Source organism: Pseudochaenichthys georgianus, chromosome 9, assembly GCF_902827115.2.
Source record: "Pseudochaenichthys georgianus chromosome 9, fPseGeo1.2, whole genome shotgun sequence".
NCBI lineage: Eukaryota > Metazoa > Chordata > Actinopteri > Perciformes > Channichthyidae > Pseudochaenichthys > Pseudochaenichthys georgianus.
Genome location: NC_047511.1, coordinates 28,089,789 through 28,233,967, shown reverse-complemented (window position 1 = coordinate 28,233,967; position 144,179 = coordinate 28,089,789). Strand labels below are relative to the sequence as shown.

Sequence of the window (144,179 nt, the reverse complement as noted above, 5' to 3'; positions counted from 1 at the left end):
CGGAGAGTCTATGGAGGCTGTTTCAGAGCCAGGATTTTCTGCAGATGTTGGAGAACCACAGCTTGTTCACACAGCTTCTCAAAGACTCTGAACATGGAGAGGAATATACCTTTGTTGCTGCTCAAAAAGAAATAGAAAGTAAAGAAATTGATCATAAAGAGACTTTATCCACTGAAGAGACAGTCAGCACAGTTATGGTTCACGGTGTTGGGTCAAATAGCACATCAGAGACTGAGAAAGAAGAAGAAGGTACTCAGGTGAAAACCGAGGAAGAGTTTGAGTTGAGCTCAGAGGAAAATCCTGCAGGACCTGATATGAGCAAGGATACAAATATGCCCAATACTGTTGAGAAGATAACAAACTTAAACATGGAAACAGACATGGACACTACAAAGGACAAAGGCACTCAGCAGGGGTCACCTGGCAGTAAATCCAGGGTTCCTAAAGCAGAGGACCTCGATGATGGACATTGGTACAGTAGATCAGGGGGAACAGGAAGCTCAGATGAAAGAGGAGCAAGAGAATCATTTAATGGAGGAGGATTGCAGCCATTCACCTGCCATTTTTAATACAGGTAAAGTTAAGCAGAGTACACTCTTTCATCAAGTTTAATGAAATTTGGCATTTTTTTGTCTCCATAATCCTGCTGACAGATATACAGATATACACACCTTACTTCTTTGTAAGTACAAACGAGAGCTAGAGGAGAGTGGTAAATCAGTTTTGTCACCAGTGCCAGGTTCAGCCACAAAACGTTAAAAAATTCTATGATGCATGACTTCCATTTTTCAGCACCTCCGATGAAGTGGTTGGACCTTTTGTAGCGAAAGTTCCCAGGAGTGGATTTAAGTGAAAAGGGTGATCACATTGTTTTCAGTGCTGCTTGTTAAATACTTTATACATTCTTATTTATCGTCCAAACATTTTGAAACATAGCAGCATCTTTCTGAGAAGGTAAACAAAGCACTTTATATCAAAACTAACCTGCACTAAATATTAATATCAATAAAATGTGCACTATATGCAGACAGGACTTTCACCACAGTGTTACCTGCATATATGCATGTAATGTGTATATATGTAACCTTTATACATATCTGTATATACTGTATGTCCATTCACCTTTTTTCTATGTATATTCTTACTATTAATACATATATTTTATTTGTTCTTATGTTATTCTTATTATTCCATGTGTACTATCTGTGTTTCTGTCTTATTCTGTTGCTTCTATAACACCAGAATTTCCCCTACGGAGATCAATAAAAGCCCTTTTTATCTTATCTTATATCATCCAACTAATTTCGTTTTTTTTTTTTTTAAATGTTCCCTCACATCCTCAGTGTTAGACAGTAATGCTGTTGAGGAGGAAGTTGATGTGAAACCCCCCGTACTGCCCCCACCAGAGGAGGAGCAGGTGGAGGACGTGAAAGTGCTCGTCTCCACCTCCTGAAACCACGACAAGTACATGTAAATGTCCTCAAGAACTTTCTCATTTCACTAATTTCGACTCCTCGGTCCTCCGGTAGTGACCCGGAAATGGATTTCAGCTCGCCATGTTCTAGGAGATCTAATTTCTCTAAATGCACATTGAGGACTGAGGATCGAGCGTCGAGGAGCTATAATCGAAGATACACTGATGGGTCCTCTTTGGATCATCCGCGGATGTATTTCCGGCAACAGTGATGTTTAAAAGAGTCGTGTGGTGCACGGCCGGACTTATCTCAGCCAAGGACAGCTCTGCATGCATCCCCTGGATATTATTTTATTAACTGCTTTAATCGCGACGCGATGTTTCCAGTGAGAACAGCTGTGAGGTCCGTGGCGAAAGCAGAGCAGTGTGTAGAATATAGGGATGCTCCGATCGCCAATTTTGGGGGCGATCGCCGGAATCAGTATCGGCCGATCCGATCGAGTGGGCGGGGCCTATGGGGATCTTCCATTTAAAGTGATGTTTAAAACTCAGTTAATGGGGCTCATTCACTGGCGCTTCCACAAACAACAACCAACATAATTATTACATTCAAATGAAGTACATTATTCAAGTTTACATTAACTTTGGAGAATAACACGGGAGAAATGATCGGAAGCGCTCTCTTTTCCTCAACTGCTTGGGCCCCCGGACCAGAAGGGGGCCCCCAAAGAAGGTAGATTAAGAAGGTCCACAGCAACATGAAACGTCCTTTAATTTACTGCAACGACATGTCGGGTAACCCCCTCAAAGGGGCCCCATGCATAGCGCGCCATCAAAAGCTCATGTTCAGATGCTCCGCTCCGGGGGGGGCTGTCGGCTGTGCGTGGTGATGAAAAGCTGGTTCGAGGGGCCCCCAGTGAATGTTTGCCTAGGGCCCCCACAGACTCTAGAATCGCCACTGTTAGTGTGTAGGTGCGTGTGGTGCAGGGTGTAGGTGTGTGTGCGTAGATGCGGCAGACAGACAGGTCTCAGTTGGTTTGGTGTCCTCTGCTTACTTTTAATACTTGTAAATAAAACTTTTGGCCCGTAATTTCATTTCCTCATTGTAGCGACTAGAGGGGTAGGGGGGGGATATATCCAGTCTCTGATAGTGTTACGTTATTATGAGAGTGCTCTCATACTTATTTGAATCAGAAATTGTATATATTTATATAAATATATATGTGTGTATATGTCCGCATCTGTAGCCTGTTATTGTCTCATTATACCGCACTGTGAATGAATTAAAAGTAAATATATAAGTCATCATGAACACATCTGTCCATCAGACAGAGGTCTGCTGTGCCTCCTGTCATCATTAATGGACGTCTCTTTAAAATGACCGCTCAGAGGAGAGGAGTTCTCATTTCTCTAACCGCCTGCTGCTTCCCCTCCTCTCTCCTCGGTTCCCCTCCTCAGTCCTCCGCTCGCATCTCCTGTGGGCGGGACTAAGTCTCGAGGATAGGAGTCGAGGAGGGGAGTTAGAGAAATGAGAAAGGGCCTCAGAGCATGTGGTTTGGGGTAAAATGAAGTGCATTCATGATTAACGTATACAATTCTCATCACACTTGCAGGCTTTTACCAACCAGTGACGTTTTCAATGTCCCTTGAAACTTTTAAAATGGTTGATGTCCATCAGCTTTTGGCGACTGCACTGCTCATCTTTTAATGCTGAGATGAACACTGTTGTAGTCAAAATAACATTGTTTTAAAAAAATTACAGATTAACTAAAGCTTTCATAATAATGTAGTGGAATAAAAAAAGTACAATATTTTTCTCTGCAATGTATTGGGGTAGATGAAGTAGCAATAAAGCCAATAACCTCAAGTAATTACCTCCAGTCAATTACCTCAAAATGTTACTTAATTACAGGTCATAAGCATTCCACAAATAAAATAGAACTAGCATCTTGATGCTTCCTTACATCCTCCTGTCCAGTTGTGTTTTCATTTTGATTTTGGTTCAATCACATACTTCATGATTTTGTCTTTCATTTGTGTGTCACTGTTGCAATGAATGGATTATTGTATTTTCTATATGACTTAATTTGCAAACGTATTCACATAGTTAACAAATCAACATGTTGCTTATGTTCCTGTAGGAAGGGACATATCCTCACCAGCGACTGAAGTGAAAGGGATAAAAGTCGTTAACCTGCTGATACCAAGATTAGACACTGTAAGAGTAAGTAAGACAATCCACTTAAATGTGTATTTGAAAACCAGTGCATAGAAACACATTGGATGTCATCTTACCATGGATGTTTAAAACAACAACAACAACAACAATCGTTTTCTTTTTTGTTCCCCTATTGCAGGAAAATGCTGCTGACCAGCCAATCAGGTCGTCTCCCTCACCACCTCTGGTCAAGGTGAAGGATGAGCCCATCGATGAAGATTATGATCAAGCTCTGATATCTTCCACTGCAAACGTGAAAGATGAGCCCAATATTTCAAAGGTAGGTCACAAGCCCTCTGATGGCAGTGTAATGTCTTAGTTTCATGGTCATAACAACAATTTTACTATGTCTGATCAAGTTTTATTTACTATGAATGTTAATCTTGTAACATAACGGCCATATTAGGTGAAAAAAAAAGCACAGCAATAATCTGACACTCTTGCCCTAAGATTTTAATCACCTGTGTGGATATTTGTATCCCTGTGCCAACTCTAAAAATGCTAAAGTTGAGTTTGATTAACAGGTACATTTTAAACGTCTCAAAATAAAACAAATAACCTTTCTACATTTCTTTTATACCCCCATTAGACAAAGAAAAGTGAGCGCATTTCTAGTCCTCGTACATAAAGTTCTTTGTTTTATCATAACTCTTTAACATGTATTTTTCAAATTTTCAGTCAAATTTTCAGCACTATTTTTTTTTTGTACAATCTTATGAGAAATATTTAAAAACTGTATAGCATGACATTCCATTTAGGTAATTGTACATGTATTAGTCATGTTTAACTAGTTTAACCTATTTTCTAGATGGCAAAAACAAGCAAAGAGAAGACTGCTTGCTACAGGCAGCGGGTCAATGCAGACCCTACAGTAAGAGCCGACTATCTTGCCAGGAAAAGAGAAAGGTAAAAAACTATATGTAACATGTAGTATATCTATGTTTCTTTGTTTTTTTGCCTATTGTCAGTGACTTTGGGTCATTGAAAAGCGCTATACAAAATAAATGAATTATTATTATTATCTTTCTCTGGTGTATTTCAAACTGTCATGTTAGTAGGATTAGGAATAACCTTTTCTGTAATATATTGAACTTAAATTTGTATGTGATTTAGCCCACCATAATCAGTATAACATTATACACTATTGTTTCAGCTACCATAGAAGAAAACAACAGGGCAAGATTCCATATTTGAAGTCGGATGAGATTTCAGAGAGGGAGAAAAAAAAACAGAGTGACAAGTGGAACGCTGCATCCAGAGGTTACAGGGGAAGGAAAAAGATGGAAAAGGCGATGTTGGACCTGACACCTCCATCCATGGAGAACACTCCACCAGTTCTAGCTGGTGTAGAAGTAATCCAAGAGCAGCAAGAGAATCCAGGGCAAGATGTGGTGGATCCCCTACCTCATGAGGATTTTAATCCACCGGTGTCCTCCACACCAGAGAGAGGACAGAGAGAGAATACATCAGCAGAGAAACATTGTAAAAGACTGCAGGCTGAGAACCATAAAGTAAGAAAGCAGAACATAAATCTGAAGAAAAAACTAGCAAAGATTAAATAAGAAAAGGAAAGAGCCACAAAAAGTGAGACGAGGGCAAAAGAAAGGGCTGTTAACCTGAGTGAAAAGTTCAAACCAAAAGGGGGTAAGAAACTGGCAACAGAGAGAAAGCTAGCTGTTGTTAGTTTTCTGACTAGAGATGAGAACAGTCGACTTTTAGCAGGAAAGAAAGACACCATCACAAAAAACAAAGTGAAAAAACAACGAAGAGTTCTAACAAAGCCACTCACAGAGCTCCATGCGCTGTACAACAGTGAGATGAAAAAGAGTCTTAGCCTATCTTACAGGCATTTTGCCAGAAGACGCCCCTTTTATGTCACTGAGCCAAAGACCAAGGATCGAGACACATGTGCATGCATGGACCATGAAAATGTGCACCTGCTGGCCAACAAGCTCTACAGCAGAGATGATCTGAAAACAAAGAGCATCTCTGAGCTGCTGGGCATGATAGTGTGTGACCCAAAAAATAAAGGATGTATGGATCGCATTTGTGCCAAGTGCTGCTTTGAGGTAGTACAGTTCCATGAAACAGAGAATAGCAGAGAAGTCACCTGGGAGCAGTGGAAGAGGGTCAAATCTACAAATGGAGAGAAAACATTTGCTAACGTGGTCAAACAGACCCAGACCGGAACCATCAAGGAATTGATAGACCTTTTCTCCCAGAAGCTAGAAGCCTTGGCAATACACCAATTTAACTGGCTGCACCAGGCAGAACAGTTCCGCCTCCTCAAACTAAACATTACAGAGTGTGAAGCTGTTTTGCACATCGATTTTTCAGAGAACTATGCCTGCAAGCTGAGCACAGAGATCCAGGCATTTCATTTTGGAGGCAGTAGACAGCAGGCTACTATCCACACTTCGGTCCTGTACACTGTCCATGGAATAAAATCATACGCAACATTGTCTGACAGCCTCCGCCACGACGAACGGGCAGTGTGGGCCCACCTAGAACCCATTTTGAGAGAGCTTCGGGAAACCTTCCCACAGATCACAAGTCTCCACATTCTGAGTGATGGGCCGGTTACACAGTACCGTAATAAAAACAACTTTTACCTCCTCAGTACTGTGCCTTTCCTCTCTGGATTCACAAATGTGACCTGGAATTACTCTGAAAAATCCCATGGAAAAGGGGCCCCAGATGAGATTGGTGGGGCAATAAAGAGAGAAGCAGATCTCTACGTTCACAGAGGTGGTGAGCTTCAGACGCCACAGGATCTGTATGAGATGCTGAACAAAAGATTAGGCTCAAGTATCACTTACTATTGGGTAAGCAGAGAGAGCATCGAAAGCTGCGACAAGCTGATTCCTGGCAGCTTGCAGGCTGTGAAGGGCACCTTTAAGATACACCAGGTTGTGTCTTCACAGCCTGCACAGATCACTCACAGGGAGGTGTCATGCTTCTGCAAGCGCTTAGAGATGAGTCCATGCCCTTGTTACAAGCCAGTAACAGTAGACCTGAGAAACACCGTGCACCACACTGACCCCGGTCTCTTCCTGAGCCACCTAGGGAACAAGAAAGTGTTCTAGATCTGTGTGGCAAGTTTGTGATTGTACCCTACGATGAGCTTCCATATGTAGGCCAGGTCCTCAAGGTTGTGGGAGAGGAACTGCAGGTCAGCTGCATGCGGCAGTCTGGTGACAAGAACCTGTTCATGTGGCCACAAACTCCAGATGTAATTTTCTACTTTAGGAAAGATATTCACGCTGCCATCTCAGAGCCTGAGCCAGCAACCTCACGCTTCTCAAAGCTGACTTGCCAAGACTGGGTAAATTTCAGAAATAAAAAATGGTTAGTTTAAATACTTACTTTGATTCAACTCTGTTTACTTTTTATTTTTGAAATTGTTCATTCTTGACTACCAGGGTCCACACATTTGTGAAATGTTTGATTCTGCAAAGTTCCTGATGCATGTAATGTGCATTGCACTTTAACTTTTTAAATGTTTAATGTTTTATGTTATGTTAATGTTTAATATTTGAATGTTCTTTTTTATTGTAACACTTTGTTCCGTTTTCTTTCGTCTGAACTGTATTGTGTACATTTTAAATAGACACAAAATAGAATATCAGTTTTGGCTCAAATATGAATCAACCTCATGTAATTTTGTAGGGGATGTGTGTGGTGATAAGGGAAGACAGAAAACAATGCTTAGGGATGTGTGTGTGTGTGTGTGTGTGTGTGTGTGTGTGTGTGTGTGTGTGTGTGTGTGTGTGTGTGTGTGTGTGTGTGTGTGTGTGTGTGTGTGTGTGTGTGTGTGTGTGTGTGTGTGTGTGTGTGTGTGTGTGTGTGTGTGTGTGTGTGTGTGTGTGTGTGTGTGTGTGTGTGTGTGTGTGTGTGTGTGTGTGTGTGTGTGTGTGTGTGTGTGTGTGTGTGTGTGTGTGTGTGTGTGTGGTTGTCTTGGATAGCTTCTTGCCTCAGGCAGTCGGCTACTCTCCACGATCACACAATCTTTTGTAAAACAAATTTTGATCCCCAACAAATTACACACAATTTATCTGTGTGTCTCTCTCTGATCTCTCTCTTTTTCTCCTGCAGTCTTCCTCTATACTGTTTAGAAAAAATGAGAGAGAGAAAGAAATTTGTGAAATGTTTGTTTCTGCAAAGTTCATGCAACGTTCCTGATGCATGTAAAGTGCATTGCACTTTAACTTTTTAAATGTTTAATGTTTTGAATTAAAATGTTATGTTAATGTTTAATATTTGAATGTTCTTTTTTATTGTAATAAAAACATTGTTCAGTTTTCTTTCGTCTGAACTGTAGACTTTTAACTACCTGCGGTTTTCTCATCATTTGGGGCGACCATCTGTCATGAGGGGTAACCAATGATTGTCAATAACGGTACTAAATTAAAAATAGGGGGTCTCTACTCAGGGCCATCCAATCTCTGTACTCCCAAAGCGAGAGCTGTGTCTGGGTCCTCGGCAGTAAGTCGGACCCATTTCCGGTGAGGGTTGGCCTCCGCCAGGGCTGCGCTTTGTCACCAATCCTGTTTGTAATATACATGGATCGGATTTCGAGGCGTAGTCGTGGGGGAGGGGGTCTGCAGTTCGGTGGACGAAGAATTGCACCACTGCTTTTTGCAGATGATGTGGTTCTGATGGCTTCATCGGTCTGCGACCTTCAGCACTCACTGGATCGGTTCGCAACCGAGTGTGAAGCGGCTGGGATGAGGATCAGCACCTCCAAATCTGAGACCATGGTTCTCAGCAGGAAACCGATGGATTGTCCACTCCAAGTAGGGAATGAGTCCTTACCCCAAGTGAAGGAGTTCAAGTATCTCGGGGTCTTTTTCTCGAGTGAGGGAACAATGGAGCGTGAGATGGGCCGGAGAATCGGAGCAGCGGGAGCGGTACTGCAGTCGCTTTACCGCACCGTTGTGACGAAAAGGGAGCTGAGCCAGAAGGCAAAGCTCTCTGTCTACCGGGCCATTTTCGTTCCTACCCTCACCTATGGTCATGAAGGATGGGTCATGACCGAAAGAACGAGATCGCGGATACAAGCGGCCGAGATGGGTTTTCTCCGCAGGGTGGCTGGTGTCTCCCTTAGGGACAAGGTGAGAAGTTCGGTCATCAGGGAGGGACTCGGAGTTGAGCCACTCCTCCTTCGCGTCGAAAGGAGCCAGTTGAGGTGGTTCGGGCACCTAGTTAAGATGCCATCTGGGCGCCTCCCTAGGGAGGTGTTCCAGGCACGTCCAGCTGGGAAGAGACCAAGGGGTAGACCTAGGACCAGGTGGAGGGATTATATCTCTTCGCTGGCCTGGGAGCGCCTTGGGATCCCCCAGTCAGAGCTGGTTGATGTCGCCAGGGAAAAGAAAGTTTGGGGCTCTCTGCTGGAACTGCTACCCCCGCGACCCGACCACGGATAAGCGGGAGAAGATGGATGGATGGATGGTGGTGTATCCATTCAAATCTTATTTTATCTTCTCTAGTTTATTTCATGGTTGCAAAAATGTAATGGAAAGGTATACTCCTTTATACTCGCCTACAATTAACTTCTCATCATATAACAAATGGTGATCTATACACTTTTTTAGTACTGTAAATGATTCTTTTATTTTCAGGGGATCTTAACAGAGATACAGTTTTAAGGCTTGATTAGCAGTCAGCTTTGGGATGAGCACACTCAGCCGTGATGGTTCCTGCTTGCTCGTCCCACTCCAGCTCTACCCAGGTCAGTTCCCATGCACACATGTAGATTATCTGGCTTCAGTAAGTGACACATATGCTGACATCACAGATGCTACACCGACATTTTCCTACAGTCTATGGTACACAGCTATTTTACACACATGGTTCAACAGTCAATATGTGCTACGTTGTGTACAGCTGATGGTCAACCCCTCTGATTACCCAGTGGTAAATCACGTAACGTATGTTTATTCACGTTACACAGGTGTGGATGTGCTTCATTTAGATCCCTTCAGACTTCAAAACGAAAATGTCACCATAACTAGACATTTTATTTTATTTTCTCAAAACAAATCCAAGATGCAAACTCCTGTTATAACTATACCATTGGTTTTGTTGTTTGTTAAGCGAGAGTAATTCAAATAGGCAGGCTTAAGCATGAGAAAGCACTAAATTGATCATATTGCACTTAAAGTGCTTAACTAAGAGAAATAATCAATTTCTTCTCTGTTGTGAAAGAAGCTCAATTTGCAGGCTGAAGTCCATAGGGATTTGGTTTGTGTCAGATGATAGTCAAATATGGTCACGCACAATACCACCAGCATTTTGGCTGCTTCACCGTGTCAACATGACTTTCATGTGACCAGTATCTGATTGTTCCAAATAAAGGAGCATGTAAACTAAAAGAGGAGTTTATAAAGGTTAAATATTATGTGCAGCTTACATCTACGTCCCTTAAAACTACCAACCTTTAATCAGACTTTCAAAAAAACATTTGTCTACAGACTGATAATATGTTACCAACAAGAACTCGCCTCACAATTCCACAAAAACAAACAAGAAGTGCTCTAGGGTCAAAACCTAAATCCTCTACAAACAAGTTTATCTCTGCTAGCTGCTGTGGGTCAGGTTCATGAAAAAGTTGTGATGACTCTCAATCCTTCGAATCACTCAGTTCTTCGAGCAATCAAATCAGGATTAACATTAGAAAAAATAAATATATGATGTGGATCATCCCATGAAAAAAAATTCCTTCAAAGACCTCCATTAGACCCATAACTTTAAGCTTGTATCTCCTTTCACAGAGAACTTGTGCTTTTTAATATCCTCTGGTCGTTTGCTGTTGCCATATGTCCAAACGGTTTTTCAGAGCAATTCATCAACAAGTTGTTACATGAAAATAAAACATAAAACTTGGCAGGTTAGAGTTGGTTTGGAAACGTTGCCACTTAAATCATCTTGTGACTTGAAGTAACAATGTTGTTAGTCTTTTCCCACTTCCAGTCTATACAATGTCAGCCTAGAATTGGCAGAGCAAAATGTACTTTATTCTTTCAGTTTTCAACTGGTCGAGTTGTTCATTCCAGTTGAAAAACATAGCTGAAAACAGACCTTCTTGTATTGAAGCGATTTATTTTAGTTGGAGCAGGTGTTGATGTTCTTGCCGTCAGCAGCGTCCTCCACCAGAGCTAAGTGATAATCAGTGGAGAGTGTGAAGTGGGACACGCAGCCCACCAAGCCTCCAATGTACTGTCTGTTTGTGTGAAGGGCTATCTCTTTCATGCCACCTTCAGGGTGAAAAAAAGAAATTAAAATTATTGTCTACAGTAGATATAAAGCTTTTTGAGATGATCAGTTGTCAGCACCACCTACCAACATAGAGGGGGCCGTTGATATTGAGTTGTCTCATCTTTCCGGGTGACCGTCCTGTTTTTGCGCCATAGTCATCAACTGCCAGCTTCCCTGACGGGCCATCTCTGAAAACGTATTGGGAAGGTAAACCCAAGTAATTAAAAATGTCTATCTTTATCTTTGTCCTTGTATTCGTTTTTTCATTTTCCACATGGTTTGAAAGTTGACCTGTTTCTGAATGTCATGCACTGGAAAGAATAGCAGGTTTACCAAATACCTCTCCTTAAAACTAAAATAATCCATCTAAATAATATCAACAATCAAAGTACAATGTATTATTTATGAGTAGGGAGTTGCTTGTATGGGGATAACACATCGCATATAAATCAACTTTAAAGGTGATTTGTCAGAATGTTCTGCTGCCCCCAAGTGGACAAAGAACAACCTTGGTGCATCTTCATTGTCTGAGTTGTCAAGTGAAGTGAAAAATATAGCAAGAGATCTCTTTAGTGAACATCTATATAATGCGGCTTTCACACCAGCGCTTTTCCCATTCTAGCTCCGTGCTAGAGCTTTTCTGGTTCAGCTACAGTTTCCCTTTTCTGCTCCCGCTTTGTTCACACCACACATACCTCATTCACACCAACGCAACTCCGGTTCAAGCTCCGTGCTAGATCTTTTCAGGTTCAGAACCAGTTCTTCGGTTTAGCTCCGGCTCTTTTCACACCGCCCAGAGTCCGACTGGTGCTGCGTCATCGCGTCATCGTTTGCGTCATGACGTAACCGTTTGCGTGCCTGCTTCATAAAAGCCAAACCGCGCAAAAATCCCTCACATCGACAACAACAACAATGGCCGATTGTATTGAAGCGCTGTTTGCTTTGGTTATGCTCTTAAACCAAACGAAAGGCATGGGACGACTTTACAAGGAACGACTTTACAAGGAACGACTTTACAAGGACGACTTTACTTGCTTATTAAGTTTGAGGTTTTCCATCGTTGTGTACAAACTGGATAACTGGCGGGCATTTTATTGTTGTTCAGGAGTTTGATCCCGCCCATGCCCATGCCCATGCCCCTGCCCCTGCCCCCGCCTCGACGTATACCTCATTTACACCAACGGTGTTTCAGGGCCGGTTTGGAGCTGGAGCTTGAAAAGGACAGGGTTTTCCTGTTCACACCGCAGCGGAGCAGCCTCTTAGCTCTGGAATCTGGTTCATTTCAAGCTCCAAAAAATTGTCCGGCTAGAGCAAAAGCACCGCATACGTCACGCTTACGTCGAGGCGGGGGCAGGGGCAGAGACAGATCAACTCCTGAACAACAACAAAAAGCCCGCGTTTTATCCAGTTTGTACACAACGATGGAGAAACTTAACAAGCAGCAGTGGTCCACTGAAGAGACCAGCTACCCACTGGGAATCTGGTCTTCTGAAGAGGTACAGAGGAAGCTGGAGCACAATCGGCCATTGTTGTTGTTGTCGGTGTCAGCTGTGAGGGGTTTCCACGCGGTTTGGCTTCATGAAGCAGGCACACAAACGGTTACGTCATGACGCAAACGATGACGCAATGACGCAGCACCAGTCGGACTCTGGGCAGTGTGAAAAGAGCCGGAGCTAAACCGAAGAACCGGTTCTGAACCTGAAAAGCTCTAGCACGGAGCTTGAACCGGAGTTGCGTTGGGGTGAATGAGGTAGTAGAGAGACATAAGCAGCTTCTAGACTGACCATTTTTTGGAGCTGGAAACTAACCGGATTCCGGAGCTAAGAGGCGGCGCCGCTGCGGTGTGAAGAGGAAAAACCGGTACTTTTCAGGTTCTAGCTCCGAGCCGTCCCTGAAAACGCGTTGGTGTGAAAGGTGCACCTTTTATTTTATATGTATTTAGACCTTACCTCACTGCTTTGACTCTGTGCCACTTTCCATCTGTGAAGGTCCCATTGACAGCGATATTAACCGAACCACTGCCCAGGTTATAACTAGAACAACATGGAAACACATACAAGGAGTTACAAGAGTGCACAGTGGGGATGTACCCAGATCCACACAAATAATAGGATGTACAGTAAAAGGACCTTTCTTTAATGGAAGTTGCTCATTATTATTAGCAGGGGCTGCAGGCTTTTTTTTTTTACGAAACTGTGTCTCAGGGTTTCTTAACATTTAACAACCTATTAATGTGTCTTAACAGGAAGAAACTCAGCTAACTGACGATACGAAAAGATTTTACCGAAACAAAACACAAGTCTCACAAGAAGCTTCTACATGAGCCTTGAGCAAAAAGATGCTAACGTATTTAGCACAGAACTCACGGTAGAAATACTTTATTACTTATCGGATCTGCACAGACAAGATATCAGATTAAAGCTGATATTCCACAGATTCTAGAGGTATAAATATCATCACTGTGCGACCGCAAAACTCGCGGCAGCTCAGGCAAACCCAGACAACACACGACGTAGCTTTAGGGAGCAAAAACGGCAAATAGTCTTACCTTTGCTGTTTTTCTGATCAAAAGTTGTGTTCAATGGCATTAAAACGATAACAACGCTGCTGAAGGTTAATCCATAGGTTACTCCAATGTGTCTGTGTCACTCACTTTCAAATGATTACTGATAATCCATCAGCAATAAGCCTAGTTTTCAGTTTTCAGAGCTTTACATATAGCTTTCGGTTTGGGCAAACTGCGTGTGCATTACTCTCACTCCTCAATGTTAACGTGTAGGTGAATATAGGAACTTCCCCTTCGATTATATTGGGTCTAACGGTTCAAACGAGATGTCAATCACCAAAATCGACCAATGGGTTCCAGAGAAACGGCAAATATACCCAAATACACCCAAATGACCCCAGAGGTTTTTTTTGTTGTTGCTGAACCTCTCTAAAAAGGTCAAATTGCACTTTGTGTGCATCAATCTTGATACGGGTTACTTATTATATGTTATAGTTTGGATTCCTAAAGCTTTTAGTCTACTATCCCATCATTCAAGGGTGGTTTTCACTATATGTTTTTTTTGGACGGACACTATAATTAAAAAATCTTTACTATGTTCAATCTGAATTTACTTTAAAATAAAAAAAAGCTATATTGATTCTGACTGTTCTACATCCAACTCACAGGTTTATCATTGCTTTGAGAGCAAATATTATTAATTTACCCCTTTTAGAAGTGAAGATATCGTCATTTGTTCTGGCAATGTCATTTTCGAGCCTGAGACCTGAAAAACAGGCTCAGGGCATAACAGGTTAAGGGGGAGTAGGTTATGATGGAAATGTGTGTGTGTCAATTATTTATTCAAACACTTCATAACATTTTTGATGGCCACAATATAATGCTAATTATGTCTACAACATAGTTCTTTGATTTCCCTTAATAATTGCTTTCTTTTAGCAGTACGTGTTTGTTCCATCCACCAAAATCAACAAAAATCAACAAAATCTAAATATTTTCTGATATAAAACATTCCCACACCTGGTCTTCTATCCAGATAAAGAAACAGACACATAATGAAGTCTCTGTACACCTCAAGTGCAGTGGGTTCAAATTGTTGACCTTGATCACCTTTTCCAGATAAAGGTCCCTCAGCCTTCAGGTCTTTTTTTAGATCTTCCTCTACTGGGTGTTTAGCTCTCCTCCTCCTTTGGTGGGATCAACGTCCCTTTCCATACAGTAATCATCAACTTTTTCTCACACTAACTTTCTTCTCCTGCTGAAATCGGAACTTTGTACCCCCCTTGTTTCCTCAAAAAGACAAGGAAGTACCACTGCATCAAGAGGAACTTATAGTTGGACTAAAAATGTTTCTTTTAATCCATATATTTCAGAAAGAATAAATAAAATACACTTTAATAACAGTTGTAATAGTGGTGTGATAGTGTCCCTCATGTTTTACAAACACATACACAACAAATACCTGAAGATTAGTGCCCCATCCTGAAGCCCCATAGACAGGAAGTCACTGTTGGCTCTCATGGGACTGTCTCCTCTCCACAAGAGGAGGCCGTCGTTGGCTGTGCTCTTAAAACGCATGAAAAGGTTGGTCCTAGAACCAGACAACCTAAAAAATACAGACAAAGTTACCAGCAAAAGAGATTAAAACCAGAACTGTGCAGATAGTATAACGAACATCATTACAAGAACCTTAAAAGTATATCTATACATATCACAAAACATTTTGCAGCCCTTCACAGTCACTTCACAACCCACCTTTTCAGGATATCTCTGTTGTCATATGTCAGGTAACTTCGGCCAATGAACTGTGGGATTTCAATGGCTTCAGTCACAGCTGGGCAGAGAAAACATTGTATTTACTTTATAACATCACAAGGTGGCAGCATCAGCATGTATGAAACTAAGCTAGAAGACTAAAAGTTATTTTGGGAGGAGAAATGTACGAGGGGGAAACAGATGTAGGACTATGAGTTAAGTGAGGCCATGATAGGTTATGATTCATTGATGTGCAGGGTGTTTCTAACGGCATTTTTAAGTCATTGAAAAAAACTTACTGTTCAAACAGTAATTCCCACATTCTGTACAGGGAAAGCATTAAAAACAGAGAAAGCATAGATAGGCTTAAGGGATTAGGTATTCCAATATATCATTAAATATGACATTACATTAAAAGAGAAAACACACAATTAATCCCTGAGAGGAAGGATCATGCAACATAATTATATCAAAATATTACACACAAAAAGTAATCATTAACTTCTTCACAGCTGATTAAGAAGAAAAAGTGAACTGCAAACCTTCTCACTTCATTAGACTGCCCCCATTTTATAGCTGCACTAGTCGTAGTATGTAAGGTACAGACTAAAGAAGACCCAAGGCACATGCTAAAACAGCAAGTTCTGTAAAAAAATGTTATTATGCTTACTGTGCAACTATGCGACTGACCTTTCTGGCAGTGCCTCCCGTCGTACCCCAGGGGGCAGTCACACTCATAACCGTCCCACTTCGGCCTGCAGGACCCTCCGTTGGCGCAAGGACTCTCCACACATGGGTGAGCTGAATTTGCTACATTAACTCCACCAGCTGAGCCAGTTATTATTGGGATGGTGTGATCATTAAGTATCAGCTGGGGAAGGGAAAGGAAAGAAACAGAGAGAGACCAGATGGAGTAAGAGAGAGAGGTCAAGAAAGGGTTACACACTGAAATAGAAACTTGATGTTAGGTTATGTGAAAGAACAAAGTGTTTCGACTTTAATGTTAACTTTAAAGCATTTAGTCATTTCAACATTGTTCATAAATGTTAACTGAATTACCTTCTGAATAATTCCAGTGAAAGGCTTTATCACACCTGATGCCCTCTTGGTTTTATCGTATTCTGGCACTCCGCCAATATAAAGAGGTGAACTGCAGTTGATCTGGGTGAAAGCTCCCTATATAGGAAATCGAACAAAAATAAATTAGTGATTTACAAAATAAATTAATGTAATTATGCCCTCTTAGCAATTATGTACACTAAGATTAACGTTGTATATATGTTTCCCCTAAAACAAAAAAACATGTATGCCATTTTGAGTTAAGGTAAAAAAAATGTTGAAAATGTAATTGTGAATTCGACAGAAAGATCTTGTCCTGTTTACGAATGTATTGCCTTGATTTGTCTTCATAATCTACTGTAAAAACGTTATTTTCCTTCCTTCAATTTGCAGATTTAAGCAAAATCGTTGTCAAATAAACAGAAGAACACATTAAAGAACATATGAGATGTAAAAATAGTATGTGTACATGTTGGGCTGACGTTCAACAGGTGACTCCAATGGTACACCAATGTTGCTTTGCATCAACTGAATTTATAATTTGTCCAATGTTATTTACCCATACCCGCACAACCTAATAGTGTACAAACACACTTTTCGAAGTGTGTGAGTTTGTTCTGCCCTCTTGTAGTAAAAGAATGACATACTGCAGCTTTCCTCAAACAAAAACAAAATACCTCAGTGATTCCTTCTATTGGCCTCTGGCTGTCCACCTGAAGGATGCCACTCTTTGCCGTGCGAGACACCCTCAGCTCATGCCATTTGTCCAGACTGATCTGTTCGTCACTCCTGTAGCACACACAGTTTCAGTCATCTAGTTTGAAAATATACTGAGAAAGTAAAGCAGACGGGGAACAGTTTAAGAATAAATCTATGTAATACCTTATAGTAGCTCCTCCAGAGCCGCAGTCAAATCTGAACTCAACATATCCGTCCACAAGGTTGATAGCCAGGAAGTCTCCGCTGCCTGCGTCGTCACTGTACAGCAGCGTCCCGTCAGGCAACGACGGCCTAAACGTCAGCTCAAACTCCATGAAGGACAGATAACTCTGTAAGGACTGGGGCCATGGGATGACAGCATACGAAAACACTGTCTCATTGAAGAGAGGGGAGGACAGTGAGAAACCTGAAGGGTGGAGAGAAAATATATAAAAAGGATAGAAAGACAAAAAATGATTTGGGCCAAGAGGGAAGAAGAGGTGTGAGCACATAGAGATGATTAAGAGTGAAGAGGTGGAAGAAGAAGGAGTTGATAAGAACAAAAGCAAATGGAGAGAAAGTGGGGATATAATGTTTGAAACCTAGTCTCACATGCAATCAATCCCCCTGCCTCTATATAACATATAATAATCCTCATCTTGAATAATTGTCCTTTATATTGCACTCAACTGGTCAGTAATTACTTTAAAAGGTTTCTGTGACAATCTATAACAGTGTGTGTTTTTAGGTATGTTGACTTACTCTCTTCACAAAGTGCTCCCCTGAAGCCGAGTGGGCACAGACAGATGAAGCCATCGGCACGGTTTGCAAAGCAAACTCCACCATTGACACAGCTGACCAGGTCACACACACTGTCGCTGCACTCACCTGGGGGCAAGGGGGGGATTTAGACAGGGTTAGGGTTCTATTTATTATGATGCACTTTTTAGTTTTTGCTGCAACTAATAGCTCAGGCTCTTCCCCCATTTAGTATTAGTATTGTAGTATTTAGCATTTGTATTCCGCAAAATCCTCTTAGGTATTGTGCACAATCAATATCTTAGGTGATGACTACTTACAACATTTAGCTTCTTTTAAAAAAAATAATATTAACATATTTGTTTGTCCTGTTTTGTTTTTGGTTAGAACTGTCAGGACCTTGAACAGAAGAATAATTGCTATCAAAACATGTCAATCTTTACAGTGAAATGACTCAAGCAAAAAACTGGGCGATGAAGAAATACTGCCATATATATTCAAATAGAGCCCTCTAACCTCATTACATTACTTATGTACAGAGTCCAAAATGAGTTGTTTCCCTCTCCAGAGTTGCTCCTAAACTACTTGTCTGAGCATCAATATCCAAGATGAAAACCAGTGCATTATGGGTAACATGGGTTAGAATCATATACTGCTGGTAGTATGCCTCCTCACCTATATCTGCTCCGCTCAGAGCCCTGCCCAGCGGCCAGGGTCTAATGTCTATCGCCTTGTTGTTCACGGTCAGACTCTGAATGCAGCCCAGAAAGCCACGATTTGTCCCTGTTGCCCTGACCAGCCAATAAGCATTCGGGGATCCACCCACATACAGCGGGGAACGGAAAGTGATCTTGGTGTACTGGCCCTGAAAGCAAAGAGTGAGGAGAAGAAAATGTGCTTCATTACTGTAAAACCACTTTTGGCCCACTAGCTGAAAGGACTGGAAGGCAATATTGGCAGCAATGTTCCACACCAAATTCATCCAAACCACAATATCAAAATAGTTATTGTTAGGATTTGTCTGTGTTAGTATTTTTCGTGTCCTTTTCTATCTTTGGGTTTCCTATTTTATTTTGTAAAGTGTTCACCCCCGTTTCCTGCCTGTTTGCTTTCTGTCGGTTTCCCTCTCTGATTACCCAATTGTGTTCACCTGGTACCTATGTGTTTTCTCCTCCCTCCTCACCTGTCTCGTGTTTATGTGATTAGTCCTGGGTGTATTTAAGTTCTGTGTTTTATGTCTCTCTTTGTCGGGTTGTCTTGTGTCATGACTAGTTCGTCGGTGAGTGTTCTGTTTTGTCTTTGATTATGTCTTATCCTTGAAATAAAGGAATTATTTTTACTTTAATCTGCATTTGGGTCCTACCTGCTTCCTTCGCTCCACCGTAACATTACAACCCGACCTGAAATATGGGCCCAGCAGATCCTTTTGAGCAGGAATTATTGGATTTTACGTTTTCTTTGGCTACCTGCTCTCATCAATGGATAGGAGCGGTCAGGGTTCAGCAGCGAGATGCTGCTCTGGCAGAAGCAGTCCACCTTACACTGAGGAATCAAGGTTTGGTGAAATTCTTACCTGCCAGGCTTTTGGATTACCTCACAATTTGTTTTCCCGATCCTGACAGACCCAGGTCTCCCAACTCCTGTTTTGATACCACACGCATTGGTGTGGTCCGTCTGGCGTCAGCCCCTGCTTCTCACCCAGTGTTTGCTACTGTCCAGGAGCCATTCGCTGGTACTCGTCTGGCCTTTGGAGGTCCACGGAGCCTCCAAACGGCTCCTAAAGGAAGGGGTCGCAAGGCCAGGTTGGCAGCACGAGCCCAAAGAGCCAGGGTTCCAGAACCAGTTCAGCCCCCAGCAGCCATGGTTACGGACCCAGTTCTGGCCCCAGCAGCCATGGTTCCGTGCCCCAGTACCATCCCACATAGCCATGGTACCGTGCTCCAGTACCACCCCACACAGCCATGGATCCGTGTTCCGGTTCCCTGCCCTGCAGCCATGGTTCCGGCTCCAGTGCCGGTCCCAGCAGCCACGGTCCCTGCTCCGGAACCGGACTTTACAGCCATGTTTCCGGCTCCAGAACCGGACCTTTCAGCCAGGATTCTGGCTTCAATTCCGGCCCCAGTCCCGGTCCCAGCAGCCTTGGTGCCAGACCCAGATGTGGCCCCAGCTGCCACAGTCCCATCTCCAGTTCCCCCTCAAGTTCCCTCTCGAGTTCCCTCCTTTAGTCCCTCCTCTGGTCCCTCCTTTAGTCCCTCCTTTAGTCCCTCCTTTAGTCCCTCCTCGAGTCCCCTCTCTAGTTCGCCTCTCGAGTCCCCTCTCAAGTTCCCTTCTCTAGTCCCTCCTCGAGTCCCCTCTCTAGTTCGCCTCTCGAGTCCCCTCTCCAGGTCCCTCCTTTAGTCCCTCCTCTAGTCCCTCCTCGAGTCCCCTCTCTAGTTCGCCTCTCGAGTCCCCTCTCAAGTTCCCTTCTCTAGTCCCTCCTCTAGTCTCCCCTCTAGTCCCCTCTGGAGTCCCCTCTCCAGTTCCCTCCTTTAGTCCCTCCTCTAGTCTCTCCTCAAGTCCCCTCTCTAGTTCTCCTCTCGAGTTTCGTTCTCTAGTTCCTCCTCTGGTCCCTTCTCTAGTCCCCTCTGTAGTCCCTTCTCTAGTCCCTTCCCTAGTCCCTCCTCAGGTCACTTTCCTAGTCACTTTCCTAGTCCCTTCTCTAGTCCCTTCTCTAGTCCCATCTAAAGTCCCTACTGAAGTGCTGTTGGAGGTCCCGCAGACTACTCTTCTGCCGGGGGTCCTGCCAACCCCAGGTCCTGTGCCGTTGGAGGTCCCGCAGACTACTCTTCTGCCGGGGGTCCTGCCAACCCCAGGTCCTGTGCCGTTGGAGGTCCCGCAGACTACTCTTCTGCCGGGGGTCCTGCCAACCCCATGTCCTATGCCGTTGGAGGTCCCGCCGACTGCTCTCCTGCCGGGGGTCCTGCCAACCCTGTGTCCTGTCCCGTTGGAGGTCCCGCCGCCTACTCTCCTACCGGGGGTCCTGCCAACTCTTAGTCCTGTGCCGTTGGAGGCCCCGCTGACTACTCTCCTGTCGAGGGTCCTGCCAACCCTTTGTCCTGTCCTGTTGGGGGTCCCGCCGTCTACTCTCCTGCCGGGGGTCCTGCCAGCTCCTTGTCCTGTCTCGTTGGAGGTCCCTCCGACTACTCTCCTGCCGGGGGTCCTGCCAATCCCGTGTCCTGGTCCTCTTCCATGGGGGATCCTGCCGAGGCCTGTCCCACCAGCTCCGACACCGGGTCCTGCCCGGCCTCCGGCACTGTCCCGTCAGCGCCTTCCTGCCCGGCCTGCGGAGCTGTCTGGTCTTCGCCCTCGAGCCTGGCCCCCTGAGTGCAGCGGTCCTCGCCCTCGGGCCCGGCCCCCTGACTCTTCCTGCCGCTGCCTTCGCCCCTCCATGGTCCCCACCTTGGTCCCCACCTTGGACTCTGTCTTGCCCCCGGGCCGTCCGCCCGAGTCCCCCTTTTTGGACTCCGCCTTACCCCCGGGCCGTCCGCCCGAGACCCCTTCCTGGTCCTCTGCCTTGCCCCCGGGCCGTCCTCCCGAGACCCCTTCCTGGTCCTCTGCCTTACCCCCGGGCCGTCCGCCCGAGACCCCTTCCTGGTCCTCTGCCTTGCCCCTGGACGGTCAGTTCAGTCCCGTCCTCCTGACCCCCTCCTCCCACCCTGGTGGCTTAGTGATGCGTCCCTCCTCCGGACCCCCTCCACCCTCCCTGCTTGAGTTTTTGGATTTTTGTTTTGGGACGTCTGGGATCCGTCCCTTGAGGGGGGGGGTACTGTTAGGATTTGTCTGTTAGTATTTTTCGTGTCCTTTTCTATCTTTGGGTTTCCTATTTTTTATTTTGTAAAGTGTTCACCCCCGTTTCCTGCCTGTTTGCTTTCTGTCGGTTTCCCTCTCTGATTACCCAATTGTGTTCACCTGGTACCTATGTGTTTTCTCCTCCCTCCTCACCTGTCGTGTTTATGTGATTAGTCCTGGGTGTATTTAAGTTCTGTGTTTTCTGTCTCTCTTTGTCGGGTTGTCTTGTGTCATGACTAGTTCGTCGGTGAGTGTTCTGTTGTGTCTTTGATTATATCTTAGCCTTGAAATAAAGGAATTATTTTTACTTTAATCTGCATTTGGGTCCTACCTGCTTCCTTCGCTCCACCGTAACAGTTATACTGCAAAAATCTTTTCCCTTTTTGAAGCCGTACTGCACTTTAATAAATTGATAAATAGGTCTTACGCAAACACATATATTATGTAAAAATAATACAAATATGCAAGTGATTGTGTGTTATTGTTACCTCTGAGCGTCCAGATAATGGGTTGTCGTTGTCCATTCGCAGCCAGCCGCTCATGCCATCTCTGGAGAGAGTGACTGTGTGCCACTGACCGACCACAATACGACTCTCACTTATTATTTGAGCTGGACCTGTACCACAGTTAAACCTGAGGGGAAAACGATCAAATGTCCAGTTACCTAAAGTATGCTGACATTACACAAAGGATGAGTGGTTCTATACAATTATATTTGTAAATATACTGTATATTATTATCAGCTATATTGTCTATAGATTGAACATTTAAACACACCATTTTCTTTATGGCTTCACCCTTAAATCAAATGGGAATACAGTGTTACAAATGTCATCAATGTTATGCTAACAACCACATTAAGATGGTTCAAATATAATAATATTTTTCTTGAATACTTTTGAAGAATTACATTCATTAAATTCTCAGATTTCCTTAAATCACACATTTAACAATCCAGTCTCTTAAAACCAGCAGACTTGTAAACTTTATCTAAAATAATCTACTCCTTTCATTCAGTGAGTCACAGTTGTCTTCACCTGTAGTGCAGCTTGCCTCGCACCAGAGCCAAAGAGGTAAAGTCTCCACGTGCGTGTTCATTCTCTCCACAGTATAACAACAAGCCATCCTCAGAGTCGGCCTGTACCACCGAAAAAACTGGATTAAAGATCTGTTCACCCTAAACCATAATCAAATCAAAAAAAGATATGGTGCTTTACCTTGAACTCCAAAGTAATCTGAAAGGTCTGGTAAGAGTTCTTCAAGGGTTCAAAGGTCATGTGAGAGAAGCCATGGAACCTGGGAAAGTTCACGGATACCACTGAAGAGGAAAAAGTCATCATAAGTTTATTTTGGGAGGGATAAAAGACGAAAGTATTATACAATTGATAGTTGCCTCTTTAGCATCACCACACTTTTACTAAAGCTTGAACTCAATTACACCTCCCTCACCCTCAGAGCAGTTGTCCCCTCTCCGTCCAAGGTTACAGTGGCAGCGGGAGCCTCCGCTGTCGAAATCGCTGAGACAGAAGCTGTCGGGGGGGCACACAGTGTCATCGCAGGTCAGCTCGTACATACGAGGTACCTCACCTTTCCAGGGGGACAATGTTGGGGCGGTCGTGGTGGTGGGAAAAGGGTTGCTAAAATCAGAAGAGAAAGAAGTTTAGTGATGTTACAGTATAGTCAGTGGTTTAGCAAATAATGATATTTATATTTTAAAAGCAGTTGTATAATGTATCTATCAGCTCTTTCCTAAGTTTTAACTAAGAGTGATACCTTTTTTACTCTGCTGCAGGTAATGACATTCAGTACATCACAACCAGAATGGCAGCTTTAATTGGTGTGACATGTTACTGCTCTATTCTCCATCTATTATCACATGTGTAAGAGTATACAAAAAACGGTAGGTGGATCTTTGGAGAAAATAAAAAAGCCAGAAGAGACAATCTAGGAATCCAAGAGCAAGAGGATCTGCAATAAGAATTGTGATCTTGCTGAGATAAAAGAAAACCATCCTCATACCCCCGTTTTTTGTTCAAACATTAAGAAACATAAAGAAATCATTTATTTAAAAGAGAGGCCATAACGACCTCCAGCTGCTGATAAACATCAATAGTATAATCAATGTAAAACCTTCAGTAAAATCGATTATCAAGGCAAAATAAGGTTTTAAATCTTACCTGGTGGTGCTAAGTGGAGCCGTGGTTTTTGTGTAACTGGTGGTCCTGGGCTCTGAGGTGGATGAGAAAACCAGATCTGTGAAATCTGGGAAGATGGATGAGGTGGTGGAGGAAGCAGGCGTAGCAGTAACGTTGCGGGGAGCGATGGTGTTCATACGATAAACAACGTTACGGCCAGATGGACTATCAGGGCGTGAACGGAGCTGGGACTTCCTGTTGTCTTTATTGATTCCTGGGAATGGCTTTAACTAGGAAAAAATAACAGGATTAATAATGATAGATGTGCCTAAAATTCGTATCCATGTCAAGCTGTAGTATGCAATCACCCACCTCCTCAATAAAGATGTCATAATCAGAGTCATCAATGTCAAAGCCATCTTCATCTTTGTCTCCTGAGTCTGTGATGTAACGGCCGTAATCCCCACTGCCAACTTCAGAAGCACCTGTTCATGTCAATAAAGATACATGATGTTTATTACATACTTCTTTACATTTCTTTATAACTGTTGATTATAAAATAAACCATGACTGCAGGTTTAGGGGTCAAACTAAGTTGGTGGAATGATAAAACACAAGTAAGCTGTTAGACAATAAAAATGGCCCTGACAACAAACAACATGACAAATTCATATGAAAGTTGCACACATGGAGAGATTGAAGATGCATGGTTCCTATGTGGCTGGATGGGTGACTGTTTCCCAATGATAAACGATCACTGGGGAATGTGAAAACATGTCACTGTGACGAAGATAACTTCGTCACTATGGAATGACGGCTTCGAGCCGGGTAATATTACACTTTATTAGCGTGATTGCACAGTACAGTTGACATTATATATTTGCACATGATTTATACTAATTATTGAGGTAGTATTTTTTAACTGATTAAACCGTATTTATTGGAATGTCGTCTGGCAGGTTATGCTGGTGTAAGGATGACAGCGGTTGAGAGTAATCAGGGTTCAAATAATATGTTGCTGTCTGTGGCTGATGATTGTGTGCACCTGGTGTCCTGTGTTGTCTCCTCCCCCCTCACCTGTGTCTTGTTAGTATATGTGTGTATTTAGGTGCTGTTTCCTTGTAACTGGCGGGGTGTGTGAGGTCCTTGTGGCTGCAGGATGTGTGCAAGGAGAACAGCAGGATTGAGGCTGTGAACTTTGTGTACATGATTTTAATAAATGCCCACGTCGGGTTATATTTTTGGACGTTCTGCCTCTGCCTCCTTGCTTGGTCTGGGCCGCTCAACGGTCAGTCTCACAATTGGTGTCAGAAGTGGGATTTGACCAAGTAAGGAGTTGAAAATTACGAGAGGAAAGAAGAGGGACCAAAGAGAGGAACCGCGGCTGGGGGTGGCTATGCCTGGAACGGACCAGGGGGCCACGGCTGTTGAGGCAGCAGGAGACGAGAGGCAAGCAGGAGGAGCAGCGTTTGCAGGCCGAGGAGGCGGATCCGGACCCACGAGGAGTCGACAGAACCTGGGTCGTGCTAGAGGCAGACCAACGCATTACAACAGGACAAAACAGCTTCCGGATAAGTGGCATCACGACATGGTTGACAACGGCTTCACTGGCCCCGCTGGAGGTGGCGGCGTTGAAACCGGGTGGCTGACTGGTTGTCCCGAAGCCGAGACTGTAAAGACACTGTGCTTCCTGGGGAGAGGGGGAAGGAAATGTGACGAAGATAACTTCGTCACTATGGAATGACGGCTTCGAGCCGGGTAATATTACACTTTATTAGCGTGATTGCACAGTACAGTTGACATTATATATTTGCACATGATTTATACTAATTATTGAGGTAGTATTTTTTAACTGATTAAACCGTATTTATTGGAATGTCGTCTGGCAGGTTATGCTGGTGTAAGGATGACAGCGGTTGAGAGTAATCAGGGTTCAAATAATATGTTGATGTCTGTGGCTGATGATTGTGTGCACCTGGTGTCCTGTGTTGTCTCCTCCCCCCTCACCTGTGTCTTGTTAGTATATGTGTGTATTTAGGTGCTGTTTCCTTGTAACTGGCGGGGTGTGTGAGGTCCTTGTGGCTGCAGGATGTGTGCAAGGAGAACAGCAGGATTGAGGCTGTGAACTTTGTGTACATGATTTTAATAAATGCCCACGTCGGGTTATATTTTTGGACGTTCTGCCTCTGCCTCCTTGCTTGGTCTGGGCCGCTCAACGGTCAGTCTCACAGTCACTGATGGTGGAACACAGATATTGAATAGTAGAAACAACTTCTGGCCCAGCAGGTCTACCTGGTCGCCTGAAGCCAGGCCGCGGCACCACGTACTGAAACGTGTCTCCTCGATACACAACAGCTGCTCATACAAAGACAAAAGCAGACAGTGAGTACTGTGAGCATAGCATGACACCTGGGTCCTTTTTGGTCAGTAGCTCTAGCTGAAACGGCACAAATATTATTGCTTAATAAACCTATAAAGATTTAGCTGGTGTGGTTTAGGTTAAGATAAATAAAAGACATGTTAAATTGTTATTACTTCATTCAAATATGTATTTAGAAAGACAACAGACCAAGCAAAGATGTGTGTTTATCATGTGTTTTTCCTTTTTAAATTATATTTATATATGCTGCCAAATGTTTATGCTGTATTGCTGAAAATATTAATTATGTTGAAAATGCTGAAAAATCTCTTATCTTATATACTTGGTGTTGGACAATAGAAAATAATATGTAATTTTTACATTGACAGCCCCAAAGCCCCCCTCGGCGGGGGCTTTTTTGTTTGTGTCTCAGGGCATCTTAATATTTAAGAACCTATTAATGTGTTATACTAGATTAACAGGAAGAATCTCAGCTAACTGACGACACAAACCATTTTTACCAAAACAAAACACAAATCTCATAACAAGCATCTAAATGACCCCTGAGCGAAAAATGCTAATGCACTTTGGCACAGAACTCAAGATAAAAGATACCCTTATTACTTATCGTAGCTGCACATACAAGATATCCGATTAAAGCTGATTATTTAGGTATATAAATCATCACTGAGTGATCCGAAATCGCGACAGGGGAAGCAAACACAGACATCACAACACGTACCTTTACGTAGCTTTTACGGGAGAACGTCTCACCGTAGCTGTCAATCTGATCAAAAGACTTGTTCAATGGCATTGAAACGAGAAAAAACGCGGCTGAATCGGATAATCCATAGGTTGATAATGTTTCTGTGGAATAATATTTTTTTATTTATAATCCATAATTCCATTTTTATGTAAAAATCGGAGAGTAAAAGTTAGCTGCTAATGGTAGCCACCAGAGTTATCGAAGCTTCCGGTTTTGGCTATGCGTCAGTCTCACACACACACATTACAAAATAAGGAGTATGTGGGAGTTCCCCTCGATTCCATTGGCTCTGACGGTTAGCAAGAGATGTCAATCAGCAAAATCGAGCAAGGGGGGCCAGAGAAAGGTCAAATCCACCCAAATGACCCCAGAAGTGTTTTTGTTTGTGCTAAATCTCTCTAAAAAGGTCAAATTGCACTTGTTTTGCATCAATCTTGATACAGGGTACTTATTATATGTTATATTCTTTTAGTCTACCATCCCATCATTCAAGGGTGGTTTTCACTATAAGTATTATCTTTTTTTTTGGACGGACACAATAATTTAAATTTGTTACTGTGTTCAATCTGAATTTACTTTCAAATAAAAACATCTATATTGATTCTGACACTTCTACATCCAACTCACAGGTGTAACCTTGCTTTGAGAAAAAAGATTATTAATTTAACCCTTTTAGAAGGGAAGATATGGTTGGTAAAAAAAATTAAGATTATGAATTCCTTTCTACCAAAGAACAAGATGTAAAAACGTGTGTGTGTGTGTGTGTGTGTGTGTGTGTGTGTGTGTGTGTGTGTGTGTGTGTGTGTGTGTGTGTGTGTGTGTGTGTGTGTGTGTGCGTGTGCGTGCGTGCGTGCGTGCGCGCAACACGTTCTCACTCCCATCCCGTCACATATTGACGGACGGTCAGGGCCCCTCCCCGTCGCTATATTACGTACAGGGTACCCCTTTCCCGTCATTTTCTACGGGCAGGGCGTCCCATAGACCTTCATTGCGGACAGCGGACCCCTTGACCGTCAGGTTTCTACGGGAAGGGCGTCCCATGGACCTTCATTGCGGACAGCGGACCCCTTGACCGTCAGGCTTCTACGGGAAGGGCGTCCCATAGACCTTCATAATGCCTATTTTAAGGTTCATTTGGCCATTAAAATGCGTTTTGATGTCATTGTATAGGAGTAATGAGTTTTTATTTCTGATTATTTGTGCAGTACATGTACATGATGTTTAGTTTGCTAGTTATGACGAAGATTACTTCATGAATGTGTACACATTTATGGTTGCTAAGGTGGTTGCTATGGACGCTGCAACAGCTCCCAGACCACGTGATCAACAACAATGGCTGTCCTTCGTGTTATTCTCGGTGGAAAAATGCCTATTTTATGGTTCATTTGGCCATTAAAATGCGTTTTGATGTCATTGTATGCGAGTAATGAGTTTTTATTTCTGATTATTTGTGCAGTACATGTACATGATGTTTAGTTTGCTAGTTATGACGAAGATTACCTTACGTCTGTGAGGAAAATGCATGGGGCTCAGAGCCTCGTATTTTTAAATATTTTTTTCCTTCTAATTTGTTATTCTTTTCAAAATAACACACTGTTATTTACTCACCAATAACATACAATTATCCTTGCTTTTATTTATTGGTTTAATTCCATAATCTCGGTCTTTTTTGGTGTTCGTCAGGAACTGAATTTAAAAATAAAAATAACCGGAAACAGACGTGGGCATTTCGAGCGATTACCCAAGATTCTCAGCTACGCTGATTGGATGTTTTAGCCGCAATGCATGCTGGGATTTGGTGTTTATATTATATGAAATCCGGAAAACATTTGAAAAGACTAAAATAATACTTAATTCCGAGTGCTCTTGCTTTTCTCTTTGAAAGTCATCACATAACGGCATTGTAATACACGGTTCGGCTGCATTAAATATTACAGATCTGCCGTAGTTCTTTATTTATAGCGCCCTGATGATGAGACCTATGGAAAAACTGAAGAAATGCCGCCGAAACTGAATACTTGACGTGGATCATAAATATATCAACAATTAAAAAACTTCTCAATTTCTCTTCACACAATACGTCTCCTTGCAGTATCAACACTAATTCGGCTGACTTTTACATTTGATGTAATTCATAGATAGGTTATATTTACACCATAACGGTGCACAGCTGATAAAAAAGGACTGTCGTTTTTAAAGATATTACTGATTTGAATTGGATTGCATTTTGAATGTAAGAATGTAAATACTGATTCTGAAATAGTATAGCAATATGCTGTAAAATTATGTGAAAGCATGAATAAAACTACACATCTTCAGATGTTGTACATAAGTGTCTGTGTGTACCTTGTGTGCCTAGTGGTTAAAGCACGTTATTGAATTATTGTTTTTATGTGTTATATTTGATTAAAAAAATATTAAGAGTACATATACTTTCATAGGGGGAAAGTAGAAGGTCTGTGATAGAAATATAGAATATAAAAAATCAAGAAGATACTATAAGTGATCTCTTCAATAAAACAGTTTAGTGCAGGATGTACAAAGATATTAATAGGAGGAGGTGCAAAACAGAAAAACGAATTAACCTTTATTTAAACATTAAATAACAGATTACGGTCTTCTTTTAAATAAGAAAAAAACGTTGGGGGTATCTATCTACAGATAAATACAAAGTACTTAACGTCTAATATATTGCTTTCCTGCAATGTTAACTATGTTGAAGCACTTATTTTAACTGATATTATACATATGGATTATACTCTTATGTATGTAGATAGAATAAGAAATGTGCAGAATATGACAGTTTAATGGTGGAGGTACACACATATTGATAGATGTCTTGTACTGCACTGTTGAGGGACCTGTGACCCACGTTTTTCATTCATTTCATAACTACACCGTAAGTTGTGTAAATGATATGTCAATACACCTTTAAAATCTTGAAAGGGATGTGCAAAATAGCCATAATATATAGTCTTTAATTAACTATTAGTAGAGAATAACGAGTAATTAATATACTTTATTACTCGTTTCCATTAATGTCAATTGCAGATACATGTTTAGTCTTCTCAAGCACAAGTATCAAATATCTCTCCTGATTGTTGGCACTTGACAATCACCTTATCTGAATTTTACTCAGGTGTAACTAAAGTCTGATTTAAGGGTTGTTTATATTTCACATCATTAATCAGAATCTGCAAAGTAACTCAAATAAATGCAGTGGAGTAAAAATACCAGGTTAACCTCTGAATTGTAGTGGAGTAGAATTACAAAGTATCAATGAGCTTTCATGTGGGTATATTAATGCTATATATTGATGCTGCGCATTATGGACAGCGATTTTTATCCATTTATTAATTATATGTTTTACATTTGATAACACCAATGTGTTTAATACTGGCAACTTCTAATTGTGGGAAAACGAAAAAGTTCAGTAGAGACGTCCCATAGAACATTTTGCGAAACACAATAGTGTAGTGTGTAGTTCTGGGGGGGCGTTCGATTCCAGTTTTGGATAGTCTGGCGTGGTTTCGTTCCATTTCACACAGCTGTTTGACGCTGTAACATTGGCGCACTGCCACTCCAATATCCAATCCCAGACCTAGAAGAGTAATCACGGGGACTGTAGTCCTCAACGATAGCTGGGGATTCTGGGTAGTGTAGTGTCTTCGGCCGTCCTAAACTCAAACATTTTGACAATCGCAATGATGCTCGAACTGTCCCTTATAGGCCTACGTCTGTTTCCGGTTATTTTTATTTTGAAATTCAGTTCCTGACGAACACCAAAAAAGACCGAGATTATGGAATTAAACCAATAAATAAAAGCAAGGATAATTGTATGTTATTGGTGAGTAAATAACAGTGTGTTATTTTGAAAAGAATAACAAATTAGAAGGAAAAAAAGATTTTAAAAATACGAGGCTCTGAGCCCCATGCATTTTCCTCACAGACGTAAGGTAATCTTCGTCATAACTAGCAAACTAAACATCATGTACATGTACTGCACAACTAATCAGAAATAAAAACTCATTACTCGCATACAATGACATCAAAACGCATTTTAATGGCCAAATTAACCTTAAAATAGGCATTTTTCCACCGAGAATAACACGAAGGACAGCCATTGTTGTTGATCACGTGGTCTGGGAGCTGTTGCAGCGTCCATAGCAACCACCTTAGCAACCATGAATGTGTACACATTCATGAAGTAATCTTCGTCATAACTAGCAAACTAAACATCATGTACATGTACTGCACAAAGAATCCGAAATAAAAACTCATTACTCGCATAAAATGAGATCAAAACGCATTTTAATGGCCAAATGAACCTTAAAATAGGCATTATGAAGGTCTATGGACGCCCTGCCCGTAGAAGCCTGACGGGCAAGGGGTCCGCTGTGTCCGCAATGAAGGTCTATGGACGCCCTGCCCGTAGAAGCCTGACGGGCAAGGGGTCCGCTGTGTCCGCAATGAAGGTCTATGGGACGCCCTGCCCGTAGAAAATGACGGGAAAGGGGTACCCTGTACGTAATATAGCGACGGGGAGGGGCCCTGACCGTCCGTCAATATGTGACGGGATGAGAGTGAGAACGTGTGTGTGTGTGTGTGTGTGTGTGTGTGTGTGTGTGTGTGTGTGTGTGTGTGTGTGTGTGTGTGTGTGTGTGTGTGTGTGTGTGTGTGTGTGTGTGTGTGTGTGTGTGTGTGTGTGTGTGTGTGTGTGTGTGTGTGTGTGTGTGTGTGTGTGTGTGTGTGTGTGTGTGTGTGTGTGTGTGTGTGTGTGTGTGTGTGTGTGTGTGTGTGTGTGTGTGTGTCTAAGGCAAGTTAGGGAATTCAAGTTATGGATTGAATCACAACATAATTATACAACAAAATAAACTGTTTAACATTCTCAGATCTCAAAGAAACTTGACTATTTAATGGATATCAAGATTTAAAGAGCCAATTAGCACAGCCTAATAACATTACATCCTGAATACTGACTGCTGGCATACAGGGAGGGGGGGGGCGCCCAAAAAAGCCCTCCACTAATCTTCTGTTGTGTAACAATCCCCCTCAGTCCATACCCTGTTTCAAACCGCTATAAACACACTGTGTGTGTGTGTGTGTGTGTGTGTGTGTGTGTGTGTGTGTGTGTGTGTGTGTGTGTGTGTGTGTGTGTGTGTGTGTGTGTGTGTGTGTGTGTGTGTGTGTGTGTGTGTGTGTGTGTGTGTGTGTGTGTGTGTGTGTGTGTGTGTGTGGGTGTGGGTGTGTGTGTGTGTGTGTGTGTGTGTGTGTGTGCATTGATCAGGGCTGTGCATTGGCAGGGAAGGGGTCTGGCATCCCGTCCTTAATCCTGTCTGATGAGAATCGAGCGTAACCCGCTTTTATCCCCCGCTAAGGAACCACGCTTTTCCATCTCTTCGTTGTTGTCTGTCCGTATGTCTGTCTAACCGCCTTATCTGATTTGGCTTCATGTAACTTTCATTGACATTATTCTTTACAAGTTCCTTCTATCATTACCTCCCTTGCTGTGTGGCTTTGTAGTTTTGTCTCTGTGTCTCAGAGCAGTCTAGCAGGACTTAGGGCACTTAATTTAATCAGAGTAGTTTATACCAGTTGACAGCTAATAGCGTGTGACGCTCAAGCCGCCCGCCCACATGCAGCGAGTGAGCAGTGAGGTCTGTAGGTCACAGAAAAAAGTCTGGATAATGTGATTGTGTCTACATGGCTGTTTGATTTATTTGATGAATAGTCCTCTTGACTTTACTCCCAATAGTCTGACATGAAGAAGCATCCACTCTCACAGAGCATGACATTATGCCTTCACATCTTTAAGTAAATTGTTTGAATGTCATGGTCCCTAAAGCATTAGGACATTGCTTGTATGTGTGTGTATGTGAAGTACACACCTGTGTGAATGTGCGTATGTGTTTTAATATCAATCTGTGCTGACCGTCTCTCACCCATCCCCACCACCAGCAGCTGACTACAGCAAATATAATAATGTAAATGAATCCGTTGATCCCCATCTCCATCATCCCAGACTCTCACGCTGTCAGGTGCTGTCCCAAATCCAAACTTAGGTAGGCAAAATGTGTTTCTGTGTCAAAATTCATAGAATATATTTTTATTTATTCCAAGGTTTCCTGAGCCGGAGATCTTAACATCTAAAGACATTTGGAAAAAGCATCTAAAATGGCAAGATTTCCGAATATTACACTGTGGGATAATATGTGATGAGACTTTAACATAATTTACTTTAATTACCAGCTTCAATGTTTTCATTTAGAAAGCTAGACTAGGATTTGGTAAGTGAGCAAAGGTAAGAAACTGTCTATATAATAAAGCAATACTGAATTAGGTTATTAAGATCATATTTACATGTTGGCGCTCACTATAATCAATGCATTTGTATTAAATAATTTCCAAGTTTCATTGCTTCCCAGCGCAGTGAGTAAGAAAGGATTCTTCTCCACTGTAATGCTGGGGTTTTACATAGTGGTTGAACATTGTATAGCTTTGGTGAAAAAATAAACACAGTCTGTTTAGTTTAGTGTGGGTATATTGTTCAATTTGCTTTGAAATGTGGTTGAAAGCAGACAAACGAGCGAGCTTTCTTGGCCGTCACATCACAGCACGTTGGCTCAAAGATCACATTTTTTCTTACCGAGAGTGCGCACGGGGTTGTTGATGTTGCTGGGTGGGCTGACTCCGTGCATGTTGGTCGCCCTGACGACAAACTGGTACTCTGTTTCCGGTAATAACCCCTTCATAACCATGGAGTTAGTCTCAATGGGCTCACGGATATATGTCCACTCAGTGTCCATTTCTGGCCTGCGAACGACAAGATACACAAAATAAATGATTTGGGATTAATTTGTCAAAATGTTGCAATTACAAACACTTCCTTATGACATTTCACAGATAATTATTTTTTTACAAAAATCCTCATTCTCAAAACATCTTAAAAGTGATTGTATTGAGGATGATGATGATGATGGTGGTGGTGGTGACGATGGTGGTGGTGGCGGTGACGACGACGACGACGACGACGACGACGACGACGACGACGATGTTGATATTTGTCTTTGTTTTCCTTGAAAAAGTCTATAAGTGTTTGCAAATATAACAATAACTAGAGACTGCAGATCTAAGTCATTCAAAGTCGCAAAAGAGAGAGACGTTACTATTAATAAGAAGCTTTCTTATTTTTTCTTTAATCAGAGCATAGTTTTTAAAAGTAGAGCAAAAAAACAAAATGATGAACTCCTGAACTTAATTTCTTCTGCCTATCATCTCCAGCTGCCATATTTGGTGCTGATTCTTTGCGCCTGGAGCCACGGCTATCTGTTGAACAGAGTCATCTCCACCACCAATCACTGTCTCTCTTCAGCAAGGCCTCTTTTGAAGTAGGGGGAGAAATATTTGCCTCTGATAAGGCCCTTTTGTATTGAAAAAGCCCTTGCATGCAAACACAGACGCTGATTCATGTCTACGCTGTCACAGTAAGTGACAGTTTCTCTGCCTCTGTCTCTCTGTCTCTGTCCCGCTCTCTTTACACAGTCTGGTGTTAACTCTCTACTGCTCTCTACTGCAAAAGGCAACACTATTGTGATTGTGATTAACTTAGTTTCGTCTTATATCTTTAGAACTGTTTTCTGTTTATTTGTATTTTTCTTACGGAGGCATTTAAACATTTTATCTCTCTTTTTTCATTATGGTCTGGCAGACGGAGGACAAGGAGGATCATTATCCGACTTCCTTGAATTTGTAGCCTGAAGACTTGTCTAGACAGTGGCGGTCCTCCAGTGGTGCTGTGTGTGTGTGTGTGTGTGTGTGTGTGTGTGTGTGTGTGTGTGTGTGTGTGTGTGTGTGTGTGTGTGTGTGTGTGTGTGTGTGTGTGTGTGTGTGTGTGTGTGTGTGTGTGTGTGTGTGTGTGTGTGTGTGTGTGTGTGTGTGTGTGTGTGTGTGTGTGTGTGTGTGTGTGTGTGTGTGTGTGTGTGTGTGTGTACTTTTGTTTGAGTGTGAGGCTGGTCAGAAAATGAAATTCCTTATTTTTCGGGTCCCAGCTGATCCTCATGTCAAAACACAAGTGATTAGATTAAGCAGACCAGCAAAGGCCTCACGAAATTCAGTGTTAAAAGGATCTTTGTATTCTGTGTTATAGTAATGTGACGAGTGATGAGTGTCTGCAGATGGTCTGAATAAGAAGGCTGAATGTGCAGCTTTACAGAGAAAGCTTTTTGGAAAAAAGCTTTTTTTAATTTTCGTGTAGCCATTGTGTATTCTGTATATTGTCAATTCACTTATTTGCTTTTGCTCTGCTTATACGATTTGAAACTAAAGCCCAAAGGACAAAAATGTTGTTTCTAGTTTGTTTAATCCATACCCAAACCCGTCTTCTTAGAAAATGTTTTACATTTAGTATCCTTGGATACCTTGGCATGATGACTATGTACTATCTGTATGGTTGTAGAAAATACCTAAGAGTATTTGTTCTGCAAAATAACCTCTCAGAATGGTGGTCTTCGTTCAGTTTTATCCAGAGATAGACGGCTTATCAATTTAGAGAATGACGATGAAGATCAAACCAGTCAGCCTATTCCCTTTCCTCCCACAGCCAGTTATGATACAAGGCTTTTTACTTAAGGCCGTTCTTTCCCTCTGTGACTTGGACACGTCAGTGTCTATATGGGTTGGGGTTAGTGTTTGTGTGTAACCTGAATGTAACTAAGTGCATCTGCAAATCTATAAACCTGTCAATGTGTGTTAGTGTGAGTTCTGGCAGCAACACTTTGATGGTGAGGTCGCAAGAGGCAGGTCATCCATTTTGAATATTATCAGATATGTGTTATCTTATAGATGTAGGTCAGAAGGTGCCTTCTTCTGAGAAAAAGTTGGTTTTATGAACTATTCAGACGGTTGATGACCAAAAGAAGGAATACAAGTAGATGAAACCGACCTGTAGCCACTATAAAATCTATGACAGGAGCAAAGGCCAAGTCAGTTGACTTAGTATTAAAAACTCCATGAGGGGTGAAAGTTGTGCGATCGACTCACACCAAGTAGTTGGCATCTTGTGGTACGAACAATGTCTGGGTGTTTCTTTTTCACAACGTTACGTTTCAAACTTTAACATGTGTGATTTAATTATTTAACCTGTCATTTTAATAATAATAATAATAATTCCTTGCATTTATTATAGCGCTTTTCCAGTGCTTAAAGCGCTTGACAATTTAACAACCAATTTAACAACGTAGTAGTAGTGCAGTTTGGCCTATCTCAATAGCAATATCCACCATTGAAGACTATAAATGAGTGATATGATTTGAAATAAATGGGCTTGTTTTATAAACATCAAGCTTCATTACATGTTTCTTTGAGTTTTGTAACGACTGACCTGATGTAGGCCACCAGGAAGTGAAGGACAGGTGCGCTTCCCTCGCTCTCTCCTTGCTGCCATGACAACGCCAGCTCAGTGTCAGATACAGCCATGACGACAGGCTGAGTGGGGGGTGATGGGGGCATGCACTTGTCTAGTTGTAAAGAGAGAAATTGAATTCAGAAGAAGATATTAACAATACACCATTGCAGGAACATTAGCATCAGCTGTAAAATTAAGTCACTACGACATATTCTTACCATGTGTGGCAGTGCTGATGTCTCTAGGCATGCTGGGTCGGCCTTCCCCTGCCCAACCATACGCTCCGACTGTCACTCTGTACTTAGTGTTCATCTTAAGATTACGGATCTCCACATCCTACAAATGTGAGAGTGGTAGAGTAGAGAAAAAGACAGATATGGATTAAGATCGCATCAAGAATAGTTTGGGGAAGATGGTGGAAGAGGACGAAAGACTAAATAACAAATCATTTATTATTTGAGATTTTCCGAGTGGAAAGTAGTTCAAATACAGCTGTAAATGTCAAGCTTGATAATAAACCAGTCCAATTTAGTTTGTTATAAAAGAGAAAATAATACTCACAAAGCTTGCTTGTCCTTCAAATTGGCCCTTTGGAGAAAAGAAGAGCAGAGGGTTACCAAAATGTTTAAGTGTATCAGTGCAGCAGATATTATGACAGATGTAATTGCAGGTCCAAAACATTCTAATATTCAACTTGATGTTAGTGATATGTGAAACATGGGGAATGTAATGGTCTAGTTAGTACAAAGTTGTATTTTATAAAAAAGCAAATAGTTCTCCAAAAGAACTGGGCTCTGCAATTTTTTATATATATAAATAAAACAGAAAACAGGGCATTGGCACATAAATATTTTCAGCAGCAGATAATCACACAATTGGTGTTCTAGTATTAAGGCAGCAGGACAATGCGGGATCAACTTTAAATATATATCAGTGTCCATGTTCACAATAATGCAGCAACATGTCACTATGGGAATAATTCATGTGTTTTCTATAGTTGTTTGGAAGAAAAAGGAGCTCTTTGGCATAGAGGAGAGACGAAGAGAGGGATACAATGAGTCAGGCTTTGGCTAAAGAGTTTTTTATTATCTTTTCTGGGGAGGGGTTTTGTGTTTTTGAAGCATGTTTTCTTCGTGCAATGATAAAGCAGCTCTGCAAATATTTGTTGGCTACCACAGCTGATAATTCCCACATTGGAAGTTAGAGATGGATCAAAGTTGAGTGGTCAATACAATTGGGATACTCTATAGCACATGTGTCAAACTCAAGGCCAAATCAGGCCCTTGGTGGATTTAATTTTGGCCCGCCGGATAATTTTTAATTACTATTAGGTCTGGCCCGCCGGTATATTGCACGCACACCTTCACTCAATCCTGAGGGTTTCCTCTGCTCAGAGCCTGACCCCAAACATTGATGAACTTGCACCCAAGATGAGATGCCAAGTATCTGGCTTGAACTAGCATCACAGAGCAGCACACTGAGTTAAATGAATGTTTCCTTTTGCACTTTTCGTCTTGCGACAACAGGGCATGTTTGTTTTTTTCTTTGAGAGAAATAGTTTTTTTGAAGCTGTTGTTGGCCTGTGGAAAAATGTAATCATAAGAAATGACTCTGGAAAAGCTGAAGATAGAGCCATAAGCAATGAATGCAACTGATTATTTAATGTTTAATGTTGTTTTTATAGGCAATAATTTAAGCTTTGTTAGTTTCAGGTTTAATATGTGAAATACGTTCATTTCAATAAGTTTTGCAATAAACATTGAACCAGTCCGGCCCTCGACTAGTACCGATTTTTAAATGTTGGCCCAGTGTGTATTTGAGTTTGACACCCCTGCTCTATAGCATGTTCACCACTGATTTAAAGATAAGATAAGATGCTCTTTAAAGTTTAAAGTCATTGTGCTCACAGTGGTCAGCATGTCCAAGTTGAGAGGCACCTCCATCAGAGACCCTGTATCCATCGGACGACCATTCCTCATCTCTGTGTAGAAAACCTGAAAACCCACACACATGGTCAACGAAAAAGACGCAGATATATTTGTATATGAAAAATGTCCAGATTCATATTATTTCATACAAAATCTAACCTATTCTGTCAGTGTTGGATTTGACATTCATAAATATCATGTTTGCTATTTTGGATTAAAGCACCATTTTTGTTTAACCTCTTCCAGTATGAAGTCATGGTTTCTTAATAGATATGGGGAAAAAACTGTGAGGAAACCCGATCATCAATGATTTCCAAAGTGATTGGTTAAATGAACACATACGTTGATCTTAGAGCATTGGGGAAGCTAGGTAGCTGGCTAATCCTCTTAGTGCGGACATATGGTCAAAAGCAGAGCACACACCAACACTCGTACTGATCCACGCTTTTGGTAATGGTTGACTCAAAACAAACAAAATAAAGGAAGGAAGGAAGGAAGGCAGGAAGGAAGGAAGGAAGTTAGTAGGGCATAATATCTCATTCAAAACATTTTTTTTAAATGTACGTATAAGAGAACATTGGCTCTTAGAAGTAATGACTGTGTAAAAAAAGAAAAGTGGTACTCCTTTTTCTATTCAGCATCCTGTCAATTAGTGCACCGACTATACACAATCTCTTGACCTGCCTTTGCATATCATAAAATATATATATACTATATGTTTCTACCAAGAAAACAATTCCCACTTTAGTACTCGAAGCACAGAGCGGAGCAAAACATCTATTGACAAAACGCTAAAACAAATATTTGTGACATCTTTCATAGCTATATTGCCCCCTTAAAAGCATACATCCAAAGTGAAGGGGTTCCTTTAAAACACCAGAAATGTTGAAATATCAATCTAGCCCTCAAGGCCATCTTGCTGGACAGTGTATTTGACAGGCACTTTATAAAAGATGGGGGCCCGAACTGAAAGGCTTTCAGAGGTAAATGGGCATTGGCTTAGAAGAAAGAGAGGCAAAATGATTTATGACATATCCGAGAGGTTCTTTTTATGTTTACCAGGTTGAAAACCTTTCAATGCATTTTGAAAAGGAGTTTGTAGGGCAGGATTTTAAGCCCGCTGTTTGTAACGCTAAATGTTTTATTTTCCTTTTGGTTTAGCAGTTTTTCTGTGTAGTGATTCTTTAAATGTGTGGATGGTACCCATATCTATGGTGGTACCCAGCAAGGAAGCCATCACAATGAAATCACTGCTGGAAACCCTGATATAAATTGTATCAAGCATCTCCCTTTTGGACCAAATTAAACAATATGTAAAAATAATACATACAATACTGAAATATCTGTGTTATTATTTAATGTAAAAGACACGCTCTGTGACTACCTTGTATCCGGTGATGGTGCTGACGTGTCGCCGGGGCATCTTCCATCGTACACTAAATGCGGTGCAGTTGACTGTCTCCAGTTGGATGTCTAATGGAGGACTCAGGCGATCTAACAAATACACACAGAGACAAAATCAGTGAGGGCAACAGAAAATATAAATAAAAGTGCAAGTGATCAAATTGTTCATTTGATTTTTAGTGCTGATGGATTATTGAACAAGACTGTTTGATTTACATGGCAGCTTTTGACCAATGAAACATAGAATGAGCAAATTAAGCATCTCAGCATCCTTAACATAAATAAATGATATATATAATATAATGTTAACAGTGGATCATATGTGAAAGGTGCTGCTCCTGATACCAAACCCACTGAGAATCATCCGCTAATGTGTCAAAGGATGCTCTAAACAACCCACAAAACGAAACTCAAGTCTAAATAAATGATGGTGTTACTCTGTATGCTCAATGTCTAATATTTATTATATATAATTTATTTGTTGCTAACATTCATCAATACAAATGTTCACAGCTTGTTCTGATGATAACAATGGTGCAAAGTGTATAAGTGTATAAGTGTCATATATATAAAAATACATTTTAATTTATATTTACAACCTTCACCCTACAACTTGTGAAGATGATATATATTGAGTACTACTTTCAGTTGTGACAGAATTGCCTGTCGATTATATATAAATTCTTTGTCAATACCACCATGAGGTTTGAACAAAAACAGGTCTTTGGCAAAAGGTTTTAAAATAGCCAATGATAACATAATCATTACCTTACCTTTTTTTAGAGTTACAAAAGGATTTTTTTTAAATGACATAACCCATAGCTCTCTGGGGGGATTCTAATATCAACTGACTCGCTTCATATGTCATTATCTTCCTGGTTTGGAGTTATTAAAATCCTGGGTGTTTGTGTGACACTTCAAGAGATTGTAATTTCAGACTGCGGCCTGAAAACCCTCTTGAAGACGAAGAAGAAAGAGAACGGGCTATGGAGGTGTAGATCATCATCACCTCTGATGGCCTGTATATTCATCGCCAGGCTTTAATGGAGATAGAGGAGCAGACAAGGACCCTTATGGCCTCGCAGTCATGCACTTTATGTCATACCATTTACACAAACACATTGCTACATTCAAACAATGAAGAGGCTATGTGAAAATGCAGCATACAAATAGCTAAACACCTTTCTTTTTTATTTATCACCTTAATAGAGTAGACTTGTATATGTCCTGATCTGGTCTAGTTGACAAAAGGACAGAAGTCCCTCGTATACACTGACACGAGGAATAGACAAAGGTTAATGTAGGAGGCAGATCTCTGTAAATTGAAATATCATGTAGCTACAGTGTTGCTCTTTTCCATTTTCGTGTTTCTCTCCTCTTTATTTCTTGTGACTCCCTTCTTCTACTTCCTAAACCGACCTCTCTCCTAAATCCACTGAACATCTCTTCTGCTTTATCGAACCCTTTCTCCTGCTCTTCCATCCAAGCGGGTAATTCAATATGTCAGCTGTATTCCCTGATCATCCATATCTCCCCAGGGATGTGTACGGGTGAGCTGAACTCACAGAATAAGAGTTGATGGAGAAAGAAATTCTTAAATCATTATTTGTATGTACATGATCATCAGTGGCGAACCATGTCTATCACAACTGGACCTTCTGTAGACACACACCACATTTGTAGTTTGTATTCTCTGAGTACAGCAGCTTATAATGGTGCTTCAAGGTAGCTCTGGATACATTAAGCTTTTGACCATGAGTGAGGGACCGAATTATTTTCCGTCAACCTTGTTTTTGGTTACTCTTCAAGGTACTGTTTATGCTGTTATAGTTGCCACATAAGCTGCTTTTGCTACTGTGTCTTCAACTTGGCCGTAACACCCAGACACCCCACTTGAATGGTCAAATCTAATGGGTGCATTGCCCTCGTACATGAATGGGACAGGAGAGGCCAGACTTTAGAGGTTATGCAAGGTGCAAACTTCTACAATGTACAGTATAAAGTGTACACACTGTTTGGAAAATGGCCACAAGAGAGCACACTGTCAGCTACCAAAACATTGTCATTCTCTCTTGATAAAACAAATAAATAAAAACATCTGCAGCCTCTCATGCAGAACACATCAAGGAACACACGTACAGTATTACAGGCCATCCCAAAATTCAACACACCAGGTTGTCAAACTACCACTCTGAGGTGTTTCCTTTGAAATCCCTTATTACGCTGAAGTGTGTGTGTGTGTGTGTGTGTGTGTGTGTGTGTGTGTGTGTGTGTGTGTGTGTGTGTGTGTGTGTGTGTGTGTGTGTGTGTGTGTGTGTGTGTGTGTGTGTGTGTGTGTGTGTGTGTGTGTGTGTGTGTGTGTGTGTGTGTGTGTGTGTGTGTGTGTGTGTGTGTGTGTGTGTGTGACACTTTCCAGTGGTCAGGTAGCATTTTCATGTTTTACAGACAGAAATAAATTCTGTAACAGGATTCTGTCGCAGGATTTTGTTTACCGATTGGCTGCAGGTACTCTCTGGCTCTCTAGAACCAAATACACATAGACATTGAGTGGCAGCCAGACATCTTTTGGAGCAAAGCACCTGCACACTTCACTCTGATTTTCCGGCTCCACTTTTGAAGTCAGTCATGTGAAAAAACACTGCTTCCAGGTCTGTTTCATCCACCAAGACGTGTGCTGCCCTTCAGCATGGCTTAGGGAAGGATATAAGATATTTGAATGAAATGTAAACTGAATCTGACAGGATTAACTGGGAAATGTCATCTCCTGAAAAAGAAATGATATATTGTCATTGTTTTGGAGCTCCTTGGTAGCAGTGTTTAAAGTGGATGCTACATTACCATGTTGTCCTTTGTTTGATTCTAGCATTGGGACGTTTGTTTAGCTTGTAATACTCCTCTCTCTCCCAGCTTTTTTACTCTTTCAAATAAAGGTGAAAATGCCTTGTATAATATGAAAGAAAGATTCATTGTCTTCACAGAATAATTCCAGAGAGGGCTGTCAAAATCAGGCAAAAGTAAGACAATCTCGGGGAAAGACGTCATTCAATCTTAACTCTTTCCTTGTGCTACCAGCTTTGTTGTGTAAAGGCTGATGTGATTCATCTGGACATCTAGCCCTGTTGACACCCCCAACTCCCCCTCCCTCAGAAGGAAGCCTGAGAGACCTCAAAATCAAACAAAAAACAAGTACAAATGTCACTGGAGGTCATGGAGACAGAACCACAGCCGTCCACTGTATGGCAGTCCCCACTGTGGTGAGTCTGTGCTGACAGACAGATGTGATAGTTAGCCTGTGGGTCTTAGCTGAGGGAGAAATACATCAGATAGACTGACAGTGAGAGAGAAAGGAAGTGATTGAAAGAAGGAAAGAGGGAGGAAAGGGAAGAAACTGTGACGGAAAAAGTGTACAGGGTGACAGGATATCAGAAAAGGTTGGAGGAGAGACTGTGGGAAGGACAAATCAACATCCACTGGCAAGTTTCCTTTGTATGCAGTTGATCCGAAGCTGCATACTTCCCTGTCTTTATTCGACAAACATTTCATATCTGGAAGAATCCCTAAAATATGTGTTTTAGTCAAAATGTTACCATGTTATATCCTTTTTATTTTCCTCTAAGTCACAAGTTCCTGCCTAAAATGTATCAGAACATATAATATGTTAAAATGACATCGTACAAAAGTGAGGGGAACTTCTTTAAATGGTCTATAAGTAACATGCTGCACTGTAGATTTTGTGAACAGGGGTGTTAAGTGGAAGGGGCTTGTTTTGAACAGCAATGTTCATAGCTTTTATCACAATAAAAAGGACTTTAAAGTTTAAATTAGTCACGTATGTTTGGGAATTAATGCTTAAATTGTATTTTTCATGTACTGAAAAATCATTTCAAAAGCTGGCTTTATGATACTGGAGTAATCAAACAAATGGAAAGATGAACACACACACATTCTGCCCTGATCCACAATGTTTCAATACAAAGGATTATCATGATATTTACTACACCATGTCAAATGTGGAATAAAGGTCAGCAGGTAAACTCACCAGATCTCCGAGCACTTGATTTTCTTGCACAAAGGCACACGTTGGTTGTGCATATTGCGAAGAGAAGTAACAGAATCCTTTCTTTAGATCCCATGTCTTCTGCAGGTCGAAAGTTTAAAACGGTCAAATTATCATGTTATCCCACATGCAAACGCGCCTGTAGCAGTAAATAAAAACAGACCTCTGTGATAATAAAGTTTCTCTCTGATCAAAATCGTTTTTTTCGTCCAGATTTTTCTTGCAAATGCCACTCGAAGACAGACAGAAACTGCCCGAGAGGAAAAGGCAGGTACGGTTTGACACTGATAAGATTACAGTCTACGAAAGATCAGTGGGTTGGACACATTGACGGACGGACGGACGGACAGACATCCACTGTGCCCCACGCGCGCTGACAAACGATAGAGAGGGTTGTCCCGACAAGTCGCGAGTAATGCGCAACGACTAAAACAACTAAATAGTGGGCTCGATCATTTTTAAGCATGAATCTCGCTTTCTTGTCACGCTCAGGTCCGCTTCTTAGACAGCAGATGAGACGGACAGCGGAATGCAGGAACGTAGGGCCATTTAGAGCTAAGAGGATAACAAGCCTCTAATCCGCACAATGGACACAGATGGAGATCATGAAGACGCAGAAGCAGAGTAACTGTACGGTGTGTGTGTGTGTGTGTGTGTGTGTGTGTGTGTGTGTGTGTGTGTGTGTGTGTGTGTGTGTGTGTGTGTGTGTGTGTGTGTGTGTGTGTGTGTGTGTGTGTGTGTGTGTGTGTGTGTGTGTGTGTGTGTGTGTGTGTGTCAATTACTACACAAGGCAAACAATGACATCTTAATTAATGTCCCACAAAGACATTGCTGTACTGATTATTTTGCGACTGTTTACTGATAATGTTTTTTACAATGACATACAGTTTGTTTGAAATGAATGCTATTTGAGTGTTGTGCACTTGTCCACGTGTGCGTGTAAGAGAGAGAGAGCAGTGTTTGCAGGAGTGCTCAGCCAAATCACTTCAGAGGCATTTTTCTTATCAAGTAGCTAGAAAAAGAAAAGGAGAGTGAAAGACGACTGGGAACAATGCACACACAAATTATACCTGGGAATCTTAACACTGATTGGGCATATTTTCTCAGGCTTTGTGAAACTGCACTTCATCCATCACTTGTCCTGCAAAAATCTTCCTCATTTTCGTTATTATTGATAGAAGAAAGATTTAGAGAGCCACATTATTAGTTACTGTAAGTCTTTAAAAGTAGAAATATAATATTAACTAGTGCGGAGACCCCTAAGGTAGCTTCACATGTTCCTTATAATCCTTTTCATAAAGACTTTGTCGTTACAGTACAGATTGTACCACACAGCATGTTTTGTTAGGGAGAATGATTTTATTAGGCCAGGACTGAGAGAAGGTGAAATGTAAGTACACTGAACAAAAATGCAACACTATTGTTTTTGTTCCCATTTTTCATGAGATGAACTCAAAGATCTAAAACATTTTCTATATACACAAAATAATAATTTCTCTCAAATATTGTTCACAAATCTGAAAAAATCTGTGATAGTGAGCACTTCTCCTTTGCCGAGATAATCCATCCCACCTCACAGGTGTGGTATATCAAGATGCTGATTAGACAGCATGATTATTGCACAGGTGTGCCTTAGGCTGGCCACAATAAAAGGCCACTCTAAAATGTTCAGTTTTATCACACAGCACAATGCCACAGATGTCGCAAGTTTTGAGGGAGCGTGCAATTGGCATGCTGACAGCAGGAATGTCCACCAGAGCTGTTGCCCGTGAATTGAATGTTCATTTTTCTACCATAAGTACATCCAACCGGCCTCACAACCGCAGACCACGTGTAACCACACCAGCCCAGGACCTCCACATCCAGCATGTTCACCTCCAAGATCGTCTGAGACCAGCCACTCGGACAGCTGCTGCAACAATCGGTTTGCATAACCAAAGAATCTCTGCACAAACTGTCAGAAACCGTCTCACGGAAGCTCATCTGCATGCTCGTCGTCCTCATCGGGGTCTCGCCCTGACTCCGGTTCGTTGTCGTAACCGACTTGAGTGGGCAAATGCTCACATTCGATGGCGTCTGGCACGTTGGAGAGGTGTTGTCTTCACGGATGAATCCCGGTTTTCACTGTTCAGGGCAGATGGCAGACAGCGTGTGTGGCGTCGTGGGGGTGAGCGGTTTTCTGATGTCAATGTTGTGAATCAAGTGGCCCATGGTGGTGGTGGGGTTATGGTATGGTATGGGCAGGTGTATGTTATGGACGACGAACACAGGTGCATTTTATTGATGGCATTGTGAATGCACAGAGATACCGTGACGAGATCCTGAGGCCCATTGTTGTGCCATTCATCCACGATCATCACCTCATGTTGCAGCATGATAATGCCCGGCCCCATGTTGCAAGGATCTGTACACAATTCCTGGAGGCTGAAAACATCCCAGTTCTTGCATGGCCAGCATACTCACCGGACATGTCACCCATTGAGCATGTTTGGGATGCTCTGAATCGGCGTATACGACAGCATGTTCCAGTTCCTGCCAATATCCAGCAACTTGGCACAGCCATTGAAGAGGAGTGGACCAACATTCCACAGACCACAATCAACAACCTGATCAACTCTATGCGAAGGAGATGTGTTGCACTGCGTGAGGCAAATGGTGGTCACACCAGATACTGACTGGTTTTCGGACCCCCCCAATAAAGCAAAACTGCACGTTTCAGAGTGGCCTTTTATTGTGGCCAGCTTAAGGCACACCTGTGCAATAATCATGCTGTCTAATCAGCATCTTGATATGCCACACCTGTGAGGTGGGATGGATTATCTCGGCAAAGGAGAAGTGCTCACTATCACAGATTTCTGCACCAATAGCAGCGGTTAACCATGCAAGGTGTAAAATGTAATAAATAGCACTCAGTATAATGTAGCTGTAAGCTGCTTTAAGGATATCTGTCACTGTTGATGCATTCATCAATGATGCTGGTAAACTAACAGGCGATGACCATCAGAGTATACAAATACATCTTCATGGGAGAAGTTATAACTAGTGTGCATCAATAAGCACCTAATCCTAAATCTGCATTAAAGACAAACACATTTTAAATAATAATACTCAAAAGATTACAAACATGTGTTTTCCTTCATGTCATGCATCTATCAGATTGTCAAAAGATTAAAAAAGAAACCAAAAGAATCACGCCACCAATCATCATCAAAGACCTAGAACAAATACAACACGATATTAGTCTTATTGTACTATGCAGAAAATACACAATTTCTCTTCAACTTGATTCCAACCTTCCTCGCATTTGTCAATTGTATTTATCATAAACTCTCTGGGTCACAGAGGCATAATGTGATCTGATTATTCAAGTTTCTTCACCTGAAATTATCAAACAATCACACAATATGACCCAAACAGCCAGATAAGCATCAGAGGGAAATACTGTGAGAAAACATATCATTACTGTTTTTGGAAAACTCTATCCTGTGTCAAACAATATAAGCTGATTTTGGCAAAGACTAAGTTACAATTTTTAAATATGCCCTAAATCAATTAAATCCTCTGTTTGTTTGTTTTTAAGTAGTTGCATTTGGTGAAATATTTAGTATTTTGACTAATTCAATGGAGCAGGATCCCATTGTCATATTGTATCATCTAAATTACATTTCTAGCTCATCTATGTTCAAACAAAAGAAAATGATTGAGCATAACTGATGTGTATTGTGTTGTCACCATGTAGTTGTAAAATAAAAACATATTTACTCATAGGACCAAATTTCAGTGACAAGACTTCCTGCTTTGATTTAACTTGTAAAAACTCAGTCAGATCAGCACAAAAGCTTTGGGGGATTTCCACGATGTAACACAACTATTAATTGAGAGCAGTGTCTGAGATGATTGTCACGTTGTTGCATGATCAAACTCACTGGTTCCATCTCCTGGACAAACATATATCGCACAGATTGGACAAAGAGATGCAGGCAGCCAAAGCACAAACAAAATCATATATCTAACATTATCATACAAACAACCAGACCATCCGTCTCCTTTTCTGGGGAACTCACTCAAAAATAAAAGGGAATCACAAGGTAAAATTCTGATTAGCCTTGTCCAAGTAAATTAATTAAAATGTTTGTTTTTTTTCTATTTTTAAAACAAGCTAATAAACCAGACTGGTGGTTTAGAAAATTGTCCCTCTCAAGGAGAAGAACAACAGTCGGAAGTCATAGGCATGTGACAGGTTTTTGGGATGTTGGGGGAACTAATTTGTTCTTTCTCACCACACTACAAGATCATTAAAAATATCGAAATTAATTGATTTTATTCTTCACTTGCATCAGTGGTTTTGGTTTGCTGTCACACTTCAACCATAAGGACTTTCAGTCATAACAAATCATAGACAAAATATAGAATTCTGAATTCATTTCAACTCTGTAAGTTAAACAAGAAAAAAGGAAATACAGAACATTTTACTCTCGGTTGTCAACACTGAGGTGTTTAATGCTGTACATGTTTACCATATGTACATTGACATCAGTAAATATAAATGGTAAAACAGTGTCCACTAGTGGTGGCATTCATCCATGCAAGTCCTGTGTGTGTGTGTGTGTGTGTGTGTGTGTGTGTGTGTGTGTGTGTGTGTGTGTGTGTGTGTGTGTGTGTGTGTGTGTGTGTGCGTGCGTGCGTGCGTGCGTGCGTGCGTGCGTGCGTGCGTGCGTGCGTGCGTGCGTGTGTGTGTGTCAGTCTGCACATCTCGATGTTTAGTACGTTCAACGTTGATTCTAACTCGCATTAGAGAGGCTCCTGCAGCACCAGAGTACACAGAGTTTGCGTTGCTTTCTGAGCACCTCTGTGTCTCTATAATTTCTCCACCAAGGGAACTTTTTATTTACTGTTGTTGAATCATTTGCCAAATGTATGCCCTACGAGTTACATAACAAAGTCCATCAAGGTTAATGACAAGTTGATTTGCTCATAACTAGTTGATCATTTATGGTAATTTTCTATTTTTTGGGTAACTTTAAATTCTAAATCTTAATTTAGAATTGAAAGTTTCACAGCCTGAATTAAATTAATATGAGTTGACCATTTAGAGTTCACTTTTAGGTTAATGTAAGCAGTTTTCCTGCCCCAAGCCATAACCCCTGGCAGCTGCAGGGGATATTAATAAACTGATATAAATCTCCCTAGCATAAAAGAAGACTAAAAGTCTAAAGACACGCTAGTGGCTCACTGAGGCCTTAATCAAACACACTGGTGCTTTAACCTTTAAGCTATACTGCTTATGATGACAATGTTTACATTCTGATGTTTAGCTGGTTAATGTTTACCACTGTGCCTTTTAACATGTCTTACACAAATGATTGTGCTAACCACAAAAAGCTTAAGATGACTAGAATGTTTATGGTTTTGAAAAATTCTAGTCATAAATCAATCAAATTCATAAATGCGAGTACCACATTTTGAGGCAATTATTTTAATATCTATTAAGACATTTTTATCAAAAACATAAACTTTAGACTCATTATCATACGGGAACTTATGGGATGACCAAATAAATTATTAATTGCCTGGGAAGATATGTCTCTGTATAAGGGAAGAATGTGACCTGCTTGTGATGCTAGAGGTAAAGTCAGGTTATCCTCACTCACTACAGTTCATCCTCTTGGGAACATGAATGTCTGTACTGATTTCCATTGCAATCCATCTAAAAGCAGTTGAGGCATTTCAGTCTGGACCAAATGGGCCATGCTTCTAAAGAGAAAACACATTCCACTGTAAGTATGAGATTAAACACGTATTAATGTAGTAAACAGAACACAGGATATTATCACCAACCCCGAAAAACAGCTTGGAAGTTTAGGATATTCTTTTTTTCCCCTGCTAATTTCTGCACCAGCAGCAGTGTCCCAAATCAGACGTCTATTACAGCTGTCAACTCCCCTCTTCACATGAGTCGCTCTGGGGGATGCAGATTCATGCTGGCCGATAATGACGGGTGAAATGACCTGTGCAATTAACCCTTCTTCATGTGAGTAAAACTGAGCGCCATAAATGGCTGACAGATTCAATTGCAGTTCAGCCCCCGGTTAGCCGCTCATGCCTTGCACGAAGTAGAATGGACATCTGTTTGGTGTATTTTCTGCTTGTGAGGGTCTAATTGCTTGCGGATGAGATATTTCCATTCAGTTATAGTGGGTCAGGGGAAAGGATAGCCTCTTCTGAGTGATTAGTAGTCTAACTTTTAAAAACACAAGTGGAAGAAAACTGTTATTCTGTACGACTTGTCAGTTACAGAATACATGGATGCTCAAATGGTTTTTGCATGTTCTGTGTGGTGAGGTGATTACAATACAGTGTGGCTAACATCCACTGACATGAACATGATTCATTTCCAAACACAACACTTTAAGGGTGCATGAGTGCATGTGTGTTTATACATTTACATGTACTGTACACACACATGCGGACATACTGTTTGTATTTCAAATCAATCTTGTAAAGTTAAACTACCTTAGAGGAAACAGCCTTATTCAGTGCAGCTGGAGAGAAAACAGTGACATTTCTCTTCTTCCTGGAAAGATTTGTCTGGTTTGTCTGCAACGGAACAGCAGCACATTTTATCCACAAATAGCACTGCGGAAGAAGAGAGAGGGTGGATTTAAAAATGTTAGCAGGAATTCAAAGTATCCTAGCACTTGATCATTAAATTGACCTTGGTTATCTCCATTAGAACAGAACTGGATGTTGTTTACATCTGGACTTTCAATCAAATATTATCACGTGGTATACATAATCATATAAATCGTACATATCATATGTGTTGTGCTTACCCTGATCTACCTTGAAGTATTAAAGCATTACAGCTGTGTGAGTAAGTTCTACTGTGATGACTAAAATGAAATAAACAACTTTTAACAAATCCTGGACTTTTAACAAATCCAAAGAGCATTTGACACATTAAGCCTTGTTTATAGAGATAGAAACAAATCCCATAACACTGTTTCTGTTCCTTCTCGTTTGAGTTTTCTCTTCTGCCCCACTGTACTCTTTGGCTTACTTTCTTTACCTTTTTTAATTGTTTCTCTACAAGCATATCCCGCCTTTAACCTCCTTTTTTGCCACTTACATAGTGACTTTACAACTGACACTTGCACTATGGAACAAGTTAATGCCACACGAAACAACTTTACATTTGTTTAGTTTATATGCAGTATTAGGCACATAAACTCAATTACTTCCACTATTAAACACAAAGAGATGTGTGCCTTGTAGCCTGCCATTTCAATTATTAGATTATAAGAAGATCTGTCACAATGAATAAATAAGAAAATAACATTTGCTTTACAGCCTCCTATTCTTTCACTAAATAATGCAGGAGACTGTTGTCGGGTTGAGACCACGATGTGCTTCCATTTGCAACTTGGTGTAAAGTGAAGTTTTGACTTTCATTTTGACACCCACAATGGCTGGTTTACAGCTTGAGTTTCCAAGGGAAGTTTGGAGTTGTTTAATTTGTTTAACAGGATCACTCGCAAAACACATGTGCAGCAGGCTGATCCGTATGCAGTTTGTTGTGTCTCACAGCAACCGTATATCCTTGTGCATCAATTGTAACTTAACAAAAAACAGAAACACTTGAATGCTTTTTCCAATTCCACTGATATTAACACCATGTATGTCTTTAAACGGGTTATTATTCATCTTTTAAGCAAGTTGTTCTTGACATGTTGCTGCAAATATAAATTGAACAAAGAATATACTTTCACCTTAGATAATTCACACCATTGTTTGTCCCTTGATTAAATGGCATGTGTTCATTAACTACAAAAAAGCGTGCTTTGAAGCGCAATGTGGAGGCGTGTGGCGCAGTGGTGTAGTGCGTTGTTGATCGGATCAGGGGGATCAGGGGGTCACAGGTTCAAACCCCACTGCAGTCAGCATGTCGTTGTGTCCCTGGGCAAGACACTTCACCCCAAATTGCTCCCGTGGGGATTGCCCACAGTATTGAGTATGTAAGTCGCTTTGGATAAAAGTGTCTAACAAGTAACATGTAACAATAATAACTGTGGTTATAACCAGGGCTGCACATAACTGGTGCGCATGCGCACCTCCGCCAAAAAAAGAGCACCGGGTCATTTGAAAAAAGGCGCATTTGCGTACCAACATTGAGAGAGATAGATAGAGAGAGAGAAGGGAGAAGAGAAAAGAGAGAGAAGAGAGAGAAAGATATATGCGAGTTATCTGCCCGTAGCACTGGCGTTATAGATGTTCGCCTAGGGCGCCAGATCTGGGGAGGCGCAGTGCTGGGAGGGAAAAAACATTTTTGACCATTGGTGCTCATCCTAATTTTTGGCCTTGATGTAACAATATTCATAATTAAGTAAATGTAACACCCTTTTCCCCCCGGTTACACTTTTCATCTGCCCTGTACGATGGGCGCTGTAAGTGATGAAAATGGGTGTTGGCTTATCTGGCACCCGCAGCTCACAGCCTAAGTGCGAGTGAGCGTGGGAGAGAGGGTGGGTGCACCGGTACCGGCGCTGTTGTTATTAGAATCTGGTGCTAGCTGCTCTAACGGATATAAGAAGAAGATGTGTCAACAATAATGTGGAGGGAGAGTTCTCTCCAGTCAGGCTGAGAGGCTGATAACTACAGCTCAGTGAGGTAAAGGACTCTGATGCCCCTTTCACACCAACGTGTTTTCAGCTCCGGCTCGGAGCTGGAGCCTGAAAAGTGCCGGTTTTTCCTGTTCACACCGCAGCGGCGCCGCCTCTTAGCTCTGGAATCCGGTTCACTTCCAGCTCCAAAAAATTGTCGGTCTAGAGGCAAGACCTTCGGAGCTAAGAGGTGGCGTCGCTTACGTCTCTCTTACGTCGAGGGGTGCAGGAAACTAAACCCACCTCCCATGGGTCGACTGTCATGCCTGCCTACAAGCAGTAGTGCTTATAAACACACTTTATAAAGTCAGGCTACACTAACCAGGCTTCGTGTGATTCTGTTTATTTGTACCTTACTTTGACCGTTCACTGTTATCGATCATTGTGGAGAGAGGCAGACGTGTTGTTTTGTATTATTGCAGCTATCGGATGGAATCAATACATGGGCTGCACAGGTTGTCGTGTCCGACTATCACAAGTAGAATCATAATAAAAATACGCCGGTAAAATGTGCCTGTAGAAAACGGTTTATGCCACAATTCTTTCACACACAGTGACGTCACGAGCTACCCACAATGCAACGCGCGCCATATATATATATATAAATACGGCATTTTCCTGGAGGTGCAAATATCCTGGAGGTGCAAATATAAACAGCTAGCTAACGTAGCCAGGCAGAGCGCACTAGGTTTTTTTCCGGAATTAACGACCGAAGAAATCGCTGCATGTCTTCGGATTACATCTCTGGACTTGAGGGGTGTGCTGTAGGTCGTTACCAGCGTAAACTAGTGCTGTGTGGGTTGTCGGATTGCCCTTACAGACTGCCTGCAGATGTATGGAAAAACGACCCTCGAAAGTGGCCTTCGTCGATTTTGGCTGCATCTACGTCTAATTTCTGGAAACACCAGGTGAATACCCCACTTATCACAATAATATTATCATGCCATTGCATATATGTGGTATTTTAGAGTTGACTAGATATTGATTAAGGCAATAGACTATGATATTCAGTACAGCAAGCTTAGCAACACCTAGAAGGTGTACGGCTAAACCCTTGGCCTGCTTGCACCTCGTGTAAAATGGCAGATACCGGAAGTACGGTGTCGCCCTCGGCCCAATACCCGTATGTGTGTGTGAAAGAATAGGATAGCAATAGCAAGAAGTCAGTTTAGCTTTGGTTGCTATGCTAACATCACCCATTTTATACCAGAGAAACTTTCATAACAGCGTTGTGATGCCAAACAGCGTCAATTCAGACTGACACACATTCACTTAGGCTAAGGGGAACTGTGGATATGTATCAGCTGCTTGTGTGAGTCGGACAGTGAATACTTTAGAGCGGCCGCTGCAGTGTGAGCTAACCAGGAGCTAACGGGAGAATAAACTCCCGTGGAAGAGCAGCCAACACTGCAGCGGTCGGTAAATGCCGCAGAAACACATCAATAAACAATGAACCACGGCACTCTGGAGAAAAGTATAAGGTTGGAGAAGTCGTTATTTAATTTAATCTGGCTTTGCGTGATTAAAAGCAACACGATCATTGACCCAACGCAGTTCCCCGTTGTTGTTGTTGTGAGCGCCGTAATGCCGTTGGCGAGCAAATCAGCGATGTAAACGGTGACATCATGACGCAGCAGCGGCAGCACCAGTCGGGCTCTGGGCGGTGTGAACAGAACGGGAGCAGAAAAGGGAAACCGGAGCTGAACCAGAAAAGCTCTAGCTCGGAGCTAGGAAGGGAAAAGCGCTGGTGTGAAAGCCGCATGAGTGTTTAGATAGTTCACTTCAGTCTAAGTTCAAACGGTTTGGTCACAATTTATGTAACATATTTCCAAGGCACTCCTTTATAATTATTGCGATAAACAGGTGTGAAATCATTCCAATGTATACTATAGGACAGTAACCAAAAATATCCTTTAAAACTGGAGAGATAAAAAAAAATGCATAAATAAATAAATAAATGTTAACTAGGTAAAATAAGATATGAATGAACAACACAAATAAAATAAGTTACATTAATTTGTTATTGGCTATGGTAGGTTATTGGTTATGTTCACATACTTATTTGATTACATCCACTTGTCTAAGATGATATCAGAGACTTTCGACCCAAAACCAGCTGTTGACTTGTGGATGCAAGCAGCTAATCGCAGACTCAACCAGAGAGAAAGAAGTAGGCCTACATCATCAGCTACCATGTCTGACAGAGAGGAAGACAGTGAGGAGAACAGTCAAGAGGGTAGTGATGACAGCTTGTAGGATTACTGGTCGTGCTAATGTTGTCTTGTCCTCTGCATGTGTGTTCTGTGCCGTGTGTCTGGCAAATAAAGTCAAGACCCCCTCAAAGGTTATGGTGTATTTCATTTTAAGGATGAGCACCAAGCCACATCTCCAGGTGCTCCTTTGAGAACCAGGGCAACAAAGTTATGTGCACCCCTGGTTATAACACAATTCAGTATGTTTTGACTGGCTGATAAGAAACACATTTCCCATCCAATATCAATTTAACACCAAAAGCAGGGCACGGAATCTGCAGTATTCAGTGGAAAGTGTGAAACTTCTCTCTGAGTGGACAGACTGAGCCTCTTTCATAACAAAACCCCTATTCCATTACCAACACTGGAAGTGGAAGTGGAAGTTGAAGCCATTAACCTGGACCCATCCCTCTGTGTACTCTGCATGGGTGGGGACTGGATGAAGCAGAGGATGGACCCTCAGACGTCACCACCTCTGCCCAGCCTCTCCTTCTGCTCCCGGCCAGTCAGGACTGATGGTGAGAGGGGATGAGTGTAGTGACAATAGAAACCAACAGGAACCGCAGAGTGGAAACCTGTAGACTGTAAACTGGGAGTAATGTGTTGGATTTGCTTACAACTTCACGGGAAGTCTTTGCTTTGTGCTTCTGCCTCTGGTTTCGTGCCTCCTTGGATGTTGCGCCACGCTGCACACCGTTTGCCAACTGGCATGTGAGGGATCGCGTGCAGTTTACAGTGCGCTGGCACGAACACGTTTATCTTCAGCCTTTTCAGTGGCAGGAACCCGGCCCACATGTTCCTCTCAAACGTATACAACATGTTGTTCATCACATTTGCCAGATGATACCTGTTGATTTTTCCTCGCGCCATGTCCTCCTGTCAGACTGAGCTGGACAATGAAGTTATGGGATAGCCTGATCACTTGTTTGATACTGCTGAGCGCCGTGCACGCCAGCCGGCTGCTCCGGAGTCGACCACAGTCCTCTTCCACCGAGAGGAGAGGGCGCGCCGCCGACAGTCCCCTGGAGCTCCCGCCGATTCAGGGCCGCCTGCCTCTCGCTTCCCCGGAAATGAGCCTTGCTGAGGCGGGTACGGTGGACTGGGAAAGGACGCTGGCTGAAGGAGAAAAAAGTAAGAGCGTGTGGTTGTATGGAGTGCCCAAAGTGCCAAAAAACACAATAAGATTAGCCTCCAGCAGCAGGCATGCTCGGTTATTTTTATTTTCCATAACAAAAAATAGGCTACTTTAAAAAAAAAGAACTGTTCAATTCAAAACATGTGAAACTGATTTGACTGAATTACACTTGAGAGAATAATCAATGTTTACACATATTTTATTTGTACATACGTATGGTGCCTGGTTCAGCTTTTAAACCTTTGTTATGGTGTCCCATTCTTGCCTCCAACCTTAGGACTGCCACATTCAGAGCTCTTGGGTTGTGGTGGTATTACTTTCTTTATACCTTTAACACTGGGTAGGCCGTAACAAGAGTTGGTTTTGGACATAATTCAATTGTTTTATGTAGGTTGGCAAGAAACAATTATTTTTCAATAGATCAATTATTCATTTTTCAAATAATTGTTTTGTTTATACACTGTTATGTTGTAAATGACAATAGTTGTCAATTTAATTTCAGTAAATCCACAATTGTAACTAGTGGTATATCTTATAAGAGTGGCTTCTGTTTCTTTAATGAAGCACTCAACAGTCTGGTTCAACCTGATCTCACCAGAATGCGTGACTCCACCACGACTTCTTAACACCACAATGCGTGGTGGAGTCACGAACTTTGTTACATTTACGTGTTGGCACCACGCAAACAACCCCAATGTAAAGTGAATGAGGCTCCTTTGTCGTGGTGCACACACGCATTTCTACAACGTCCCGCAGTGAGCTTTTATTCTATAAAACGTTTTTTTAAATCTACTTTATATCTTGTAGTAACTCACGGGAGGCTTCTTTTATTTTATTTGTATTCATAATAATTAAAAAAATTCGTCAGAATGTCAAAATTACATTAGTTACGAATTTGTGTTCTCAAAAAACAGTGCATTGTGTGTAATGCAACTGTGATTTTTATTAAATTAGTTAGTTTTTAAGGAAGGCCAGAGCTTCAGCTGTGTCAAATAGATTGTTCCCTTTAGTTAACGTTATTTAAAAGATAATGATCATGTCCCCTGTATTGTATTACGAGCGTCCATTCCCATTGGATAACGGAGAATTGTACACCCAGAAGTAAGAACTCTCCTTACTGTCGATTGATTATACAGTGATATCTGCACTACTCATCGACTAAAAAACACCAGATTATCCTTGTTAATTACACAACATTGATTAGTTTGAATTGTGTGCAATGCTTTTGTATTTTTCCCCTTCGATTCGGAGAAACAAATGTTTTTTCGGAGTTTTAGGATGGCCGAAGACACTACACTACCCAGAATCCTCAGCTATCGTTTGGGACTACACCATGTGCTTAGCTTGACAAACCCGTGATCAGTCCTCAACCTCTGTGATTGGATGCGCGAAGTTTACACAGAGCTCAAAAAGGACTTTGAAATGGAATGAAACCCATCGACAGCACACTATTCAAAACAGGAATCGAACGTGTCCTACCCCCCCCCCCTTAGGTCACAGGCTCCTCCAACAGTGCTACGCAATAAAACAGATAGGCCTACACAGAAAAAATAGTGAAATAGTGCAATAAGAGTCTACAAGTGATTGGAATATGATATATTAGATAAATAATTTCTAAGTAGCAGCCAGATGAATGTTATGGATGTTGTTTCTAAGTTCAGGTGTTTAATAATCGTATAGCCTGTGGGATGAAGCTGTCTCTGTGTCTGGTGGTTTTAGTCCGGATGCTGCGGTACCGCCTGCCAGACGGCAGCAGACAGAACAGTTTGTGGCTGGGGTGATGGGGGTCTTTTATAATCCTGAGGGCTTTCTTTAAGGTTAACCTGGTATTTTTACTCCACTACATTTATTTTAGTTACTTTACAGATTTGGATTAATGATGTGAAATATAAACAGCCCTTAAATCAGACTTTAGTTACACCTGAGTGAAATTCAGTGAAGGTGATTGTCAAGTGCCAACAATCAGGCAAGATAGATGACTTGAGAAGACTGCATATTTATCTGCAGATCCGTTTAAAGCATATTCATTACTCGTTATTCTCTAATAGTTAATTAAAGACTGTATATAATTGCTATTTTGCACATCCCTTTCAAGATTTCAAGATTTTCTAAGGTTTATTGACATATCATATACACAACAGTGTAGTTATGTAATGAATGAAAAACTTGAGTCACAGGTTCCTCAACAGTGCATTACAAGACATCTATCAATATGTGTGTATACTTCCACCATTACACTGTCGTATTCTGCACATTTCTTATACTATCTACATACATAAGATTATAATTAATGTGTATAATATCAGTTAAAATAAGTGCCTCAACATAGTTAACATTGCAGGAAAGTTGATTGTCAAGTTCCAAAACAAACCATGCAATTTAGACTTTGTCAGGCTTAATATTTAGATACCCCCAAAGCTTTTTTCCTATTTAAATGAAGACCTTAACCTAAAGTATTCTTTAATGTTTAAATAAAGCCTTATTAGTTAGCACATCCTCCTATCAGGCACTAAACTGTTTTATTCTAGATATCATTTGAGTATCTTCTTGATATTTTCTATTCTATATTTATATCATTGACCTTCTACTTTCCCACTATTTTGTATGTACTCTTAATATTTAAATGTTTTCATAAAATATAACACATTCAAAAGTGCTTTACAAAAATGAAAGACATTAAGAAAAAGGCATTTTAAACAGTCGTTAAAAAGCAACACAATCTTCCTGCATTGCAATTACTCTAAACGTGCAATAACGTGCTTTAACCAGTAGGTGGTTTGGGTTAAAAAGCTGTCAAGTGTACAGTGTTAACAAAATAAAATATACTGCTGTTTCTGGTTTAGTTTACGATGAATATTATTTTGTTATTGTTTTGATATTTGTAACACAAAAGCGATGGAAAAACCCCACAGCAACACAGAAAAGATGGCCTTAACATGACCCAGCGGTCTAGTAGTTAATAAAAAACAATAATATCAAAACAAAATATGACTACTAATTTATTGTGAAATTAAAACAGAACAGTAAAGGAATAGTTTCCGGTCTATTCTGATGCCCGATCTCTGGAGATAAATAAAGAACTATGACAGATGTGTAATATTTAATGCAGCCAAACCATTTATTACAATGCATTCATGTGATGACTTTCAAAGAGTAAAGCAAGCACTGCTGAATCAAGTATGATTTTCTCTTTTACGAAACCTTTTTTATATGGAATGCAGTTGGAGGTCAACCAATCAAAGAGCTTGAGGACTGATCACGGGGTTTGTCAAGCTAAGCACATGGTGTAGTCCCAAACGATAGCTGAGGATTCTGGGTAGTGTTGTGTCTTCTGCCGTCCAAAAACTCCGAAAAAATCTTTGTTTCTCCGAATTGAAGGGGGAAAATACAAAAGCATTGTACACAATTCAAACCAATCAATGTTGTGTAATTAACAAGGACAATTTTGTGTTTTTTAGTCGATGAGTAGTGCAGATATCACTGTAAAATCAATCGACAGTAAGGAGAATTCTTACTTCCTGGTGTACAATTCTCCGTTATCCAATGGGAATGGACGCTCGTAATACAATACAGGGTACATGATCATTACGTATCTTTTAAATAACGTTAACTAAAGGGAACAATCTATTTGACACAGCTGAAGCTCTGGCCTTCCTTAAAAACTAACTAATTTAATAAAAATCACAGTTGCATTATACACTGTTTTTTGAGAACACAAATTCGTAACTAATGTAATTTTTACATTCTGACGAATTTTTTTAATTATTATGAATACAAATAAAATAAAAGAAGCCTCCCGTGAGTTACTACAAGCTATAAAGTAGATTTAAAAAAACGTTTTAGAGAATAAAAGCTCACTGCGGGACGTTGTAGAAATGCGTGTGTGCACCACGACAAAGGAGCCTCATTCACTTTACATTGGGGTTGTTTGCGTGGTGCAGACACGTAAATGTAACAAAGTTCGTGACTCCACCACGCATTGTGGTGTTAAGAAGTCGTGGTGGAGTCACGCATTCTGGTGAGATCAGGTTGGTCTGGTTCATAAATAAAAACATTTGTAACTTGGCAGTCAGTTCAAATTAAATTCCTCACAACATCTGTTCAATAGCCAGATGATGAGTGAAACAATAATGTGCTTGCTGCCCTTGTAAGAGTACCATTTGTCTTGATGTGTTTCAGACACCATGGAGGAGTCCCCTACAAACGAGTTTAAGGACATGGTGGATTTAATCAAAGGGACCATCAGTAGAATACGTCGTTCCTCCTCATCCACTGTGTCCTCATCTACCTCCTCCCCTACCTCTTCCCCCTCTGAAGAAGACCTGAGCAGCAGGACTCGACTCAGGAGGGAAAGGAAGAAGGGGGCAAGCCAGCAGAGTGGAGGAAGAAGAGGAAGAGCTAGAGGAGGGGAGACAGGAGGGAAGGTAAAGGGAGGTAACAGACGAGGACAGGGCTGTGTGCTCAAACAGATCCACCTCAATGTGACAGACCTTGGGCTGGGTTACAGCTCCAGCGAGGAAATGATATTCAGGTACTGCTCCGGACCCTGCAGGAAGTCTGAGACAAACTATGACAAAATCCTTTATAACCTCGCTCACAACAGGAGGCTTCCTCATAAGGACACGCCCCCACAGACCTGCTGTCGGCCAATATCGTTTGATGATGACCTCTCCTTTTTGGACGACAACCTGGTGTACCACATCGTGAGGAAGCACTCTGCCAGGAAGTGTGGCTGTGTGTAGGGAGCTGGTGTCAGGTGTTGTGTAGTTTAACATACCCTCCCACTTTGAAGTTGATGTTGAGTGTTTTTTCTTCTGTTTTTCCCACTGTGAGGAGACTTCCAGGCATTACTTGTGGTCGAATCCAGTCCAACAGTAAAGGAATAAAGAAGGAAAGGAGTTTACAGTTTTAACCTCAAAGCAAGGATCCTCTTCTTCTCCATTGCTTAATCCAAATATCCATAATTTCCTTCACAGTTCACACCTCACATTGCTAATATGTTCAGTGTGATTTTAAATGTTTCCATGGATACTCTACCTATACTTTCTGGACTGAAATCAGTCAGACACAATGGATGATTCAGCAGACTCGTTCTGTCTATTGTATAGCACATATGTTACATGGAAAAAGTTATACGCATATGAAATGTATTTATGAAATCTTGAATTTATTAACTTATTGATATTTATTATGTTTTTATAAAAGGAATACATGTTATTTATTACTGTAATGTGATATCTCAGACCGTGCCAAAGGTTTAAAACAAATAATTTGATGATCTATTTCCATATAAAAGCTGTATAAAAGACTGGTTTACAGGCCCTGTGGAATTGTCTTGCAAACAAAGGTTTGTGTTCATTTATTGCTTTTCACCAAAGCACATTGTGTGTCCTTGAAGTCTAACAAAAGAGTTTTCTAAATAATTTTCCGAAGCCGAATTTGAAAACAGTCATTTAAATTGTGCATTGTTTACATCATGATCAAGCGCTTGCAGGCTTCTTATTTGCTGTTGCATTCATTGCTACTTTGGTGCATTGCTCACATGCTCAAACTATACAAAGAAGCAGGGACCATCTCTTAAAAACTCTACAGGACATCTTCAAAACTGCCCTCACTATCTTATCCTAGTGTATTCACTTGATGTGTAAGTGAAACAACATTTCCTGATAGAAATGTACCAACAGCTATATTTTTGATACGATATTCACTTTAAAAATGCCTCATTTACGTGTTAATAAATGTATTCTACACAGTGTATTCTGTATGTGATTACTAAAGCAGGATTTTGTGTTTCAGATCTATGTCGATGAGTTTAGCAGACAAGAAGCCATGTTGTCATAAATTGTCCATCTGAACAATAGACCAATGCACAGAGAGAAACTCAGGTTTCCAACATTACGCCATACAGCCATAACATAGCATGGATAAAAAAAACGAGACAGGTAACAGAAATTAATCATTGTATTTCCGTCACTTTTTGTGTGAAAGTGGAAAAGCAGAGAGAGGAATGGGGCGTAAGGGATTTGCCTTTGTAATATATAAAGGATTATAGAAGGATCTTATCAAATGACAGGAACGGACATCAAACAGAAGAGGATGGAGTATCTGTACATACATTAGAGTATAGTGTACAAGTATAAAAGGAAAATGAGATGGACAGCAGATAGATGGATGAAAGACGAGTGATACAACATGGATTAATGAGTGAAGAGATAACGTATGTGTTGGCAGAGAAAGGGGACAATGAGAAGACAGTATAATTGAAAGGTGGCGCATATCCAGAGAAGACAATGATGAAGGAGAACTTGAGAAGGGATGATGTGCCTTGCTTAACTAATGTGTGTGGTCGATATCTGATCTATCCGCTGCTCACTCACATTTCACAGCCCTTCCTCTGCCTGTCCCCGAGCTGTGAGTCAGCGCTGCCTGGTTCAACAATTACAGGGCAATACTGGGGCTAAGACTCCCTTATTTTCTTATGTTACTAATTATCTCGATAAGCGACACTGTGATTCTCTATGAGACGCTTTGCAACCAGAGCTGATACACCAGTCAAGCTCAGAGCTGGGGATTGATAGATTCTGACAGCTGGGGTTACACTGACGTGTTTACAGTTCAGCTCTGTTGGCACTGCAGATGTTTACGTCTCTGTACTTGAACATGTTCATCTTTTGGATGTTGATATTATTACCATGGTACTGTTATGGTAGTAAAAACTGCAGCCAGTTGATCATTGATTAATAGAAATCAGCTACGCACTATACCAATACTGAAATAAAATGAGTGCCACGTTCACTTTATTTTTGAGCTTCCTCACTTTTTGAGCAACCTAGAAATGCAGTTGAATGAGTCAACACTTTCAGTAACTTCTATTTCTCCTTTATTCAGTTATTAAGCCACAGTTTTACTCAACACTTAACATTTAACAAATTGGCCGAGTGTGGACTGTAGTTTGATTGCTGCGATGGGACCAATAAAGCATAAAACTGAGTTAACCATGACAGTGCCCCCCTGTAGAAAATATACACAACAAGGCCATCAGCTTAACCTGTGGAGAGCAGGGGAAACCATTAGTGCTCACCGACAGTCAGAGGATAGTGTCATTAGTCAGATTAGGTGAGCCGCTCTTTTGTTTGTGGTGTCAGAGGAGCGGGTAATGGAGGATAATGTTCCTGTGGAGTGAAATACAACACAAGCAATAGCGGTTAAAGGGATGGTCAAAACAGGTGCTAAATACTGTCAGAACTGAGAAGGAGACACTTATGTTACAGTGATCGCTTCAAAGGGCTGGTTCACCTAAAATATAATTATGTCTAGCCATATAACGTTTTCAGATATGAGATATTATCTTAGTAAAATGTGAAGTGTATAAAATAATGCTTGTAGTGCACGATACAAAAAATATGCCATATTATATATATTTATATTTTCAAAAAAATAGAAAATGTTTTATTATTGTTAGTTGCCAGGGCACATGTTCAGGTAAAAACAAGATTGTTTAATTTTCTAAATTCATTTTCCATATGGATACTTTTATTGTGCAACTGAGCAGCTGAGCAGTCAAAGATATGCAAGGTAAACACTGCTGTTAAAAGTCAGTTTCTCAGAAGGAAAGCTTGTCAGCATGATGGTTTTAAATTGCACTTCATAAAGTGTCTCTGCAGTAGCTCAAACACTCATCATTCCATCCAAATTAGTGGCCAGCTTGTTTACAAGAGAAAGCTATTGTGGGCAGAGCTTTTCGACCACCATTGTGCCAGCTGGCATGAGAAAATATACAAATTATAATCTAAGTGTAACCACGGTTATATGAGACATAATGCGGGTCTTCATCAGAGATCTGTCAAACCACACAAGCTCTTTGTGCCACTGCTGTCAGTGTGACTCATATGAAGAGTCAATTGTAAAGACAACCTCAGAAGGAGGAAGGAGAGGCATCGCAGATGAAAACAATACAGCTACCAATTCCAGATGTATGATGACAACACTGAAGCTTTCTCACTTCTTTTTAGAGAATAAAATAGACTCCAAGATGTCATATCTTCTCATATACACAATTGATAAACGTAGTTTGTCTTTTGTGGATCTTGAAAACGTAGAAAGGCAAAAGGGGGGTTTTGGTTCCAAACTTCAAAAATCTTTAAGATAAAAGTCCAAAAAACACAATATTTTAGTGATCCATGCAAGAAACAGGCTGGGAGCTTTAGTTTAGGAAGGATAGCTGTGCTGACAGTGGACTGGCTGCAACACAAAGCAGAAGCAGAGGGGATTAACGTGGAGCTCTAACCACACTGCCCTGATCATCACGTCTACTGGCCTATCGCCAAACCTCCAGTCTGGACCACCAGCCACAGGCTCCCACTAATCACTACCTCACACACAGACACGTGTTATCAGTCATCTCTCAAGTGAACTGCAGATGGACTTTACATTCATACACCCAATTATCAGAGAGATGAAAGACAGAACAATGGACACCATCAAAAATACATCAGTGGTGAGACATTTATCAAAACCCTCATTTTCAGCTTTTAGTTTTTGATTTAACAAAGGTTTCATATTTAATGGGCTTGCAATTGAAAGGGTTTATGGTGTAATATAACAACACTGTACATACTGTATGATGTAACACTTCATATTTGTAATGTACATAATATAAGTCAGTTGAACTTCAGTTAACTTGTGAACCTGACCCAGCTCAGTCCTTTAGCGGATGCAATATTTGGACACAAATTATAGATGTCGAGAAGGAAATGGCAAGAGGTGTGAATGTAACACTATCACCTGCGAGTTGGTGAGTACGAGGTGTTCGACCCGATGGTTAAATATTCAGGTGCAACCTGAGAATGTGCATTACAACGCTCTCAGCCTCACTAATTTGACACACCATTGAGTGTGTGCATGTAATCATACAAGAAAAGCATACATCTCTATGTTTAAGTGCTGTGGCAGAGGGCCAGCTTAAACCTTTATCAAAAGCCAGAAAGTGCAATTCAATGTGAAATTCAAAGCTGTCTAAAATCCATGCTAGACATGCTCTTATGGCTACGTGTGGCTACTGGTTGATGACATGATTTTTCGGCCACTTCTGTCTGTGATGTCAGGGTGAAATGATAAGAAATGGCTCACAGGCCGACTGGTTGAAGCCCTGCTGGACAGGAAGCTGTCCGCTGTAGTGTGACACGCTGCATCAAGCCGGGAGGAAACAGCTGAGATGATGTGACAAAGTCACACAAGCTCACAGAGAGATTGAGCAGCGAGGATTTACCGTTAAACCCTTCTTTGAAACTGTATTTCTTTCAACCCAAAGGCTTCAATTATTTACTTGCTTGTGACTATGCAGACAGATTACATAGTTAAGTGACTTCCTACTTGTACCACTTGCTTCTCAGATCGATTTCGAACTGTCAAGCTGTTTTTATTTTTTTTTCATCTGTGAAAAGGTTTTGCCAATCGGATAAACGTTTTCAGAGGCATATTTGTTTGTTTTAATCTGCAAAAACAGGTGTATTGGCAAGGGAATTTAAACACATCTTTCAGTGTCATGCTATTTTTATTTTGCAACAAGAGACCGATTGTCTTGCAAGTACAAGAAGTATTTCTAATACTGCCACAACATCTTTTGTGGCAATACACAAAAGAGACAGTTTACTTGATTTTACTTCAGACATTGATAACACGAAATATACTGAATCCCTAAATAATGGCAATTATGACAAACAACATCAAACAATCACACTCTAAACAGCTGTTACAGCCAAAATGTTGTTGTTTTTTGCAGCAATAATGACATTTGTATTAGTTGTTCCCATTTTATATTAAGTGTACATTGGAGTAACCCTTGACCCATGATAACAAAATTAACATAGCATACATTGTCAAACATCAGAGTACATTCCTCTCATCGTTTACACACATGGGTCTGAAGCACCTCTGCTACGCTGAGGTACGGAGTGGAACTGCTCTAATCTCCTGTGTAAACACAGTTATGTTGTGTGTGTGTGTGTGTGTGTGTGTGTGTGTGTGTGTGTGTGTGTGTGTGTGTGTGTGTGTGTGTGTGTGTGTGTGTGTGTGTGTGTGTGTGTGTGTGTGTGTGTGTGTGTGTGTGTGTGTGTGTGTGTGTGTGTGCCCAAGGCCCCAAGAGGCAAACCAGACTACTAACACACAATTCATTCTCCCCTCATGAGGAAACAGCAGACCTCCCTTGACCCCCTTCTTGCTCCTCACTTTCCCTCCATCCTCCTGTATCTCATACTCGTCTTCAGATACCCTCCCACCTCTTTTCTTTTCCTTACGTCCCTCTGCGTTTTGATGTAATTTAGCTTCATCCATTATTGTCTACAGCCCTCCTTCCTCTGTTTTCTCGTAATGTGTACCCCCTGTGAATAAACTCAGAACTTGGCCCCTGTGTGTGTGTGTGTGTGTGTGTGTGTGTGTGTGTGTGTGTGTGTGTGTGTGTGTGTGTGTGTGTGTGTGTGTGTGTGTGTGTGTGTGTGTGTGTGTGTGTGTGTGTGTGTGTGTGTGTGTGTGTGTGTGTGTGTGTGTGTGTGTGTGTGTGTGTGTGTGTGTGTGTGTGCGTGCGTGCGTGCATGTGTGTGTGTGTGTGTGTGTGTGTGTGTGTGTGTGTGTGTGTGTGTGTGTGTGTGTGTGTGTGGATCCACTGCTGTGTGTGTGTGTGGATCCACTGCTGTCTGTGTGTGTGTGTGTGTGTGTGTGTGTGTGTGTGTGTGTGTGTGTGTGTGTGTGTGTGTGTGTGTGTGTGTGTGTGTGTGTGTGTGTGTGTGTGTGTGTGTGTGTGTGTGTGTGTGTGTGTGTGTGTGTGTGTGTGTGTGTGTGCACGCGTGTGTGTGTGTGTGTGTGTGTGTGTGTGTGTGTGTGTGTGTGTGTGTGTGTGTGTGTGTGTGTGTGTGTGCATGCGTGCATGCGTGTGTGTGTGCGTGTGCGCGCGTGCATGCGTGCGTGTGTGTGTGTGTGTGTGTGTGTGTGTGGATCCACTGCTGTGTGTGTCTGTCTGTATATTCCCTGGTGTTAAAGGGAGGAACCTCTCACTTCCTCCATAAACACCTCAGTGGTATGCAAAGGATCTGTAGCAAAGACTTCTGACTCCTACACCCTCTCTATTTATTTAACCAAGGACAAGTCTTTTACAAGAGAGTCCTGGCCAAAATAGGTAGCAGCACAATTAGAAACAAACAATTAAAAACGAGAACAGAGAACCAATCAAAGTCGATATCAGAAACATCATTATACAAAGCATCTACAAATAGAGTTGCCTGCTTCACTCTGCATTGAATTAACAATTTTCCATCATCAGCGACTGAATCAAAGTTTATTTTTAATACATTTCCTTCTTTATCTTTATATATCTTTGTTGTTTGGAAAACATGCAGCACGTTTGTGTTTTCCCTTGTAGATCTGCAGAGGGAAAAGTCAAGAGGTGGTCATAAATCTGATGAATAGATCACGCAGCTTGGCTTTAGTATCTGACTTACAACATAACTAACATTCAGATAAAACACACAAATACAAACAGATGGTACTGTATCCTTATTATCCACACAAACCACATCCATAATGTGAACTGGGCCAAATGCAAAAAAAGGAACACTGCTGGATGCCAAAACTGACATACCACCAAACCATGTGTGTATAAAACTACAGCTCATCAGGACACTGGAATAATACTTCCCAACCATCCAAAGGAGCAAGAATTCCTTTGTGAAAGCTGCAGCCTTATAGCAGTGTTTCCTCATCTTTGTAATGTTGTCATATTGGTTTGGCTTTACTCGATAATATGCATAAAATAGACAAGAGATGGAGGGTGTGGCTAAGTGGATAGTGTGCTGGACTTCGAATCATAGGGTATCAAGTTCGAGTCCTACTGCAGTCAGCATGTCGTTGTGTCCCTGGGCAAGACACTTCACCCCAAATTGCTCCTGTGGGGATTGTCCACAGTGCTGAAAGTCGCTTTGGATCAAAGCGACTAACAAATGACATGTAAAAAAAAAAGATGTGTTGCAGAGGAGGGCTTCAAAGGGCATGAGCCACATTGAGACTCAACATTGTGATTACACACCCAGAATATTTAAGAAGTGCATTTTCAGTGAAAAGAAACCTCATCAATTACTCATGTAAAGCAACAGAAGGCTTGGTGGAAAAATATGGACTGCCACCAAGTGTTGCAGTTATTAGCTACTGATCAAATCTAAACATAAATGTGTAACATCCCAAACATACCTACAAAAGTATTTGAAAGCCTCTGATCCTCTGACAGACATCTGTTTCCCCCCTGAATGGATGCTGAAATGGATCCTACTAAGCCAGAAAATGACTCACAGAGCGAAGGCAGGGAGCAAACAGTTCAAACCTCTGACTCACAGACCCTTTTATAAACTTTCAGAGTCTACAATGACCTTCCGAGGACCCCTCTTTGGACCCTAATAACCGCCATCCAGGCCTGAGTGAGCTGAGACACAACTGATGGAAATGTGATATCTCAGCCTCAGTTTCCCTGTGATTCACTAAAACACATTACATTACATGTCACTTGTTAGACGCTTTTATCCAAAGCGACTTACATACTCAATACTGTGGACAATCCCCACAGGAGCAATTTGGGGTGAAGTGTCTTGCCCAGGGACACAACGACATGCTGACTGCAGTGGGGTTTGAACCTGTGACCCCCCTGATCCCAACACATCATCTAGATCCAGATCCAGAGCCAGATACAGACACTAACCACAGACACATCATGTTCATATGAACCCACACAGACACACAGTGATTGATGTCGGACTGCTTTAAGACTACCATTTTACTGTTATATAACTATGAGTAGAAAGCAGAAGGTGGATAATAACATGGCATGTTTATTTGCCCTTTGATTCGTTTAAGTTTTGTCATATGGTGGAAAGTGCCCTATGCCACTGTGAAGTGAACATATTTCAACAGAGATTACCACGACAGGAAATAAAACATTGACCTCTGTAATGTTCCTGCCATGCTCTAACCTTTGACATACACAGAACAACAGCAATGGTCTAAAATAAACAACTCCTCTCAAAGGATGTAGAAAATAAATACCTGCCACAAGCACTTTGAGTACAGGCCAAACACAGAGCTAATACCTTTGGTTCATTGATTCAGCCTTTTTTCATCCATTACTCCTGAACTCCAAAAGACCTTATTGCTTACATTGAGATGTGCAGTGTCTCAAATCTGCAAACCAGAGAACAATGATTACAAAATATTTTAAACCTTGAGTTAGACATTCTGGTAAATTAAATGGTTGTCTTTCTTCCAGATAGTTTGATTAAAAAAAGATAGATACTACGTACGGTATTTATGAAACTATAGCCAGGAGCTGATTAGCTTAGTTTAGCATACAGAATGGAAATTAGCAAACAACTAACATCTGGGAAAGATGTTTCCCAGTTGAATTATGGGAAATTGTTCTTTGAATGTTGACCCATACGAGGGATTCAAAATCAGGAAAACTCAGCCTCAGAACCTTTGATCCTTTTAATGTCTCTCAAATGTCCACCAACTTTATAGAAGGTAAAAATCTATCAATCTGACTACTCCTTAAAAAACAACTGAAGCTAGTTGTGTCTTTTGATTTCTTCCAAACGCTTGTTGACTCTCATTAGCTACAATAACAATGGTTAATTCATGTTTGTGTCCATTTCATTTTGAATTACTGTCATGTCATGACAAGTACGACATAAAGTGTTTTTATGTTTATGTGTTATTTTGTTACAATATATTTAAGTTAAGGGAAAATTGAGTAGTAAGTTAGTAAGTTAGTGGACTCTTTATTAAAATGCATAGGCCTATATGTTGGAGATGTACCACAAAACATGGAATGTTCCCCAGACTACACCATGTGTAAAGTCCAAGTAGATTTCCAGCTGCTTTTTCTTCATTTTTTGTGGAGCTCTGCGTGACTGTTGGACAAACCTATGTCTTGTTTTCCTGCTCAATCTGTGGTTATCTTCCATACTGTGGATACTGTGGATACATCGTTCTGCCACAAAAGAATAACATTTAAGGAACTGTTATGTTTCATGTCTTAGCTGAATTATGAGCGGGCTGAAATGGAAACACCTGCTGTGTCTAAACCAGTCACTCATTGAATCTATTATTCAACAAAAGATACCCTGATTACACCGTCTCACACTGAGGCTGAACACACAGAAAACTGTCAACATGCGCTGAAGTCACACAGGATGCTGCCGTAGTGTCAACACAGACCACTGCGATCAAAGGAACCATAACAAGAAGGAACCACTGGCCTCACACATGCATCATGAGCAGAGGGAGAGCCCGGGGAGGAGCTGTGGCATCACACAAGTGGTGAAGGATGTACACTCTCTACTACACACTGGCCATAGTCTTTGCTGCTTCTTTCAGGACACAGACACTGGTCGGTATCACTCTCCTCTCATATCACCAACCAGATGCATAAAGGTTTCATCATTATTGTAGAGCAAGCTGAGGAGTCTTTAAATATACATTTTTCTATTGGTGTACTGCATCCATTTAGTGTTGCACTTTCATAAATAAAGGGCATTCTCAAGAGACAATTTGAGGAATAAGGAATAATCATAATCAAAGCATCATAGATTGAACTGTCCTGCATACATTTAACATAAGATAACAACTGAAAACCGCAGATAAATTATGAGACATTATAAAGGCGTTGATGCACAATCAAACATTATATAAAATGTATTAGGCTGTCTATCCAGCTGCTGATACCTTGACAACACAATCAGATGATTATGTAAGAGAAAGTATGTCCTTCAATATGCAGACTCTCTGCTGTAACAACTTTCAGCTGGTATACTTTTGAGTTATTTGCATATCTGATGTATATTGCTTTACATATTTGCATATTATGCGTGCAAGGTTGTCTGATCTAAAGCATTTATTTCTGTCTGTCCCTCTGTAAGGTTTCATATGTAATTTATGTGGACAAGCAGACACCCTTACCCTTCAGCACGCAATGAAAGAAACTAAATATAACCGAGACAATTGGAAACCAGCAATTAAATGTCTTTAGAAACGCATCACCTCAAACAAGCAATTTACAAAGAGCAAATGTTGCACATATATACACCATATGTTACAGGCACAGAAGGATGCATTATCAGAATCTGAATCTTGTTACAACAATTGCATAATTTCTATGCCTGTGTTTTGTGCCATAGAGACAATTAGTTGCTGGAAGTGAAATCTAAATGCCAGGGCTAGTCATAATGTAGGGCTAAGGAAGACGGATGTCAGCTACACAATGGTGTTTTGACAGGGAGCTGGGAGAAATAGAAAGCATTGAGTTATAAGACAGCACTTGCTGTCTTTATCTTACCCTCTGCCGACATTTCCCACATCTGTAGAACAGATTACTCTTGAGATGGGTGAGATTAACCCCAAATAAGATTCCACATTAACACCTCGCCGATCTACTGTGTCTGGCTGTCTCTGGATTGACAGATTAGCTGCTGAAAGCCCTGTGGTACATGGGATAGCAACAACACACACCTTCTCCAGGTCCCAGGGCAGGAAGATAACCGTTGAATTTTACTACCACATACCCTCCTCCTTACATCTCTCTTCTATTAGAGGCCCTGTGTGTGAGAGGGAGACACACACACACATCTCCTGGAAGAGTTAGGCCTTTTCCCTCACCCATGTCACATTGACTTCCCCTGTGTGAGAGCAGGAACATACATTATATTAAGAATGCATGGTGCATGTCTTTGAATGCAATTATCCATGATAAAATAGGTCCATGCAGGCTGAGGGCCACAGGCAACATGGGACAGCAGACACACACATGCAAACACACATATAAAGATCCATGGAAACAAGCAAGAACACAAATACAAACCCAGGCATGTGCAGAAATAAGCACGCAAATTCCTGCACGAGGAGTCACACACATACACGTTCAGGTCACCATGCACATGGGGGTACAAAGATACACAAATCTAGACATTCATTTGTTCTCACCCATGCAAAGACACAAACACGTACTCTTAAGTCCTAAAATAGCATTTATGGAGGCCACCTGTCCATATGGGATCTGATAAACACACCCTGGTCAGCCCTGTTTAGTTTGAATTAAGTCTCTGTGAATGTTAACACACGGCACGGGCTTCCTCTTCTCCTCTTCCTGCACCCCACCCCTCCCTCTTTTCTCCCTTTCCAACACACACACACACACACACACACACACACACACACACACACACACACACACACACACACACACACACACACACACACACACACACACACACACACACACACACACACACACACACACACACACACACACACACACACACACACAGGGGTTACCTCTGCTAGTAGTGGAAGTTATCCATCACATTTTTCCTTCCCTCTCTCCACGGAGCCCCTCACAATCACCTCATCTTTTCTCATCACATCTGCAAAAACATTTCTCTCACGCTCGCAGCACCGGTGCTTTTCAAACGCTCCTCTGTAAAAACTTCTTCCAGATTATTGTGTTGTAGTGTATTGAGGGGGCGTGTGGCGTAGTGGGTTGTCCGTAGGCATTTGGATCAGGGGGTCACAGGTTCAAACCCCACTGCAGTCAGCATGTCGTTGTGTCCCTGGTAAGACACTTCACCCCAAATTGCTCCTGTGGGGATTGTCCACAGTATTGAGTATGTAAGTCGCTTTGGATAAAAGCGTCTAACAAGTGACATGTAATGTAATGACACAATGTGGAGTTTCAGGGTCGGGCCAATGACACGAATGAAAGTTATTTAGAAATGAAGTATTTCAATATTGCAATAGTTATTTATTATTCATTTTTCTACAAATCATATGCTTAAATAATATCAACCAGTTGTATTTTATTAATTCTGCAATTCTTTGCTTCAAGTTAAAATGTTTGCCACACTGTTGCAAGAAAATTATCTCTGTATGTTGATGCATTAACATGTCATAGTGTCCCTGGGCAACATTAAAAACACCATATTGCTTGTGGTGCTGTAGAAGCGTTGGATGTAAAGACCTTCTGGATAAAAGCATCTAAATAACACGTATGTATCCAGTCGTGTGCTCTGACGGCTCTGACACAATGGAAAATAAGGAAATTGTAGGGAAATGTCTTCCTTTAAAGAGAAAGGAGTGAATTGGAAATGGATGGGAAATCATAAATCAATGACACCGTGTCGAACAAGAGCAGCTGAATCAGAAAACAGACGTGTTTGTTTAAAAAGATTCTGTGAAAAAACGTATGAATGAACCGTAAAGTTTCATAAGACAGTCTGACAAACACTGCCTCAGGGCCCGTATTGAAGGATACAGAAATAAAATATATATTAAAAACATAAAATGGAATTGTGTACAGCTTGCCACATGATCTCTGGATTGCATCACAAAAAATCCCAAAAAGCAGATTTCTGTGGACACAGGGACAATGAGCGATGCTGATCATGAAATCGAGAAAGCATTGAGGAGAGAGAAGTTCTCACCACCAACTACGCATCAGCCAAGAGATTTTCAGCAAACACAGACGGCTTCAAACCTCCCTTTTTGTAGTTGTGTCGGTATAAAGTGGGCTTTTGTAGACTGCGGTTGCAATTAAGAATACAATGAGGAGATACGACGCTGAAGTTGGCTTCCGATTCAGAGCATCCGATTCGGCGGTTAAGGGGAAAGTTAAGGGACATTTAATTTACAGCGCTGAGCGAACAATCCTCCGTGTTTGAACCTCTTAAATCGCTGCATAGCCGATTTATTTGGACTGGATTATCCCAGAGGGTCTAAAGATTCTTGAAACCTTTATTCTATTTGTGAAAAATTTACAAACAAGGGAGATGTCAGTGCTTTTTTTACATGTAGACCACATTAGACCAGTTCCTGATCTAAAACCACTAGACCTAGACTCATCAAATCTGGACTGGATTATCCCAGAGGGTCTAAAGATTCTTTATAACACAGTTTCAGATTTGTGAAACCTTTATTCTATTTGTGAAAATACAAACAAGGGAGATGTCAGTGCTTTTTTTACATGTAGACCACATTAGACCAGGTCCTGATCTAAAACCACTAGACCTAGACTCATCAAATCTGGACTGGATTATTCCAGAGGGTCTAAAGATTCTTTATAACACAGTTTCAGATTTGTGAAATCTTTATTCTATTTGTGAAAATACAAACACAGGTGGAAGGCTGAGGTTGCTGAAGCAGGCCAGAATCAGAATCAGAAAGTGAACCTCCCAGCTGGGCAAGCCTTTATGCCATCTTGAGGCTCCGCCTCTAGATGGGCGGGCACAAACAGGACGACAATCCCAGTACCTGCCAGAGGACAGCAAGGCAGGGAGCACAGTCCAGATTTGATAAGTGTAGGTCTAGTGGTTTTAGATCAGGACCTGGTCTAATGTGGTCTACATGTGAAAAAAGCACTGAAATCTCACTTTTTGTATTTTCACAAATAGAATTAAGGTTTCACAAATCTGAAACTGTGTTATAAAGAATCTTTAGACCCTCTGGGATAATCCAGTCCAGATTTGATGAGTCTAGGAAAAGTAGTTTTCTAGATCAGGACCTGGTCTAGATTTTTTTTAAAAGCAGCAAAATCTCCCTTGTTTGTATTTTCACTAGGACTGTCAAGTTAACGCGTTAATAACGCGTTAACGCAAAAAAAAATTAACGCCACTAATTATTTTAACGCGATTAACGCATGTGTATTTTTTTTCCTCGGCCGCCCCGTAGTTTCAGAGCGCATCGAGTTTAAAATACCATCTGCAAGCTGATGCTGACAGCCCCGCTCCTGCCGCCCGCTTGTGGCAGACCACACTTCCACGCTCACCGGCAGGCACCGACTGGCCATCGGGAGGACCAGGAGGGTGTGTGTATGTGTGGCCCGAGCGCGCGAGAGAGAGACCTTACATGCATTGTTGTTGTTGTTAGCATCTGGTGCTAGCTAGCTGCGCTAACGGATATAAGGAGCTGTTTAAATTAAAACAGAGGAGCGCTCTATCCACACAACTGCACCGAGCACTTGACTTTATGCAGGAAGCCAGACAGTGGGACATTGTAGGAGAAGTCAGCACACTCATGATTGCAGCGTCCAGGCAGCTCCCGTTCGAGCATATGCCTTGAGTTGCACATAGCTCCAACGATCCAACACACACACGCACACACACACACACACACACACACACACACACACACACACACACACACACACACACACACACACACACACACACAATTTTATTATTGTATGAGAGGTTCCAGGTTGAATTGAGGCGAATATTTGTAATGTTCAGAGGTTGTTGTGTTTAATATTCATGAGAATATTTGTCATTGTTCAAATGAAAATAAACACACATATAAAGCATATTTGTCCACTCATATGTTGATAAGAGTATTAAAAACTTGAAAAATATTCCTCTAAGGTACATTTAGAACAGATAAAAAATGTGCGATTAATTTGCGATTAATCGCGATTAACTATGGACAATCATGCGATTAATCGCGATTAAATATTTTAATCGACTGACAGCCCTAATTTTCACAAATAGAATTAAGGTTTCACAAATCTCAAACTGTGTTATAAAGAATCTTTAGCCTCCGTGGGATAATCCAGTCCAGATTTGATGAGTGTAGGTCTAGTGGTTTTAGATCAGGACCTGGTCTAATGTGGTCTACATGTGAAAAAAGCACTGAAATCTCACTCTTTTGTATTTTCACAAATAGAATAAAGGTTTCACAAATCTGAAACTGTGTTATAAAGAATCTTTAGACTCTCTGGGATAATCCAGTCCAAATAAATCGGCTATGCAGCGATTTAAGAGGTTCAAACACGGAGGATTGTTCGCTCAGCGCTGTAAATTAAATGTCCCTTAACTTTCCCCTTAACTGCCGAATCGGATGCTCTGAATCGGAAGCCAACTTCAGCGTCGTTGAGGAGATTCAGCCGACAGAATCAATGTAAACACTTGTGTGGTGCTTACTCTGATCAAGAAAGTTGTTGCAGCTTTGTCTAATTAAATGTAAGACTTTTTATAATTTTTTCCCACAATGAAATGTAAGGCAGATTTTACAACGGGCAACTTACGGTTAAGGAAAGTACTACCCATGTTATAACAATGTTATTGTTGTTACAAAACATGTCACATGTAGTTGTTAGCTAGAACAAACTAAATTAGTTTTTGGTTCAACAGGCATTTTGTAAACTGTACAAACATAAGAGGAAACAAATGACTGAATCAGAAAAAAAGAAAACATTTAAATACTTTCCATGCCTTATTTAAAAACAACTTTTAAAGATTGAGTTGTATTACATTTTAATACAAATGTCAGGCTTATTTTTACAAAATTAATTGCCTTTTAAGAATGTGTATATATATGTCAGTTTGAGCAACCGAAAGATTGTGCTGCCCTCTAGTGGCTTCAGCTCAACACAACTGCTACAGTACGACCAAATGAAGACTGATGTTTCTTTACACCACAAACTAGCAAGTTTACAACACAATTTTTGACAAAATGTTAGATTTAAATTTCTATAGATTGCATTATATTTTAGGGAAAAAAAACTGTTCGATGTTTTCCTGTTGACAAGAAAATGGTTGCATCTCAGAAACTATTTGATATAGACATACATTACATTGCATTTAGCTGACGCTTTTATCCAAAGCGACTTACAATAAGTGCGTTCGACCAACAAGATACAAACTTGAAGAAAACAGAATCATACAAGTACATCTGGGGGGTATACTACGAAGCAGGATTTTCGCTTAGCCGGCTAAATTCAGGGGAAACTCCGGCTTTCCGGTCATCCGAAGCTGGTTCTCTTTTTAGCAGGCTAGATCTCCATGGTAATATATGCTAAGCAGCTAACCTGGTCGGGACCAGGTTAGGTTGCAGGCTAAGAGCTCAACTCAGTGAAAGCACTGCCTGCTGACCAATCAGAGCTCAGTGTGCGGAGTTTAAAGCGATCAAGTCATATTACAGGAGAAAGGAAATACAGAAAAGCTGCCGTTGCAGGAAAGACGGCCGGCAAAAATCACCGACTGTGTGAACGTGAACATTAATAGAATATCACCTCCATCTTCAGAGCAATCTGACTATTATAACATTAGCCTTAATAAAGCTTACTTAAATATCGGCCACAACATAAGTAACCGGATCAGAGTACATTAAGTACAGTCCGCGGCATATCACTTCATAATGTATCATATATCTCCTTATCTGAGTCAGCTGAGCCGTATCTGGCCGTGCAACACTCACAGTGTCACATACTGTATACAGAAGTATTATTTTAAGCAACACATTAAGTTGAGGAAACACTCGAGACAAATGTAATTAAAGTCAGATCGTGTTTTAGACGGGGCAGTGATCATAAACCTGTTAATGTACGCATTCAAACACTTTTTCTTTTGCCAGCTGTATTCACCTTGCAGGTTCAGCTATGTGGCTTTCATCCTGGATAAAGTGTTTAAGTCATGGATGTTTAAAGTTTAACTTCTTCATTTTTGACTAGTATTAAAGTTCACTTTTCATTCAGGAAGTATGACGCTGCGCTGTCAGTGCGCTTCTCCATGTTTGTGATTGGTCGAATGCTCCAGATACCACCCCTTTCATGTGAACGCGCACCTAACTAGATAGGACACGGCTGGCTTGAGCGATCCACTTGATAACCCGCGTCGTAGTACAGTTTAGCGAGAGCGCGTATGTTTTGGATTAGGCCAACCGGCTAACTCAAACATATCCAGGTTAGGTTGAACCAGCTTCGTAGTACAGGCCCCAGGTTAGGTTGCAGGCTAAGAGCTGAAGCACCGCCTGCTGACCAATCAGAGCTCAGTGTGCGGAGTTTAAAGCGATCAAGTCATATTACAGGAGAAAGGAAATACAGAAAAGCTGCCGTCGCAGGAAAGACGGCCGGCAAAAATCACCGACTGTGTGAACGTGAACATCAATAGAATATCACCTCCCATCTTCAGAGCAATCTGACTATTATAACATTAGCGTTAAGAAAGCTTACTTAAATATCGGCCACAACATAAGTAACCGGATCAGAGTACATTAAGTACAGTCCGCGGCATATCACTTCATAATGTATCATATATCTCCTTATCTGAGTCAGCTGAGCCGTATCTGGCCGTGCAACACTCACAGTGTCACATACTGTATGCAGAAGTATTATTTTAAGCAACACATTAAGTTGACGAAACACTCGAGACAAATGTAATTAAAGTCAGATCGTGTTTTAGACGGGGCAGTGATCATAAACCTGTTAATGTACGCATTCAAACACTTTTTCTTTTGCCAGCTGTATTCACCTTGCAGGTTCAGCTATGTGGCTTTGATCCTGGATCAAGTGTTTAAGTCATGGATGTTTAAAGTTTAACTTCTTCATTTTTGACTAGTATTAAAGTTCACTTTTCATTCAGGAAGTATGACGCTGCGCTGTCAGTACGCTTCTCCATGTTTGTGATGGTCGAATGCTCCAAATACCACCCCTTTCATGTGAACGCGCACCTAACTAGATAGGACACGGCTGGCTTGAGCGATCCACTTGATAACCAGCGTCGTAGTACAGTTTAGCGAGAGCGCGTATGTTTTGGATTAGGCCAACCGGCTAACTCAAACATATCCAGGTTAGGTTGAACCAGCTTCGTAGTATAGGCCCCAGGTTTCATAGAGCAAAAACATTTCAAGTGCTACTCAACTGGCTTTAGGTAAGCCAGTCCTTTATTAGTATACAAGTGCTTTGTTAGTAATTCTATCGCTCGAGGTGGAGTCGAAAGAGAGATATATGTAATGCAATGTAATGAAAAAATGTCACAACTTTTAATAAGTGTGATTCTTTATGTGATCTGAGAATCTAAAAGGTTGTACTATTAGATACTTACCCAAAGTTTGTCTGTAGACCAATCACAAAAAGGCTTGGTCATGTGTTCTTATAAATCTAAATATGTTTCTTTGGGCACAAGTAATAAGTCGTTTTTATTTAGTATACAAGAGTTTAATAATTTAAAAAACTGAGATGTGTCAAAGAATGACACAAAAGACCAGCGTGAAAAGCTGGAACATGTTAATACAGGGTAAGTGAACGATTATGAACTAATGAATCAGAATCTAAATATAAAAGACAAACAATTTCAGAACACAAATGTCAGATAAAGCTCCCCACGCTTCCATAGTCTCTTGAGTTATGTGCCCAACGTGAACACCTGGAACATGTACAGGGTAAGTGAACGACATGCATCTAGACTTCAAAACCTTTTTCTGGATGGAGCACTTTTTTCGAACACAAACAATTTAAGAAGACAAATGTCAGATAAAGCTCCCCACGCTTCCATAGTCTCTTGAGTTATCTGGCCGTGAATCTCTTGGAAATGTCCCCCAGCTTCTGTATAGCGGCGTCATCTTCCTCCACAGCCTTGGAGCAGATACGCTGCACTCTGATGTGTAGGTCCTCCATGCACTTCTGTTGTAGCACAACCACACACACCAATGGGTTATCGTACACACAGTAATGTAAATACAGGTGTTGATGCAACCTGAATAATGATGCATCAGACCAATACACTATATACTGTATAAATAAAACAATATGTAGTTTATTTGCATGCTAAAACTGATTGAAGTATTCCTTAGAAATAGATTAGGAGGCGGGTGTAGAGTAAGAAGGTTACCTCTGTGACTGACAGGTGGTTGGCAGCTGTGGTAAATACAGACGCAAGGTTGTTTGCTACAGTTCGCCTCTCCTCATTGGTCTCCTGCAGCACCAGGTGGTACCTGGAAAATAAACAAGTGTTATATTCTATAACAGAAAAAACAGAAACCCGGAGCGCCAATTCCTTTTTAAAATAAAAAAATGTTTAGTGCAGAAACAGTATTTAGGAGGGGGCTTTTGATAATGTTGTGTTGTGTGATGGCCACAGCATATAAACAGTATCGTCAGTTACTCACTGTTGTTGTGCTGCCTTCAGTTGCAGCACGGCCTCGTCGTATCCATACGTAACTTTCTTCTTCAGAATATCGCGATGGTTTTCCACTGTCTCCATCTCAGTGGCCCAGTCCTGCTCCTCCTGTGCCGACTCCTACACAGACACAAGCAAACAGGAAACATTGTGTGCTTCAAATATTTGAAAATGTTTCATATTCCTGTTTTTCTGCCTTGAAGACAAACCGTTCAATGCTGGATTGACACGGACATAGTTAATCTTGTTGACATGTGGTTGGGTCACTAGATGTGTTCTACCTGAAGCATGAGCGTGAACTACATGGACTTTACCTGCATGACAGAATCCAGCCGCTCATCGACCTTGCGGATCTGCTCTTTGAGATTCTTCAGGTCATTTGACTTGTCCAAGATGTTACAACCAACCTAAAAAAGACACACATGAAAATGGACAATTGAGATGGAAAAAATAGAAACTTTTGTAATAATGTGTGCCAGTAAAGGAAAAAGTTAGCATCGCAAAACAATAAGGATGTTTTTACCTGTTCATAAAACTCTTCTAAACTATGTTTCATGTTGGCTAGGCGACTGTTCTCCTCCTCCACGTTACCGACCAGCTTTCTCAGGAGCATCTACAAACACACCGCAAAGATCAGAACAAGGACGCAGAACACACACCTTTCATTTTTGACGAAAAAAGAAAATCGAATATCATTTCCACCTGATAACATTAAATGTATCAAAGCTCCAAATGACATTAGTATAGGTATAATAAGCCAGCTTTGATCATACTCAATGTATCTGAATTGAATCTTGGCAGTACCTGTATCTTAACTTTATGCTGATCCATGGTGCACGACTCAAAAAGCCTGATCTCAAAGTCATGACCGCAGGCGTTCTCTGCAGACAGCGGGATCAGCTTCAGTTTACGGGCCAGCTTGTGGTATTCTGCCACCTTCAGCTCCGCCTGGATCACACACACACACACACACACACACACACACACACACACACACACACACACACACACACACACACACACACACACACACACACACACACACACACACACACACACACACACACACACACACACACACACACACACACACACACACACACACACACACACACACACACACACACACACACACACACACACACACACACACACACACACACACACACACACACACACACACACACACACACACACACACACACACACACACACACACACACACACACACACACACACACACACACACACACACACACACACACACACACACACACACACACACACACACACACAATTATCAATCTTTGGCAGCCACAAACACAAAATACCATTTTAATCCCAACTATGTCATTAAGTATGCCTACTAGATGCTCATACCTTTTCGTTGAATTTGGCCAGGGCGATCTCCTCGTTCCACTTGTGCTGCTCAGCGTCTTCTAGAGACTTGCTGAGGCTGGAGATGGTCTGCTGGAGCTCTCTCTTCTCTCTGGTGATCCTCTCCACATCAGCTGGAGTAAACTTCTGGTTCTTCAGGAGTTGCTGCAGTTCATTTTGCTCATGTTTGAGAGACTCCAGGTGACTCTCTGCAGGAAGACAGAGAATAAAATGATTCAAAACCCCATCCACACCTCAGTAGTGAACTATGCTGCTCAGTGGGAGCTTTGTTAGCATTGAATGATCCCGTGTTGACAGTAAGAGACAGAACATGTTTCTATCGCACGGTAGGAAGTTTTAAAACCACAGTAAAGTGTGCTCTCTGGGGACTTCTTTAAAGCAAGAATGTTAAATGTTTTTTTACAAGGATTCAGACAGAGAAAATATCTCAGTCAAGAAGTCCAGTTAACTCCTAAGAAGAATCCTTGTTTAGTTGGTACAGAGTAGAGACAGGCCAAAAAAGAACATGTAAATTCATAGTTTCAGTAACTTAATGAGCTTTGATATTAGCACATGAATCTGCTTGGTGTCTGAACACTGAAATCTCCCCCATGATCCTGTGCATCCTGCTTATCAACTGGTTGAATGTTATATGTACCAGTAGTCTCCTGCTCATCACTCAGTTCTGAATATTTGCACTCCAGGCTTGCTTTGAAGGAATCCAGTCTGCTTTGATAACTCAGGAGATTCTTCAGGTCTGTCTGCAGCTTCACTCTTAACAACCTCTTGGTCGTGAGACGGTCCTGTCCAGGAGAAGAGACAGAATCTTATCCATCTGACTTATTGTTGCTTAAACATATATTCATGTTACTGATAGAACTATAAAACGGGTGCACACCCTCATAAAAGCCAAGGTATATTGGCTTTAGCTTTAAACTTTCGCACCTTCGATAATCATAAATATCTTCTTTTCATTTTGTTGCACAATTATTTTGTTAACGATTGTTGGGAAAATACTGAATGTACTCTTCTAATATCAGAGTAGCACATGATAACGAAGGCCCTACATAGGCTGCCAGACTAGCTCCCCACTGTTAGAAGCACACTCATATTGGAGTTATGCATAGAAACCTATCATGGCTTCCGGTTGAGAAACGTCTGCAATCTCGTGTTATCACTTTTCTAAAAAAAATTCCAATTTAGCAAAAAAACATTGTATTTTTATGATCAAATAGTTCACACAAGAGACGAGCATGACCATAAGACTAGACAAGCTACATCAGGCCATCTACGGGCACCTACACCCAGGACCCATCTCCTGAAATCTTCTGTGTCTTATAGAGCTATAAAGGAATGGAACTCATTGCCAAACTACCTTGCTGAAATAGAGTCCAGAGCCTCTTTCAAGAAGAGATTGAAGGGCCATCTACTAATGACCATGTACCCTTGTGAGCCGTGAGCCCTAACTTAATCTCATGCTTTGTACTGGTGGGGGTCTTGTGCACTCATCTTGGCTGAGATTGATATTGAAAGTGGATGAGATTGTTGATGATGTTGGAAATTGTTGATGATGTTGTTAATGATGTCAGGACTTATGTCTTGAATGTTGTTGTATTATTGTTGTTGTATTATTGTTGTTGTATTATTGTTGAATTGTTTCAAGTGTCGGACCCCGGGAAGAGTAGCTTTTGTCGAGAGCAAAAGCTAATGGGGATCCTAAATAAACATAAACGTAGCCGTGTACGTAGCAGGAAGTATGATTACTTAGAAGAGCATCAGGACACACTGTTTTAGGCATATGATAGCTATGTGACAACGATTAACATGATGATTCAGCCTCTATGGAGAAGATAGACATATGACTGTCATGTTTATTGCTTACGCAGGCCTTAGCTAATCTGAACTAAACATTGAATACTGCTTTGAACCGGTATTCCGCACAGTTCTGGGAACTATTTGTCCCACGCAGCCCTGTGTGATGACTACTTCCATTCTTGCAAGGATAATAAATACATGTATCCTTCCTGATATTGAAGACCTAGCCGGTGACGAGTGATATTTTTCCTAACAACGATGATAGTTTTTCACCCTTTCCACTTGTGCAGTGCAATAACCCTAAGCCTATATAAAAACCCGTAATAGAAATAAAGATTCTAATCCTAATCTACGCAGTACAAATGGGAATGGTTTTATAGAAGGTCTCCTTACCGCCTGGCTGTCGTTCTCCAGTAGATGCAGCTCAGTGCCGAGGATTTTGTACTTCTCCTCCATCGAGTCCAGCAGGGCTTCGTCAACGTTATAAAGTTCGGCTGGGGTGAAGACAAACGATTCTTGTTGTTTGTCGTTTTAGAAAACACTTTTAAATGGGACTAAAATCCAGTTTTAAAAATCAAAATTTGAACGTACAAAGTCATTTCAATTCTGTTCAAATATCTATGGAATGCAAAGAATCGTTTAAAAATAAATGTATTGTATAAAGAGATACTGTGCTTACTTAGTTTATTGAGGAATACATCCCCCATGTCGTCAACCATGTCCTCGCCCTTCATGAACTTGGAGTATTCCTCAGCCGAGTAGTCCTCGACAAGCTGCACCGTAAAGACAAAGAATAAAGATGAATAAACAACATGCTTTAGATTTAGACGGATAAGAATAACCTTATAATGTGCAGTTATGTTGAGGATTTTGGTCCGAAATACAGAGGAAAAACACTGAATGGGTTTGGAATACACTGTGTGCTGTTTAAACATTACATTTCAATTGTTAGATGCTTTTATCCAAAGCATACATACTTAAAGAGGTACCTTGTTATACTCCAACCCTTCCTCGATGTCCTCATCGTCATCACAGAAGTCACGGAACAGCGTCTCCTGCTCATGCGAGACAATCTGGCACAGAAAGAAAACAGAAGACTGGTTTTAACTAGGTTATCAAATTACAATAATGTATTCTGCTTCCTATGCAAATGAGCCTGTTCTTTTCAAATGAAAAAGGTCTATAGCTTCTCACCTTGACATGATCAATCATCCATGTGAGAGCACCGAGGGCCAGAGGCCAGGTGTGGGGGGCTCCAACGGAATACATTGAAGACTTGGAGAGTACAAATGGATACCTTCAACCAAAAAGAAGAGAGTTGTATGAGAAAAAAAAAGAGTGAGAGAAAGGAAAGGTGATCATTGGAGATGGCTCCAGCGATCTGAACATCAATATGAAGCCAACAGAGGTGGGAGAAGTACTTAAGTAGAAGTACCAGAGTGTAGGAATATTCGGTTACAAGTTGAAGTTCTTAAAATGTATAAATGGAAGGCTACAACTAATTAAAATAGCTACTTGCATGTTCAGACTTGTTGTACTATGAATTTTTGATATGCATAGTTTCTCTTCATCTTTCTTTTAATATTACTTCAATCCAGCCAAATCTTTATATTGCAGTGGTACTAAAGTGCCTTCCCAAGACACAAGGTAAGCCAACGGGTGCTTTTTATCATCAAAATATGCAATGTGGGGCACTAAACGAAACAAAGTAATATTAATGAATGCGTACTTATTACAACAAAATGACATCATCTTACCTCAGGGCTTTAAGGAGAGCTGGAACCTCCTCCTCAACTTTGGAGTTTGGCATCTCAAACATGGGGTCTATCTGACAGTAAACAAACTCAAACACCTTCACAAACTCCTTGGTGGAGGGGGACACGAGGGTCTTGGCTGACAAGGGGCCTGGGTAACTGTGCTCTGTCAAGAACTAGAAAGACCAAAGAGAGAATCAGACTGGACAGGGCAACGGTATAGATTCCTACTCATATTAACTAACTATATGTTTTTAGAAAGGTACATAAAAAAGGTTAAGCTACAAATCAGATACCATAAGGATTGATGTTAAATCAGTGTGAGTGTAGTGATACAAAAATCAAACAAATACCTGAAATCAGCCAATATTTATTTTATGCTAAAGTAGTGGCGTTGCATTAATTGTCATCAGTTCAATGCAATGAAATGTTGCTGTCTGCCAAATTAGATTCAACCACCAAAGTCTTTCAATTTTGTTTTATCTCCTACACATTGGATTTGATGTATTGAATATGAAAGGGTGAAGCAATGTTAAATCTAACTCAACTATTCGTGTGTGTGTGTATACACATTACATGGGCTGATAAAGTGTTTGTACCTCGTGCAGCTGCCTGGTGCATTGCTGAACAAACGCTTTATCATGCAAAGGTCTGCTGTCTTTTATCTTTTCACTTCCTCCAAATCCTGACATGATGCTGTTGCGAGGCATGCTGGCTCCACTAGTTCTGCAGACAAAATGTTAGCATTACACCACAATATCAAAAATGAATTGTGTTAATTGACAAAAAAAACTGTTAAATTGTATTGTAGAAACCTATTAATAGATATAAAAACCTCAGTCAGCTAAGGGTTTCATATAGAACATGCATTATACTCTTTAAAGCCATATTCACAGGATGTTCAGGTACTGAAGTCTTTATTCCTGTATAAAGGCAAAGTCAACATTTGACCCACTTTATTTGATCTTACTACTACTTAAGTTGTATTAGGACCTGTATATATTGCCGATGTATATATATTGTTATTCTTAGCATTATATATATGTGTATTAGCACTTACATTGTAGAAGTACATGGTAATGCAACTTTGGATATTCTTTCAATATTATTCACATACCGGGCGGCATCAAAGAAGCTGGTCCGCCTCTCAGAGGTCCCAGACTGCGGTTTGGGCATGTTGAGCTTTCCAAAGGAAGGCTGTTTGCTGTAAAGAAACAAAACTGTGAACAAATGTATATGTTTCACATGACTGCTATTACGGCAAAGTACCACTAATCTATTAGTCTGACTTTACTGAGTTCTCACAGGTTCATAAAACATTGTTCATAATACACTAAAATAAGTAGAATATAATCTATGAAGCCTTTAAAAAATAAAGCTGCAGTGTCTCCCAGTTTGTTATTAAAGTTTAATGTAATATACAATAACATGAAGCTAGCCACAACATCTCAATCTATCTATAACAGTGTAGTCCTCACTAAGTTATCTTATATATAATATCATATTGTGGATACAACCTATTATTAGAAGTAAAGTATCTTGTAAAGTAGTTGTGTGGGTGTGGCTAACATCAGGTTATACCAACTACATGTATGCTTCATACAAATAAGAGTGTAATCCGTAAACGACACAAGAAACCTGTATCTTTGCTAACTATACAACTTAAACGAATGAATGTAAACACGTTTTTGCATCAAACCCACTTCTTTGGTGTTGTATACACCATGCTCATTCTGTTGGTGTCTTGCACGCGCATCGGCAGATCCGATGGTCTGCCGCTTACTGCTCGACTCTGCCTTCCACTAGAAACGTAGCATTATCAAGAACAAAATAAACGGATACCATTTATAAACATTATTCGTATGTTCCACAATGTCCGCAAAATATATACAAGTGCATTTTATTGTGGAAATGTTGGCCACAGTTAAAACAATAATCATCAGGAGCAACAGCTGGCTAACGTAACGGATTTCAGTGTAAGCACTAGCTTAACAAGCTAACTAGAAACTCGTTCAGTGACATAACTAGACAAAACTCTACACGCCGAAATCGTTGGTTTCTTGCTAAATCTAAAATAGTTGTTATGGAGTAAAGCGTACTCAAAACAACCTATTAGGATTGATAACATCGGTTCAATTAATGTTAAGATAGGTAACTATAGCTAAAGTCAACAACAAACACCGCAACTGGCAAAACCTTCTTTGGCGAGCTAAAAATCATTACATCTTTTCTGTCTGTTTGCTGATTACGTTCAGGAATAAACCAACTGCAAATGTAATACGTACCGCTCCATAGTTCGTATTAAGAAAGTTGATGTTTACAACATCGAATAAAACGTCCGAAGGGAGGAAGACACAAACGGTAACAGACCCCGCCAAAACAATACGAATTTTGCAGGAACAGGAAGGCTGTCATATCACCAGACTACGGAGAGCCATTAGGTCCAAGAATGCTCCGTAACTAGCTCTGCAAGTAGACTTTACCACTGTTACGTGCCGCAGTTGGTGCTTGTGTGTGTGTGTGTGTGTGTGTGTGTGTGTGTGTGTGTGTGTGTGTGTGTGTGTGTGTGTGTGTGTGTGTGTGTGTGTGTGCGCGCGCGTGTGTGTGTGTGTCTCTCTCTCCCTGATTGTCTCCAGGTGCTCCCAATCCCCAATCAGGGCCTCCTTAAAGGACCTGAGGAAGGCTGCAGTGGCTCCTCTCCTTCTCCTCTGGCTGCATGTGTGCAGCATGGTGTCTATGTGGACCTGTGTTTCGTTAATCATTAGGAGATGTGTTCCAGTATATATTTGTATCTTAGTTTACTTTGCAAGTTGGCTGGGGATGCCTTTTTCTTTTTGTCCATTAAAAGACCTGCTTGTGGCTTCATAAATCAGCTTCCTCTCCTTTTTCTCTCGCCTGGTCATTTTATATTTGTGTTACGGATTGTATTTAAAACAAGAGAATATTGAAAACTTTGGTTGAAGTACTGTATTTTAAATCTTAACCAAGTCAAAGTACAAAATTGTGACCATCAAAACTAGATACAAAAGTAAACTACTAATTGTGTACAATGGCCTATATTTTGTATTGATAATCTACATTTGCAAATCAATTTGAGGTTTCATATAAATGTAATTACGTAAAAACTAAATGTTTTAACTCCAAAATGTTGGGTAGAATTATGAAGTAGAATAAAATAGAACAATGTATACTTAAGTAGAAAACAAAGTTACATTCCATCACTTAATACAAATAAGTGTCTGACAAGTTTGATTTGACAGATTTAAATGCAGCTTGTATACAATTATCCAATATAATGACAGTACCATACACAATAAATTATGTTAGGAGACTGTTTCCCATAGTTGTGTAGCATGATTCCCTGGTGGACACAATACAAAAAAGTGTACCACTTTACAATAAGACTACCCTTATAAAGGATTCATAAAGGGTTTATAATTAGGTTGTAATGTAAACACTTTATTAATCATTAAGAACCCTTTATAAACCAGTTCTATACATCAACACAGGCTCACTATTTGGCAAGATGACTAAGCCTTATATTGGCTACTTAGCGAGAATCAACTCAGTGAACAACAGATACCAAGGATGCTGGCTGATGAAGACGAAGTAAGCTAGGTAGCCAATATAAGGCTTAGCAGTACAGATAAATGTGGGCTCACTATTTGGCAAGCAACCGGTCACCGGTGCCCTGTTTATCTCATGTCTTATAAAAGCTTAATAATGATAGTGTTCACAACCTAATTAATAAATGAATTACAAACTATTCGTAAACCCTTTATAATGGTAGTCTTATTGTAAAGTGGTACTGGTAGTTGCTTTGTTTTAAATTGTATAGAAATATTCAGAAAAGGATTGTCTGGTATACTTTTTTAAGCTTTCCCCATCCCTCCGATGAAACAGATTAAGCCTCTGAGACCTATCTGTGTTTTTGCAGTATCCAGTTCCTACACTTTTCTTCATTTATATAATGAACAGATCAGATTAACACCTTGAGCAGACAAGTGACAAAGAGAAGTAGAAAAATTTATTGCAGTATTGTTCCACCAAAAGGATATGAATCCCCTTTCCTCTTATTACTAGGGTGACCTAATACAACAAAATCTACATTTACAAAATATCTTCCTGCAATAGGCCACATATACTGCATGCGTATTTCGAAATAGAATAAATTATGTCCAGAGGACTCTGCCATTGTACAGCATGGACAAATAAAAGTGAACAAAAATAAAAAAATCTTATTTTTTTGGGTCTTTTTTTCCATAAAATATCTAAAAGCTAAAAGGAAAAAACCATCAGGGTGCTAGTAGTATAATAAACTCCAAAAACACTTTAATAAGAACATCAAAAAGACTAATTTCCAACATTCACTTAAGGTTTTATTCTTTTTTTACAGCTTTTTTGTCTTCAGAGATATAAACATTTTAGTTTTTTGTTGTGTTAAACTATGATACAGTGGGAGTAGAAATGAGCGATTAGAATCTGCTGCACAACAGCGAAGGAGCTCCCACAACAATGTTGACATAACATTTCCCTCCAGGTCTCTTTTCTAATAGCCTTTTTAAGGGATAATTTGGGTAATTATTCCTTTAATGCCTTCTGGATCCTATCCTCTGCACTTGTACACAAACAAAACGTGAGCAGTCCCTCTAATATAACAAGTCTTTTGTGTCATTTTTCATTTCTGCAAGAATAACTCATGTAAAAGTATGTAGTGTCAAATATTCTTGCCCTTCTTACAAAAATGAGGAAGAAGAGGAGCAGGGTAGGAATCCAGTGAAGTTTGGCTGTGTTGTTGGAGGTGGCAGGTTGAGGAGGAGGAGGAGGAGCAGGGAAGAGGAGGATTTTGATAAAGTAGAAATGGGTAAGGGGGACCAAAAGGAAAAAAAAAACATCACACGGGAGCCATTAGCTAGCCCCTCCTTCCCGCGCTGCATACAGTGAGCGTAAAGTCTGTACTACTTTGTTGCTCAGTTTGTGGTTGCTGGTCATGGCAATCTTCTTGTAAATGATGTCCGACTCCTTAATAGTGTCCACCCAAGGCACCTGTTTGCGGCCATCGCGTTTCTTGGCGTCTGCCCAGGGCCCCGAGTAGGAGCCGGCCATCCAGTGGATGCTGTATCCATTGGAGGTCTTCTGGATGACTCGAGCTATTTGCGGCCGGTCCTTGTATTTCGGACAGCAAAGAGCAATCACATCCATGGACTCCACTATCTCGTTCATGGAGTCAACTGCTCGCCTTGACCTTCGAGAGGACTGCAGGGATGACAAAAGAAAAAAAGGGTTGCATTATTTCCCCCCGTATTCGAAATTGTATTTTATAGATGGTGTGTGTATCCGTTTCTCTCACCCCTGGGGTCTTTTCGTCGCCATCACTGTAGTCGTCATCAGTCTCTGGTCCAGCCTGGTTGCGAGGGCTGGGTCCCGACATGGGGCCGGAGCCTCCCAGGAGGGCGCTTATGGCTTTGTTTCTGATGTTAGCGCTGGCAGACGCTTCTCCCTCCTCATCCTCCTCGTCTGGGTCCAGATGTTCCATGAGAACCTTGAACTGTCGGAGAGAACAGATCAAAACGGTCTTTCAGATGCAGGTTTCACACACAACAGCAAACGTGACAGAATATAGTGGAAGTAACAGCACAAGTCATGTACAGGTATTGAATGATTTCAAGGGCAAACTACAGCCAGCACTGAACATTTATTAAATAATTAGAAACAATTTAGTATTTATATCTTGGTAACTTGTGAGTAGACCAAAAGCAGATTCACTTTCACGATGACGTACATAAAATATTGGCAAAGAAAGTCTGTAATAGCTTCAATGCTTACATCTAGGTACTGTCGGACAATTCGCCTCTTGACATCGTTTGACAGTGTGGCACGAAACATGTTGTTGGAGATGAAGTCGATGGTTTGTCGCGGGTGGAAGACAACAGTGTTTTTTCTGTTCACCGCCTTATCGTACACCTTGGCTGACTCTGTTGGAGAGTACTTCTGAATTTTGCTGTTGAAAGATCAAAACATTTTGAGTTTCTAATGCGACTAAAGGTTTGAATTGATCGAACTAATCAACACATACAAAAGTAGATGTCTTAATTTAGAAAAAGTCTATGAAGAAATACATATTACAAAAGATCTTACCCATCAGAGAATCCATATTGGTTCTTCAGATGCTGTTTGAGCACCAGAAGCAACAAGATGCCCTGAACAGAGTTAGCAAAGTCCAAGAGACCTATGGGATTGTCTGGGAGGAGCCTCATCACTTTTTCCACATCCTCCAAATCCAAATCCTCCAGATCGGATTCTGAGCTCTCCGACTCTGGAACAGGTTTTTTGGCCTTTTTAGGCCGCCGTACCACATCTTCATTTTCATTGTTTCCTTCCTCATTGCTCCTGGGAGAATCACAATGACTCTTTTCCTCCTCATCCTCCCCATCTGACATTTGCTTCAACACCTTTATCTTCTTCTCCTTACGCCGTGGCTCCTTTAGCAGAAGCTGGAAAGGGAAAAGGAAGAACAATCTATATAAATGCTTCACGATAAAAAGAAAAGTTTACATTTTTGTATTTAATCTATGGGAAAACTACTTTAAAAAAATGCTACCCAACCTCTTTGAAGGTTTGCAACAAGTTGCTGCCGGACACAGACAGGGTGATGTCTATGTGGTGCATAATGAAGAGAGGCTCCTCCTGGCTCTGGTATGGGAAACAGGCGAGGTTGTCTGCTACAAACAGCAGCATGTTCACTTCCGTCCTCTGCAGAAAGAAAGCATTGCTCCATGGTAAGTAACACTCTCTTCTTAGTATTCATCTACTAGAATTTAATTCATACATGCTACAAATAAAAATTCTTATTACATTTGCAAGACAGTAAAAGAGTGGGATTTAACATTTTGCAACACCAGTGTGTTTTTTGTCTATGTATAAAAGGTTTTGCTTTACAATCAGTGCGGTTATCTGTATCTCTAAGAAATGTTCTCCTAGCACAGGGGTCTGCAACCTTTTTGACCAAGAGCCATTTTTCCCCCTTTTCCACCAATTTCTTTTGTCTGGAGCCGCAAAACATATTTGATAGCTTATAAAGTTGTATTTGGTTGACCTAATTAAAACCGGTTTTTTTTTTATGTGTCACAGTATCACCTCAAAATACAAGATACGAAACATTTTCAACCGTGCAACAAAATGGTCCTACAAATATTTTTATTTTCTTTCCTTCTTATTTTTGCCTAAGCTCAAGGGAGCCAGAGCAGAGGGCTTAAAGAGCCGCGGGTTACCGACCCCTGTCCTAGCATGTTGCTAATTAGGAGAGAGGAACCCAGGTTTACTCACAGAACTGTCATCGAAGAGGTTCAGCAGCGAGATGAGGAAAGCCCTCCGGTGCTGCCGGTTCCCCCGGATCATAGAGAAGAGGTGGGCGCAGAGAGCGGTGGTCGTCTCCTCCTGTCTGAATCCTCTTATGATGTTCCTGCGAGACGATTCGATGGCCTGCTGCAAGTTGTACGACATCTTCATCCCAGCAACTGCCTTCATCTGTGAAAAAATATGTTGAAAGAAAAGTGTTACAGACTTAGTTATCCAGACAATTGCTGAAATATATTTCAGCAATCTCCAGCCCTACAGAAGATCCATCTACATTGTATTGTCGTTTAGAATCTTGCCGTGTTATTTTTAAACTGGACAACACTGAACAAGGACTCACATGGATGAATCCCGTGTACTTCTTGTCAATCTCCACCAGCTGCTGGTCAGATTTGATCCTCATGCTGCCCTCTGGGTCTGTTCCCATTGCAATGAGGTAGGGTACACACTGCAGACAGGGAAAACAAATATGTGATGTTCACATGCTTATGTTCATATTACTGTTGATTTATTCTGCTAAATGAGTTATTACAATGTAACTTTATTATTTATCACAAGAGGTGGGGTGGTTTGACAGCTTCCGGCTTTCATGTCTTACCTGTACAGGATGGATGAGACCCTGGTTGAGTGTGAGAGCGATGACGTTGAGAGCAAAGTGCCGTACACTGGACTGGGTGTGGAAGAACGCCTCCAACACCTGTTTCAGATAAAGCTGCATGATGGAGCTGCTCATCCCTGATGAGATGTCTCCCATCTCCTTCAGATCCTCCTGTTTGGACAGTTTCTTCCCTGCAAGGACCCAAAATATGATCTAATTAACCTGCACCTTGCGGATATGCTGTAAGAGAATGTAACACTGCAGTGTTAAATCAACAAACCTTAAAGTACAGTAACAAACACAGCTTCACTTACAATCTCTGTCTGCGTACTGCATCCGCGTGTCTTCCTCCTGAAGATATGTCTGGAGGTTTTTAAGGATCTGGATTTTGAGGTTGATGGAGGAGGCCCTGTCAGCCAGGATGCCGTTGTACAAATTCTTCACCTCAGGCATAAACATCTGGCTGGGATGCATGATCACAAGGAAGCCTAAGAGAAAAGAATAAAGACATGAAAAAACAAGCAAACAATGTACATCCATCTGCTGGGACTAGAGCGTCGGCTTCTAACACATAGCCCGTCTTTCCATTTCAGCCCTGTACAAGTTGACACTGACAGAGACTTAGCAACAACTTTATTGTATATGGAAAAAAAAGTGTTCTTGCCTAAGCCGATGATGGCTTTGGTTTTGACCTCCTCGTCTTCATGTTTGGTGAAGTAAACCAGCAGCTCAAGAACTTTCTCCTTGATGACAACCTGTTCACAACACACAGACATAGTTATAAGAGTTGTAGGTTAAATCATTTGTTGAAGCAGCAATAAAGGTGGTAGAGCAAAGGCTTTGGTTTCACATCAAAGCATTCCCTACACTTTCTCTATCCGTGTCTAAAAGCAAAACAACAATAAATAGACTTACAGCTACAATCGATAGCTTTCACAGTTTTAATTTCAAATGTGTGATATTATAAAATCGGCCTACTTTGTTGGTGCCTTTGAACTCCTCCAGATCAAAGTCAAAGTGCCGAGCCAGGGCCCCCACAGTGAAGAGCGATCGCAGCAGGAAGGGCTTGTTTGCTACCAGCGTGGTGCTGTTGGGATCCTCGTGATGCTGCACCTTCAGCTTGTTAAGTGCACCTGCAAAAACACATTAAAACATTTTTGGTGACTCCTAATTTAGTTTTTTTTAACAGTTTTCATCTCGAGAATAGATCCAATGATAACATGATATGTCGTTTTAAAAGTTTAAACTAAAGTTGAACTTTGTTGGTATGGGTGACATCTTAAACTGCAGGCAAACTGTTGCAAAAACAGAACATGGAAGGTCAACATTTCTAACTGTATGTCTCACCATAGAATCTGTTGAAGCAAGCCCACACAAACTTATAGTTGTGCGTGACTTTGTTGACAACAGCTCCGAGACAGCTCACACAGTGTTGGACCACCTGGAGAAAAGGAAGGAGGACCATCAATTCATCTCCTTAACAACACCATTCACACTTCAATTATAAAATGTTACTAAGTCAACATGGGTCCACAATGGTGCCCCCCCCCATATGATTGATAAAAAGCCACAACCACGCACCGTCATGCCATATTTGATGATGAGCTTCATGAGGTCTTCTTCGATGGTGGCCAGGTAAGTCTCACTGGGATGCTCCATCAGAGGAACCACAAGCTCCAAGATCTTGGCCACGTTACAGATGACCATGAAGTCATTGGCAGTCTGAGGTTGAAACAATAAAAGAGTTATTCATTGGGAAAGCTCTGATGGATCCCAACCAACATCGACTTGTTTGGGGAACTCTACTATTGCCAATCAGAAAGATCGTTCCTGAAATCAATCTCTGGATTAGGCAGTGAATTCTTTGTGCAAGTTTCTCTGTTCTGTTGTAAAAGAACATATTATGCAAGTAGATTAGGAGTATTGCTTTGTATATTCATCAACAACAAAAATGGATTTAGTATGCACAACTTACGTTACACTTTGTGGTCAGGTAGGGTTGCATGGTCATGGCATGTTTGACCATGAGCTGGGCCCTGATCTTGCTGAATAAGTACAAGGTGGTGATGCACGACACTAGCCGTGTTGAGTTTACACCTTTGTTCTCTGCAGAGTCAAAATGGAATGCATTAATTAACATTTTAACTAAAATCAAACCTACTGCAGGGCAATGATTGGCTAAACTGTAAGTATAGATAGCGTTCTGAAAGAAAATCAACTGCTGCATTTTTGGAAAGTTTAATTTGATGAAAAAAAGGATAAACCTGCATACCTGAAAGAGATTCCTCGTATTTGAGGATGTGCTCCACTAGATTGTCAACCAGCTGCACACAGGCCTTTTTGGCTGGTTTATACGTTGCATCCTCTTCAGACTTTAGAAGCTAGAGCAAAAGAGACAATGTTCATTTAAAAACGTTTTTAAACATCCAGATAATTCCCGTTAGACGAAGCTACGACACAAAATAATAATAATAATATATTTTATTTCTATAGCGCTTTTCTTGAACCCAAAGACGCTTTACATTTGGGAGGGAGGGTAGACAAACATCAAATACTTACATTCTGAAGAAGCTGTTCAAACCAGTCATAGCCGGTGTCTCGACACGCTGAAACCTGAAGAACAAATCAGACTCATGACAATCGAAGATTCCCTGGCCAAACTTCACCACAGAGCACACTGTTGTTGGCTTCCAACAAACTGGGAAGTCAGCCAAACTTACCACATCAGTAATGTTGAGGATCTTTCTGGTCATGGATACTTTGTCATTGGCGGGAGTCGGAGTAAACCACAACTTCTGGAATGTTTCATTCACCAATTTCTATAAAGCAAACAAGTTCACGTCTTCAGTTTAAATCTATACCTTAGATCATATCTTTCAAAGGTTTTGCGATCCATATATTTGAACACAGAGCATTGTATCTTAAAAATGAAAGAAAAACAAATTGATGAGTAATGATACATTTTGAACAGACAAAAGGTGCAGTGGATCCATACCTTGATTCCTTCCTCGTCATTGACCCTGCGGATCATCCTCACACACATCTCAGTTATCTTACTGAAGGTGGGCTGCTCCAGGCAGATGTCTCTGAGGATCTTGATCACTCGTTTTCTTACGCTGATACCAGTGTCCTGTGTATCATAAACAAACACTTCTGAATGGGGTGCAATGCCATTTTTCTACCAATAGGTGGCAGCTTCAGACCGTAATGAAGAGTGAACTTCTCATGAACCCTCTTGATCATTTCCATGACAACAGGCACAACAATTTCAGTATGTTCACTTGTCAGGAGCCGAGTACAAAGACTTAGTGCAGAGCTTGTGTGTTAGATGGTGTTTCGAAATGACAGCTTATAGTGCCACCACCTTCACAATGTTCTTTGTTAATACTAGACTGCATCCTGCGATTAAACTGGTTCCTCATTTCATTATTTCCATAAAGCAAAAGCAAACTTGAAACACACAATAAGAACACTTCCTTCAAACTCAATCCCTGCAGTGCTTTTCCATGCAAACTGTGGGACCAGAAATAAAAAGCTTGCAATGTAAATGATGCTGATAGTGTGATGGTTAAGATCACATTAGTAGAGGGGCCAATATGTCATGTAATTAACATCATGGTAAACAGCTGGGTATATCCTAATAAATGGAATAGCAATGACCTACATTTTTTCCAATTGCATCTTCACAGGAACCGAAAAACAGTAATAAAGAGTGCATTGAACCAAAACAAATATACATCAACATTTTGATTACACTGCGTACCATCACACCACTGCAAAAATAATACAAAAATGTAAGCATTCTACCATGTGGACAGTTCACATGGTTGTAAGACCTTACAACACAAAAGTGTCTACAATGAGTCAGATTCAGTAACTTACCAGTATCCTCTCTGTGAGCATGTCATAGTACTGCTCAGTGAGTTGGGGTCTGCTGAGCACAAATTTGCCCAGCAGCTCCACAGCTGCCTCCCTCACACTGGTAGAGTTGTCCATCAAACGGCCGTGGACGCCCCGCTGCATGTCGGACTGCAGAAGTGGAGAAGAGTGTGTCAGAATATAGCACTTGCATACATGATAGCATAGGACAGAACTTTTGACAGAGCAATAAAGTAACAAGAAGCCACATGATGTATATTATGTGGAATGCGAAATTCAGACATGACAAATGATCTTGGCAAACACAGATCCTCACATACCCTTGCCAGTATGCTGGGGTCCACAGCCACAACCTCGGACAAACATTTCATGGCTTTAGTCCTTACGGCGATGGCACTTTCCCCAAGGACTCGCAGAATCTGTACAAAATTAAAAGATTCATTGATGCACCAGCTCATGATAACATCTTTACTTTTCTTCTTCAAAAAAGCTAAACCAGTTAGTCCAAATGTCAGCTATATTATACTGTGTGAACAAATAACAGATGATTTGTGTGTAGCTGCTGTGACTTGACAGATGACAAATATACTTATGGTAATAATATTTAAATCTTACCTGTGTTAAATAAATATCGAAGCTATGGGCGAACGGCCTCATGGAGGCCAAATAACGCACAATCAGACAGGAGTCCTCATAGTCCACAGTGTCAGAGTTCATTCTGGGGAGGGGCAAAGAGGGGGAATGTTAGAGGGTTGAATAGTATAACAAACAGACTGTAACTGACAGGAGGCCCGAGACAAGACAAATGAGAAAAATAGGTTTGAATATGTCAATATGTCGATATGAGTGATATGGTGATTGCTGACACATTGACAGAATCCTTACTTCAGTGTGGCAAAGTGAGCTGGCGTGGCCTTGATGATGTTGCGCAAAAACTTCTTGCGCTTCTCAGCACGTTGCATAATTTCCCCGGTGGTTTCCATCTCCTTGGCATGTTGCGGTCCGTCCGATGAGTCTTCATCCTTCGGGTTCTGGTTCCTCATGGACTTCTCAGCCTCTGTCGTGGTGTCCCGGAACCACTGGGCAATGTAGAACTTTCTAGCAAACTAGAGGACAAAAAATCCCAGTATTGAATTTATTCAAAGACTGTTTATAGTAACAGATTATTACATACTAATGTAACAAACGTATAGGTAGTGATATATAATCCAGGGCTTTTCAATTGACGGCCCGCAGGCCAAATCCGGCCCCGGGGTGATATTTACTGGCCCTTTGAGTATAATGTTAAAAAGTTATCTACTTTTTTTTTTTTGAAAGTTTTTTTTTTGGGCCAGAGTGCCTTTATTCCAGAGAGGGTGTTACATTGATAGATAGAGGAGAAGACAATCCCTGAAAACTTCTGCAGGGTTGGGTTTCGAACCCACCTACTAGCTACTGTAGTGATAACTCCTGTCATTTATTGCATCTCTGCGTGAATGATTAGATCATTTTACCTAAACTAAATAAAAATTAAATGATGTTGATGGTTAAATCAGCTTCACATGTACTGAGCTCTGAACTTGCCATTTAGATCTATAAAGGCCTTGGGACTATGTTGTTTGATTTAATTAAACACAATATATGCACTCCACTATGCTGTTGTAGTATTTACTGTATCCGAAGCACTTAATATGATTGCTCATATTTCAAGCCATCTTTTCCCCGGCCTCTTGCTTTGGAATGGGGGCCGGTTGATGAAAATTATCCAAACTAATTGAATAGCCCTGCTATAAGCCATTTAGCCATTTCATTTTTTTTAAAAGGGCCTATTAGTCATTTGAAGAGATTACAGCATGAATGGACAATAGATGTTTTTCAAGCTTGGGTGGCCAATTACCCCAATTAAAGTAATAAACCAAAAGCCAACATGACATTCAGAACATGCCCTCAACTTTAATTTAAATGAAGTTCAAATGGTGTCTAAAATCATCACTTGCTCAGCCAGTCTAATGTAAACCCACCACCAGTGAGGCATCAGTCTCAGCATTTTCCTCCATGTAGTCCAGGAGAGCCTTCTGCAGCTGCTGGGTCTCATCATTACCTTGAGACTGAATAAGCAGAGAGAGAGAGAGAGATTACAAAGGCATTTTAACAATGTTCCATTTAGTTATTATTATATACATTAACTTGTATGTTTAAGTGAATATGAGGCCATCAAATGGGAAGTCTCCTACCTCTTTCAATATTCGATCAATTGATCTCTGGTCCATTTTGCTGGTGACCGCGTCCTTCCTCAGACGGGCAGCCACTGTGCCCAGGTAGTCCAGAGATGCTACTCTCAGAGCCATCTCTGTCTGCTTGTTACTGAACTGGTGTACCTGATGGGAGGAGAGACAGAATTAGAAATATAATGTTACACTTACACAAGATTAGCTTTTATCTACACACTTAAGAAAAACAGAAAGAATCCATATCATCATTTCATTAGTGCATTTACGAAAAGAGCTTTCTTCTTAATTATGTCCGGCACCACGGCAGGGCCGAGGAGGTGAACTGGGACCTCTCTAAGTACCAGTCCAAAATCCATATTATAAGGCTGTTCGGGTCTTTAAACCAGTGACCCTCCCAGTCCAAGCCACTGCCGGACAATAATAATAATAATGAACTTTATTTGTAAAGGACCGTTGAAATCTAAAATGCTTAACAATTAAAAAAATATTTTGACATAATTAATGTTTATACTGTATAACACCATGCACTTGTTTGTATACAACCTATATACAAACGAGGCCGATGGATACTTTATATTTGAAACATTTCCAGTTTAAAGAAAGAGCTCTGCTTTACTAACCAGTAGTCTGCCAAGCAAACTGAGCAGCAGCTCTGCAGCCGGCCACTCTGGTTTGTTTACTGTCGATAACAGGTCCTGGACAAAGTTCTCAAACAAAGGCCGGTAATCTTCTTCTCCCTGCTTACTGCCACACCTGGGGACGGGAAAAGATAGAAAAGTGGCAGAGGAGGAAACGTGGGGGAATAACAGGAACAAAAGGGAAAGCATCATTAGAAAGAGATATTGGTAGAAAAAAAGAATCAAGTCATGAAGCCAACAGGAAAGGAAGACTAACATTCCTACACACTGAAGCAATCACTCTACTGCATTTGTCTACACCAGGGGAGATTCCCAGTCGATCGCGAGATGCGTCTAAAAATAGAACAACAATATTCTGTTTTATCGTTAATGTCCCATAACATAATCTTCCCGTGCCAGAATAATGCACTTGAATGCACCAAAGCTTTGTGATTGGCCGGCGTGACCCCATGTGTGGGGGCGTGGCTGGTGGGCAGTGGGCACTATTTCGCTGACTTTGTCCGTGTCAACAGGACTGACAGTCCGCGTCCGCACACACAAAAGACCGCAATTATGGCAGAAGCAAAAAAGCCCAAACTATATAATTTTCACTCCGAGTGGGAGGATGATTATTTTTGTATCTATTCCAATTCAAAGTCTCATCTGCAATGCGAGCGTGGCTTTATCGAAGAAGGGTCATTTAGGAGCGGCATTTCAAAACAGTGCACAAACGCTACGAGACGGAATTCCCTCCTAATTCTGCCCTACGCTCCCAAAAGGGGAGGGGCCTGAAAGGACAGCTAAATGCACAGCAGTCCATTTCCACCAGGCCCAACAACAAGAGCAAGGCTGCTACCATCGCATCTTATTGTGTCAGTCACGTTCTTGCGAAACACATGAAGTCTTTCAAAGACGGCGAAGTTGTGAAAGAAGCATTCCTGGAGGCTGCCGACGCGCTTTTTGGGGACAGTAAAATAACAGTACCATTTCAACAGGTTTTTGATATAATAAAAACTCAAGTTAGATACCGTTATTAATCAACTGTAAGTTTTAGTTTCTTTGAACTTATTCATTATAATTATTGTACAAAATGGTATAAGAATGTAAACTTAAATTGATTATAGTCTATTATCGATTCAGGTTAAGAAACTAGTGTTGCTTGCATCCTATTTTAAAGGCATTTCTTTTTATACTCGACTAAAATGCAACAAAAAAAGGGTTTGATTCTATTAATTTTGGCTTTTTTATTGCACTTTGGCAGCAGATTCCTGTGTAGCTTCAGATCTGAGATGTCTTATTAGTAAGCCTAATTTTATTGGCAAAGAAAGGGTTCAGCGTCTTTTCTTTTTTTCCTATGTCATATGTGGCAGCACTGTTCAATGTTTCTTGAAAACATTACCCACTGTAGTGTGACGTGTGAATAAACTCCAACTCTGTATCAACAACTCTGTTGTGTAACTTCAGTTAAATACTTGTATGTGTGTAGATTAGAAAGAGGTAAGATAAAGGATCTGCAGTATTTTATGAAGTATTAATCGTACAAAAGGTCAGTTTTATACAAGTAGAAGTGTGTATTTACCTGGTAGTAGGCTGTCAGTAATGGCTACGCCTCTCTATTTGGACTGGTAGATCTCGGCAGACTGGCAACTTTAAAAGTAGCTCTCGGTTCAAAAAAGGTTGGGCACCCCTGGTCTACACTGTACGCATTAATACAAATATAAGGTGACTGCCTCAGTACAATTCAAATAGCCAAAAGGAAAGAGCATAGCCTACTCGAAAGCCGTCAAAACTGTGAAAGTAATTACTTTTTGAGAAAGACGGAGAGGAAGTTTTGTGCTGTTCTCATTGCCGTCTCATACGAGTTGGTTATCAACACATCTTGATCCACCTGGAAAAAAAAGAAAATGAAATGAATGTGTTTTTGTATTTGCGGCTTGCAAGGATGTGTCGAGTGTCTGCTTGCTGTCGTACCTTGCCCTCGTAATCGTCGTAGAAATCCTTGTCGTTGGGGAGGTGGACCACGCACTGAATCAGCTGCAGCACCAGAGCCGTCACCATCTGGATGTACAGAGGCTCTCCATCCTGGTCTGAGCTGTTCAGCCTAGACACAAGAGGAGCATGGATATGTGTAATGTTACTACTATGGGTATTTTCACCTCTACCTCAACTATTATTATTTCTGCTACATTGTTGGCTTAAGCCTCTGGTTTGATGCCTTTCTCTGCATCACCTGACAACAATAAATCATGTGAATTCACAACTTACCGGAAATTCCTGAGGGAGCGTTTGCTGGTGGGCAGTCTGGCCAAAGAGGTAAAGATTTCCTCCAAGATCAGCTGCCGATGCTTCTCATATCGTGAGAACACCTGGAGACAGAACATAGGAAAAAAAAAAGATTAATCTCTACTCGTAGTTTTGTAGAAACATGCATTCAATGGATGGACACACAAGTCAGAGGGAGACAGTGAAAAACAACAATGCCGGGTTGCACATAACGGTACAACAACGATTTTAAGCACTACGTTTTTAAGTATTTTTAAGAGAAAATAATGTGACTTACAGCTGTAACGAGTTTAATGGCACACAGCTGCAGCTCACTGACATTTTCCACAAAGAAAGGAGTGATTCCCATAGAAGAAACCTGGATAGAAAAAGAACAACATAAATCATCAACTGGTTAACGCTGAAACTTTTGTCTTGATTAACAGATGACTTCAGTTAACATTGTTTTTACCTGGAGGATGGTGGTGTCTGTAAGCAGCTGGATTTCGAGGAGCTCAGAGATGTTGCTGACAATGTCGCACACTTTGTTGTACAACATGACAATCACTCTCTGCTTGTGTGTGGAGCACTTTGCCCGCTTTGCCTTGGAGCTCAACAGGCCACCTAGATGGACAAGAGTAACTGCATTAAATACTGAATTTGATAATAAACAATGATTTACATAACAAGTTTTACTAGTTATTGAAAAAAAACTGTCTCTAAAATGTAGCACTGTGTTGACATAACTTCTCAGATATTGAGGTTACACTTAGTTTATGTATATAGCACATTTCAAACAAAAAGGCAATTCAAAGTGCTTTATATAGGCATAACACATCATAATTAAAAATTAAACAAAAAGACAATTAATAAAAGAGATTTATAAGAAGAAGAAAAAAATTACATTTCTCTCCAATCCCATCAGATCAAATGAAATAAAGCTCCCTCTCAACCCTCACCTCCATGAGGGTCCACCCTGTAGACCGGGTCGTATTGGGGGTACAGTGTGTTCTGCAGATGGAACTTGGTGTATTGTAGCACCCGCTCTATGACGTCTTCTATGTAGACCGCTTTGGGCATGTGCGCTGAGGTCATGATGTTTAGAGCTGTGAGACACGCGTCTGCTGACTTTGTGACTCTCTCCATTATCAGGTCCCGCCAGAGTTTTTCCTCATCTTCAGCATCATTGTCCTGAGGTCACATGGAAATCATTGAAATAAACTACTGTTCTGAGGCCGAAGATCTATATTCAGTCTAGCCGAGAAAAAGCATTTGAAGCATTTTAACAATTTTGAACTTTTGCTACCAGTGGGTATCTTTTGTAATCTCCAACATCATGTTCACAGTATGTCACACATTGCTGATGTCAAGTCAATTATACTACAAACAATATTCAACACAGAAATATGGAGGAAGGAGGCTCACATGGGTCATCATGGTGGAGAGCTTGGACCCATCCAGGATATTCTTCTCCAGTATGTTCAGCAGCTTCACCAGCTTCTCTGTTGGGATCTATAACAACACAGACTGTTATTTAGACCTACATCTGAAACAGCACCACATATACGCAACAGTGGAATCTCTTTCTTTATATTCACATATTATAATATGCAGTACCCTGCCGGAGATGCCCATGGCTTTAATCTTGGCGGACTCGCTGCCCAGCTCATTCAACTGGTGTTTCCCGAGCAGAAATTCTTGAGGTATCTCATCATCATCTGCCTCTGCTGGAGAACACAAAATCACAACTACAGTTACCAACGAGCTGTTTTATGACGTCCACAACCACTCAAGTTGCAGTTTACATCCAAGTCTGTCCAAAATGTCATAATTGTATCAGTTAAGACAATTATTTAAAATAGTCATAATTAGTAGGGATGCACGATATTGGTTTTGAAACCGATACCGATAACTTCCTGCTTTATCTGAATGTCTTTCATTTTTGTAAAGCACCTTGAATTGCCTGGTGCTGAAAGGTGCTATATAAATAAACTTGCCTTGCCTTGCTTCTCAAGACCGATACCGATAAAAAAAAAAGATGTACGCCACTAATTATTTTAACGCCATTAACGCATGTGTATTTTTTTTTCCTTGGCCGCCCCGTAGTTTCAGAGCGCATCGAGTTTAAAATACCATCTACAAGCTGATGCTGACAGCCCCGCTCCTGCCTAGGGTTGGGTATCGTTTGAATTTCCACGATTCTGATTCCGATTCCCATTCTACTTTTCGATTTTTGATTCTTAACGGTTCTCAATTCCGATTCTTTGAGGGGCAGGGTAAAAAAATGATTAAGTTCTTGTTGAGAAAAACAAGCATAGCCTATCTGCCTTCTCAGGCATACCAGGAATAAATGTTTGAACATTTTAAAGCAAAATGCTTCAATCTGGTGCACTTTAAGCAGAATTACTAGAGACTAGATCTAGGGGGTACATAAACACCCATATGAAAAAGATCAGTTTACATTTGAATAATTAAATAAGTATGTGAGCATAACCAATAACCTACCATAGCCAATAACAAATACATGTAACGTATTTTATGTTTGTTGTTCCTTCATATCTTATTTTACTATTTTATTTATGCATATTTTTTTATCTCTCCAGTTTAAAACGATATGTCTGGTTTACTGTCCTATAGTATACATTGGAATGATTTCAAACCTGTTTAAGTCCTTTACCTCACTGAGCTGTAGTTATCAGCCTCAGTCTGACTGGAGAGGACTCTCCTCCACATCATTGTAGAAACATCTTCTTCTTCCGTTAGAGCAGCTAGCACCAGATGCTAATAACAACAGCGCAAACCGGTCCCTTGCTCCCACGCTCACTCGCACTTTGACTGTGAGCTGCGGGTGCCAGATAAGCCAACATCCCCCATTTTCATCACTTGCAGCGCCCATCGTACAGGGCGAATGAAACGTGTAACCGGGGTGAAAAAGGGTGTTACATTTACTGAATTATGAATGTTGTTACATCAAGGCCGAAAATTAGGATGAGCACCAACGGTCAAAACATTTGTTTTCCCTCCCAGAGCTGTCAGCGCAGAGGCTCCCCAGATCTGGCGCCCTAGGCGAACATCTATAATGCCAGTGCAACGGGCCGGCCCTGGTCTCAGGTTACACTGTAGGAAGTGTAGGTACAACGCTACATTTCCCGGCGAGAAACATTTCCTCAGGCATCGAAAAGCGGAACGGAAATTCACATTTCTAAATGATGCCGTTGGAATCGAAATGTTGGAACCGGTTCCAACATTTCGATTCCATTCAGTACCCAACCCTACTCCTGCCGCCCGCTTGTGGCAGACCACACTTCCACGCTCACCGGCAGGTACCGACTGGCCATCCAGAGGACCGGGAGGGTGTGTGTATGTGTGGCCCGAGCGAGCGAGAGAGAGACCTTACGTGCATTGTTGTTGTTAGCATCTGGTGCTACCTAGCTGCGCTAACGGATATAAGGAGCTGTTTAAATGAAAACAGAGGAGCGACATTTCGCCACAACTGCGCCGAGCACTTGACTTTATGCAGGAAGCCAGACAGTGGGACATTGTACGAAAAGTCAGCACACTCACACACTCAGCACGGATAGTGCGCAACATGATTGCAGCGTCCAGGCAGCTCCGGTTCGAGCATATGCCTTGAGTTGCAAAACTGGCAAACGTCTTGCCTTTTTCAAAAGCCTCGTCGATAGGTAAAAGCTCCGGTGCCTTTGCAGCTGGCTTTGGATTTGCCGCTAGTTTAGCAGCGCAGGCGTCTTCGTACGCTTTTAACACACCATCGTAGCGATGGCGATGTTTCAGGTGACTGATCAGGTTCGAAGTATTGTAGCTCGTTGCCTTTTTCCCTCCTCGTGGAACTTCTGCATTGCATTTGTTAATACAAATAGCAAGCGAACTATCTAACTCTGAAACTTTGAAATAGTCCCATACCACCGACGACATGTTTGTTTACTGTCCTGGCTTCACGGCCGCACACCATTTACATCACAGCCAGGCATGAGTTAGGGAGCGCTGGATTTGTGAAGAACTCCCCTCTTCCTAAACCACTAATACCACAGTACTGGCAAAACGGGGGGAGCCGAGTGAAAAACAAGCGCCCCTCATCCCAATCCACCCACACCGCAGTATTTATTTCTTTTTTTTACCCAAAAAATATATTGTATATTATTGGGGCTATTAATACTTGTATCGGGCTTATCGGGATGACGTCATAATTCCTAATATCGGACCGATAATTATCGTGCATCCCTAATAATTAGCGCATTCATTTTTTGAGTTATGGCTTGTTTTGTGTGGTCACAGTGACATTGAACCATAACAATCAAAACCAATGGTTTAACCTAGATTCCAAGTGGATGTCCGTGACAAATTTACAATTCACTTTCACTACAACGGATCTAAAAAAAACTAAAAACATAGTGCCAGTGCAGAGGAATAATAAAAGAGAGGTTTCTGCAATTGGATTGACAAAGGAAAGTCAGCGCTGATATTTACCCATGGCAGTGAAATCCACATCCTCAAGATTCTCCAGTATGTTGTCAATGCTATTTAAGAACCTCTTGAATGTGGACGAGTCCATCAATTCTTCATGGGTCAGCTTGGGTTCGTATGCTTTTCGTTTCTTCTGCTTCTCCTTAATCTTCATTTTTCTGGCGACTGAGGAACAGAAATGTCATTTAGTTTATGTTGCTGTTATTGTGTGTGTGTGGGATGCTAATGAATCCCTGGACAGGTTCATTGTTTCTAGAAACTCTGTTTTCTATCTGGAAATGTGTTGCACACTGACAAGTAAAATATGTTTATATACAACATTACCCCCCAACCTAATGTGGCATTATCTTTTACTGTGGAGGCAGTTCTATGACTGTCACATACACAAGTAAAAAAAAAAACGAAATAAACATAAACATTTAATTGAAAGTCATGTGATGGAGGACTTCTACAGACCTTCACTTATGCTTGGTGGCGGTGAATGTTCGTCAGATGAGTCTCGATAGCGGCTCCCTGAGCCCCGTCGGCTGTCCCGCGACACAATTTTCCGATGTTCGCCCGAACCCCGGCGCTCCCGTTCTTCCGTATCCCAGGTCCGGTCTTTTTCTTGGCGCTGGCGCTTCCTTGCAGCTGTGGAGAACAGGGAAACAACATTCAGGCCTGAAATTATAAATAAAACCAAAGTAACACAAACCCTTTACAGTTCATTTGTGTTTAGAAATGTTCACACATATTAATATCAATATCAATAGGCTTTAACTGTTGGCTCAATAGGTTATCCCATTTTAAGAATATTCCTCAAATGCTTAAACCTTGCAAAGACTTTAAGCAACAACTGATGAGAAATACATATTTGGACTTACACTCTCCATTTGCGTCAAAGTCGTCATCTGAGCTGACCTCAGCATATTTGGGCTTGTCATTTACAGTGCTTCGTTTCCTCTTGTTCACCTTCACCCGTTCACACAGGGGCATCGTTGACTCGATCTCTGCCAGCAGCTCTGGGGGAAGATCCTTGAGAACTGATGGGTCCATGCCACCTGAAAATAAAATGTTGCGGTAATACAGGTAATGTTGCTTTAAATGTAATTGCGTGGTGAAAACATGCGTGCGAAGTCCCTCCCCTTCCGGTGGACCTCCATGGGAACATATTCCGAAAAAATTATGTATTGAAGTCAATGGAGAGAGAAAGATTATCTTTCGATCCCGTTTGAATTGTGCTACGAATTACACATATTGATGTTTGTCAATTTAAAAGATAATTTTGCAAGTCACAACATCTCTGGTCTCGCAGAACAACACACGTCACCAAGATGGCCGTCACTACTGTCTTGTCAACAAAACGATCGACTACGATCGTTTTAAGTTACTCGTGGATGGGGCTACAGAGCTACTAGAAAGACAGTCGAACCCGGTGCATTCCTCCGTCTGAATGTGGTGCACTTTTGCTAAATGTTTAGACAAATTGCTCGTGTTACCGCCCTTACATGCTAAACACTCTTGGCAACGAGCATTGTCCACCTCCAGACGCGTAACATTTAGCCACACCATGGAGCGCTTCTCTCCGCCATCCCCGTCGTGTGTTGCTGCATGTAGCAGCTGCGTGTGTGTAAACTGCCCCGCCCCCCTCGCACACAGACGGGGGAGAGAGATCTCGTCTCGATTGGAAAGATCAAAAATACACCGACCACAGACGCATTTGTTTGTCTTTTTGCATATTAGAAACGAGTTGGCGACACTAAGAATGCGAGATAATGTTTGTTTAGCAATAATACATGACCTTTCTCTTTCTCAACTCGCTACTCGGAGGGAAGTCGCTGCCACGTTACCTTTCTTTGGCAGAGCGACGCTTGCTTTACAAATAAGTAGGGATGCACGATAATTATCGGCCCGATAATTATCGGTCCGATAATTATCGGTCCGATATTAGGAATTATGACGTCATCCCGATAACAGTATTAATAGCCCCAATAATATAAAATATATTTTTTGGGTAAAAAAAAAGAAAAAATACTGCGGTGTGGGTGGATTGGGATGAGGGGCGCTTGTTTTTCACTCGGCTCCTCCCGTTTTGCCAGTACTGTGGTATTAGTGGTTTAGGAAGAGGGGAGTTCTTCACAAATCCAGCGCTCCCTAACTCATGCCTGGCTGTGACGTAAATGGTGTGCGGCCGTGAAGCCAGGACAGTAAACAAACATGTCGTCGGTGGTATGGGACTATTTCAAAGTTTTAGAGTTAGATAGTTCGCTTGCTATTTGTATTAACAAATGCAATGCAGAAGTTCCACGAGGAGGGAAAAAGGCAACGAGCTATAATACTTCCAACCTGATTAGTCACCTGAAACATCGCCATCGCTACGATGGTGTGTTAAAAGCGTACGAAGACAATAATACAATACAAAGTGTGTGTGTGTGTGTGTGTGTGTGTGTGTGTGTGTGTGTGTGTGTGTGTGTGCGTGTGTGTGTGTGTGTGCGTGCGCTGGAGCTATGTGCAACTCAAGGCATATGCTCGAACCGGAGCTGCCTGAACGCTGCAATCATGTTGCGCACTATCTGTGCTGACTTTTCGTACAATGTCCCGCTGTCTGCTTCCTGCATAAAGTCAAGTGCTCGGCGCAGTTGTGGCGAAATGTCGCTCCTCTGTTTTCATTTAAACAGCTTCTTATATCCGTTAGCGCAGCTAGGTAGCACCAGATGCTAACAACAACAATGCACGTAAGGTCTCTCTCTCTCTCGCTCGGGCCACACATACACACACCCTCCCGGTCCTTCCAATAGCCAGCCAGGGCCTGCCGGTGAGCGTGGAAGTGTGGTCTGCCACAAGCGGGCGGCAGGAGCGGGGCTGTCAGCATCAGCTTGTAGATGGTATTTTAAACTCGATGCGCTCTGAAACTACGGGGCGGCCGAGAAAAAAAAAAAATACACATGCGTTAATCGCGTTAAAATAATTAGTGGCGTACATTTTTTTTAATTATCGGTATCGGTCTTGAGAAGCAGGAAGTTATCGGTATCGGTTTCAAAAAACCAATATCGTGCATCCCTACAAATAAGGCAAATAACCTTTGAATGTGACATCACAAAAAAATATTCTTCCTCCAATTCTGGGTGGAAGTGGTATGTTTTTAGCTTTTTGCTCGGTCCCGCACTCATTTTGTTGTTTGTCTCTTATTTGTCTCTTTAACTTAATTTGAGTTTTCCCGGCACTTGACTGATTTTGTATCGCTTTGCATTCTGGGTTAACAGACTGGAAAGCGATAGGTCGCTTTTTCTGTCAATCAAGTAAACTCCTGAATTAAGTGGCAGGGAGGCCAAGGGAGGAGGGATCAAAACCTGTTTTGTCTATTTTAACGAGATGGGTCTGGCTGCAGACCGCAGCAAGGAGGCGTTTCCTATAGGGGCGTTTCCTATAGGGGCGTTTCCTAACTTTTTTTATCCAATAGCAACTTAAGGGATTCCAGCTGCTTTTATAAATCCTCGCAGAAGAAGTCATTGTTCTAGTGATGGGAATTCCGGCTCGTCTTGCTGAGCCGGATCATTTGGCTCACCAAGAAGAGCCGGCTCTTTCGGCTCCCAAAGGGCTCTTCAGTTTACCACATATTATACCTTTTAATTAAATCAAATGTAGCCCTGTTTTGACTAATGATTTATATGTGTACACATATATCACTTAAATTATTCAAGACATCCTTTGTACTAAAGTATTCAAAAGTAAAAATGACATGTTTAATATAAATTATTTGCTGTGGCCAATTGTTTTCATTGCATTTACACACCCGTGTAACTCTCTGATACCACCCAATGAATGCATTGACTTGCTTGTAGAACCACGCTACACAAAACAAATGGCAACACCTATAAAAACTATTTAAAAAAAGGGGCTACTGTATCAACCTATATAAAGTATATAAATATAGTTTTTCTCCCTGCAGGAGAGGGGAGCGTGCTTTGAGATCAACTGCTAGGCTGCAGCGGGGAGAAGAGGGGGACATAAAGAGATCTCCGTCCTCCGTGTTTTATTCTTATAGAAGTAAGAAGAGAAGTAATGGGTCAGAAACCCTCCTTTTTACGCAGCGGTCCAGACATAGACATCATAGCTACGGCGACATATATTCAGTTGCCAGTTACTTTTGGCATTAGGGCAGGGATATCTTTCAAGGTTTGACATAATGAATTGTGCTACTTTTAAAGCAAGCAACGATGTTTTCAAATCTGTAATCAAAAAGCTCCTCAAAAACACTATAGAAGCAGTTCCTGCCATTGTTACGTTAGTTCAAACAGTAACAACGGACTACTTTTCTTAGCGGATGCATGTCAATTTAAATCAATACAAAAAACTATTTTTTAAATCAATAAAATATTTTTCTAAATCCATAAAAGCATTTCAATTATTATTGGGAGTCATGTCGTTACTTTGTTGAGAATGTGGCCATGTGTAATAAGCGGGATAATGTCCACATTGCACATTGCATAATGTGCCTTCATGCCGATCTAGATCCCTCCGCAAAAACAAAACAAAAAACGGCTCGTTCGCGGGCGAGAGCCGGCTCCCGTTGTTCACTATAGGAAACGCCCCTATAGGAAACGCCTCCTTGCTGCGGTCTGCAGCCAGACTCTATTGATTTTAACGGAGCTGGATTTCTTTTCTTTTTTATGAATGACTCGCGATCTACCAGCATTGCCCCCGCGGTCGACGTACTGGGCACCTCTGATATTCTAAACACTCAAGAGTCCTTTAGCTCACCTGAGCCTCTCAGTCTGAGAGGAGAGCTCTCCTCCTCCTCCTCCTCCTCCAGAACAAACAGCTCCGTATGTCCGTTAGTGCAGCTAGCTAACCAGATGCTAACAACACGGTCCCTGCTGCTGGCACCGGTCCCTGCTGCTGGCAAAGTGAATGGGCAGAAGCGTTGAAGCGTCAACGCACACCGCCGTGTGTAGGGGCCGTTACGCGACTCTGGGATTTGTAGTCTTTCTAGTTGCGTATTTCAACAGTTTTACAACAAACTGACTTTTTTGACATGGAAATAATTTTTTACGATTGACAAACATCATATGTGTAATTCATGGCACATTTCAAACGGGATCGAAAGATAAGTTTTCTCTCTCCATTGACTAAAATACATTATTTTTCTGAAATAAGGTCCCATGGAACGGAAGTAGATGGGCGTGACTTCGCCACTCTATAGATTCTAGCTCTCACCCGTGACAGGTTTTGCTGAGGAGGTCCTGTTTTTCCCAGACTTGCTGTGTCGGATGATCCTCTGGATCTGATCGACGGAGAGCTTTTTTAGAACCACTACAGGCTTGGGCCTCTTCTCAAAGTCCTGCACCAATCCAAGCCTCTCCAGTTTAACCTTGGGCTGTACCCACATTGGACTTTCAATGGCGCCACTGCCATCCTTATCACGCTTGATCTGAAAAAATTCAAACAAACAGAAAGGAGTTAGAGAAGTGTTTGTCAAGTGTGTAGTTCAAACTTTTATAAAAATCGCACGTTAAAAAATATGAGATTTGTTTACAAAAAGGAAAATCATGTAAAATAATAACATGTAAACAATGGATCAAACCGATTAACATGATCAGTGATTTTGATTTTAGTTTCCAGTAAAGTTCTGAAAAACACTCAAGGAATAATCCACTGTTATCCTAACATTATCTCAATGTCTTCACAAAAACATTGTCAAAACTGCAGCGTCAAGGCAGCAACTGCCCCCAGCCACTAGGTGTGATGGGAAAACAGGGCGATGTCTTCTGTGGATGTCTACACTGTCAACCTTTTCACAGCGTCTGTCTTTATCAAATAAATGCAATATGCACTTATTCCTAACTGGCTTAAATTACACAAACAAACAGCCTCTGCTAAAAGGCTTGGCAAACTCAAAACACAGTTTTATGTTGCTAACCCTACCAATGACTGACATACATTCATCGTAACATTGCTCTGCTGAGAACAATAGAGTGGCGCTCTATAAAGACAATCAAAAATGTAAATAAGTAACTTTAACTAAAAACTTGATTAGCAGCCAGATTTTAGGCAGACATGCAATTCTTTGCTGGTATGCAGCATGGGTGATAAGTTACCAATTTGACTAAAACATTAAACGGCAGGTTATCTTGTATTTATGGGAGCAAAATATGGCTACCATATAGTGGCTGCTCAGGCACATGTGGTTGTTTTTTGTTTGTTTTAACTGATCCTTTCAGTAAAGCAAAATAAGCTTTAGTTTGCAATAGATGTAAAATGTGCTAGCTCTTCGGTAAGAAAACACTAAATCTGCCAAGTTTAAATATTTACTTAGCACACTTTACTGTGGTGGGGTCAAGTTACTCAACATGGTATATGGCTGGGGGTTGCATCTCTTAACACTGCGTTGACAATAAATATAAGGAAGGATGAAACAAATAGAAGCTTTACAAGACAAATCTTCCCAGTCCAAATTATTGGGCTTCACAGTACTAACAGTGAGAGCTTTGAGTCGACATTCACCCTCAAGAAATGTCTGAGAAACAGCAGTGGAGCATTTCTTTGAAGTACTTGCTTTTGTTTACACACAGGACTTAAAACTTCAATTCATAACAAAATATTCTACTTTAAGCAGATGGTTAGGTTTGTGTCAATGTGTTGACATCATTTTACCCCAGGAATAAACAAAAGTCTTGCACATGAAAAAACATAAACATGTAAAAAAACAGCGAGCAGTGGTGTGATTTGGTTTTGTGAGATTGCAGGCAGTGAAAGTTGAATGATTGGTAGGTGGGTAGACATTTGGTTTGGGTCGGCCCAGATCACCTTAGGGATCTGGAAGTTCTTCAGAGCGCCACTATGCCCTCCCAGTAGCTGAGCAGGGAATGAATCTGGCAGTTTAGCACCAGAGGCGGATGAGTCCGGGTTGGAACCATCTTGCCTGTTGCCGCTTCGACCAGGCTCTCCAGTAGAAGAAGCTCGGTACCTATCTCGGTCACTTCGGCACCGAGGGTCAGGTGAGCGTCGGTCACGACCACCAGTCTCGCTCCGATGCCTCCTATCTCTGTCAGACTCTCTGTCCCTGTCTCGACCGAGTGCCCCTCGGTTTGATGACTTTGGCATATCTCCCCGTCTCTCAGAGGACTTCTCATCGAGTCTGTGTTTTGATGAATCCCGACCATCTCTCCTGCTGTCGTGTTTATCGACCCTGTTCTTTATTACTTCCGGTCTTCCATCTGGTTTCAACCGTAAAGCCGTGTCAGAACCCTCCACTGCTGCCGGCCCACTAGCTGGTTCTTCAGGCCAGCGTTGGGCCTCTAGGGCTGGAATAGGGGCAGCTGGACAGGGGTCGAGCTGCCCATCAGCTCGGCCTGCCTGCTGTAGCTCGATGCTCACCATGAGGGGCGGTCGGCTGGCACCGTTCCCAGCTGCAGTGGCCTCTTGTGGGGTCAGTTTGCCAGCATTGCCCCCTCCTGTTGATCCACTGCCCGGGGCTCCCGTTGGTCCTCCTGGTCCCCCAGCACCTGGCTCCAGGGGAAAAGAGTCCTGTTTCCTCTTCTTCAGTGGCTTGTCTATAATGAGAAAGAAATGTAATGTTTACTTTTTTGTAAAACTTCTATAGTTATAAACTTACAACTATGTTTTCAGGCTTGTATCCATGTACTCATAACCATAGGTATTGTACACACCTTTATCTTGCACCTCCTTGGAACACTTCTCACTAGCCGCTTCTCGTTCTATCCTTTCAATTTCAGCGAGGGCATCCAGCTCTGCCTCGTCGTACGGTGAACTGGGAGGCTGGAGACCACTGGCACCACCCGCATGATGCAACCGAGCTCCAAGATTCTGCTGGAGCACAGGCACCTGCTGAAAGCCCAGTTCTGCCTCCATATTGTCAGAGTTCTCGTCCATTCCTGGCAGAACATCACCTGAGATATTAACAAGAGCACATTTACATGGTTGAGTTTCAAAGGGCTAATAGTTTTCACTAGTCCAAAAGTTTTGACTGAGGGTTTTTTTCTTCTTCTTAAAGAAGTGCATGCAGCATACCTCTTTATAGTACTTCTAATTGATTAAAAAGCTGTGAAAGTGATTTAAGTTTGTAAACTGGAGATGTAGGAAACTGCATAACAGAAACATGGGAATCGAGCTAGGATTGAGCTAATCACAAATCTTCCTTACCTGCTGAATCGGACTCATTTGACTTGACCCTGGACAGCTTGAGGGTAAGTTTTGTAGAGTCGTTGTTTGGAGAGCTTACAATGTCGTACATATCTTTCTCCTCTTTCACTGCTGGGCCTTTCTTCCTTTGCTGGAGCAGCTGTTTCTGGTCAAGTCCTCCCTCTCTTGGTGAGGCATAGGGAGGTGGTGACTGTAGAATCAGTGGAGGACGAGAACCTGCTGAGAGGAGGCAACACCAAAAAGAGAAGAAAGTTATCCTCCAAAGGCATGCAAAAGAAAACGAACAAAACCAAACACAGAAGTGACAGTGCACTCGAATAAATAATAAAAATCATTTTGGCATTGTATCAGTTTGAGGGATTATGGCCGCAAATCATTCTGTTTCAGTGTAATTATGAGTTTTACAGAGCCAGAGACGGCTGTTTCCTAAATAAAAAAGGTAGGCTCTGTAGCGTCTTCTTTCCTCCTCCAGTGTGCTTACGTTTTGGCGTCCCTTCACTCCCTGCTGGGGAGCAGCCAGACTGTGGAGACCTCAGAGAGAAAGAAGGATTCCTCATGGCCGAGTCACCCTCCTGGACAACAGACAAGAGAGATGTAAGCTACCAGGTATCAGCTTTACACTTGCCTATCAACCGAAAGCATTCTCTGAAAATATCTTAAAGCCCTTTTGCCTAATTGTTGCCAATAAAGCTTGTCTTGTGAGGGGGAAGTGACTACAGTGTGCAGGGTCATTATATTTACACAACAATTGGGGCGAATAAAATATTTTTAAATCTGGCAAAGATGCTGACAAATCAGAACTATAATGTCAATGTAATTGAATACCTAGCACTGTGCATATCATTAAGCTTACATTTATAAAAATGTTCTCCCTTAAAAAAACCTAGGGAGATTCCACCTCATAACCACCGTCAATTTCAAAAGAATCTTCTGAACTCATTTAAGATAAAGTTATTACAACCTAAAAATAATTAAAGACACACAAATGTAACTGGACCTGTTTTTGCTTAGTTAACACAACCAGCCTAAATATCTGTGCCGTCGATTGCGCCACAGATATTTAATCTTTAGAGCAGTGTTTTCAATGTTTTTCCCAATCGGAATGCTCACTAATGCCCGTTTGCTACCTGAGCAGTGATAGTGCAGCGACATAGAATAAATACATTCGATTTTTGGCTCACAATAGAGTTGGTTGGGTTATCTTAACTTAAAAATTATTCATTCTAGTCTTTGTAAGTCATACCTCATTGGCCAGTACAATGTTCATATAGTCCTCAGGGCCATGTCTGTCTGAGTGGTGGTTGGCAGCGTTCCCCATCTGCCCCGCTACTTTGCCCTCAAGGATATTTCTTATGCCACCTGGAACCATGGGACTGGCCACAGACACTGTCAGATAGAAGACAAAAGAAAAGGTTTTTTAACATTTAAATAAATGATCCATAATGGGGTAATCATCACATTGATGAACACCCATACAAAAAAATCATCTCTAAAATAAGACAGGGATAAGTCAAACACTTAATGACAATAAAAGGATAAAGGATTTTATTAGACCTAATTTGGGATAAATGTGGCCTCAGCTCTTTTAGTATTCACATTAATAGGCCCATTAAAATCACTAAACAGAAAAGATAATTACACTGAATACTGGTTGTATACGTAGTACAATTATTTGTCTGTTAACTACAAGCTTATTTTGCCTCCAAGCTGCTGACTTTTGTGTGAAACAGACGGTGGGAAATGACTTAATAGTTCAAACAGACCGGTTCCACCTGTCATTGGTCTGATATTTTACCAGTCAACTGGGAATATGTAATCAATGAACCAGAGAAGGCACTTCAACATCAACATTTTAACGAATTTCCTTTCATTGGAGGAGCAAGTAGTGTTAAGAGGGCATGAATTTCCGAGGCCAAAACTATTCTGAAGAATTAAGTTCATATATAAATATAACCGCAGCATATCAATTATTTGCTTGCCTCACTGCAATAACTTTTTTCCACATTTGCCAACTTATCCAACATGACTACATGGTAATAAGCCACAATGAGCTTAAATCCTGCAGCACATAATGAAATGGCCATACTGACCTCGTATCATATATAACATTACATTAATAGTACATTGCTTTGTTACACTATATTTGTGAGTTAGGCTCAAAACAAAAAAAGGTCCTATTTTCATACAACATTCAGGAAATCCCTGGCCTACCATCTGAACCAAATGCAGTTGGAAATAAAACAAACTAAAAACAACAACAGGCAACATCTGTGAGGCAACTGAAGGAAGTGTATTCAACAGTGGCTCAACAGAAAGACACACAATTGTTTATACCAAACCAAAGTTGCTAATCACATACTACAAACAATACACAAGCAAGTGCATTTAGAAAAACAAAGATAGGTACTTTGTTTTATAATTTGGCCATCTGACAGACTTAAATCTTGACCTTTGGAGGTCAACGTAAACCCTTTAGGCAACATAAAACACATCTTCTTACCTTGTTGTATCTGCTGGTGTTGATTATAGCTGGGAGGTTGGTGGGGAAACTGCTGTATGTACCCGGGGGCCGGGCTCTGAGGAGTATAGGGGCTGGGTACTGGACTGTTCTGGCCCAGGTACCGACTACTGGAACCGGTCGGGGGCGCCACAAACCGACTGGACAAAGTGGAAGAGAACAAGGAGAAAGCAAGTGAGCAAGAAAGCAGAATGAAGGTGCATGCCGAATCATGAAAGAAAAATATGGGAAAGAACTGAATCACTTGGGTCTGTCAAAGAGTCCCGCGTACCTTGGTGGATTGGGAGACATGGCTGCTGGCTGGAAGTTTGCAGACTGGGCAGGGCTATGCAAGGAATTTTGGGTGATCTTGTATGGTGGTACCATTGGCTGCTGCATAACATCTGTTCAGAGAGGAAAATACAGTACATGGTTTATAAATATCAACATGAGCCTGGTCTTTATGATGGTATGCTTTCCTTTCATAATGCAACAGGTATTTATCTTCATACTTTTCTCCCTGAAGATGCCAGGGTTCCTGGCCAGCATGGTCTGCAGCAGCAGTGGTGCATCTCCCTCTGGCTCATCGCTGCCCAGGTTGTCCTTCAGCTCTCTGAAAACATACGTGAAAAAGTTCAGTCATATCATAAAGTTATGAGAGTAAAACAAGTTGGGATCATAATTCAAAGTAATAGATACAGATAGTGTTAATTTCGTCAGCTATTTTTTAATTTAGTTTTAGTCTTAGTCCTGTGTTAAATTTCCTTTTTAGTTTTAGTCATATTTAGTCACCTTCATCCTGTTTTTATTTAGTCAAGTTTTAGTCGACTAAAAGTCTGAGCATTTTAGTCTTATTTTAGTCAAAGAAAACTAATTATTTTAGTCTACTTTTTGTCTTTTTTAGTCATCAGATTATATAGAACATTTCAGTCAAACTAGTCTAGCCAAAACCAATAATTTGTCATTTTAGTATATAAATAAATAGGATCATATCTTGTCCTTATTTGATGAAAAACACAGGTTGAATGATTAAGAAAGCAGCTTTGCAGAGAGTATCTGGTCAGGTTTGTGGTGTTTTTACCTGTGTTATGGCCACATTGCTTCCCTTCTGATAAAACAATGCATTCGCTTTTTTTCTCCGCCTCATTGTAGCAAAAATGGGCCCAAATATCACATAGTTTCTATCTCCCAAGCAGTGGTGGCTTTAGACTTTTTCGTTGTCAGTCATTTTGACGGACAGGATCGTAACATTTCCGTCATAATCCATTATTACCCGTCGACTGCACAATTTATCAATCACTCGCGCTGACGGGGGGGTATTCGGTTAACGCGACCACTGCTCCTAAGCCATGTTGTTGCCATTTTATTTTCTGTTAAATAAGGTTAGTTAGACCATGAGTTAGACCCGAGTCTTCCTGACAGTTCATATTTTGCCGCTGCCCGGTGTAATTCAAATCTACCGCCACGCGCCCCACAGACACACAGCTGCTGCCCTGCCGCAGCACCGGAAGTGGAACTGCTGGGAGAAAAACTGACTATCAGAGATATAACGTTATCTTAAGGGCCGGGACTTTAACGCGTTAATTAATTACACAAAAATTAACGCATTTTAATCGCACTTATTTTTGCACAGCGGAACGTTTCTCACTGGATGAGTTTCAGGCGTACCGATTATACTGGAGCACCAACTAACGTTCATGACTTCAGCATGGGACTTCAAACAACAACAAACCACGGTGAACAATAGTCAAACATGAACGAACAAGCTGATGAGACCGCTTTGGTCGGCCCCGTGGATGGGAAATTTTGTTTTAAAAAACGGACGGATGGAAGCGTCGATAAGAGCACGGTTGTGTGCAAATTATGCAAAAATGAATTTGCATATCACCGCAGCACATCAAGCCTAAAGTATCACCTAAATGCAAAGCATGTAGCAGCTAGCGTGGACGTTAGCCCGACTCCGAGTGCAAGGAACCACACCCTGACCCAACCCACACTCAACCAGATGACTGGTTTCAGGGCCAGGATAAGTAAGTCCACGTCTGAGAAAATAACCAACTCCCTGGCTCACTGGATTGCACTCGACTGTAGACCACTTGGAGTAAAATCCATGTGAAAATTGCTTCTCACTGTTCTCAGGTCAAATATGTATATTTGATTAAAAATGCGATTAATTTCGATTAATTAATTACAAAGGCTCTAATTAATTAAATTAATTGTTTTAATCGAGTCCCGGCTCTAGTTATCTTTGATAATATTTCGTCTCCTCATTTTTCGTCAACGAAAGTAAAGAGAGATTTTGGCATAGTTTTTATTTAGTAAACTACATTTTTGTCTCGTCACTTTTCGTCAACGATATTGCATGATGATTTCGTTACAGTTATTGTTTACTGCCGTCGGTGTGTCTCGTCATCGTCTCGTTTTCGTCATGGGAAAAAAGGTCTTTGACGAACATATTTCGTCATAGTTTTAGTCAACGAAATTAACACTAGATACAGACAATGATGAACTATGTTTAAAATCTAAAATATGTATGAATGCAAATATTTACTAGAAAAATATATAAATAAAGCAACAATGTTGTCATATTTACACAGGTTTCCTTATAAACTCACATGTACTCTGTGGAGACCTGGTTGAGGCCATGGGCTAGCTGGGAGGCCAGGTTCTCGTCCCGACAGCCCAGTAGGCAGGTAACTTCCTCCGCGATCCTCCCATTGTATAGCAGGCTTTTAGTGGTAGTGGCCGGGAGAGGGGAAGGGAGGGGCAGCTGGTTCAACACTGACGCGAGAAGAGAGATGATGGACAGGACAGAGGTTGGGAGATAAAAGGGTGACAGGGTGAGATAAAAGGCATAAGCAATATAGAAAACATGGTTATAGAAAGGTAGAGAAGAGAAGAAGCAAGACTATGCAAGAGAAATATGCTACTCAGGTTATCATAATTGCAAATTTAAAATATGTTCAATATTTAACTTTGGCATTTGAAATTGGAAGCAGAGATACAACCTAATGTGTGATAGTGTATTTGGAGCACGGCTGTGTGTCACTCACAGTCTGTGAGGCTAGCGATCCCAGCGAGAGTGGTGATGGGAACATGAGGCATATCCCCATTCATGCTGAAGGTGGGGGTGGGGGGGTGTGCTGATACACAGGTAGATCAGGGGGCCGATGGACGACTCCCGTCCTCACATCTCCTGACTCCTAAGAGAGGAAGGTTAGTCAGGGAGAGAGAAAGAAGAAAAACAGCATGAGTGATAGACATGAGAAGGAATAACAAAAATGAAAACAACTAGTGTGGGTAAAAATTAACAACTGCAACCAAAATAATGTACCAATAGTATTAAAACAGATATATTGGGATCAAATGCAGTAAATGAATTAATATTTGCTGTATACATTTATATGTCTGCCCCAATGCTGAGATGATGTTTTGTGAGGGAAAGGTGCCGGCTGCATCATCTGTAGACCGCCATGGATTTCATAATTTTACTGTTATATCTTGTATATGATAATGTAAATAAGGTACTGCTTAGATCCCAGGATCAGGAATGTAATGCCAGTACAATGAGTGCAGGTTAAGTGTGTTGATCAATAAATGTTCAACAAATACAGAAGCACTGACAGATCAACAATATAATATTCAAGTGTTCTTACACCTTGATTGATGTTTATTATTAATAATTTAAATATGTTAGATTACATTTCAAATATCTTAGTGGCTTCCAGCAACATGGAAACAAATGTATTCTCTGTATTGAAAATACAATGTAAAACATGTGTATGACAACACTGTGTGGCATTTTACAAAAGAAAGAGGCTTTGTGGGGGGGGACTATAGTCACGTATAATACTGGGTTTTGAATATGTCATGTACGCCACTGAATGAGCCTTTATATTCTGATGGTTGGTGGTTATACAGCAGATCCTATGCCGTGTGTGTAATACGTTCTTCTATTTTCCAAACTTAATGTTGCTACTATTGTGAAACTGATTAAGAAGGCCACTGTGTATTTTTTTTTAGTAACTATCACAGGAGTCTGTTCCCTTTCACTCATTTCACACCAGGGCTCTTCATTCTCTGCTTTTAATGACATTTCTACAAATTAGGACCCGATGTTCCATGTCATTTGTCATTAACCCCTTTGCTTTTAAGGTATCCATGACCTCTCAAGTAAGAGTGCACAGGAGGTTAAAGAGGAGCAGAGTGAAAAGCCAGCTGCAATTTTCAGAAACAACCTTTTCAGCATTCTGCATCATTTAAGAGCATTACGATTGTTGATAATGACAAGTCAATTAAATGGCTCACACCAATATAATAATACCTTTTTGAAGATTTTTTAGCTTGGGTGGACTCAGTGACATTTCAGATAAAAAAAGTCCTACTCCTTCAATCTGTTGAAAGGAGAAAAACATGGCTCTGCGTGAGACTTTGTGACATAAAACCGCATTATTTCTCTTGATAGAAAATAATATGTTTTGTCTGTAGCAGTTAACTATAACCTTAACAACAACAACAACAACAACAACAACAACAATGCATGACAAATACAGTATAGCAGTTTTGACTGTCACACAAGCATATTATGTTTGCAATGATCCTGTCATTACTGCTACACAATCTTTAAACCTAAAATGCAAAACTATGCAGCTCTTTAGACCTTTTGGAAATGTATTTATCTAATTGAACATGTTTTCACAGTAACTTATCTAATACCACCTACATGTGTAAAAACAATCTTAGGTCAAATAGGAAATACGTGCAGCAGCTCCTGCATCACTTTATTGTTACAGCTATTCAACAGATGGATATTGTAAACATTACATTAGCTAGCTGTAGCATTAGCATGCCCAGGCTGTGGCTCTTCCTCTTCCTCAGCACGCAGGGGCTTGGCTGACAGCTGTGAGACTGACAGGCAGGAGGCAGCACAAAGGAACAGATGCACTGTGATGGTGGCGGCAGCAGTGGGGGGCTCATCCTCCAGCAGCCGACAGCCCCCGTACACATTCTGCAAACTCGCTAACTGCAGAAAGCAGCCACACTGTATTTGTTGTTGCCAAAAACAAGCATGTACACGATTCAAACAACATGAACATGACTGCCAGGCTCCGATAGTGTAATAACTATAGCTGTGAAAATGTAGTTTGTTCTCAGTCTGTGGTCACTCAAAACAATTCAAAACAGTAATAGCAACTAAAACCAACATAAGCCCTGCCAAAAATTCCAGCAAACCAAAACACAACTTTGAGTCAAATAACACAAAATAATGAAAACACAGCGATTAGCTAACGTATAGTTGGCGGTAGAATACGTTACTCTGTTTATATTAGTTAGCTCAAATGTCAGCTGCAGCACGCTACTTGTGAACACAACCATTAACGTTGAACTGCCAATAAGTTGACTGCCTGCAGCTTTCCTGCGACTCGTGAAGCTAGGTCTACTACTCCAACCATAACAGCAAAGATCACTGATGCTAGCTGCCAAAAATGCTAACAACAACAGTCCTTTTTTTTAATGGCTAGCTAGTTATGCTAACTTGCTCAAACTGTTGTTGGTTAGCTTTTATTGATGTTCCCCGTTCAAATAAACGCTCTGCATTTCAAATTGTACAAGGAAGCGCTTGTCGGGTTTGATGAATTGTTGTCAATTTCCCATGGGGTTTGAAAAAAAATGCGTTGTGTTTGTGCGAGTACATGAAAAAAAGCAACGACACGGAACATAATTCCTCGGCAACGGCCCAATCCTCGGGCTCGACAAATGACATCCAGTTGAGGCCGTGCGCCTTGGCGGAGCAAAAACACACCTAGCTAGCTCGGCTAGTTTGCTAGCTTCCGTTACCTCCCGGTCAACGATTAACGACGCCGTAGGTGGTCTTCCAACAAAACGTGTATTACATAATGCTATTATTTATAAAATGTGTTTTTAAAAGTTTGTTGCATGGTTGTAAATGCGTGACTTTATTTACCTTTAGATGTTGCGTTCAAAGGGAGGGGAATGTTTTAGCTTGTGTCCGTATCTCTAGCTCCCCCTTTCTTCTCTCTCGGCTCCTCCAGAAGGAACTCGATTGGCTGCCAGCTAGCTGGTTAGCTAGCTTGCTAGCTATCAACAATAATCCGTGTCGGGCTGATTCGTTCTTTTTCCGCCTCTCAAGGGTGAACGTCTCCGCGTACATTCATGAGGAAACATTCGTTCTTCGGAGTTTCAGTCGGTCTGTTCCGCCTTACTCAATGAGTGCAGCCAATTTCGACAGTAAATGAGAAATATGACGATTGTTGCGATCATCAAGAGGCTCTCGTCTCGTAGAACAAAATGCCGACCGGAAGTTCTGCCGTCTGACTGACCAAAGTACTCAGGAGTGACTCCCTCCATCGGCGCCAAACAAAATGCCATGCAGCGTTTCGCGTTTGAGCCGCTAGACACCGCTGTAGGACTACGTTAGCGACGTCGTCTATTTGCTGTTCAATGTATGCTCATTCTTTATCATTATCAACAGATGGTTTTATATAAAGACCGCAGCTCAAGGCAAAATTATAGCATTTTTTCTAACTACATATTTTGTGTAGGCCTATTATAGCATATTAGCAACATTTCACTTTCTAAAAGTAAGATATTAGGTACAACTTTTTTTTATATCACCTTCATGTATCAGTGACTGTCTGAGATTGTTCCTAATCTATGAAGTGGTACACTACGAAAAATGTGTTTTTTATGCTTTTCTTCTAAGGTTTGTTTTTAAATCTCTTTTATGATTTAAAAATATTAACCACTTAACCCATGGTACACTGTAAACTGCAATTATTTGTTTGGTTACTGCACCTGTTTTAAAATAGAGGAATTAAAAAAAACTTTACCTTATCTGGTGGCCTAAATTTACTTTCAAACTGCTAATTAAATAGAATATATACATATATTTTCTGGCAATAAAACTGGCCATGAAATTACCCGAAACATCTACATCAAACTGTTTAATCTTTAATGCGTTAAAGTATAGCTTACAAATATTTGTGATGTTAGATATTATTTAAAATATAGTACACTACACTTAGAAATAATGCAAGGCCGTGCATTACAATTGTATTAAGCTAAGTAACCAGTAACTTGCTGTCTTATAAATGTGGTGGAGCTTAACACACACAGGGCAGCTACTATGTCAAATTGAATTATTGTCCAAATGCTTGCACAATTACACACTCATCTTGCAGAATGGTTCATATAACATCATTAAGGAAGCATTTATATATATTGGGAAATATAAATTAAAGCAAATCAAAGGATAGAGGAGAATTTACACATACAATTAAGGTATTTGCATGTACATTTATAAAATATCTCAAAATGTGCCAACAGCAAGATACATTGTGTTGATGTGTAAAACATGACACAAGTGCCTTAGTCTGCCCAATGTGAAAGAGATATCCTGACTTTTTTTTAGGAAATCAAATCACTGTTTGACCTCAAGGGGTCAGCATCAACCTTTGGTAAATATGACAATTACAGTATTCTTAGAAATATTGATGTGTTGTTGAAGGAAACTGTAGAAAAATAATACTGGTTTGAAGTTCTAGCCAGGAAGTTCAAGGTTGGTTGAGGCCAATGAAAACCCCTGTCCCCTCCAGTACCAACAACCACAAATAACCCTTAACAAGATACAGCCTCCATCTTCTATACTCACTAATCTGTTCAGTGTCTGTTCCATACCTCGGGACAGCTTGTATGCATTCTGCTGATTAACAGGCAGTTATTGCCTCAACAGGAATGTCCAAACTATTTAGGTGAAGACAAGTCAATTATGTTTACAGCCCAATATCACAAATTGTAAAATTACCTTAGGGAGCTTGACAATCAGTACAGCATACACCCTCCGTATTTAGACCCTTGATTCATAAAAACTCTCCAAAAACTTTAACGGGATAAAAAAGTAAGAAACCTCAAAATAGCAATTGAGGATGGTTGGAGTGGACACACATGCAATAGATGAGTACAGTAAACCAACAAAATAGGATAAAATAATGGACAACGATGACAACATTTTAGAAATGTTTTAAACATTGCATCCTCCCGGATTACCTAGATTCTAGCTAATCCGGGAGGATGCCAAACAAGGATTAAATAAGAATTTTAAACATTAAATACATATAATCATTGACACATAAACAAAGGCTTATAGGCTGATTTTAGAATTCACACGTATTTCAGATAACTATTATAATAATGAAAAAGATACAAAAACGGATTACAAATTTTATTGATAAAAATCCATGCAAGATAGAACTACAAATATTGTTCAAATGTGTGTGTGTTTGAGTGTGCGTTTGTGTGTGTGTGTGTGTGTGTGTGTGTGTGTGTGTGTGTGTGTGTGTGTGTGTGTGTGTGTGTGTGTGTGTGTGTGTGTGTGTGTGTGTGTGTGTGTGTGTGTGTGTGTGTGTGTGTGTGTGTGTGTTTGCAGGCACATATGAATTAATGTGTGAAACATTCATATCAAAAGAGACACCTGCAACTGTAAACAAAGGAACTATTTAATTTCCTCAAGTTCATACAGGTAACATAACAATTGGTCCTTTAATTAAATCAGCCAGTTTTGCATTTGTAAAAGGAACTAGAGGGATTGTTAGTTTTGATCTTTAGGCAAGAGCATTGTAACAATTTCTTTACATACAAAATCCTCAAAGAACCTTTTACAATTTAAATCTACAATGAATGTACATGTTTATCTACATTTCTCTATACAAGCACAGTATATTCAAAATAATCTTCTATACAAAGCAAAGATTATATAAATGTTGCATTTTTAATGTATATACTTAATATTTTCAAGTAAGCCTAAAAGTTAGATACAAAAAGATTAGAAAATAACTCAAATGTGTTACTTTACAACATGCGTTGATATTTAATCAAATGAAATAAAACATTAGATTTAGTTATCTAAAGAGTCTGATTTGGGGAAAAAAGTATTAGAAAAGTATATATTCAGCCTACTGAATACCTGGTTTACTAATTTAATACAAAACAATAGTTCGTACTGACATGTGAATGTTTCAACACATCATTTTGAGTTAAATCCCCATGTTATAGGGTAAACTCACAATCAAAATTATGATTTCAATAATACAAAAATCACTATTTTACTTTTTTAGCAGTACTAATGTACGGGTTAGCAATATTTTTTCCGGGCATGGGCAGGTATGATTTTGATGAAACTACCCACATTTAAAAATAATATTTGGTGTTTTTTTTTTTTGGTTGATATCTTGATATTATTACAGTTTACATTCTAAGTTGATCAAATGTACAGGTAAAAACACGGCTGAGTGATTTTGGTTTGCCAGTCTTTATGATTGAAATGATTGGTTTGAGCAGTATGTGTCACAAAAAGGGGTTAGATAGTTGCCAAAATATTCTGAAAAGTGTAGCACTTCCTGTGTTGGACAGGTATGTGTGTTTTAGGATGAATTACAGTAGGCCTACATAATCCCTCCACCAAATCGTAGAAAATAAAGCCACTAATGTCTATACAGAAGTTTGCAAATAAGCAGCCCTTTTCCCCCAAAAAGTGGACATGGTCCATATGTGCATGGTATCAAGCACTTTTCCCATCAGTTTCCAAACAGATTTTTCACAACCATTTCACCTACATACATCACCACTCAAGCAAAACAAAAGCAACAATTTTAAAGCCAGAAAAAGTCAAGTTTGGGCGGTAATCTGCTGCAGTGTTAAGACTCACAGCAGTACTGGCCTCTAGTGGGGGAGATCAGTCGTCACAGTTCTGAGAGGAGCTGGATATGGCGTGCAGGCCACAGAGCAACAAGGCTAAGCTAAAGAGTAATTCATTATTGCTTTAATAGTAAATAGCTGTCACCCTATGGCAGAAACACATAGTACTCTTAGGAAACATCATAATACACATTTTTAGAAAAAACAAAGCAACAGTGAACCATCTGTCTGGGAAGCTCACACACATAAGTATAACTCATCTTGGTTGAAATATATTCTAGCTGTAGATCAATTTAATTTGGTCCCTCCACACTTGAGAGACAAAGGTATTCAAATTAAGTAGGGCTTAGTTTGAGAACGTGGTTCAATGCAGTGCAATTGTTTTCCTAAGAATGTAAGCAGCCTGAACAACAATCTACATCTTGGTCTCGCTGTCAGCAGGTCTCTCATTCTCATACTCATTCTCCTGGCAGATTAGCTGGTACGGCTTCTTGTCTGCCTCCTCCACCACCGAGTTTCCCACCTCAGGGTCCTTCTTCTGCAACTCGTGGCGAGACAGGTGCTCCACTATACCTGCACCGATGGAGTCTCCAAGGACATTGGTCATGGTGCGCAGTCGGTCTCTGAGGAAAGACAGTGAACAGGTGAGGACAGGTGGCAGGGAGAAGACAAGATGAAACAAGATGAACCATGTCATAACGAGATGAAACGAGACACAACAAGATGAAACAGGACTTATAAAGATTAAACAACACAAAACAAGTTGGAACAAGACAAAAACACATGAAACAAGACAACATGAAGGGAAGACAAAACGACGAAGGAAGACAATCAGTATGAAATATCAAACAATTTATTTTGGATGTAGAAAATTAAATCTACATGTGCCCTTGAGCAAGGCACCAGATACCCCCCTTCCCCCCTCACTCCCACTGCTCCCCGGGCGCTGTACAGTAGCTGCCCACTGCTCCTAGTACTAGACTCCTGGTACTAGGATGGGTTAAAAGCAGAGGCCACATTTCACTGTGTGTGCTGTGTGCTCTGCATGTGTGACCATTAAAGAGGGTTTCATCCCTCCCAATTCTATTCTTCTATTCTAAATGTGTGTGAACCAAAAATGATGATGAGTAAACTGAATGGTTTTAATCGCTCCAGGCAATCTTGAAACCACATGAAGCACACAGGCGGTGGATAAGAGGAGAAGGCTTTGCACTGGGTTTGGACCCCGACTGAATAAAAACAGATGGATAGGGGGACGAGGAATGTGATGGGAGTGTCTCTGCAAGCTCTCCTCTAATCCACTCATAGTGCAGAGCACACCAATTTGATCCCTTTTTACCCAGTAAAATCCCCCTGGGAGGAGTTTAATTGAACTCATACTGAATAATTCTTGAACTACTGTAACATAACAGAGTTTTGCAATCACACTGCTCATATGCAATATGAACATTGTATTATGTATTATTGTTTTTACTGGCTTCTAGCACTTGCGTTTATATTGTCTTCCCTGTACCTTCGCTGTTACCCTGTGAATTCCCTCGCTATGGGAGGGATAATGGATTTCATATTCATGATGTTACCTCAACCCTCTTAACTAACTTATCTTATATGAATAGCATTTACCAGTTTCTATAAAATGCTAACCGAATGTTTTTTTTGTGTGTTCATTTTCGTTGGATGCTCTGCCTCTATATATCAGACACTTACAAGAACCAATCAACAGCGATGATGAGCGAGATGTCGTCAGTGGGAAGGCCTACAGACGTTAGCACTATCACCATGGTGACCAGTCCTGCCTGAGGGATTCCAGCTGCTCCGATACTGGCTGCTGTGGCTGTGATACTGTTGGGAAAAAAGTGCAACATTTTTTTTTAATTTTCATTCATTTTCAGTGAAACTTTGAAAGACAGGTCCCTTTATTGAACTCCAACCCCTCCTTGGTATTATGATTAAAGAGGGTCACTTGTAAATCATGCATTTGGCTGAAATACTATCCGCCATCAATCCCTGGTCAAAAAGCTGCAACATTACATTACATTGCATTTAGCTGACGCTTTTATCCAAAACGACTTACAATAAGTGCATTCGACCAAGAAGATACAAACTTGAAGAAAACAGAATCATATAAGTACATCAGATTTCATAGAGCCAAAACATTTCAAGTGCTACTCAACAGGTTTTAGATAAGCCAGTCCTTTCTTAGTATATAGTGCTTTGTTAGTAATTCTATCGCTCGAAGGGGAGTCGAAAGAGATGAGTTTTCAGTCTGTGCCGGAAGATGTGTAAGCTTTCTGCTGTCCTGACCTGATGTCAATGGGGAGCTCATTCCACCATTTTGGATTTGAGGCTTTGAGATGCTTCATTTGGTTAAGCAATATCTCTTGACTTAATTAAAGACGAATGTACCAGTACTAGAAATATTCCAGAGCAGTTCCAGGCATAGTTTACTGGATCAAGTCTTCTCAGGTTCTCTTAATGCCGGATTCAGCAATTTTAGAGAAAACATTTTGATAATTGAAAGGAATATTAAAAGAAACTTTCCCCCACCATCTCACTCCCATTTTCTTTGTATATGTGTATCTTTGTATACCCATGGCCTTTTTCCTGAAATGTGCTCAGGCATGTAAGACACCCTGTTACCTTATTGCTTGACTAATATTGTGTATTGTTTATTTCTCCATTATAGATGAGAAATACATAGCCAAGGCTATGTATGGACCCTGTTGATAGGGTCATAGACACAAAATGGACAGGTATGCAGACATTCAATACATTTGACAAGAAGTGTATTGGATTGGATTGTTGAATCCACCTTAAAGTTCATTCATTTAGGTTGAAATAGCATACTGTAGATTGTGATGCAGGTGCTCTGTATATAACTTACCTGATGGTGAGAATCTGTCCAAAGTCAAGGTTATAATTGTTGACCTGAGCAATAAAGATGGCAGCCAGGGCTTCATACAGAGCTGTTCCATCCATGTTTATGGTGGCACCAACAGGGAGCACGAAACGGGTCACACGCTTGTCCACCTTGTTATTTTCCTCCAGGCATTTAAAAGTAATGGGCAATGTGGCAGAGCTTAGGAAGGATATAGGGAGAGGATGGATTAAAAAAAAAAAACAGCAACACAGAGACATAGCCTATTATGAATAATCAACCACCTCTTTATGACTCTCATCTGACCACGTGTGGGTTTAAGCATCAAGAAGGCTGACAACATACTAAGTCTAAAATCACTACTCTAGTAATAATTTAACAAAGCAACTATTGCCGTTTTTAAATGCATAATATCAGGAAAATGTAAAATACATTATTAGAGTATTTTTTGGGCAATTAAATACTTTTTGTCGTCCAGTATTGAAGTATTACATTGTATTAAGGAAGATTATAATACATTCTACCTTGACCTTTCAGTCTGTGAAGTTTTTAGTTGGTCTTAAGTTAGATAACACAACCACATACCTTGAGGATGTTCCCAGAGCGGTGATGAGCGCCTGCAGCAACCCACCGATGAAAACAAATGGGTTCTTCCTGGTTACGAGGAAGTAAAGTGTTGGCAAGACGAAGAGGGCGTGAACGAGCAGGCCACACATGACCGTCACAGTGTACATGGCCAGCTGTCCGCCCATGGATGAGATGTCATCCATCTCCACGATCTTACCAGCGATCAGGAACAGGATACCGATGGGGGCATACCTGAGGATCGATGAGTAATGTTATGAATTTGTAATCCAGATCCAGCATTTTATTTTACGTTAGCCTTATTCATCCATCCATACCACATGATTATGGCAACCAGCCTCATGATGGCTTCATTAAGACAGTCAAAGAAGTCCTTGAGGGGCCGCCCCTGCTCCCCCATGTTCGAGATGATCAGACCGAAGCAGATGGAGAACACAACCAGGCCAAGAGCATTGACTCCATTGACCGCTACAGGCACCGGGATCATCTCCTCCCGGGTCATCTTGCTACCATTAAGTGTGAATATGGTGTCGTTCACAGTCATTTTCACATGGACTATTCTCTTGGCATACTGTGTCTTAAACTGCAAAGACAAATGGGTTAAACAGTGATTAATCCTTTTGCAATAACATGTATATGCATGCTTTTATTTAAGAACTATATTTGACTTTTTAAAGATATCCTATATCTAACTTGTTGTATATTAAGATCTGTTTGAATAAGGAGGTTGAAGTGGCCTTAGTTAGCATCTCAGCTGTGTAAGCATGGGTACAGGACATGTGATATGCTTTGATAATGATGGCAAATTCAGATTTAGTTGCTTAATAATTTAATTTCCAGTGTAACAGAGATCTCCAGTAAGTAGTTTAAAGTTCACATGAATGACAATGGCAATACCCTGTATCTGAGAGGCTTAATCATAGTAGCATGTTTACTTTAATGGGCTTAAGCAAGATCATTTAGAAACAAATCATTATGTAACTGAAGGAAAAAGATAAAGAATGGATGTGGTGAGAGGGTTACCTGTTTGGTGCAAGCCTCCACAAGGTTAGGGGGAAACATATTTCTAGAGAAATAGAAAATAGGTACATTTTTATTAGGATTTACAAATAACAAATAGACATTTTCTAAAAAAACAATATATAGACTATTTGGGCCAGAATAAGTGTACCGGAGTTCTCTTGTGACTGTGTTTTGTTGTCCCATAAATCTGTGTGTACCTGATCAAGTCCAGGAAGGCGTCAGCAGGGCTGATCTGCTCAATCTGCTGCTGGTTGGTGAACTCATCCTTTGATCCTTGTCCAGGATGAATAATGAGCACCATGACGATACCAATGAACACAGCAATAACAGTGGTGGTGGTGTAATACACAACTGCCCGCAAACCCATTTTCCCAGAAGCACGGCCGTCCAGAGCTGCCATACCTGAGAAGGACATTGTCTACATTAATGTATCAGTACAAAAGGTTATATCCTCAATAGAGTTTTTTAAAGTATTTATCTGCTGCACTGTAACTTTTATCCATGTATTTTTCCTTAATGTTTATTTTATTAGCTTTTCTTTTTTAATGCTTAATGTCTTTCATTTTTTTTGTAAAGCACTTTGAATTGCCTTGCGTTGAAAAGTGCTATATAAATAAACTTGCCTTGCCTTGCTGGTAGCTGTACTCATTATCAGAATTATGGAAATACTTTCAAGCTGTAGACATTTCAGTTCCTAGCAGCAACAGCACTGTACTGTTAGCAGCTTTATTTTTTACTTATGTTGCATACTGTGCATACAGTATAGGTACATCATGAGAGTAAGCATGTGTTTAAAAAACAATATAATCATCTCAAAGTTCAGTTACTGTCATAAGAAATACTGCAACTTTTGTATTGTTCTACAAATAAAAAGAAAAAACTCCATTTCATCTCTAGTCATGCTGCCGTGTGACCTTACAGTTTGCATTGATGTGTCAGTTACTTGTGTCCCTAAGAGCTTAGTTGATCTGGGAAAAGGTGCTGTGATTATAGGTGGAATACACCCATCTGTATTATCTGCCTTGATATCTGTGGAAACAAAGAGCGGCAGGGAACACAATCTGGCTCTGACCTTTATTGGAAAACAACACCTACTGTACAGCACCCATGAGGAGATCTAGTATACATTATCTGACTTTAAATACAGATACAATATTATAGCTGCAGGGAGGAACTCTGTAAAAACAAGCCAATACAATTTAGATGTTGTGGTTTTGATAGTTGGGCAAAAAGCTTATAGTAGGGTTGGCATCATTTAAATATTGTGTTTTATTTGATCATGTAACAGTGTTGCATGTCTCCAAGTGTGACATTAGTTCGTTGTGAACTCGAGACTGTCAGTAAAAGATTAACAGTCTGAGCTCCATGGAATATGTGTGAGGGCAAGCAGACTAACAGAGCTATGATTTATGCAGAAAAAGATTCTTGCAACATAATACAAAAGCTGATGATCAAGTTCCAAGGAAATATTTTGCTCCCTGTTACAGTATGTTGGGTAATAACTCCTGCAGGGATGTATCTAAATATGTGTAACCATAAATATGTGGTAAATAGTATTTTACAGGCCTGCTGGAAAGCCAGAAATAAATGTTGGGTTGATAGTTGAAATAGTTTCCACAAAGCTGGTTTCCGGTTAAGAATTGATAAACCTCCACTGGAGAAAGTAACATTTAATCGGAGCCAGAGGAGAGTTTGAAGACGTCACAGAGCCTGGAAGCTAAACCGTCGACTCCAGCTCTAATAGCATTAAACACAGGTCAGGATAGTGATGGTAAACAGAAAGACAGCCATTCAGGAAACTGGATTTAGAAAGGGACAAGCTGCCTCAATAGACTTGACTTTTCATTTTCAATGTGTCAGTTCCTATTATGGCTATTGTCTTCCTTCATTCAGAGCTTTACGAGGCAAAGCAGGCTTGTGTGATGGAAGATAGATGTGTTCCTTTTATATGTGGCAAATTGTGTGCGTGTGGAGTGTGTGTGTGGTGTGTTTGTGTGCGTGTGGAGTGTGTGTCCCTATACTGCGCCCCTACTGCCCTTGCTTTGGCCCTCTGCTTTCCTCTTGTCTCAACACGCCCACGACTAAGGCTTTTATTCTGCTCATCCTTCCCTCCCTTATTTTCTTCTCCCAAATTGTTCACCTCCTCCCTGTACCTCCCTTTGTTTCAGGGTGCCCCCTGGTTCCCCTCCCCTCTTGCCCCCACATCTTTACCTCCCTTCTTTCTTTTTCTTGCACACTGATCTTATTGCTAAAATCCTTTCATAGCCACCCGTTTCCTCCTCCCACCCCTCTGCCCTGCTCTCCTACAATTTCTTTTCTGACAGCCCTGGGAAAACTTGTTGACTTAGTCAGCCCTGCACGCACACAATGATCCCCAGCCTGTTGTCCAGGCAACAACGGACGCAGCCTCACCAATTTCATCCTCTCAAAGGAACAAAAGAAGCGAGTATGAAGGAGAGCGAGGAGAATGACTTTCTTTCTCATATGGGGAATGTTCATCAAACACAAAAGTAGGCCTACTTTGGAGGGGGGTATAGCTGGGTTTGACCAGAGGGCAATTAACATCCACTGACGACTCACAGTTCTTGCAAGACTTTACATCAAGGCATGCAGTCAGAAAATATCTCTACACAATAAAAGAAAACTTATAAGGTAATGTCTTGCAGTGATCGATGGACCAAATAAGACCCCTGATTCTTACATAATTTATATTGATGATGTTTTTGATGAATCATTTAAAAAAAATGTACATCCACAGAGCTTTATGAAAGGTCTAGACGTTATATTTATAGCACAATTTGTTCAGATTAACTTTGTTCATCACTTAACTTCCAGCTTTATGTTGCTGCCTTTATTCAATAAGGCTAACTCACAGAGAATCGGTCCAGTTATTTAACCCTTGGCCTTGTCTTGACTCCCAGTCCCTCCACCTCCTTTCCTCCACATGACCTCCTCTGTAATCATTCTCATTTTCCTCCTTTTACTGCCCACATCCCTTCTTCCTGTCCAGCCCCTTCATGTGTTTCAGCTCTTATTGAAAGGCCTTGAGACAACACAGATTTGACGACCAACGCATTGAGCCGTTTATCTGAAGTCTCTCATACATTTGTATCCTTGGTTCGCCTACCTGCCGGTCCTCTAATCCTGCTTTCCTTCATTTTCTACCTTGCAGGGCCCCTTTTCCCAATTCCCTATTTTGTCTCAGTTTTGGACAGGATCAAAGTTCAGAAGCAAATTTCTTCAAACTGAGACAACCCATTTCACACAGAGACACAATTCAGCAAGGAGCGTGACACTCAGTTTACACAGGGGCCTCGTGTTTGCAGCAAGGAAGTCAAAGGAGCATAGCTCTGATGCTTTTATCTCCAAAAATATGTTATTTTCAAAGTTTTGCTCTGTCGCATCACAGCTCTAAAATAGAGCTTAATCACATTTATGCTGTATAGGATATTGGTTCCTGTTGGAAAGTTGGTGAATCAAGCCTTTATTTTGGGGTTAAAAACACTGATAAACATACAGCTAAAGTTTTCAAACTCTCTTCAAGATCAATGGTTGCTGTTTTTCCCTAAAGTCACCTAAAACGTCTCATATTACTTTCAAACGAGGTCAAAGTTTAAGCGGAAATCTGAAGACCGTGGGAGAAAAAAGTGAGCCTCAAATAAATGGTGAGTAAAACAGCTGTGTTGCAGGAGTTAAGAAAATGTTTTACAGTATTTTAAAAACTATCCTTTTCTCCCATGACAAAGTACAAAACATTTTTTATTCTGATTATTGTTTTGAAAGTCAAAATAACTTTAAGATAGTGAGTTGCAATGTGTCTGCATAATATGCAGGTGTGTGTGTGTTGTTTGTTTTGGTGAAACAGTTACTTTTTACAGTCACAGTTACATAATGCGGTGCTGTTCTTGTTGTGACCTCAGCCCTCAATCTGCTCTACAACATTTCCGACACCTGGCTGATGTAACCTCTGTAGGATGTAATTAAATGTTAGATGTTGTGTTTGAATTAAAGGATAGCAGGGGACTATGGAAGATAACAATAATCACATTTTATATTAATTTACTTTTAGAATTATCACCTAACCATTAGCATATTGACTTCATTTTCAAGTTGGTGTTGGGGAAGATTGATGCATTTACTGGTTAAAATAGTTTTGTGCTATGCGCTCTATTTTGATATGCTCTGTAGAAACAAGGGTTAATGTTAGGGTTATGGTTAGAGTTGTTTCATGCAAAATGACCAGAATAAGTGTACGGTATTTTATTGGTGCAGTGTAGACTATCCATCAAGTTGCACACAAAATTAGGCTATAAAAACAAGAAAATAAATATATATTAAAAAAAATGTCATGTTAAAGGTGGGGTATGTAATTTTGGAGAAACCAGCTCGAGTGCGCAAGAATTTGAAAATACACAACCGGGAAAAAATTGCCACTTCCTTACAGAGCCCCTCCTCCAACACACACGAACGGAACGCGCACATGACCAATGAGGGCACGAGATAAGTTTGTGCACAGATGGAAGGCTGACAGGCAGGTAGGCCATCCAGTTATTTTAGCCGGGCCGGCTAAAATGATTGGTCGTGCTTTTTACAGTGCTACAGCTTCCACAGATGACATTTTTTTATGTATTTATTGTCAAAGCATTTAATATATTCATTGCTATCGGGATGTTAAGAGCATTCCATGGAATATAACAACAAGTGTTTCTGAAATAAATTACATACCCCACCTTTAAGTGTGTTATCTGTAATAATAATTGACTTTTTCTAGTCCTATGAAAACTTTATAGAAAATAATATTGTATCTGATTAGTTCAAAAGGCACATCCCTTCAGACATGAGAAAGGAGCCGTGTGCGGGATGACTTGACTACAGACCGCACTCTTTGTTGGTGTAGCTGATGTCATGTGACATGATGTCAGAGGATGCTGATGTTACGCCCTGCTGCAGCACAAAGCAGGTTATTATCAGGCAAAGTGTGTCTGTCATCCCTTTAGGAGACGGGCCTGTTGCCCGTCAATCACTGCTCTGGAGATTTGGTGTCAGTATATCCCGCCTTTGTCAGTCAGTGCTGCTTACGAATGGAAAGTCACATGTTCTATATATTTTTTTCCATAACAAGTAGAGTCTGGACAAACCCTTTAACTCAAGGAGAAGGCCTCCCTGCGTGTCAGACTCGCTTTTGTGAACCATGTCAACAGTGACGAATGAACTAATTTCATCCCTGGATTATAACTGAGAAAAGGCATATGTTTGTCTTTTGCTCAAACACAGGTCCAAATACATGTGAGTTGCAGAGATCTTTAAGAAACCACAAAGTTACCTAGCCCAACAGCTCTGAATTACAAAATAAAGGTTAGATCACTTTGGTTGTGCTGTATTAAGTTTCAAGACCATTACAACATGGGTCAAGCACGTGATTGCTTGAGACCAGTAGTTTAAGTTGAAAACACATCATCCTTTATCTGACTGTATAGCACATGAGGTCATGCCAACACGCACCGCTATGCACAACACCAACTAGAGGGTTGGCTGAACAAACAGCTGGCTCACTCTGCCAGATATTAGGTAGCCTACACGTTAGTCAGTGGAGCCACAAAACAACAAACAGCACTGTCACTGGTATTACGATTATACACAGAAAACACATGCTACCTGCAAAACATAAATCCCACATAAATAATCAACGAATTTGACCTACTTTTTCCAATATGTAAAAAACTGATGCTTTGATTTACTTCAGACCTCTAGGGGACATTGGTGGATTTTATCTAGTGAGGCGCTATTCATATAATAGATGCCAGGAAGCCTCAGTTTAAAAAGGTTATTTTAGGATATACAGTAAAAGGCCTTTGTTTGGTGACACATTTAGAACATCGTAATGTCACATGCTTGAACTGAAAGTGGCTTAGTTGTGTGTGCTTATTTTAGATATCTGAGGTTTATTTTAACAACAAATAAGCAACACTTCTCTTTGCTAAATGGTCTGACAACTATTTGGGAGTGCTGTGTGTAAGCCCTGTGTTGTGCGTAGACGGCTCTGCTAAAGATTCTTCCCTAGTTTAGGTTTCATGTTATGCGTTTAGATAGGTTCCTGTTTTATTTTGATAGTCTTGTCTACCCTCATGTGTCTAAAGTACGTTTCCTGCCTTGTCTGTTTTCCCGCTGTTGTGAATAGAGGTTTCTCAATACTCTAATTTCCCCTCCTCGACTCCTCGACTCATCGGTCGTCCGGTAGTGACCCGGAAATGGATTTCAGCACGCCATGTTGAAGGACATCTAATTTCTCTAAATGCACTTCGAGGACCGAGCATCGAGGAGGCTCTCTGGAGGAGTTCTAACCGACTGATGGGTCCTCCACGGCTCCTCCGCGGACGCATTTCCGGGAACGGTGGAGGCGTTACGCACGGCCGGGCTTATCTCAGCCAATGACAGCTCTGCATGCATCCCCTGGATATTATTTTAGAAACTGCTTTCATCGCGACGCAATGTTTACAGTAGAGGTTTCTCAATACTCAAATTTCCCCTCCTCGACTCCTCGGTCCTCCGGTAGTGACCCGGAAATGAATTTCAGCGCGCCATTTTGAAGGACATCTCATTTTTCTAAATGCACTTCGAGGACCGAGGACCGAGCATCGAGCATCGAGGAGGCTCTCTGGAGGAGCTCTAACCGAGAAGACACTGATGGGTCCTCCACGGCTCCTCCGTGGATGCATTTCCGGGAACGGTGGAGGCGTGACACACGGCCGGAAGTATCTCAGCCAATGACAGCTCTGCATCAACCCCTTGATATTATTTTAGAAACTGCTTTCATCGTGACGCGATGTTTACAGTGAGAACAGCTTTGAGGTCCGTGCAGAAAGCAGAGCAGTGTGTAAAATATATATCACTCAGTATAACAGAAATTGTATATATTTATATAAATATGTGTGTGTGTGTGTGTGTGTGTGTGTGTGTGTGTGTGTGTGTGTGTGTGTGTGTGTGTGTGTGTGTGTGTGTGTGTGTGTGTGTGTGGCATGTCGCATATGTAGCCTGTTATTGTATCATTATCCGCACTGTCAATAAATCAAAGTAAATATATAAGTGGTCATGAACACATCTGTCCATCAGGCTGCTGTGCCTTCTGTCATCATTAATGGACGTCTCTTTAAAATGACCGCTCAGAGGAGAGGAGTTCTCATTTCTCTAACCGCCTGCTGCTTCCCCTCCTCTCTCCTCGGTTCCCCTCCTCAGTCCTCCGCTCGCATCTCCTGTGGGCGGGACTAAGTATCGAGGATAGGAGTCGAGGAAAGGAGTCGAGGAGGGGAAATTAGAGTATTGAGAAACCTCTATTGTCTAAATTGTCTTCACCTGGTGTTGTCTGTCTAGTAGTATATATAGTTCTTGTCTTCCCCTGTCTCGTTGCCAGATTGTCTTGTGTGTTCCAAGCATTCCAGCGTTAAGATCATTTGTCATTGTCCTTAGAGTTATCGTCCATGTGAGTGTTAGGTTAAGTAAGTAGTTTTTTGATAGTATAGGTTAGACAGTTTATTGAGTGTTTGTTTTGTTACTTTATGTATTCAGTGTGTTGTTACCTGATTACATTAAAACACTTTATTTTTGATACTTTGTTTGTCTCTGCATCGTGCATTTAATTCCACGCCTTTGTACAGCCTTAACACCCTGGGTGCAACATTGACACAAGTATGTTGTTAACATCAATGATGCTATTAGTACCTAATTTCCATCAGATTCACATCACATCATTCAAATATATATTTAGTTGTACTTTCAATGACTTAAAATAAAAGTTTGAGGCTTTCAAAAAGAAAGAATAACATGTTGTGTTCTTGATGGTCTGTCTGTGTGAAACTTTAAAAGACTACAAGAGTAATAGCTCATATTTATTAATTAATGAAGAAAGCGGAAGATATCCTAATATAAGTTATATGACCTGATGTTCTTACCTGTGATAAGACTGGAAACCAGCAGGGGCAGCACCAGCATCTGAAGCATTCTCATCAGCAGCTCCCCAGGGAATGAGAAGAACTTCATCTCCCGGTACGACATCTTGTAAGGCCGCAGGCCAAATCCCATGATAGTGCCTGCAATGATAATAAGATGTGGAAGAAAAGTCCAAACCTGATCAGAATTTCAAGACCAGATAATCTAGTTAGCATATTACAGCAAAATCAAGCCTATTTATGAATGGGGGACTGAAAAATTGTATTGTAACACAAAACTGCCTTGCAGACTCACATTATAAAATACAAAATACAATGTAGTCTGCTATGGTGCAGGAGAGTTGGGGCTCCGATGATCCAGGTTTAAGCATGAGTAACATTGTTTAGAGGAAATGCATTTGCTTTGCTCATTGTATTTAACTTGATTAACTTTTTTGTGTGATATTCTTCAGTCTCTGAAACCTTATATTCATCTATCAGTTTATCCCGGGTTTATCCCCTACAGCTCTATCCACCAACAGGGCCCAGCTGGCTGACCCGGCAGCCTGAAGTGAAGTTAACACTATCCTGAATGCAGCAATCAGGATGTGTGTTTGTCATGGCATGGTGTAATTCTAGCAGGGTTGCAGATGTGCAGGCGGTGGGTGGGCCTGGCTTACTTCCTACTGAGACCGACTGAAAAGGTTAATGGCAGCAGGTCAAGGGTCAGCTGCCGGGTCAGATTAAGGCCTGCCTGCTAGGTTCATCTGAGGTCCCTTTATTCTCTCATCCTCCACTATTTGTTTCTATTCTTTTCCTTCTTCCGTCCTGCTACAGAGGAGTTGCTTACACCAGATAGATGTAATGAGGAGACAGAAAATCTCCTGCCTTTTTCTGTAAGTGCTAACACATTCTTCTCCAATAATATTCAATCAATTAAATTACCATGTGGTGCCTGGACTAATTTTACTAGACAAAGAAAAGGTTCTCACTTACCAATAATGACAGCAGCGACGGTAAGGATAACAAAGGCATTTCTCATGAAGCATCCTCTCAAATCGTCCTTCGTGATGCTCTCCACTCTCTTCTTGGCCAGCAGGGATCGGGACTGGACCCCGGCCCGGATCTGCTGCAGCCCGCTCCGGGTCCTCTGTTGGTTCTCCCCATTGCTCTGAGTCATAGCTGCTGCTGGGTCTTTAGATGTGTTATTGACCTGCAGGAACTCAAGTTAACTGTAAGGAAGATGCCTTAAAGGTGCTGCTGAACCCCTGCTGCCCCTCTTCCTCTTTTTAACACATGTCCTTTGGCTTAAGTATTGTTAAGTGTCCTGATCGAAAGGGAAGACATATTGTGAGAGCTTGCGTTAAAAACATTGGTTGACCAAAAAAAAAAACAATGATGAAAGGTAGAGAAGCACTTTGCCACACTCTTAGTTAAGTCAGATAATAATAGATTTAAAACACATTTTAAGTTGTGCTTTGTATTATTGATATGCTTAACTCAAAATGCAGCATATAGGAGTGATTACAGGAGCCTAATAATCATGAAACCCCCAAAATATGCATAAAAACATAAATGAAATGCATGCGTCAAGAATGCGTGTGTTTCATTCACAAATGAAACAAACTTGAGTCACTACAACACACGTGTTGTTATGCTGATAAGGATTCATGGTCTCACACATGCAGATACACACAGTTACAACGGTCAAATGGTAAAATGCATTTGCAGGCACATTTAAAAATGGTAAAATACTAAAATAGAAATAGTTTCTGTACCTTTAGACTTCAGCAATAAGTTCCTCTGGAGTAATGTTTTCTTTCAGAGGTAAAGTTCTGGTTTAAAACCCAGTGTGAGAGCTCTTTGGTTGGGAGCTGGTTGGTGTGAGCAACCAGCAATGAAGAGAAAGAGAAGTAAAAAGAGGAGAGGGCGGGAGAAAAGAGAGGAGGGAGCAGCAGCGAGATGAGGGAATGAAAGGGCCAGTACGAACGGAGGCGGTGCCGTAGAAGAAAAACTAGTCACTCACACAGTGTGGGCTTGTGGGGAGGTGAGGCGGGATCTAAGAAAGTGAGGTAATTTAGAGAAGGAGGGTGCTTTTCAGACAGAGGGGAGTTTGACGAATAATGAGCTTTCCAAGCAGGAAAAAGAGAAAGGACCTTCTTGTTTCTTCTATCCCTCTCAGCCTTCCTTTCAAATGGTTTTTCACGCTTGAGAAATTCAGCCTGATTGAAGATTCCTGTGGAGAGTGAGTCAACAGTGAAATAAAAATCCTCAATCAATCACAATTTTTTTTTGAAGTGGATTAGCCATTCATACATTTATTTTTGACACATCTCCAATTGACACACTCATTAATCAATCTGCCTTTTTTTGCTAGATTTAAGTCCATTAGACATTTACATCAGACAAAGGTCACCTTTTTGTCCATGAAAAACAGTGGAGTCTTTAGTTAGGCGGAGCTAAACCGAACGGGTAAATGTTGACCAAGTTCCAGTCTCGACTCGTGCTCTGAAACCTTTTGCTATAAACAAACAATCTGTTCAAACAGTGATGAGTGTTTAGAATTTTGGAGGAATTTCGCAAACTGAATGCTTCTGGGACAGTAAGTTAAATGTGTGTCATTTAAACGTAATGAATACTTTAGCACAGGAGAAATTGGTCAAGAAAAACAGTCCCACAGAGGATCAACCAAACACAAGCAGCTGACGACCGGGAGGAAAATTAAGGAATTTAGAGTTTGGCATGTGTGATGCAATGAATGCTGAGGGTGTGTATTTAAAAATGTGTGTTTTTCTTGTGCATTTGTGTGTGGTTGGGTTTATGTGTCTGGGTAAAAAAGTGGGGGAGAGAGTAAGTTGGAGAGGTAGAGCTGAAGGCATCCTTTCTGACTCATTGCAAGGGAATTCATGTTTGGCAAATTGGCATAGATGTTGTGAAATGTTTCAACCGTCAGTCTACATTGGCACACACACAGACACCGACATACACACACCCTTCCTGCTACTTATGAGCTAAGATAAATTATATAACCTCTGGAAGAATAATATCACCAAAGTATCCTTCCAGGGTTTGCTGTGTGGAGATCAGAGCTGTTTCAACACAGTCAGGGTGCGAATTGGAGGGGAGCAGGGGGAGCTATGGCTCCCCTAGTGGTGACATGAGCTCCCCTGGGAACATGGTTTGTGACATTTGGGGGGAGCTCTCTAAAATACTGATATGATGACCAAATAAATTCCATTTTGGGCATGTTTTTTTTTTTTCAAAGGTGTAAAATAAGTGAAATAAAATTATATTTAGAGTTTATGATTCATGAAAAAAGTGTCGCCTGCTTGCACGCTGCCCGCAGCTCCACCCACTACCCACTCACTCGTTTAGTTAGCACTGCATGTTTACCAGGCATTGTTGCTGCTGCTGACATGTCGAAAAGAAAAAACAACGTACCTTGGGCAATTTCTTTAAAAAGACGGCCAAACAACCTGATCAAGAAGACCAACCTAATGTAGCTGGTGGTAGCACATACGTTGTGACTGCTGCTACAACAGAACCGAGAGAGGAGGGAGCTAAGGTCAGTGCTAGTGCTAACTTGACAGCTAACGTTAACTTGGGGGCTGAAGAGACACAAGAAGACGAGCCGTTGTGTAGTGTGTGTGGCGTCGCGTCTCTCCAGGCAGTGAGAGGGTTGTGTTGTGCTATAGCTGTATTATTAATATTAATATTGTTCATGGTTGGTGCCGCTGGCTGCTCTTATCGCGTGTGTTCGGCTCTGTGTAGGCTACAGCCATAATAGGCTATAGCCCATGTGAAACAATGTAGCCTGTTTTTGAGTCATTTTACATTTATTTAATTAAACAGTCAAACGTTACATTGGTGGTTCGTGGGTTATTTATTATCAAGTTGATTTAAGTTTGCGTAGCCCATACATGCTCGGGAAATCTGTTGACATGAACATGATCCATCAGGACGTTTCATGTAAATGTAGACCTGTGGCACCACCCCGTGTGCAACAGATGTTCTCTTTATAATAATAGGCCTATGTCTGTGCAGTTGCACAAAAAAAAAAAAAATCACGGCTCCCCCGGAGACCGTGGTATAGTTCGCACACTGGGTCTCAGTTGGTTTGGTGTCCTCTGCTTACTTTTAATACTTGCAAATACAACTTTTGGCCCGTAATTTCAATTCCCCATTTCAGCGACCAGAGAGAGGGGGGGATATATCCAGTCTCTGATTGCGAACGTTATTATGAGAGTGCTCTCATACTTTAAATTGCATATATTTATATAAATATATTTGTGTGTGTGTGTCCGCATCTGTAGCCTGTTATTGTCTCATTATACCGCACTCTCAATGAATTAAAAGTACATATGTGGGGGAACAATGTTCAGCTGATCTAACAGAGATTATAAAATATGACAAAACACTCGACAGCTGATGCAGCTGTTGCCACGTAATAATGAACGGACATCGCTTTAATATGACCGCTCAGAGGAGAGGAGTTCTCATTTCTTTAAACGTCTGCTGCTTCCCCTCCTCTCTCCTCGGTTCCCCTCCTCGGTCCTCCGCTCGCATCTCCTGTGGGCGGGTCTAAGTATCGAGGAGGGGAGTCGAGGAGGGGAGTCGAGGAGGGGAAATTTGAGTATTGAGAAGCCTCTGATGAGTCGAGGAGGGGAAATTTGAGTATTGAGAAGCGTCTATTGTGTGCGTCTGCTGTAGGGTGACCAGATGTCCCGCTTTGCGCGGGACTGCACAGCATTTTCACGACTTTTGGTGCGTCCCGCAAATTGAGACGATGTCCCGCATATTTCATTTTGATTGGCTGTTGAGAAAGCAGGGAAGGCTATCATCAGGGGGCTGTGTTTGCTGTCAATCAAACTGTAACCAATGAGAGTAACTCACTCACACACACACCCCCACCCCCGCCAAACAACAACAACAACAACGAACGCAGGCGACGCAGCAGGTTATGGAAAATGGAGGAAACTGAAACTACAGCTAAGAAGAAAAGAAGATGCACATACAACAAAGACTGGGAAGACACTTACCCGTGGGTGAAGCCAGTGCAGGGCGACTCTCAGAGAGTTTTTTGCAATCTTTGCAAGAGTAATTTTTAAATGTCACATGGCAGTGAATACGACGTCAAAAGACATAGAGAATGTGATTCTCACAAGAAACGTGTCGCTCAAAAAGAGACATCCCACTCTATGGAGACATTCTTACTCAAACCAAAAAATGATGGTCACAGCCAAAGGTAACAGCAGCAGAAATAACCAGTGTTTACCATACAGTGCAACACTCCCATTCATACCGGTCAAATGACTGGTAACAAGCTAGCGCCGACCATTTTTCCAGACTCTGAGATAGTAAAGAAAATGTCATGTGGTCGTACAAAAGCAGCGTCCATAATAACAGATGTGCTTGCCCCTGCCTCTGTGGAGAGTTGTTTGACAGAGTCAAAGAAACCAGTGGTTCTAGGTGACAACATAGCCCACACACTGTGTGTGG

General features: G+C 41.1%; 5 protein-coding genes across 13 annotated transcripts; 1 reads left to right on the top strand and 4 right to left on the bottom strand.

The window, feature by feature from the left end:
- Positions 1-10,626: 10,626 nt before the first annotated feature.
- LOC117451865 (pikachurin) lies at positions 10,627-44,080 on the bottom strand. 2 transcript variants are annotated; one of them, XM_034090212.2, is made up of 25 exons: positions 43,530-44,080; positions 39,471-39,580; positions 38,066-38,152; positions 36,720-36,746; positions 36,377-36,494; positions 36,135-36,270; positions 33,402-33,568; positions 24,003-24,115; positions 23,673-23,920; positions 22,945-23,132; positions 22,713-22,813; positions 22,533-22,633; positions 21,984-22,128; positions 18,343-18,532; positions 17,671-17,796; positions 17,092-17,335; positions 16,887-16,998; positions 16,210-16,326; positions 15,841-16,021; positions 15,450-15,473; positions 15,151-15,229; positions 14,858-15,001; positions 12,839-12,922; positions 10,974-11,077; positions 10,627-10,888 (listed from the first exon to the last, which is right to left on the bottom strand). In XM_034090212.2, exons 1-25 carry the CDS (start codon positions 43,621-43,623, stop codon positions 10,737-10,739), a joined length of 3,192 nt encoding a protein of 1,063 aa, XP_033946103.1. In that variant the 5' UTR covers positions 43,624-44,080; the 3' UTR covers positions 10,627-10,736. The 2 variants fall into 2 exon arrangements, with proteins under 2 accessions (XP_033946103.1, XP_033946104.1); XM_034090213.2 differs by lacking the exon at positions 15,450-15,473.
- Positions 44,081-55,355: 11,275 nt separating this feature from the next.
- LOC117453191 (glial cell line-derived neurotrophic factor-like) lies at positions 55,356-60,336 on the top strand. Its single transcript, XM_034092092.1, has 2 exons — positions 55,356-55,590; positions 59,774-60,336. The coding sequence occupies exons 1-2, from the start codon at positions 55,356-55,358 to the stop codon at positions 60,334-60,336; spliced, it is 798 nt and encodes a 265-aa protein (XP_033947983.1).
- An 18,261-nt stretch (positions 60,337-78,597) lies between these two features.
- ndc80 (NDC80 kinetochore complex component) lies at positions 78,598-87,046 on the bottom strand. Its single transcript, XM_034091159.2, has 17 exons — positions 86,801-87,046; positions 86,219-86,317; positions 85,633-85,719; positions 85,115-85,241; positions 84,519-84,691; positions 83,956-84,058; positions 83,751-83,834; positions 83,441-83,534; positions 83,155-83,255; positions 81,605-81,749; positions 80,950-81,155; positions 80,374-80,517; positions 80,093-80,182; positions 79,884-79,976; positions 79,559-79,689; positions 79,282-79,384; positions 78,598-79,073 (listed from the first exon to the last, which is right to left on the bottom strand). Exons 1-17 carry the CDS (start codon positions 86,806-86,808, stop codon positions 78,957-78,959), a joined length of 1,905 nt encoding a protein of 634 aa, XP_033947050.1. The 5' UTR covers positions 86,809-87,046; the 3' UTR covers positions 78,598-78,956.
- Positions 87,047-88,520: 1,474 nt separating this feature from the next.
- On the bottom strand, positions 88,521-122,881 carry nipbla (NIPBL cohesin loading factor a). 5 transcript variants are annotated; one of them, XM_034090485.1, is made up of 50 exons: positions 122,524-122,881; positions 121,383-121,581; positions 120,883-120,952; positions 119,612-119,761; positions 119,174-119,339; positions 117,071-117,171; positions 116,851-116,962; positions 116,562-116,719; positions 115,305-115,447; positions 114,543-114,633; positions 114,062-114,280; positions 113,569-113,808; positions 112,706-113,451; positions 111,116-111,329; positions 106,783-106,959; positions 106,376-106,549; positions 105,923-106,084; positions 103,055-103,164; positions 102,863-102,949; positions 102,397-102,628; positions 101,910-102,061; positions 101,736-101,816; positions 101,441-101,541; positions 101,147-101,276; positions 100,981-101,063; positions 99,179-99,311; positions 98,562-98,705; positions 98,349-98,435; positions 97,234-97,454; positions 96,964-97,066; positions 96,669-96,767; positions 96,352-96,498; positions 95,465-95,599; positions 95,190-95,288; positions 95,029-95,082; positions 94,742-94,850; positions 94,445-94,575; positions 94,051-94,191; positions 93,817-93,910; positions 93,448-93,602; positions 93,134-93,224; positions 92,784-92,957; positions 92,470-92,660; positions 92,212-92,319; positions 91,842-92,042; positions 91,122-91,268; positions 90,654-91,009; positions 90,342-90,516; positions 89,866-90,063; positions 88,521-89,771 (listed from the first exon to the last, which is right to left on the bottom strand). In XM_034090485.1, the coding sequence occupies exons 4-50, from the start codon at positions 119,673-119,675 to the stop codon at positions 89,424-89,426; spliced, it is 7,584 nt and encodes a 2,527-aa protein (XP_033946376.1). In that variant the 5' UTR covers positions 119,676-119,761; positions 120,883-120,952; positions 121,383-121,581; positions 122,524-122,881; the 3' UTR covers positions 88,521-89,423. The 5 variants fall into 5 exon arrangements, with proteins under 5 accessions (XP_033946376.1, XP_033946375.1, XP_033946379.1 ...); XM_034090484.1 differs by lacking the exon at positions 121,383-121,581; XM_034090488.1 differs by lacking the exon at positions 121,383-121,581 and having other exon boundaries at positions 113,276-113,451.
- A 1,904-nt stretch (positions 122,882-124,785) lies between these two features.
- LOC117452693 (excitatory amino acid transporter 1-like) lies at positions 124,786-140,592 on the bottom strand. 4 transcript variants are annotated; one of them, XM_034091412.2, is made up of 10 exons: positions 140,459-140,592; positions 139,677-140,007; positions 138,705-138,842; positions 130,956-131,160; positions 130,759-130,801; positions 130,053-130,318; positions 129,736-129,969; positions 129,157-129,351; positions 127,980-128,114; positions 124,786-126,895 (listed from the first exon to the last, which is right to left on the bottom strand). In XM_034091412.2, exons 2-10 carry the CDS (start codon positions 139,858-139,860, stop codon positions 126,688-126,690), a joined length of 1,608 nt encoding a protein of 535 aa, XP_033947303.1. In that variant the 5' UTR covers positions 139,861-140,007; positions 140,459-140,592; the 3' UTR covers positions 124,786-126,687. The 4 variants fall into 4 exon arrangements, with proteins under 4 accessions (XP_033947303.1, XP_033947305.1, XP_033947304.1 ...); XM_034091414.2 differs by having other exon boundaries at positions 139,677-139,912; XM_034091413.2 differs by having other exon boundaries at positions 139,677-139,893.
- Between the last annotated feature and the right edge of the window lie 3,587 nt (positions 140,593-144,179).

Bases quoted from the DNA above. Each gene is read 5' to 3' on its own strand.
- LOC117453191 (XM_034092092.1), top strand. From the start codon at position 55,356: ATGAAGTTATGGGATAGCCTGATCACTTGTTTGATACTGCTGAGCGCC. The intron at 55,591-59,773 runs GTAAGAGCGTGT...GATGTGTTTCAG, and splicing joins GCTGGCTGAAGGAGAAAAAA to ACACCATGGAGGAGTCCCCT.
- ndc80 (XM_034091159.2), bottom strand. The intron at 84,059-84,518 runs GTAAGATGATGT...TTTTGGTTGAAG, and splicing joins GCTCTCCTTAAAGCCCTGAG to GTATCCATTTGTACTCTCCA. The intron at 80,183-80,373 runs GTACTGCCAAGA...GTGTGTTTGTAG, and splicing joins AGCATAAAGTTAAGATACAG to ATGCTCCTGAGAAAGCTGGT.
- LOC117452693 (XM_034091412.2), bottom strand. From the start codon at position 139,860: ATGACTCAGAGCAATGGGGAGAACCAACAGAGGACCCGGAGCGGGCTG. The intron at 130,802-130,955 runs GTACACACAGAT...CTATTTCTCTAG, and splicing joins GCCTTCCTGGACTTGATCAG to AAATATGTTTCCCCCTAACC. The intron at 126,896-127,979 runs GTAAGTGTCTGA...GTCTTTCCTCAG, and splicing joins ATCGCTGTTGATTGGTTCTT to AGACCGACTGCGCACCATGA.
- LOC117451865 (XM_034090212.2), bottom strand. From the start codon at position 43,623: ATGGGATCTAAAGAAAGGATTCTGTTACTTCTCTTCGCAATATGCACA. The intron at 18,533-21,983 runs GTAACAATAACA...CTTTGCTTTCAG, and splicing joins CATTATCTGGACGCTCAGAG to GGCCAGTACACCAAGATCAC. The intron at 12,923-14,857 runs GTATTTGTTGTG...ATGTTGTTCTAG, and splicing joins GATGGGGCACTAATCTTCAG to TTATAACCTGGGCAGTGGTT.
- nipbla (XM_034090485.1), bottom strand. From the start codon at position 119,675: ATGAATGGGGATATGCCTCATGTTCCCATCACCACTCTCGCTGGGATC. The intron at 103,165-105,922 runs GTAAATATCAGC...TGTGTTCTCCAG, and splicing joins TGTGGATTTCACTGCCATGG to CAGAGGCAGATGATGATGAG. The intron at 92,320-92,469 runs GTAAGACATGAA...CCCTGTCTGCAG, and splicing joins GTCTCATCCATCCTGTACAG to TGTGTACCCTACCTCATTGC.